We start from the raw sequence: 133,264 nt of genomic DNA on the forward strand, positions 1-133,264 counted from the left end.
GTTTGCTTAGACAAAGCTCGTAAAGGCAGATCACAATAGGATATTCAAACATATTTGGTTTTATTATTTGATGGGTTTTGGTGGGATGGTTGTACAGATCATCATGTAACACCTTTTATAAAAAGCAAATCGCGATCTCTTATAGGACTGGTTGCAAGGCAATCAGAATCAAGCAAATCGCGATAGTATGTAGTCTTTATATGTACAAATCGTTTCAGCCTTTTATCAATGTTTGTGTAAATCATGATATGAAGATTGCTCGTAAAAGTAATTCATAATTTTCGCAGTACACAATGCTAAACGCTTCTTCAATTTTTTTTTTATGAAGGCCGAATATTGCAACAATTTGTTCAGTGGCACTTGTGTGTTACATTTATTAAAAAAAGAATTATACATTTATAGAATGTCATGTTACAAAAAAGAATTATAGAATTACAATAAATAAATATCGAGATAAAAAATGTATATAATGTTTATTCAGTGGCACTTGACGACTTAGATAGACTTTGAGATACAAATCGACTTCTTTTTCTTAGTGGACTCTCTTTCCTCGGTGGCCTCTTGATTCTCTCGATCTTATTATAAACACTGGTCATCATCTCTACCAGTGCATCATATTGTGACCGCATTTGTCTCCTCAAATTCCTCACCTACTTCTATAACTCCTTATTCTTCGTCTCCAACATCTCTAACCTTGTGGCAGAGACTGCCTTCTTTTTTGTGAGTTGTGTTCGCTCCTCATCGTGTACTGCAACTGAGAGAATCGTTGTTGTAGGTGGAGTGACATGATGGGCATGTTTTCTGTGCTGAGAGATGACATGATGGGGGATAGGAGGGACGCATGGCTTCCCAACATTTCCACGTTGCTTATTCTCAATCTTCAAATTTTGACGCATGGGTTCCCAATATTTTTTGAAATAGTTGGCGTCATATTGTCGTTCTTTATAATCATATGCTATGACACGAACACCGCCTTTGTTTCAGCTATCCAATTGTTTCTTGAAGCGTTCGTGTCAATTCACGTTCCTGCCCCACCACTATTAATCTTCCTTCTCGCTTCCACAGGCTGCTTTGGGGTAGACTGTCCCAAGCCAGCTTGTAGGAGAACTCGACTACCATGCTGCAACTCGGCTTCATAATTGCTAAACAGCCAAATATCGCAGCTAGACAGTCTCGCAGCCTGAGCAACAACCTCTTGGTCCTCGTCCTCCCCATCTCTATACAGTCTCCACACAACCTATAGATTGGAGATTATGGTTTAGGTATAAACATAATTATTCATGCTAATGAATGCTAAATATTAAAATGATTTATAATAATGAGTGTTAAATATATTACAACGACTGTTACTAATGAGAACTTTGTATTAAAATGATCTACACTAATGAATGCTACATATTACTATGATTTACAATAACGAATGTTAAATACTAAAACGATAATGCTTTGTACTAACGAATAAAAAATCCTGCAACAATTATTACTTAAGAATGCTAACGATTTACACTAATGAAAGTCAAATGCTCAAGCAATAACGATTTGCACTAAGAAATACAAAATCCTACAATGATCATTACTTAAGAATGCTAACAATTACAATGATTTACACTAATAAAAGTTAAATGCTAAAGCGATAACGATTTGTACTAAGGAATACAAAATCCTACAACGATCATTACTTGAGAATGTTAAACATTAGAACGATTTGTACTAATGAAGACAAAATCCCGCAACGATAATTACTTAAGAATGCTAAACATTTCAACGATTTATACTAATGAATGATAAATGTTGAAACGATTATAAACAATTTTAAACCATTTACCTCATTTAATTGCAGACCATCTAAAATGAACTTAGCATTTTCTTCCTTGAAATTTGTTCTAGCCCACCATTCGATCTTTGGAAAACCACAAATCGTAGTGTCACACTGAGGATGCAAGGCAACAATATGCTCCCACAACTAGGCCTACAAAATCAATATATTAGTAAGACTATAACCTTCAACGATCTTAGCCTACAACTATAAAATATGTAATAAACAATTACCTAGACAAATGCCAAAACCCTGTAATGATTTTTGTACCCTTACTCGTACGGTAAAGTTGACTGTACAAGTGTGCGAGTATAACAGCACCTCATGCATAGTTGTCGACTTTATCTAAGTCTTTTAAGAATTGCAGCCATATGTAACTTATCCTCAAACCAAACAAATCAGAAAATAAAGTAAGTCCAAAAAAATAAAGAAGGAAGTCACACAACTCTTGGTCAGCTCTTTCAGATGCACATGTAGCGGACCAGCCTTCCCATTTATTACGGAAAGAATAAACTTTCATCGATGTAGAATTGCTTCCACCAGAAATACATTGACTCCAGTCCTCTATCGGCATTCCTAGAAGGGCCATGCACTTGTCCCTTGCGTTATAGTTTGAATCTTGTAATAGGACAACACTTCCATGGCATTTAAGGCCCGTAATTTGTGTCACATCTTCTAGGGTCATGGTGATCGTAAAAGAATCAAACTGGAATGTGTTCATCTTATAAATCCACTTATTTACCATGTGGGTCATGGTGTTCCAACACGTTTCAAAATAATGTTGGTCTAGAAGGCCACCGAAGTGCATATTTTGTAATCGACCCTTCTGATATTCACTCAGTTGTACATACCACGACAGAACTATAGGCCACTGACACCACCCTCTAAGCTTTTCACCTGGTGCTCTACTTCTCTTCTGACCTCATTGTAACACAAAATAGCATATTATTCGTATCAAAACAAAATAAGTCTCATATGTACTTCTACACGTCATTGTACACAGTAATCGCTATAAATAACAATCGTTGCACACTCGTTATCACAATAATCACTATCACAGTAATCGCTATACATAATCATACTTATAACAGTAAATTATTCATAGTAGTAGCTATCACAGTAATCGCTATGCATAGTAATCACTATACATAATAATACCTATCACAATAATCACTATCACAGTAATCGTTATACATAATAATCGTTATCACATTAATCGCTATACATAGTAATCGCTATCACAATAATCGCTATACATAATAATATCTATCAGAGTAAATTGTGACATACATGATCAATTTACGTACCTTTGTCATACTTTTCTCATCTTCATCCCCTCCATCTATCCTTTGCCTTTCTTCTTCCTTCATTTGCCTCCCTCCTCTCATTTTCAATTTCTTCCTTTCTTTCCATTTCCTTCTCTTCCTCCTTCTGCTTTTTCCTTTCCATTTCCATCTCTTCCTTGTCCTCCTCCTCCTTCCTTTGCCTTTTCTTCTCATCCTCATCCTCCTTCTCCTTCCTTCGCCTTTCCTTCTCTTCCTCATCCTAATGCTTCTTCCTTTGCCTTTCCTCTTCCATCTTCATCATTTGCCTTTTCTTCGCTTCCTACTCCTCCTCCTTCAATTGCCTTTCCTCCTTCTTCTTCTTCAATTGCCTTTCCTTCTCTTCCTCATTCTTTCTTTGACTTTCCATCTCCTCCTCCTTCTTCTTTATTTGCTTTTCATTCTCCTCCTCTTTCTTCCTTTGCCTTTCCCTCTCCTCCGACTTTTTTCTTTGCCTTTGCCTTTCCCTCTCCTCCTCCTCTTCTTTCTTCATTTGCATTTTTTTCCTTTGCTTTTCATTCTCCTCCTCCTTTTTCATTTGCTTTTCCTTCTCTTCATCCTTCTTCTTCTTCTTCTTCTTCATATTTAGTTTTTTCTCATGCGTCGTTTGCTCTTCAGCCTCAATATCTAATGGATAATGCTATGCATTATACAATTTCAACACTTTGTCCCTGTCTTTATCATTCTCAATCTTTATTATATTTTGGTACATTTCATAACGCTCATATAGATGGGACTGGAGGGTAATTTTTTTTAATAGTCATCCCATCGAGCGACGAAGGATTTCTTATCTGACAAGCTTTAGACATTGCTAACCTACACAACACATAAATTTAACCGCATCATTATATGTTACAACCGCCTCCCCAATTATATAATAATACAATTTATCTCATTCGTTAAACAATCACCAACATTACAAATCATCGCAATATTTGGCTTCATAAGTAAACATCATTGTAAGATTTAGCAAACTTAAGTACAAATCGAGGTAACTTCATAAATACACATCGTTAATGCTTTAAATATATAAATTATTGTTGCTTTAAACTTACAAATCGTTGTAGAAATTGCAACCTTCATAAGTACATATCGTTGTAGCGTTTGGGCTTCATACGTAAACATTATTGTATGATTTATCAAACTTAAGTATAAATTATGGTAATTTCATTAAATTGTTATTACTTCAAACATATAAATCGTTGATGTATCAAACATACAAATCATTATAGAAATTTAGCCTTCATAAGTACATATCGTTGAAATGTTTGGCTTTCATAAGAATAAATCATGTTAACTGTTTTTTGGCGCCCAGAAGGTGGATAGGTACAAATTGATTTATTTCACTACAAAAATAGGTGTTATTTAGCATAAATAGTAAAACCAGTTGTAAGATTTAGCATTTAAATTTACAAATTGATTTGTTTGCATAACAAAACCTTACACGAAACTCACTAGAATGATACGAGTTTTGGTAATTCGATAGTGGAGGAAAACACCTAGAAGGTAGATGCAGCCGATGGTAGAAACGATCCTGTCACTGCGCAGATGACAACAAAGGATGCTCTGACGGTAGCAGACGACAACAAAGGGTGCTTCAGCGGTAGTAGATGACGACAAAGGTTGCTTCGGCGACAACAGACGACAACAAAGGGTGCTTCAGCGGTAGCAGACGATGATAAAGGGTGCTTCAATGGCAGCAAACGATGGCAAAGGGTGCTCCGGTGGCAGCAGACGACGACAAATGGTGCATCGTCAAAGGGAGCTTCTGTTATAGCAGATAGTGCAAAAGTTTACTGCTTAGGGCAAAAACGGAACATTTGGACTTTGAATAGTTAACATCATCCTCGACTTTATGGATAAACATTTTTGTCCTTTTCTCGAACTGTCATTTTCTTTTTTTTATAAAAGACATTTTTGTCCTTTTCTCAAACTATTGTTTCATGGCGAGAATGGCAGGAAAGGGTACTTAAGTCCTTGCAATCACACCAGACTCTGATGCTAAGTGATGCTGACACACACGGGGATACGAGCGCCACATGCTTATATACATGGTGCTCATTCATACCCCCAAACATGCACTGTAGCAAACAATGCATCTTCGGGGGGGGAGGGGGGGAGACATATAACATGCTTCGCCAAAATCATGTATGAAAATTGATAAGGGTGTGGGCCCTTATTGCGTTACTCAATGCAGTTTGGCTAGTCGGCAAAACATATTCAAAGGGGCCTCGAGAGGTAAAAAAAATAGCATGTATCAAACATAAATAGGTAAAGAAAATAGAGAATGGAAAAATAATAATTTACTAATTTTATTCATAATTAATGAATAATAATAACACTTATTTATAGAATTTAGTCATAAAAAAGCAAAATACCACCTAAAAGTCCTAAAAGAAGTAAAAGGTTAAAAATAAGAAACAAAATAGCAAAGGGGGCCCTCTAGTATTAGTCAGACTGATCTCTTGAGTGGATCTAGATCTATAATAGCTTATCATGGTCGGATATAAGATGGTTTGTAACAATATTTGTTCATTCATATGGTCAGGTCCATAAAATCTTGATCTACAACCCTTTTTTTGAAGACCATATGCACTACCTGCGGGTTACCTTGGAGATCCTCGTTGAGCATTGGTTATGTGCGAAGCTAACTAAGTGCAACTTTGGTCAGAGCCATGTCAATTACTTAGAATATGTTGTTTTGGATCAGGGTGTTGAAATGGACTTGAAGAAGGTCAAGGGACTGCAGGGATTTCTCAATCTTACCAAGTACTACATAAAGTTCGTCTAGGGGTATGCTTAGATAACCCACCCTCTGACGACCCTCTTAAAGAAGGGTGTCTTTCATTGGGGCCAGTATGCTACCGCGACCTTCGAATCTCTAAAGGAGACCATGAGTCATGCACCCGTGTTGGCTTTACCGGATTTCATAGAGGCTTTTATGGTTGACACTGATGCATTCAAGCTCGATATAGGGGTTATTCTTATGCAATATGAACACCCCTTCACTTATTTGAGTAAGGTGATCACAACTGGGAAGTGGGGTCTATCCACATACGAGAAAGAGTTAATGACTGTCATCATGGTCGTGGACAAGCTGAGACCATCTTTGATTGGTCAACACTTTATAATTAAGACAGACCATAGGAGTCTCAAGTACACGCTTGAGAAGTGGGTGAGCACTCCTACACAATGGAAGTGGGTCTCAAAGCTTCTGGGGTATGACTTTAAGATCCAACACCGCAAGGGGGTCTCTAATCAGGTAGTCGATGCCCTCTCACGACGGGGACACGAGGTTGAGCTGACGTGTCTTAGCATGACTGTAGTTACATTATTTTTTCAAGTTAACCTTTAGTGGGAGTATACAACGCGTGGTTACCTCTATATTGTACATGCATAGATCCAGAGAGGTGAGGCTCCCATACTTGAGATTCAAGAGAATTTTGTGATGCATCATGGGTGGATAGTAGTCCCTCTAGAGTCAAAATTGACGATTCTTCTTATAGAGCAGTACCACACATACAACGGGCCATGAGGGTGCATAAAAGACCTACTAGAATTTTAGTAGGGAGTTTGGGTGGAGGGGTATGAAGAAACAAGCTTGACTATTCATAGGGTAGCATGACATGTGCGAGAGGGTCAAGTACGAGGCTGCCTCCCCCACCAAATTACTGCAACCTCTTTTGGTGCCAAACTGTGTCTGGGAGGACATATTGATAAATTTCATTAATGGGCTTTCCTCCGTGCAGAGAAAGTCTGCAGTTATGGTTGTGGTGGATTGTCTGTCCAAGTATGAGCACCTCATGATCGTATCACACTTGTACATTGCCATATCCATTACATAGTTGTTTGTATGAGAGGTGTTTTGCCTGCATTGGATGCCCTATACAGTTGTTAGTGACAGAGACCTAGTGTTTATCAATACCTTTTGGTGGAGTTTTTTATGTTATAAGGTACCAAGCTCTCCATGTATACCGCTTATCATTCCCAGATAGATGGACAAACTGAGGTACTGAACTGGTGTTTTTAGGACTACCTCTGTGCCTTCATTGGTGATAGACCCAAGGAGTGGGTAGGACTCCTTCCATGGGAGTGGTCCTATAATATGACTTATCACTCCTCCATTAAGGCAACCCCGTTCGAGGCTGTGTAAGGATGACCCTCGCTGAATATAGCCGACTATGTTGTGGGAGTTGTGCGAGCATACATAGTTGAGTTGACTTTGCTAGAGATACACACTTCTTATATTTAATGTGTAAGCATATGGTTGTTGCACATCTTTTTTTATTTTTTATTTATTTAAAATAATCATAGTAATGAGATTAATTACACTTCTATGCGTGACAAATTTGTCATGTCAATTTAAATATGCAAATAAAATCTTCATGAATAAATCAATGTTATAAATTAAAATATATGATCATAAATAATCAATTAAAATATCCAAGCTTATTTAGATATATCAAATTTTAAATAATAGACATTTGAAATGAAAAATAAACATGTAATCACAGTCAATAATCATAAATATGATTTTAATTAAGATAAAAAATAAGATAAAGCTTATTTCAATAAGCAACTGAATTTGCCAAAACAGAAACCATTTAATTGTTATTCAATTTAGAACATGAATGAATATGATTTTGCATTTAGCTTAAAAAGACAGAACTTATAAAATTAAACAAGCTTTCCAACACATTAAAAATTATTGAATTCTGATATATGGTTGCAAAGTTATGGCTTTCACAAGCTAACTATGTCAAGTATATCCAATTTCGGGTGTGATCTCACCCAAATATATATAGGATCCAAGCACTAATTTGAATAAATAGTATATATAAATTAATAATGACATTAATAAAGAGATAAAAAATATACCTTTCATTGACCAAAGTTCCCAAACCCTTGTTAATTAAAAATAAAAGAAAAAACAAGGCATAAGGCTATATAAACTTACTTTAACTTGAAAAACCATCAAAATACATTTAGGCTCAAGCTTTTGTGCCCACCCTAGGTGGACATTTACTTGCCTCTTGACTACGTGACACAAGGCTACCAAAACTGATAAAACCATGATGAAATCATACTACAACCAAAATCGGTAAAACCATAATAATATCTTGCATAAGTCGAAGATGCATGCAATACTAGAACAATTTAAGAACAAAATCACAACCACATTTGAATATCCATATATTGCATTAAAAGCTATGCAAGGCCATATAAAATATTCACCAAATACTTCATATTTAAAAATGCATGAATTGAAGAAAGCAAATATTTGTAAATGGGTTTTTTAAGTGTAATAACATATTAAAATGTATAATGTGATTGCATACGATCTATCCTTGAAAAATTAGCTCCTACAACATGATCAGACCATCTAAAACATGCTTTTGACTAAACAAAACTATATAAAGAGGTGACATTTGGAAATGGCGACGCGGGGTACAAATGCCTCCTTTTTTTCTTTCTTAGTTTTGGTTGTTTTTTCATGAAACTAACCTTAGAGTTGTGATTTACATGTTACTTAGTGGGAATAAGCTCTTGATTTGTCTGATTAGGAGTCAGGTAGTTTTTTCATAAGGCTTCAAAAATCAGCGGCTACAATGTGTGATACTTTTCTCGGTGTCTTTTTTTTCATCGAAAAAACATAATCCAAAAGTTGGTTTCCACTATTTTCAATACATGAATCTATCCATGAGGTCCGATTAAACTAAGTCGCACAGACTCGGTTATAAGGTCGATGCACACACGTCAACATGCCCTGACACGGGTGCAACTTCAGACACAGTGCGGACACGGTCAACCAAGTGTCAGACTCAATTAACGCAGCAGAGCCTAGTCCGTCCATATTTTAGACTCATTCAACTTTTACCGAGTCTATTTTTGTCTATTTTTTAAGGCAAAAGATATATAAAAACTAAAAAAACAAAATTATATATATATATATATATATATATATAGTCGAGTCTTATTATTGTTATATATATAGCCATGTTCACTAATGGGCACAACTTTGTCCGAGTCTTATTATTGTTATATATATATATATTTTAAAAATATATATACATATATAGCCATGTCTCTATGCTAATTTTTTTTTAAAATTGCTCTGCACCCGTGTCACACCCATGTAACAACGATTAAATCAAAACAACTTGCACATGGAGATCTGAAGTTTGTAGGTAATGGCACCATTACCAAATGTTTTCTCCTGCATAAATCACATTTTCATATGGCTTATTTTTTTATAGGCAAGGTGGGGTTAGGCAGACCCCCACCACTTTCACTACATACCGTTGGGTTTTGATCTTGCAAAGTCTCAACACATTGTAACGTAACAGCTCCTACTAAACAAGCGGCGCCCTTCGTTGGGTTCATATGGTTTGTTTTTATCAAAAAAACAATCATATTGTACGCATGATTTGATCCGATTTCTTAAAAACCTTATAATTTTTTATATTATCCTGATATTTATATTTGTAATTTTAAAGAATATAAAAAATTACAAAGCTTTTAAAGAATCGAGTCAAATTACTCGTAATTATTTTTTGTTGTTTTATCTAAAAAAACTAAAAAAGGAGGTGGGTTTCTACTATAGGGTTACGCCGCACTCGAGGGGTGGCAATATTTTTCTCATGAAAAAACTATTAAAAGCAATAATATTGTCGTCTGCATGTCACGTATCGTGTCTCAGTCCCGTGTCCCTGTGACATTCGATTTAACTGCCAACTAAAACCCTGGTTTGGTTCTGGAACACCTGCCGCTCTCACCTTCCTCCGAAAGATCGAACCAGAGATGGAACCATCGCCAACCTTGCTTGCAAGCCAAGGCGACGACGACGACGAAACCCAACAACCCTCTTGGAAGCGCAACCTGTCTCGACAACTAGCTGAGGTACTAATCAATATTTTTTGGTAATTCAACGATGGGGACAACGTTTTCTTGTTTGGGTGAGAACATGGAAAAAGGAAAAAAGAGGTGGTCTTGTTTGTTGCTGTTGCTTCAGACCTTCCAATTGTTTATCCACACAAAACTGTGAATGAAAGATATAGCTTTGCATTTGTCACACTTCTCAGCAAGATGATGATTACTGAAAAATAGATTCAGATCACATTGAGGTAGTCAATTGAACCTAATATCCGATATGAATTACTGAATGCCTCCTAAAACCCATGTAGGATCAATGGTAGGCATGGGCACTCCAATTGGATCAATTCGTTCATGACTGTGATTCACTTCGGTTCCATTGCGGAACCGCCGCCGATCTCGAGTAGGGGACACATGATCTCTTGGTTGGAGCAGTAGTGAGTTAGTAACAGTTCGACTGATTCATTCAGTTGGAAAGAGGCCGCTCTTTGGTGTAGAAAAATCGAGAAGTTACCTGTCTTGAGGCAACAGTTGAAGCTGTTTACATGACCAAGAAGTGTATTCATCGCGAGGTGGCTGCGTTCGGGGATCGAAACAACTCTCTTGAAATCACATGTCAATGCCTTGTGAATTTTAGAAAGCACTATAATCACATTTTCTTCTGGATGAATTTTTCATCACCATGCACAAGTCTAGTAAATTTCCATCTGTACATTGTGTACCTGAATTTGAGTTTTTGATTTTTGTCGAGGCATGTTAGCATTTAAAATTTGTTGCATAAATTGAAAATTGTCTTTGGCATCGCAGATAAACCAACCAAAGTGGTAGTTATATAGTTGATTGCAGGTATGAATGCAGAGACTGGGCAGCTAAGTAGGTGCATGTTTAGGTTTGGATAACAAACTTTTGTCAAGTGAAAAACTTGGTTAAATTTACGAAGCCCACATCATTCAAATAAGAATTGTGCCTGTAAAAAGCTCAAAGGTAAAGATCACTTCAAAATTATCTCAGCTGTGCATGCTTAGCTTTCAATAATAAACCATCATCAAGTGAACAAATTTGGTGAATATATGAAGCCCCCCGCCGTTCAAATAAGAGTTGTAAAGAACTCAAAACTAAAGACTATTACTTTCTGTTGATCACTTCCAGATTATCTAGAGTTTCAGTTTCTCTTAAAATTCTTTTCTGTAGAGGGTGATGATGAAATTGCTTCACAAATTGTTACTTGATAATGGTACTTTGCATTGGAAAACATTGCCTTAACACTCCTTACCAATATGCAGTTTTAGAATGCACAAATTGGTATATTAGAGGAATGGCTCCAACACAAATTTTCAGACTAAAGAGCAGATTTATGGAGTGAGGTTTTTACTGCCTTCAAAGATTTTAGATGGAGATGTACTTTACTTTGCATTATTTTAAAATTTCTGTAACCATTCTATCTGGAAACATTTGGTTGCAATTTCTTTTCATGTTATTCATGCATAACAGTTTTTTTTTGTGGGGCACAGAAATGCATATCTATAAGATATGCTTTAGGTCATAGGAGGCAATGATGCTTAAATCCTTAAAAGAAGGGTGTTTATATTGTGGCATGTAGTATCTTGTGAAGATCATGTATGTGACATTCTAGTGATGAAGATGGATCTTCCTTCTGCACGAGGAAACTTGTAACTGATGCAGAAGAATTGTTCTTTTGACTTGGGTATAGAATATAGATGATACATTGGAGAACAATGAAATAGAGATGGGGCAGCACAATATGGCATAATGTGTTACATAATGTTGTAAGGAATATTTCTGCTTATGACACCATCAAACCAGCTAAGTGAAATTATATAGTTGTTCTTGGCTATTAAAGGTTAAAGATATCATTGGCTGAACTTGTTAGGCTTCACTAGGTTAGGGAAGATAATTAGGAGGCAATTCAAACTAGGAACAGAGATAAAATAATAAGAGGGATCTAGGGTCGGCTAGGCTAGATGGGCAGTTTAGATGGGTTGGAGAGTGAGATGAGTGGAGTTTATTATCTTAAACTCAAGAAGGATCTAGAATCTAAGAGTCATTTCCTCATATAGAGGTGAAGAATCTACTCAAAGCCATTTCTCCATAGAGAAAGAGTGCTCAATTCATTAGAGATCAAGATTATGATCCATACAAGAGCCATCACCTATTTATAGAGTTATGAGATTGAGTGTAAAGCCCGTTAAAAAAAAAAAATCGGACACGTGTCGCGGTCTGCCCATCGCATCGGATCCGAGCTGGACACGGATCCGAGCCCGGACCCTGACCCAGCTTCTCGAACGATCGAGAAGCCTGTGACTTTAAAAAGTCACAGGCGTCTCGGGCGAGGGGCAGAAACCCTCGCCCCTTCTCTCTCCTTTGCTCAGTCTCTCTCACGCTGCCGCCGGCGATTGGAGACGCCGGTGACCCACTTCGTCCGACCGCCTCCTCTCTCAGTCCGGCAGACCCCCCGACGACGCGAGCACCCCCCCTCTTTGTCCTCTGTGTCGCAGGACGTCGACGATCAAAGTCGGCATCGACCTCTTAGCACCGACGACCTTCGACTGCCGACGACCATCGCCACCACCTTCTCCCCCTTCTCTTGCCGTCGTTGACGACCTCAGAGTTTCGGCAACTTCGGCAACCCCCTCTGCTTCCTCCCCTTCCTCTGCAACCACCGATGATTCTTGTCTTTTGCACCCCTGCTAGTCTGTTATGAGACTGACCCATCTCATGGGCAGGTGGTGAGCAGGCTATACAGCTTGCGATGGCACAATGACGTGATGCGTTCAAGGCAATGCCCCTTTCCTGACGTTGCGTTCCTGGAGACACTTTTGATAGATGTGGTATAAAGTTTCTGTGAAAGTATTTATTCTGATTAGAGCTCTGGATTTCTAAAACTGTATTACCAAAACATGGTTCTTCTTTTCATTTCAATAAAATGTATATTCGAATTGCAAATCGGTTTATAAGGGGAAGATTTCATTTGTGTTGTAATGCGCCCAAAGTCTAGGGATTTGCTATTTTAAACCTGATCTTCCGCTGAACTTCTGTTTCAAACTCTGATAAATGATTGATTTCAAAGCTTTCAACCTTTCTCATAAAATGTTTCAAGTCCACGATTTTGGGGCGTTACAGCTTTTGGTATCAGAGCAACAGGGAAAGCGGTAACCCTTGATCATCCGACATCTACATCACATTGTGAGTATTATTTCTCTTAGATTATTCTGCATTTATTTTAATTAAAGAATGTGTTTTTGCTTAGATGTCGTTCAATGAACTGATCAAATCTATAGATGCATTAACTAGAGTAGTTGAGCGGCTACAAGCGATGGTCCAGAACTTGGATCATAAGTGTAACGCCCCAAAATCATGGACTTGAAACCTTTTATGAAAAATGTTGAAAGCTTTGAAATCAATCATTTATCAGAGTTTAAAACAGAAGTTCAGCGGAAGATCAGGTTCAAAACAACAAGTCCCTAGACCTTGAGCACATTACAAAAAAAAACAGATTCCCCCTTACAAACCGATTTGCAGTTCAAATATATATTTTATTGAAATGAAAAAAAGAATCACATTTTGGTAATACAGTTTTAGAAATCCAGAGTTATAATCAAAAGAGATGCTTTCAAAGAAACCTTATACCGCATCTATCAAAAGTATCCCCAGGAGCGCAACGTCCGGAAAGGGCATTGCCTTGAATGCATCTCGTCATCATGCCATCGCAAGCTGTCTCACCTGTTCACCACCTGCCCATGAAAATGGGTCAGTCACACAACAGACTAGTAGGGGTGCAAAGGACAAGAAAGATCAGAAGCTGCAATAAGTAAGATAAACGCTAGCTCAAGCAGAAACAAGCAAGACTAGGAGATCTAACCAAAAGTATTGTGGAGTAAGCAAAGCTCTAGTAAGGCAAACAGCTACGTACAAGAGCATGAAGGATCAACGTGCTAAACAAAACAACTATAGCAATCCCACATATATAATAGGTGAAGAATAACTAACTCTTATTCACCAGCCAAGCAAAACAATTGCATAATACAAGTATTCATAACAATACTCGTAATACATACAAGTACCATAGGATGGCTCAATCCATCAACGAGTGATTACATTCATCGTGAGGCACAAGCTATTGTATCACAAACAATTCATAAGCTACACAGGACAAACAATCAACTAGTATGAGAAGCTAGTTATTTCCAAGCAAGGAACTGCGTAAGCAGTTTAACCAACAAGGGTAATGCCTCGGCAGGCGTACCTAGCTCAACGAGTAGCATACCTAACAATCGAGCTAACAAGCAAGCAACGCACGTCACAACATGCATATCTCATGATCATGTGCATAAGTTATATCTTGTCTCATTACTGAGCAGGCCGTTGTGGGTACGCACAAGGCAAAACGTAGAAACAACCGAGATTGATTCGGGGGCCCATTATGCTATGTATTTTATTATATCCCGAATGACTGACTGAGTCCGCTTCCTAAGGGGACGGTCTGTGACCAAGAGAGTAAATCCCCAAAGGCAAACAAAGGCCAAATGAATGCGCATCCGTACTTCTGCAGAAGTGGCCAAAAGGATTTCCCCTAACCTCCGATGACTGGGGAAGGTCGGATCTTTGCCCGAGATTGCCATATATGACTGTCCATCGGAGTTTTGTACCATCCATCCTCTCTCTTGATGAACCGTTCCGAATGAGCACGACGGAGGGTTTCTTAACCGCCGTCCCATTCTCATGCTCTGGTCTTTCAGCCCATTCGAGCATCTTGCCTGTAAAGGCGCATGATTATTATTTAGGTGAGTTATACGCGCCATTGCGCGTTCGAGGCAAGCACACAATTCACATCTTACTCACAGCAGTACGTATCGTAACTATTCACATATACAATCACGATGAAAAGGGGGGTCAATCCTCAGTGAGGGTAGAAACATCACTCTTGTGATCTTAAACACATGCCATTGCATGTTCGAGGCAGACATAGGCCTCTCATCCTACTCATCGTAGTACGCAACGTACCTGTTCAAAAGTACAACCACGATAAGAGGGGTATGGATCTCTCGTAGGAAATCCCAATGCTTCTACTTTATAGAAGCCTGCAGTGAACTCATTCAGTTTCAACTGATCGTGCTCGGATCCTATAGACAATCGCGAGCAATCTGCCTATTAGGCGAAAATCAATATAATAGGATTAGCTTAATGTGTCGATACACGCTTAGAGGTTACTATAGACCTCTCGATCTGCTCTCGTAGTCCAAACATATCGTACGTGACTAAGGGTAGAACTACAAGAGGAGGAACATGAGTCCCTTATAGGAGATCCAACAATACCTTCACGAAGGAAGGCGCTACAAACATGGTTGAGCCAGAAAGCCTAGAAACTAGGTCTCGCATCAAAGGTGAGGTAACATCGATCTAGTGATGGTGCAGGTACCTCGCTAGGATCCCCGCCCTACTCGTGCATAGGATCCTAAACAGGGTTATCTAAGTCGTATCGGATAGGCGAACTGAGGTTGTAACACATCTATCCCAAATGCATCGATTTGGGAGATCTGACCGCTATCACTTTAAAAGCTATACATCCTAAAAAGTAGGTTTGCACCTAAGAAAATGTCTTAGGAGAACTGAAGTGCATAAGTGTGTGTCGTGGCTTGTAAGCCAAGTGAGACGATATATTATACACTCTAAGCTGCACTCAAGGAGTGCAAGCTGACAAGAGGCAAACTCATGCACATACTAAGGCAAAACGAGGGACAAGACTCGGTGGGCGAAGCCGCACCGCGAGGGGGGGAACGCTAAAGCTCCACGCGAGGTATGAGATCATACCTCGATCATCGTAACGCACAAGCAGGCAACTACGCAAGCAACTCGTGAGGTAAGAGATCCTATACTGACTACGCAAGTGTAAAGGACGACTCACGAGGCATGGGGTTGCACCTCGATAGATCAATAAGCGCAAGCAGGAAAAGGAGCATGCGACAGAGATAGGATACATGCATGAACAAGGCATATGCACGGGGCGCAGCAACAAGGTAAAGACGAATACATACAAAAGGTAAGTGCAAGAGCAAGCACGTCAGCACAGGAAAGTAAAATACGAAGAATAAAGCAGCAGCAAAGCCATGGCGCATAAAGCGCGGGGCAACAAGTAAATATAGGAAGTAAAGTGCAAGAACGTAAAGGAGGACCAAGACTTGCATCATGGAGAACAGCGCAGACATAAGCAAGTAAATGCCAAGGCGCTAAGCGCGGGGCAGCAAGAAAGTAGAGTACGAGAAAGTAAAGAGGACAAGGATCGCGAAACCGCGTCCTTGAGTTAAAAGACAGGAAATGTAAAGACAGGAATGAAAAGCCTAGGCACATATAGCACGGCGGCGACAGAAAGGAAAGTGCAGGAAAGTAAAGAGGACAAGGATCGCGAAACCGCGTCCTTGAAGGTAAAGACATACGTATATACATTATACGTATACATATATCATCCTCTTTTAGTTAGCTTTCTTATTTTAGCATTTATCAGTTCATTGTCCTTTCGCGCAAAAATCCCCTACCTTAAGGGGTTGCGGGTCCTCGTACGCATGCAGCGTAGGCAAAGAAGAGCTCGAGCCACAGAGGGCGAGCTGGATCCATCGTTCAACCTGGAGATCTCAGAACATTAGCATATGCCGAAGGTAAACAAGAAGCAACAAGGCAACCAGGCCTCTTGCCTGCAGGAGGCAGAGGCAGGAGCTCTGCATCCTGCTGCAGACAAGGGTGCCAGAGGCAGGGGCCTCAGCCTTGCTTGGCAACAACAACAGAGGCAGGAGTAGGAGCTCCCTGTCTGCTAGCACAAGGAAAGGCAGGGGAGGGAGCAGGGGCTCCCTGCCACACCTGCTACAACAAGGCAGGGGGGAAACACCCCCTGTCAGAGCATGAGACAGGGGCGCAGCCCCCTGTCGGCAGCAAGAACAAGGCAAGGGGGCAAGGCCCCTTGCCGGAGAACAAACACAGAGATGCAGGGGGCAAGCCCTTGCTCGAAAACAGAAAAGCAGGGGGGCCTCGCCCCCTGCCGGCACAATGCAAGAGGCAGGGGGACAGAGCCCCCAGCCGAGGAGCAACAGAGTGGTGCAGGGGGGCTCTGTTAAAATATGTTGTACATATATATTTATATATATAGATCACGACACATACACATATATATATATATTAATTATATATATGTCTATGTGTCTATCTACATATATAAATAAATATATATATATATATATATTTATATCTTTTGTAAATAGACCCATATAGGGGTAAAACAGTCTTTTTACTTCTTATCGCATATTGTAACTTTTCTTCTTTTCTTTTATTTCCTTTTTTCTTTCTTTTTTTATTTTCTTTATTCTTTTTCTTTTCCACCTTGGAATGGGCCCCACCTAGGAGGACGTTGGAGCATCCAACGGTCATATTTATGACCGTTGGAAGGGCTCCAACGTCCCTCTAGGAGCCCTTCCAAGGCCTCCTCTTTTGTCTATAAACAAAGGGGTTTCTCCCCATTGTAATGTATGCTTCTTTGAAGCCTTTTGAGTGGAATATATATTTTTCCTCTTCTTTTGGGTGCCTTACCACTTTAAGTGGTTGTGTTGTTCTTTTGCCATTAGTGGCTATTTGTGTATGTGCGTGCTCTCTTGTTTTGCTCTTGGAGACTTCATCAGGCACTTCATTACATGGTATCAGAGCCAGGTTGATAAAGCTTCATCGGATCTTCTTTTGACAAGTAATATCCTTCTCTTTCGTGCATTTATATTCCTCTTCTACAAATGGCCAACAAGGATGCAAAAATCGACCTCTCATTCAAATTGGATGGGACCAATTATCGCATGTGGGCGGCCGCTATGGAAAACAATCTCAAAGGTAAAAAACTTTGGGGTTATGTATGTGGAACCATTCTGGAACCACAATTGAAGTTGACTAAGTTTGAAGGCAATGAGGAAGAAGCTTTGAACGAAGAGGAAAAAGAGAAGGCTATTCTTGATTACTCTTCTAAATTAGAAGATTGGGAAAGTGAGCATGCTAAAATTTTAGCATGGTTCATGAACAATGTTGAATTAAAGATTTGTGCAAATCTCGCCAAATTCAAGAAGGCTAATGAAGCTTGGTTCTTTATGAAAGGCATGTACACTCAAAGAGACCTTGCTAGGCATTTCTTTCTACAAGAAAAGGTAAGAGCTACCAAACAAGGTGATACGAGTATTAGGGACTACTATAGTGTCCTATCTTCTTTATGGGATGAACTTGTCCTTCTCGAACCCCAATGGGAAGGTAGTGCTATTGCTATGAGGCAAGAGCAAATGGAAAAAGAAAGATTTTTCCAATTTATTCATGGGCTTCGCCCCGAATTTGAGCAACTTAGAGGATCCCTTCTCCATAGGGCCTCTACTCCTCTAAGTGATATTTTGGCCGACTTATGTCAAGAAGAGACTTGTTTGACATTAAAACGAGATGTTTATGAAGTTCATGCCGTATCTAGACCCGGCAACAATGTAAGGCCATACAAACCACCTCATTTTTTCAAAAATAATGGTGGTGGAGGAAGGAAAATCATTTGCCATAATTGTAATGAACCGGGCCATATTCGTCCGGATTGCCCAAGATTTAAAAAGAAGGTGGCCTCCGTTGGTGAAGCTCCTCCAAATGAAGACTCAAAGAAAGATGGTGACATAAAAGAGTCTCTTGCTCATCTTACCGAAACTCTTCAACAATTCATGAAGATGAGCTCCTCTCAGTTTTCCTCTACACCATCCACTTCCTGCGCCGCTATCTCCTCCTTCCCAGGTATGACCTCTTGGATTCTTGATTCGGGTGCCTCCTTTCATATGACTCCGAATGCATCACTCTTATCAAAAACAAGTCTCAACAAATTTAAATCTTTTGTCTCCACTGCCGATGGAACATCCTTGGATGTTGAAGGCATTGGGAATCTTGAGAAAACTTATAATGAAAACAAAGAATTTTTTGTTCCCAAAATTCGAATTATTCCAAAACTTAATTTAAATCTATTTTCCGTTTCCCAAATTACCGATTTTGAATGTAATGTCACTTTTTCACCTACCCATTGCTATGTGCAGGATCTCCGGTCCGGGAAGCGGATTGGGCAAGGCCATAGAAGAGGGGATCTTTATTATATGGATTTTTTGTGATTGCCAACCAAATCATTTTGTAATCATGTTCAATCCAAAGATATTGAGACTCGGCATAAAAGACTTGGACACCCTAGTGTTTCTAAATTGTATCTCTTTCCTTTTTTAGAAAAATTTTGTAATACAAATACATTCACATGCAATGATTGTATCCTTGGAAAAATTCATTCGCTTCCTTATTCTTATAGTAATTTTGTGTCAAAAAGACCTTTTGAACTTGTGCATTCCGATGTATGGGGACCGGCACCCGTTCTGTCCAAGGGAGGCTACTCCTACTATGTTAGTTTTGTTGATGACTTTACTAGATATACATGGGTATACATTATTAAAAACAAATCCGATGTCTTTAATAATTTTAAAGAATTTCATATTCTTATTCAAAACCAATTTCAAAACAATATAGCTATATTTAGATCCGACTCTGGAGGAGAATACATGTCTAAAGATTTTCAAAATTATTTCAAAACAAATGGAATTTTACATCAACGATCTTGTCCTAAAACCCCGCAACAAAATGGTCTTGCGGAAAGAAAACATAGACATTTAATTGAAACTACAAGAACACTTCTTGTTTCTAAAAATGTTCCTAAAAACTTTTGGGCCGAAGCTCTTCTTACCGCAACATATTTAATCAATCGTATGCCTTCTGCTTCTTTAAAAAATGTATCACCTTTTGAAAAATTATTCAAAATTACTCCAGATTTTAATAGATTAAGGATATTCGGATGTAAATGTTTTGTGCTTGTTCAAGGACAAGATAAACTATCACCTAAAGCTATTGAATGTGCATTCATTGGATATGGTGAAAATAAAAAAGGTTATAGATGCTATGATACTCGAAATAATAAACTCTATATATCAAGAAATGTAAACTTTCTTGAAGAACAAAATGGATTTGATGTTCACACATCTAGAGAAAACTTTGACTATTCCTTCCTATTTGATCTTGCTCCTAGAATTGAAACACCAGATGCAAGTACTTGCGATAATACTTGTGATGGCATCTCCCATCATAATGATATACTCCAACATGGTAATGATTCTCAAGTTGAGAATCTTAATGAAATAAATGTATATACCCGGCGGTCAGGAATTGAACATCAACCTGCTTTTGAAAGATATTCTCAAGATCTCTCATTAGAAGAACCTATTAATGCACCTAGGAGATCTTCTCGTAATAGTAGACCTCCACAAAAATTTGTATCTTATGAATCTTTCTCACCTAATTATAGGGCTTGTCTCATGTTAATTCATTCATATCATGAGCCTACTTCCTTTAAAGAAGCTAAAGATCATCCACATTGGATTGAAGCAATGAAAGTTGAATTAGAGGCTCTTAACAAAGCTCAAACTTGGAGTATTATTCCCCAACCATTAGGAAAAAAGGCAATTGGGTGTAGATGGGTATATAAAGTTAAAACCAAGTGTGATGGATCTCTTGAGAGATACAAAGCTCGTTTGGTTGCAAAAGGCTATGCCCAAGAATATGAAATTGATTATGAGGAAACCTTTGCTCCCGTAGCTAGGATGACTAGTGTGCGAACTTTAATTGCCTTAGCCTCCATTAAACAATGGACCATATATCAACTTGACGTTAAAAACGCTTTTTTAAATGGAAATTTATATGAAGAAGTGCTTATGGATCCTCCGCCAGGTCTTGAAATTGGTAAAGGAAATATTCTAAAGTTAAATAAAGCTCTCTATGGTCTTAAACAAACACCTAAAGCTTGGTATGATCTTTTTAGCAAAGTAGTTCTTGATAATGGTTTCTCCTCATGTTATACTGATACTGCTTTGTTTGTTAAAAATTCTAATGATCACATTACAATTCTGTTATTATATGTTGATGACATGATTATCACAGGTAATGATAAGAGAGGTATTAACCTTATTAAGAATATTCTCAAAGAAAATTTTGATATGTCTGATCTTGGTTATCTAAGATATTTTTTAGGTATTGAAGTTGCATACTCTCCCAAAGGGTATGTCCTCTCTCAGATGAAGCTTGCCTCCGACATTATTGACAGGTCTGGACTGACTGATGACAAGAAGGTGGAGACGCCAGAAATAATCAATGCCAAGATGAGAGCCAGTGATGGCACTCCTTTAGCTGATCCCACACCTTATCGTCAATTGATTGGGTCGCTCACATACTTATCCATCACTAGGCCCGATATTTCTCATGCAGTTCATAGTGCAAGTCAATTTCAGACTGCTCCCTCCACCATTCACATGGCTGTTGTCATGAGAATTATCAGATATTTGAAAGGCACCATAACAAAAGGATTATTCTTACCCTCTTCTTCACCTCTTACTTTACTTGCTTATATTGACTCTGATTGGGGTGGTAACCCCGATGATCGTATTTCTACCACAGGGTATTGTGTGTTTCTTGGAGAGTCACTTATCTCTTGGAGGTGTAAGAAGCAACAGAAAGTTTCACTCTCTTCTACTGAAGCAGAGTATCGTGCGATGGCCACTACCACCACGGAGATCGTATGGTTAAGAAGTTTGCGTAAAGATATGGGAGTCTCATTCTCAACTCCTTCAAAGCTGTGCTGCGACAACAAGTGCTCTATCTACATTGCCAGCAATCACACCTTTCATGAAAGAACAAAGCACATTGAGATGGATTGCCATTATGTTCGTGATGAGTTCCTACGAGGCACCATTCAATTGCCTTATGTTCCAACCGAGTACCAGTTGGCGGACTTCTTCACCAAAGCTTTGCCATCGCCTCGTTTCTTCTTTCTCCTTAGCAAACTCTCGGTGATCTCACCGTGTCTTTGAGGGGGGGGTGTTAAAATATGTTGTACATATATATATTTATATATATATAGATCACGACACATACGCATATATATATATATATTAATTATATATATGTCTATGTGTCTATCTACATATATAAATATATATATATATATATATTTATATCTTTTGTAAATAGACCCATATAGGGGTAAAACAGTCTTTTTACTTCTTATCGCATATTGTAACTTTTCTCCTTTTCTTTTATTTCCTTTTTTCTTTCTTTTTTTATTTTCTTTATTCTTTTTCTTTTCCACCTTGGAATGGGCCCCACCTAGGAGGACGTTGGAGCATCCAACGGTCATATTTATGACCGTTGGAAGGGCTCCAACGTCCCTCTAGGAGCCCTTCTAAGGCCTCCTCTTTTGTCTATAAATAAAGGGGTTTCTCCCCATTGTAATGTATGCTTCTTTGAAGCCTTTTGAGTGGAATATATATTTTTCCTCTTCTTTTGGGTGCCTTACCACTTTAAGTGGTTGTGTTGTTCTTTTGCCATTAGTGGCTATTTGTGTATGTGCGTGCTCTCTTGTTTTGCTCTTGGAGACTTCATCCGGCACTTCATTACAGGCTCCGCCCCCTGCAGGGGAAACAACAGAAGGCACGAGGGCCTAGCCCCCTGCCAGCAAACAAAAGAAGGCAGGGGGCTTCGCCCCCTGCCGAGAAGCAACAGGCAAGCAGGGGGGCGAAGCCCCCTGCCAAAAACAAAAGCAAAGACAGGGGGGCCTCGCCCCCTGCCGAACAAGCACAAGGACAGGGGGACAGAGCCCCCCTGTCGACAGATCCACAAAAAGGAAGGCAGGGGAGGCTCAGTCCCCCCCTACCGACCCACAGCAAAAAGGCAGGGGGGTAACCCCTTGCCAAGCAAGAGGCGACAGGGGGCTCAGCCCCCCTGTCGACCAACAACAAAAAGGCAGGGGGGTACCCCCCTGCCAAAACAAGAGGCGACAGGGGGCTCAGCCCCCCTGTCGTCCAACAGCAAGAAGAGTGACAGGGGGCGGGACCCCCATGCCAAGAAGTGCCAACGACAAGGGGCCCAGCCCCCTGTCGACCAATAACAAAGGGAGGCAGGGGGTTTAGCCCCCTGCCAACCGACGGTGATGACAGGGGGCTCAGCCCCCCCCTGTCGATCCATCCTGCACACAGAAGAGAGAGAGAGGAGGGTTATACCTCCGAAAGACCGCAGCAACGCGGGAGGAAGGTGGTGGTGACAGACGCCGGAAGTCGAAGGCTACCGGACGGAGGGAGGTGGCTCTGCCGAGGCTCACGGGCTGTCGGAGCGTTTGCCAGACGTAGGGAGGAGCAGAAAGGGTGGCCGAGGCAGCCGGCTGCCGAAGACCACCAAGAGGGGAGATCGGGGGAGTGTCGGTTGGCGAACGTCGATCGTTGTCAGGGGGCAGGTCGTCGGAGCTCAAAGGTGAGAGGTGGAGAGTGGCGACGATCGCCGGCGGTTGCAGCAGGGGAGACAGTGGTGGTCGACGACGGAGGGGCCTGCGATACTGTGTTGGCGGCTGAGTCGCCGGTGTCACGTGACACAGGAGACAACAAGGGTTTTTTTTGCAAGGAGGTGGCCGACCACGAGTGGCCGACGTCGGAGGCCGCAGGGAGGATCGCCGGAACGCTGGTGGCTGGCGGTGGGTCGTCGGCGTCGGTGGCCCAAGGAGGAACGAGAAGAGAAGGGTCGATCGAGGGGCTCACCGAAGCTCGAAGGGGGAGAATCGCCGGTCGTCAGGGAGGCCGGCCGGACGGAATCGCTTGCCGGCGTCTCCGATCGCCGGCGGCATCGGCGTGAGGAGGGGCGGAGCCGATGAGAGAGAAGGGGCGAGGGTTTTGCCCCTCGCCCGAGACACTGTGTCCTTTTAAGGACACCGGCTTCTCGAGAAATCGAGAACCCGGGGCGCGGGTCGGCTCGAGCTCGGATCCAGCCCGGATCCGGGTCCGATAAAGGGGGCATACCCTGACTCGTGTCCGACACGTGCCGAGCACGTGTCTGACACGAGTCGGACGCGATTTTTTTTTCAGGGGCTTTACAATAAGGTTAATGGGTTGGTTTGCACGAGCACCAATCTAGAGCGAGGTGATAACTCTCATGTTTTGTTCGATCCAATGTGTCTTCGGAACCACGATGATTGTAATTTATGCGGAAAGGTGGGTCATTCTGCTGTAGAATGCCACTTTAATCAACGTTGCGACAAAAAGTCTGTTGAAGATAGTGCTGATAATAAGCGTTGACCTGCTAAGAGTGTAATAACCGCAATATTTACATTTAAAATTTTTAGCATTTTAGGAGTAAAATAGGCGGATCTGGGCACGGATCCAAGTTTCGGATCCAGAACCCATATTATAAGATAAACCTATTTAAATATTAAAATACGTAATAAGAAAAGAAATAAATTAAATATATAAATGGGGTTTTTGGATCCAATTAAGAATCCATAATTTTTATAAGACCCGGATCCAACATGTGGTTGGATCCCGTGTGCGGGTCGCGGGTCGGGCTCGGACCTGGCCCACACCTTGTAAAAAAGATACAAGGGTTGCCCGATAAAAATAAAGGGGGAAACCCCCCCCCCGATAAGTCGTTGGTTAGGGTTCTTTTGAACCCTAACATTTGGAAATAGGAGAGGGGGGGGGGGGAAGCCGAAGCCGCCGGGCTTCCTTCCTTTTTGGAAGGTCACCCACCTCCAAAGGGGGACCCCGAACCCTTTCGTCTCCCTCTCTCGCTGTCCCATTCTCTCTCACTCTCTTCTACCTTTCTAAACCTCGAAGCTCCCTCCGATCCCAGGCCGCAGCTCGAGACCTGGCAGTGAAGAGCCGACCTCGCCGGTGGTGGTGCTGTCCGGGCCGACCGACTCATCTCGTGGATGCCGCAACACCCTCGCTAGATAATGGTAGGGTTTCTGTGATTTTTTTTCCAGGTTAATCATGGGTTAGTGGGGTGTGGGTTGTCTAAAACCCAAATCAACTGATTTAAAATAAAGGGGTTTTTGTTGCCAGACAGTTAATAAGATCGGAGATTGGGGGAGCCTGTTTTGTTTTTAACCAATTGGGTGTGCTGCTTGAAGATTTACCCTTCATTCTCGGATTAGCTACTTTGACCGAAATTAGATGGAAAAATTTATCTTCTTTTTAATCGAAAACCCTAGTTTGAATCAGGTTTTCTTGACCGTGGTATTGAAAACTCTAACTAAGAGTCTGTGGGTCTTTTGCAATCCTTTCAAGTCTGAAATGTGTATGACTGTTTCAATTTAGGGCTGATATTGCATTGAATCATAGCTGAAATCATTTTGGATACTTGAATAATGAATACCGCATGCCTTCCATTAATATTTTTCTTTACGGGTAGCATTAATATCTTACTACTGTGTGTACAGATATGTGTAGGAGTTATTGATTTTTACTAATTTAAATTGTGGAAGAACCTAACAGATAGTTGCTTTTGTTGTTGGGTGAATGTTTAGCTGTTGGTTGTTATTTTTTTTGTTTTTGTTCAGCATAATACAACATACTGTATTTAATGAGCGGAAATGTTAAATGATACTTAAATGAATATGGCTGAACTGTGTCTAGTTGGATCTAGTGGTTTCTTGCGTAACTTCACATGCTGTGCTATACTTAGTACAGTAATTTGCCAAACCAATAGTTATTGTACATGTTATATTTTAATGAACTGTAATGTTAAATGATACTTAAATTAATATGGCTGAACAGTATCTAGTTGGAGTTATTGGTCTATTGCGTAACCCAACATGCTATGCTATACTTAATTATTCAAAAAAAAAAATACATTGTAATGATTGGGTGATCTAGTACATTGAAGTTCCTGGGATGTGTAACTGAGATAGGTAGAATGGGCTTACAGTTTTATTTTTTTTCTTTTGGCCTGTATTGTGATACACATAAAAAGGTTATGTTTTGGTATGTTGGATTTTAGAATTTCAGTATGCTAGCTGAATGATATCTAGTTGTCACTTCTTTTGTGCACGAACTTTCTTGTGTTTGTATTACTGAAATAAGCTGAATGGGTTTTACAGTCTTTGTTATTAGATTCCACATAAAACTGCAAGTTCTCTTACATTCCAACTTCTACCTTAGAGTAGCAGCAGTACACCAATGATAGTGTGAATTCTTAAGATAATTCCTTGATCTCTTCATGTAGAAAATGAGTAAGACATACCAAAGAAATGTTAGGTATTGATATTATATATTGCCCGTACTCCGAGTATGTGAATTTCTTTCCTTGGAGCATTGTGAAAAGAAAGGAAATAATCTAGTGGTAACCTAAATAGGTAAATGATTAAGTCATGGTTATCCCTTTCTAGTAGGAGGGGGGTTGTTTGGGAAACCTTGCTCAATGGGCGATCCGGGTTAGGTACCTAATGTAGGTACGTGATTTGATTTAATTATATTGGTAAGAAAAAATAAATATTAATTTCTATGCTTAAACGGTTTAAAGGCACCGGAGCACTCTGAGTGAGTTTATGAAAACAATATGGAAAATGATGGGGTTAATTCATACACTTGGGTAAAATGACTAAGGTTGGGAATCTACTACAGTGATAGTATCGGGGTTGGGGAAAAATGCCCCTACACCCTGAAAGGTTAATTAAATGAAAAGTTTTACTCACTCAGATTCAGGTTTACCTTAGAGAGGGTAAGTGGTACAAAACTCCGGGGACATAATTTTTGGTTTCGAGCTAAAGTGACTCGTTGGTCCCCAGTCCTCGGAGTTGGGGGACCCAGACTACCAATTTGTCCTAGGTGGTAGTTCTTTGTTCTTCTGCAGAAGTTAGGGATGCATCCTGTTTTGGTTTTGGCCTTTGGGAGTTTCTCTCGGTCACTGGCCGCTCCCTTAGGATTTCAGTCACTGTTAGAATGTTCGGATTAATAAAACAACTTTGAATAATATACCCCCGAACGTTCTCTTCGGTGATGGTTGCCTTGGCCTGTGTGTACTCGCGGGATAAGAAAAAATAAACATCAACTAGAACAGTTATGTATCACTGTGTTGGAGTCATTAAAGAGACATTTGCATATTCGTTCAGTGTGTTCGGTGCTTATGATGAAACGACTTCTTAAACTGTGCAGATATTAGTTAATTGAATTCATATTGTGAATGTTATATAGATGTTATTCATGTTAGTGTAATAACTGTTACAAAATATGCTTTAATTGCTTAATACTTGCTTAATTGTTGTAGTTGCATAAAATGCTTTTCGTGCTTAAGTATAACTGTTACGTAATCTACCTGTCTAATTAGATGTATGTCTGTTATTGCTGTTGCATCAAATTCTTTATGTGTTTATATTTAGACTGAAATTCAACCACGACACCCACATCACACGCCTGACACATGATCTACTTGTAAGAATAATTACAGTTTTCCTACTTAGACGTGGTAGTCTAATTCCTATAATTTTTATCATTTTCAGGCACAGAATAGTTCCACGAGCGAAGCAGGATGAGGCGCTGACCAAGACTGATTGATCTGTTCTCTGGCGATCCTACTTTCTTTCTAATTGGAAATTTTAGTTTGAAACTTTGATGTTGGATTCTATTATTATTGAAATAAAAATAAATGGTGTGGTTTGCTTTTACCTTCCTGTATCGTTCTGAAATACCTAACCCTGGAATCATTTGTTGTTTCCGCTTCAAAAAAAAAAATCCCTCAAATTTAGGGTTAAAATTTTGGGGCGTTACAAAGAGATAGAAACAAGGTGGAGGAAATGAGCCTCAATGATCGTTAAACCCAAAATGTTTGAGATGCGATCGTGTTCACCATGGACAACCATGTCCCCGAGACTCTGGTGGCTGTTTTCATTGTGGCAAAATGGGCCACTTTATCCGTGATTGCCGCCAGAAGAAGGTTAATGACCTCCAGCGAGTGGGCAGTACACCACAACCTTCTCAGCAACAGCAACAAAAACAATTCAAGTAGTAACACATGTCTACTCTTTTATGACAGAACACATAGAAAATGTTGAATAAATACTTTGATAGTCTTAGTTTAAGACTTTTTGTGTGTTTTGTTACGTATTTTTTGTTAAGTAAAAGCCTATCGATGGAATTACGTATGACTTTGGTGTCTCTGTAATCTTAATGATTATGATGCTTATTATGTGAATGACATGTCACACCTACAACTGATTAGTTTTTGGGTAGTTGACTTGTTACGCCTACAGATGATTAACTTTTAGGTGGTTGACTTATATGCCTACAAAATTTTTAGTTTAGATCACTTAGATGAATGACACGTCACGACTACAAAGAATTAGTTTTTGATGATACATCATGCCTACATAACTGTGTTGCAGAGGGTTTCACATTATGATTGGTTGTGTGATTATATCATCCTTGTATAGCATGATTGATGAGTATCATGATATTAGACTAAAATGTCTTGTAGATATGTGCTTGTGTTTCACGCTGAAGTGGTCGAATCTGATGTGCTTTGAGGTAAGAATTGTGAATGCATATGATGGTGCAATGAATTGAATTGTCTTATTTGCACATATAACTTGAATTCTGTGAATTTATTGAATTACGTATGAGTTACGTAAGTTGAAGTTAAGTTGATTCATAATATGTTATCTGCGTGTTTCTGTGCATAGAATTCATGTTTTGATTACGCATACTTTGAGGTCTTATTTGAGGATGCAGTGTTTCTTGTGGCAATGATGAGTTGCGTAGTGTAAACCTTCAGTATGATGTGATTGTCATGCCACCTGAATAAAATTGTTGAGAGCATGCGATGAATGTTTAAATTTGATATATGATTATGGTTCGTGGAACCTTGTTGGAAGAACATGTGATTTTGTGTTTTGTTTTGTCATATGAAGTGATACGATGCATATTGTTGACATTTATGCTTATGCCCATATAGGTGGCTTCTGACCCCAAGTGCGGTCAATTGTTTTGAGCAGTCGATTGTATTGATGCATGTATCACTGTGTATGATGTCTGTTGAGAATCTGATCTCCAATGGATTATTTGTGAGGGGGGTGTATGACCAAGATCAGGTGACCCGACTAGAGTGGTAAATCTCTGTGAGGATGTACACTATCCAAGAGTGGGTAGCCGCAAAGACGGTGAACTCCTGTGAGAAAGTGTATGGTCCAAGATCAGGTATACCATCTAGGGCGGTAATTCCTCGTGAGGTCGTATATTTTCCAGACCAGGTGATCCAGCGTGGATCTTGTTAATCATATTAGTGGCTATCGACCCGACGAGCGGTCATTTGTGTCGATGCGTGTATCGCAATGATTTTCATTGATTATGACATTTGTTGAAGATTGGTTTCCCAAAGGATTCTATGTGAAGGTATGTATGACCAAGATCTGGTAATCCGGCTAGAGCGGTAGAATCTTTGTGAGGATATACATTGTCCAAGAGCGGGTAGCCGCGAAGACGGTGAACTGTTAAGAAGTGTACTATCCAAGACCAGGTATACCATCTAGGGCGGTGATTCTTTGTGAGGTCGTACGTTTCCCAGATCAGGAGGTCCGGCGGGGAACTTCTGGATTTTTGATTTCCATGAAAAGTTATCATGAGCCATGATGATCTTCTGAAATTGATTGTTATAGCCAGTTATGAATCTATAGATTTGACTTTCTGTTTTAGCATGATTATATGCCTAACTCAGATGTGTGAATCAGATCTTTACTGATTTTAGATCGTGATTATATTTTGGACCTTCTATGGAAGGGTGGGCTTATATGAGAAAGTATGACGCCTTAAGTGAGTCATGATAGGTGGCAGTTGGCCGTGTAAGGCCTTGAGAGATGAGAATAGATTAAGGTTATTCATGACACAGAGTTTTGTTAGAAATTGCGAGTGTGACACACGACGTCTTGATGATGATTTAGAGACCCCGTTCAAGGAACGTAAACTAGCAATGTCTCGTTTTATCTCTTCATCCCTATCAAATCAAGTAGAAGAAGATGAATAAATCTTTCCTATGGTCTTCTACTAGACTCTTTTCTTTGATGACTCGTTGTGTCTTTTCATCCTTGAAGATAACGAAATCACACAAATATTTTGTTCCACCAAGTTGTTGGTTTCGAGCCTTTCTCAAGGACTCATTATGTGTTGTCCTGATCGCTTCAGAAACTTATGTGCCTGGGGGCTCGTGTACGCACGTGCATCCTGATCTATACCTAGTTCCCTTAGGCTGCGGTCTAGGCAGATCACCTCCTATGAAATTTCGCAGACAAAATTCTTTTAAGGGGGGGTAGGATATAAAGCCCGTTAAAAAAAAAATCGGACACGTGCTAGGCACGTGTCACGGTCTTCCCATCGCATCGGATCTGAGCCCGGACCCGGCTTCTCGAACGATCGAGAAGCCTGTGACTTTAAAAAGTCACAGGCGTCTCGGGCGAGGGGCAGAAACCCTCGCCCCTTCTCTCTCTTTTGCTCCATCTCTCTTATGCTGCCGCTGACGATTGGAGGCGCCGGTGACCCACTTCGTTCGACCGCCTCCTCTCTCCGTCCGACAGACCCCCTGATGATGCGAGCACCCCCCTCTTTGTCCTCTGTGTCGCAGGACGCCGACGATCAAAACCGGCATCGACCTCTGAGCACCGACGACCTTCGACTGCCGGCGACCGTCGCCACCACCTTCTCCCCCTTCTCTTGTCGTCGTCGACGGCCTCAGAGTTTCAGCAACCTCGACAATCCCCTCTGCTTCCTCCCCTTCCTCTGCAACCACCAACGATTGCCTGACACCAACGACCATCAATCGCCTGTGACCTCCTGCCAACGACCTCTGCTCGACCTCCCGTTTCCCTTGGTCGACCACCTACTGCTGCTGCCTCTGGCCACCTGACGTCTGCAGTTGCCGGCGGCCGGCAACAGCATTGTCGTTGCTCCATCTGAATCTTTTCGGCAACCTCAGCCGCCAACGACCCCTCTGTTTTCGTCGCCTTCGTCCCCGGTGCTGCAGACGTCGGCGATCAGAGTCGCCGACGACCTTCGATTTGCCGACCACCGTCGCTGGCCATCTCGCCCTCCGAGCTGGCGTCAGCGACTCGCTTTCGACCACCTTCTTCTCCCTCTTTTTGTTGTGAGCGGTGACCTCTGGCGACCGCCTGACGACAGCAGCCGCCGACGATAGCATCACTTTTGTTCTCCTCCCTGCCTCGGCACCCTCTGGCGGTGTGCGACCCCGTCACCCTCTCGCTTTGCTGCCGTCTTCTGAGGTAAACCCTCCCCTTTTCTTTGCTTCTTTTCTTCTCTATGAGGGGTCGATCGACAGGGGGGCTGAGCCCCCTGTCATCGCCTCTCGTCGGAAGGGGGTTAACCCCCTGCCTTCCTCTTCGGAGTCGATCGACAGGGGGGTTGAACCCCTGTCGTCGCCTCTCATCGGCAGGGGGTTCCACCCCTTGTCGCTCTTTGTTGTTTTTCGGTGGGGGGTTCTGCCCCCTGCCTCCTGTGGTCCTTGAGCAGGGGGTTCACTTCCCCCTGTCCTTGCTAGGTCGGCAGGGGGGCTCCGCTTTCCCCCCGCCCTCCTTGTCGTGCCGGCAGGGGGCTTCGTCCCCCTGCCATTTGTCTTGTCGACAAGGGGGTTCCTCTTCCCCTGTCCCTTTTGTGTTTTTTGGCAGGGGGCGAGGCTCCCCCTGCTCTCTTGCACTTTGTCGGCAGGGGGCAAGGCCCCTATGCCTAATTTGGTTTCCCAGCGGAAGGGGGGTGAAGCCCCCCTGTCCTCTTCGTGTTTTCGAGCAGGGGCTTGCCCCCTGCAACTCGGTTGTTCTTCGGCAAGGGGCTTTGCCCCTTGCCTTGTTCTTGCTACTTATCTCGTGTTTCGACAGGGGTTACGCCCCCTGCCTTGTTGTGGCAGGTGTGGCAGGGAGCCTCTGCTCCCTCCCCTGCCTTTCTCTGTTTTGGCAGACAGGGAGCTCCTGCTCCCTGCCTCTGTTGCCAAGCAGGGCTGAGGCCCCTGCCTGTGGCACCCTTGTCGGCAGGATGCATAGTTCCTGCCTCTGCCTCCTGCAGGCAGGAGGCCTTGCTACCTCTGTCCTTCTACAGGGAGCTGAGCTCCCTTTCTGCTCTCGTGTTTGGGGTTCGGTACCACTGCAGGTCTTACTAGACCCGCTTCTCGTTTATATTACAACATATACTAACGTTCCACGCTTTCCAGGTTGAACGGTGGATCTAGATCGCCCTCTGTGGCTCGAGCTCTTGTTTGCTTACGCTGCAGGCGTACGATGACCCGCAACCCCTCAAGGTAGGGGATTCTTGCGTGAAAGGACAATGAACGGATAAATGCTAAAATAAGAAAAGATAATTAAAAGAGGATATATGTATACGTATAATATATATACGTGTGTCTTTACCTTCAAGGACGCGGTTTCACGATCCTTATCCTCTTTACTTTTTCGCATTTTCCTTTCTGTTGCCGCCGCGCTATATATGCACAGGCTTTTCATTCTTGTCTTTACATTTCATGTCTTTTAACTCAAGGATGCGGTTTCACGATCCTTGTCCTCTCTACTTTTTCGTACTTTACTTTTCTGCTGCCCCGCGCTTTGCGCCATGACATTTACTTATATATGTCTGCTTTACTCCAGGACATCCTGGTCCTCTTTTACGTTCTCGCACTTTACTTCCTGCGTTTACCTTTGTTGCCCCGCGCTTTATGTGCCATGACCTTACTACTTGCTTTTGCTCTTTGTACTTTACTTTTCTATTGCTATGATGTTGGCTATTGCACGTACTTTCGTATGTGTTTGTCTTTACCTTGCTGCCGCACTTCGTGCATATGCTTTGTTCATGCATGTATTCTTATCTCTGTCGTATGCTCCTTTACTTGCTTACGCTTATCGTTTAATCGAGGTGCAACCCCCATGCCTCGTGAGTCGTCCTTTACACTTGCTTAGTCAGTATAGGATCTCATACCTTGTGAGTTGCTTACGTAGTTGTCTGCTTATGTGTTTCGATGGTCGATGTACGATTTCATACCTCGTGTGTGTGGCTTGTGTGTTTTGCGCTCGAGATGCAGTTTCGCACATCGAGACTTTCCCCTTGATTTGTCTTTGTATTAGTATGTGCACAGATTTGCCCTTTGTCAGCTTGCACTCCCTGAGTACAACTTCGAGTGTAGTGTATATCGTTTTACTTGTCTTTAGAGTCACAACACACTTATGCACTTCGGTTCTCCAAAGATGATGGTCTTAGGTGCAAACCTATTTTCAAAGATGTATAGTTTTGTAAAGCAGAGATAGTGGATGGATCTCCCAAGTCGATGTATTTGGAAGAAGTGTGTTGCAACCTAAGTTCGCCTATCCGATACGACTCTGATAACCTTGTTTAGTGGCCTGTGTACGAGTAGGGTGGGAACCCTATTGAGGTACTTGCGCCATCGCTAGATCGGCGATACATCACTTCTGATGCCAGACCTAGTTCTAGGTTTTCTGGTCCAACCAAGATAGTAGCGCCTTTCTTCATTAGTGAATGTATTATTGTTGGATTTCTTACGAGAAATCCATGTACCTCCTCTTGTAGTTGTACTCTTAGTCACGTACGATATGTTTGGACTACGAAGAGCAGGACGAGAGGTCTGTAGTAACCTCTGAAACGTGTATTGACACATTAAGCTAAATCCTGTTATGTTTATTTTCGCCTAATAGGCAGAATGCTTGCGATTGTCTAAAGGACCCGAGCACGATAAGTTGGAACTTGAATGAGTTCACTGTGGACTTCTGTAAAGCAGATATGTTGGGGGATTTCCTACGAGAGATCCTTTTCCTCTCATCGTGGTTGTACTTTTGAACAGATACGTTGCGTACTACGATGAGTAGGATGAGAGGTCTACGTCTACCTCGAACGTGCAATGGCACATGTTTAAGATTACAAGAGATGTTTCTACCCTCGCTATGAGTTGACCCCTCTCATCGTGGTTGTACTTTTGAACAGGTACGTTGCGTACTGCGGTGAGTAGGATGAGAGGTGTGTGGTTGCCTCGAACGTGCAATGGCGCGTGTAATTCACATAAATGATAATTATGCGTCTTCATATGCAAGATGCTCGAGTGGGTCGAAAGACCAAAGCATTTAGAATGGGACGACGGTTAAGAAACCCCCCGTCGTGCTCATTCGGGACGGTTCATCAAGAGAGAGGATGGATGATACAAAACTCCGATGGATAGTCATTAATGGCAATCTCGGGCAAAGATTCGGCTTCCCCAATCATCGGAGGTTAGGGGAAATCCTTCAGGCCACTTCTGCAGAAGTTCGGATGCGCATCCATTGGGCCTTTGTTTGCCTTTGGGGATTTACTCTCTTGGTCACTAGCCATCCCTTTAGGAGCGGACTCAGTCAATCATTCGGGGTATAATAAAATACATAGCATAATGAACCCCCGAATCGATTCCGACTGTTTCTACGTTTTGCCTTATGCATACCCACAATGGCGGGCTCATAATGAAACAAGATATAACTTATACATATGATCATGAGATATGCGTGTTGTGACGTGAATTGATTGCTTGCTTGTTAGCTCGGTAGTTCGGTACGCTACTCGTTGAGATATGTACGTCTGTCGAGGCGTTACTCTAGTTGGTTAAACTGCTTACGCAGTTCCTTGCTTAGTAATAACTAGCTTCTCATACTAGTTAAATGCTTATCCTGTGTAGCTTATGATTTGCTTGTGATGCAGTGGCTTATACTTTACGATTAGTATAATCACTTGCCGATGTAGTGTACTCATTGCTATGAAGGCTTGTCTTATGCAATTGCTTTGCTTGACTGTTGGATAGAGTTAGTTACTCTTCACCTTTAGAATCTATGGGATCACTATAGTTGCTTGTTTAGCACTATGGTCCTCACTGCTCTTTTATGTAGTTGTTTGCTTTACTAGAGTTTTGCTTACTCCACAACACATTTGGTTAGATCTGTTAGTCTTGCTTTTTCCTGCTTGAGCTAGCGATTTTCTTGCTTATTGCAGCATTTATACTTGTCTTTTGCACCTCTGCTAGTCTGTTATGAGACTGACCCATCTCATGGGCAGGTGGTGAACAGGCTATACATTTTGCGATGGCACGATGACGTGATGCGTTCAAGGCAAGGCCCCTTTCCTGACGTTGCGTTCCTGGGGATACTTTTGATAGATGTAGTATAAAGTTTCTGTGAAAGTATTTATTCTGATTAGAACTGTGGATTTCTAAAACTATATTACCAAAACGTGGTTCTCTTTTCATTTCAATAAAATGTGTATTCGAATTGCAAATCGGTTTATAAGGGAAAGATTTCATTTGTGTTGTAATGCGCCCAAAGTCTATGAATTTGCTATTTTAAACCTGATCTTCCGCTGAACTTCTGTTTCAAACTCTGATAAATGATTGATTTCAAAGCTTTCAACCTTTCTCATAAAAGGTTTCAAGTCCACGATTTTGGGGTGTTACACTGAGTACATGGGATTTGGATCTCAAGACTCCTAATGGATCCAATCCACAAGTATCAAACCCAAAGCAACCCAATACAAGTAAGTATGACCCAACCCCGTTACAACTTACAAGCAAGGCCCAAACTCAAGTACACGATAGACCCCATGCAAGTATGCCTCCAAACTACAAAAGATCCTAACTAATACAAGCCGGATCACAAGACAAAGACCCAAAATACATTAGATGCCTGAACCCAATTTATGAACCAATCCATAGACTCGGGGTAGGATGGTTATGGTCAGAATAGAACTAAATAACTTTGAGGCCTGCTGCAAAAGACTCACAATATGTGGTTGAAGGACGTTCTAGAAGAATTCAGAAACGATGGAACAAAATGTAGAGGGCAGCTGGATCCAAAGAGTGTCCCTTGGAACAGCTAGCAATCAGTCTGAAGTTGTATGACAGACCTCTAAGAGTTTGACATCCACTTGATCATTGGTAAAAAAATACTATATCGCTTTTGTGAGGCTTCTAAGCATCGTTGTTGGATAGAACCTATGAATGATGAGATGAAAGCTTTACATGCAGGTTGAACATGAGATATAGTTGATGGACCTAAGGAGATGTTCTGTTAGATATGGATGGATATAGAGGATAAAGGACAACTGGACAAGGCTAAAGATAGTGTTAAACATTTTAAGCTTAGGTTTCTAAGAGGATGTGTGCACGTGTGCATGCACATACTTTGTCTGAGTGTTACAAGGTAAATTTGGAAAAAGGCTCATTGTATTCATGTATATTTTGGAGGTAGAATTTTTGTCTTCTTTTATTTTGTTTAGGAGGTAACTGAATTCCTTCATGAAGCTTGCTTCACCTCCCCACCTCTTAGTCTTAGTAAATATTTTGGATACATTGTCAGTATGTTTTGGTAAGCTTTACCTTTTGTTAAAGCAGTGTGAAAATACAATTATCCTGAATTACTGGTATTATCTCTATGAAACCTAAAGTGAATACACATTTAGTTTTCTTCTTGGAGCGTATTGAGTATTATTACTTTCTTCTCTCTGTCTTTGTGCAGCTGCTATTGTGCAACACTTCCATATCTATGTTCGTCTTATACGTTGAAACAAGTGGCAGCATACATCTTATGGGACAACTACTTGTAGCAAATCATGGGTGGGACAGATTAAATGTCATAAAAATATCTTGATATGGTTGGGAAATCTTCAAACTTGCCTGTATAAAATTGAATTCTTATGGTACTAATATCCTTACAGTTTAGCAGTTACATCTGTATTCCTTTTCATTTTCATCATGAATTCTCACCAATATTTTCAGCTTCCAACACTTCTTGATGCTGTTGTGTTAATATTTTATTGGTCCACCTAATGAAAGTGATATTTCCTTCGTTAGGTGGAAGCTTTGAAGTCGATATATGGAGCAGATGGAGAGTTTGAATTTGATGAAGGGGTTGATGAAATTCTTAAGAACCACACGGAATTGGTATTCATGACTGTTTTCATTTTGATTTTTTTGTTATGTATGTTTGTTTCTCTGTTGCTGTGATAATGAAAAGGAGGAAATCTCAAAGAATGGTGATGTTTACATTAACTTAATGATATGTAACAACAAGATTCATATATAAGAAAAAAATGAGTGCACTTGAACCTTTGACCCAAGGTTGTAAGTATCGTATCGTAAGTTCGTAACCCATATTGGTCGGACCCAAAATAAGATATGTATCGTATCGTATTGTGAAAAGTAATAAATTTTGAAAAAAAATTAAAAAATCAGAAAAATAAAAAAGCAAAAATTCTAAAAAAGCATAACACACAAAATAATGATGAAATAAACAAAATGCAACCATAAAATTACATATGAAGCATTTATGTCTCTATGAGCTACATACATCAACAATCATCAATAAGAAGCAAAGAATAAGTTTTTTTACTTTAACCCACTTCCTTGAGTAGAAAAATGGTGGAAATGCACTCTTAATAAAATCGCAAAAGCCCTCTTTCTTGCTCATAGATCGGCCCCAAATCGCTCTCACGGCCTACCACCCGTGGCAACAATAGAATAGCACAATTAAAACCATCATGTAAATATGATTATTGTGATGCATTTAAACAATTAAAGAAAGAGCAAACCAAATCTCAAGGCTCTTCAGGTCTGTGATGATTCATTTAGACCATCGATGCATCATATGCAAAAATCATAACTTGCAATTTATGCAATGAGGTCAGCATGCCTCCAAATACACATCCATCCAAACAATTTTAACAATGTGTTCATATGCATGTGTTCACCATCCATGTGCAAGTGCTTTCATGTAATCACTTACCACACATGCATTCATCCATAATTCTTAAGTACATGAGAACATTTATACCTGATTTTACATGCTAAACACACGTCGATTTCATGTATGCACATGTACTTGAAACCAATCCATAAATGCACGATAGATAATCATGTCCCATCAATGTAGGCTCATGAAACTTTTTCATTCATATGTTAACATCCGCACACATGAACATAACCCAAATCTAAAAATTGAAATTTCAGGGCTGCACACATTCATATAATGTATGCACTTGTACCAAAACAAACTTTGCAATAACCTGTTAAGAGACATCAAATATCTCACATGTTACAAACTATAAAACCTGTTAACATGTGCCATTAAATATTCAAAACTCAACTTTATGTATATAATAACAGATAGAGTTATCAACATAAATTTGTTAACATTGAATTAACTTATGTATGTCCCGTACATGCTTAGACATTGACATGTGCCAGAACCCATGGTTTCTCAACATATACTGGGATCTGAGTATTAACCTGGTTGAACCCGTGGTAGTGTGACCATTGAACCATACTCCAATCATGGCATAGCTTGAGCATTCATATATCAAGACTCATGATATTTTAACAGAATGTACTTAAGCTGCGAGGAAAATAATAATACTCATCTCTATGCATAATACACTCATATTGTTGGCATTCACATGCAGACGGATCACATACCTATCAAAATTCTACCCACCAATTCCCATCATACTTCTTAAATGACTTTCAAGGACAAACAAAGGCCTAAAATATACTCTCATTACACTAAGATGCCCACGGGAAATCGTATGAATGAATAAAACTACAAGTCAACATTAACCCAACAACAAATGCCACCAGATTATATGTAGATCAATAGAAACCGACACACATTTACAACAAAACTGCTTTCCCCATTCAACAAATATCTCAATTGAAGGCTTCAATGTACAAGTCATAGGATCATGCAAGATATTCTTTTCTCACGAGAAGTTGGAGCCTTTTAACCTGGTGGATGTAGTGTTCAATGATACCAGAGCATAATAACATTTTCATATTTGCTTATATTTTACCATTCACTACAGAGTTCAAAGATTGCTAGATAGATTGACAAGGCTCCCCCCCTATCTTTTGTTTCCTATTTGAAGGGAATAGAAGGGAAGTCTTAAACAGAATCAGTGATGGTGAATCATCTTGGCATGGAAACATAACTGCCGTTTCATTATGATATTTTTCAATCACCATCTTTTAAAATACGCAGACAATTACTCTTTCTAGCAAGTAAAGTTGTTCATAAGAGTATGGTGGCAAGCAGCTGACTGCTTATCTTCGTGCTCAGTCTTTCATAGATGTGCAGGGGCAAAATGTGCAAAATGATGTGTAACTAAAGGCAAGTTCAAAATCTTTAAGGAAGAAAGCGCTTGAAACTGCAAGAATCGATTGCCTTAAATGTCCAAAACAAGAGCAAGCTATTCTAATCTTAGACGTCTCATTTTCTATTATCAAAGACATAAATCCTTGGTATTTTTATAAAAGGAAGACATGATCACTTCATACAACAAAAGGAAGAGGACACCTAATCAAACATGTATTGTACTTTCTGAAGATGATGTCAGATGACAAATTATCTCATGATTTTCAAAATAAAGGAAATACATAAAACATACATATACGATTAAGAGTGAAATCACTCAGTCTGTGGTCCAGTTCTTGTATATATATCGTAATCAACATTAAACTATGCAAAATCATGAGAACGAAATATCGTGTGGATTCTCACTTTTTTTGAGTGCTTCGAAAAGCGTGCCTTCATTTTTTTGGTGATTGAAGTGGATCCTCTTGTTCATCCAATATTTTAGAAGACTCTTCTATCAAGAAAGGTCTAAAAATCCTTTGTGGCACGTATTCTTTTTTATCATCTCTCCTCTCTAATGGGTGAAAAAGACTCATTTTTCTCTCGGCTTCAAACTCAATGGGTCCAACTATCACATTTGGGCCGGAAACATGGAGGCTCATATTAAAGGGAAGGGGCTTTGGGGCTATGTCTAAGGCTCAATTCCCGAACCGGAGCCAAAGATAACTTTGATGGAGAAAGGAGAAATAAAAATCCTTGAAGGCGAAGAAAGAGCCAAGGCTCTTGAAGACCACCAAAAAGCATGAAGAATGGGAGATGAGGAATTTTAAAATCCTCTCATGGATTTTTTCATCCGTAGAAACAAGAATTAACCCCAATATTATCAAGTTTAAGAAGGCTTCTCAAGCGTGGGAGGACCTTGAGAAGATGTACACCTCTATGGACTTGTTCCATAAATATTACCTCCAAAAAAGAGCGCTAACTCTTCATCAAGAAGAGATGACTATAAGAGAGTATTTTGCCGAACTCTCTTCTATTTGGAATGAGCTTGCTATGCTCGAACCCAAGTGGAGTGGAGAAGCCATAGAGCTTCGTCATAAACAATTGGAAGAAGATAGATTTTTTAATTTTTTGAATGAGCTTAGGCCTGAATTCGAACAAATCCGGTTTTCTCTTTTATTCACCTTCACTTCCCCCTCTCTTGAAGATGTAATTACTAAACTAAGTGGGGAAGAGACTCGTATGGGTATAAGAAAGAACAACCCAAGTCTTCTAGTTACACCTTCTAATAATGAAGAAAATTGAGTTAATGTCGTCTCAAGACCGGGGAGCAACTTAAGGACCTACAAGCCTCCTCACTTCAAGAATCAAAACTCAAGTGGTCAAGGAGGGAAGAAGGATTATAGCAAGCTTTTGTGTCATTTTTGTAAGGAACCGGGGCATATCAAGCCTATTTGCCCACAGTGAAAAAAGTTACTTGCCATAGCTACTACATCTCAACCTCAAATGAAAGAGTGCTCGTCATCTTCAAATGGAGCTCTCTTATTGCAACAAATCGTGAATGCACTTCAACCTCTTCTAAAATGGGTTATTTTCGGAGCCGCCATGTCAACATCTTCTCCTCTCGGTAAGACCTCTTGGCTTTTAGATTCGGGTGCTTCTTTTCACATGTCCCCAAGTTTTAGTTCTTTTTCCGAATAATCAAAAAATCCCTCTCCATCTTTTGTTTCAACCGCGGATGGAACATATCTTGAAGTAAAAGGAATAAGAAATTTTGAAAAACAAGGGTTCTTTATTCCAAAAATTAGATTTATACCCAAATTAAACTTAAATTTGCTTTTCATTTCTCAATTCTCGAATCATGGGTGTGATATAAAGTTTTCATCTAACAAATGTTGAATACAGGATCGCCGGTCCGGGAGATTGATTGGAGAAGGCTCTAGGAAGGGCGATCTATACTATGTCGATTCCCTTCAAATTCCAAAGAACCTGTTTTGTAATGTTGTCCAACAAAAGGATATTAATGTGTGACACAAGAGACTTGGACATCTAAATATTGTAAAAAATTCTCATTTACCTTTTGTTAAAAGTCTATGTAAAAGTGATTTCACTTGTAACGACTGTATTCTTGGGAAAATGAAAAAATTGCCTTTTTGTCAAAGATCTATGTTTACAACAAGACCTTTTGAAATTATCCATTCGGATGTATGGGGATCAACACCCATCCTATCAAAAGGAGGCTTTGCATATTATGTCATTTTTGTTGACGACTACACGAGATATTGTTGGATTTATTTTCTTAAATACAAATATGAAGTTTTCTCGATTTTTAAAACCTATCATATGATGATTAAAAATCAATTTAATGGGAATTTAAAATTTTTTAGAACTGTCTCTGGTGGAGAATATCTTTCAAGTGAATTCAAAAATTATCTTGAAAGTAAAATGGATTAGTCGAAAGAAAACATAAACATATAATAGAGACAACTCGAACATTACTTGTTTTTCAAAACATCCTCAAAGGTTTTTGGGTTGAAGCGGCTTTAGCATCTGTCTATCTGATAAATCGGCTACCTTCTAAAAACTTGAACAATATCTCGCCTTTTGAAAAATTGTATACCAAAGAACCCGACTATAGTCGGTTGAGAATTTTCTGTTGTATATGCTTTGTTCTTACTGACAAGAATGACAAGCTTTCACCAAAAGCCATTGCCTGCGCTTTTCTTGGATACTTCGAAACCCAAAAAGGGTTTTGTTGTTATGATATTAAGAATGACAAGCTATATGTTTCCAGAAATGTGAGTTTTCTGAAAAATGTTAATGGTTTTGAAAGGAGTGAACCCTTTGAAGAAAACATGGATTACTCTTTTTTATTTGAAATGTTAGCACATGATGATGATAGTGATGACGATTTCATTCATAATGACATCAATGATAAAGAAGATGACTCTTCCTATCCACCTATCTCTCAACATAGAAATGAAAGAGCATTGAGAGATCCTATAACATATACCTATAGAGATAAAAACAATTTTAGGAGTGCAATTGAAAAATTCAGTGAACCTAGTGGGCCCAATTCAACAAATGATGAAAACCTACGAAGAACTGAAAGAAGTAGAAAGATACTGTAACGCCCCAAATTTCAAACTTGCGAACCTTTTCATAAAAACAGGCAAGAGACTAGAAATATCTCTTTCCTTCGGAGTTTGTTTATGAAATCAGCGAAAGACTATTCTTTCGTTAAATTCAAAAAGGCAAGCTGACAACTTTGGGCATGTTAGCTAAAAGAACCGAAACTCACAAAATTCGAATATCCCAAGGAAAATCCGTTACAAACCTAAAACGTCCAAGACACGAGCTAAGAGCAGGAAGAAGAAGTCTTGAAACCATCTTGCCATCGCGCCATCGCCCGTAGTGTACCTAGTCATCACCTGTACCCATAGAATGGGTTAGTTTCGCGAAAAACTAGTAGGTGCACAAGAGAGACTACAAAAAACTGAATTAAGTACATTTAATTCAGTATGTTGAGCAGTTTAAAGCAGATATGCAGTTAAACAGGTAAACAGTACAATAAGATAACCAGTGCAAACGAGTAAGTAGTGCAAGCGAGTAAGCAGTGCAAACGCGTAAGTAGTGCAAGCAAGTAAGTAGTGCAAGCAGGTAAGCAGTGCAACTGACAAACGCAGCATACGATTCAATTGATCGTAGGCTGTGAACCACCACGCAACTAGCTTGTTCTCGTTTCTAGAACGGGGTCTGTGCATTGAATCATTATCAGGACATCGTTTGCCGCCCTCACTACTTCTAACAAACGCTTGTCCTGAACCACCTTAATCTATTCTCATCTCTCAAAGCCTTACGCGACCAACTGTCACCTGATATGACTCACTAAGGCGTCATACTTTCTCAGAAAAAGCCCACCCTTCTATAGAAGTTCCAAAACATGATCTAAAATCAAATAAAGATCTGATTCTCACATCTAAGTCTTGTATGTAATCATGCTAAAATAGAAAGCCAAAACCATAAATTTATAACGGGCCATCTCAAACAATCTTACAAGATCATCACAGCTCACCATAACTTTTTATGGTAAGCGAAAACACAAGATCCACGTCGGATCGCTCGATCCGATAGATATACGACCTGACAAGGAATTACCGCCCTAGAGGGTATACCTAGTCTTGGACCATACACTTCCTCACAGGAGTTCACCGACTTTGCGGCTATCCGTTCGTGGACAGTGTACAACCTCACAGCGAAACATTTGGGAAGCCGGTCCCCAACAAATGCATATCCAATGAAAATCATTGCGATACATGCATCAACACAAATGACCGCTCTCAGGGTCGATAGCCACTATTACAATCAACAAGATCAACGCCGGATCATCTGGTCTGAGAAATGTATAACCTCACAAGGAATTCCACCCTATACAGTATACCTGGTCTTGGACCATACACTTCCTCACAAGAGTTCACCGTCTTTGCGGCTACTCGTTTGTGGACAATGTACATCCTCACAGAGAATTTACCACTCTAGCCGGTTACCTGATCTTGATCATACACGCCCTCGCAGATAATCCTTTGGAGATCCGGTCCTCAACAGACACCCTACTCAGTGATACATGCATCTATACAATCGACTGCTCCGAACAATTGATCGCTCTTGGGGTCAGTAGCCACAATCTGGGCACAAGCATGTATATCAGCAATATGCATCGTATCACTTCACGTAGTAAAATAAAACACACGAGAACAGACAAATATGGCAATCCAACTGATTTTATAGGCGAAGAGTAACTAACTCTATCCGACAGCCAAACAAAACAACTAAATAAGACAAGCACTCATAACAATGCTCGTAATACATACAATTACCATCAAATGGCTCAATCCATCAATAAGTAATTAAATTAATCGTAAGGCATAAACCATTGTATCACAAGCCATTCATAAGCAATCATACGACAACAATTATATCATAATATGTAAGCAGCTTATAAGACAAGCGACCACATCAATCGTAGTTGCCACCAGTTCGTAGATTACGAGTTGTATGCAATCACATCAATCATAAGAGATGCAAGACAACAAGTGCTACGCTACAATAAGCACCAAACAGTTCGACCAAGGGATAAAGCAAGTCACATGCTAATACATAACAACTGGCATAACACTATTATTATAAGCATTTAACTAATATGAGAAGCTAGATGTTACTTAGCAAAGAACTGCGTAAGCAGTTTAACAGACTAGAGTAACGCCTCGACAGGCGGGTACAACTCAACGAGTAGCATACTGAACTACCGAGTAAGCAAACAATCGACCAGTGTAAACATACTTTATGTTTTGATATTACTGGCCTGCGGGTATGCGCAGGCAAAACGTAGAAACAACTGAGACTAGTTCGGGCGTCTGTTATTCTATGTATTTTCAATAACCCGAATAGCTAGTTGAGTCCGCTTCTAAATGACCGGATTTAGCTGAGAGAGGATTCCCCAAAGGAAGCAGTGTCACAGATGCATCCAACTTCTGCAGAAGTGTTGAGCTAACTATTGTAGCCGCTTTCCCCTTAACTCCAATGACTGTGGAGGCCGGATCATTGCCCGTGCGGTGGTTGTTAACAACCTGTCTATTGGAGTTTTGTACCGCTTTGTCCTCTCCCTTGACAGAACAACCAGAAGCGAAAATGTGCGTTAGGGGTTGCTTAACTAACGACCCATCCTATGCTATGGTCTTTAAACCACTCGAGCATCTTGCCTGTGAAGGCGAATGTGAGGCCATTTATGTGATTACAGCATTGTGCATTTAGCACTGTTCGAGGTCGCACGACCGTCTCATCCGATCATCACGGTACTAGACGTGTCGTGCACGACTACAAGTACTCTAGGATGAAGGGGGTATAGCTCCTCAATAGAAGCCTCAACAGGAGTGTTTCACAAAGATATAATGTTTATTTTTGTGAAACAGCAGTACCTTGTGCCAACATTATGCATGCGACTTTCTAGAATCTCATCCGCTATCGGGGTATCTACATACCTCACATGACTCGATACCAGTCTTGATAGACGGGATGTGGGTTTCTCAACAGAACACCCGCTAAGAAGTTCGCTTGAACCCTCAATTCGGGATCACCCGAGATATGCCGAAAAGGCGAACAGAACCAGCCAATCACATCCTTCCAAATGCTTCGATTTGGGGCAGTCTTTGATGCTTTTGCGCAACTCCCTAAATCTCAAGTCTACTATGCAGGAACTGCGTACTCGAAGAGCCAGGATCCTTGCGAGGTATCCCTCTCCTTAGACAAGGATGTATCGCTCGCTCCCGACTGAACTCTTGTCGCAAGAAGGAGAGCGGTAGATGTCTCTTGTATCCTCTACGAGGATGCCTCAAACGTATATGCAAAGAGCAAGAACCTACACTTTATCTGCAATAGCAAGGCAATACCAACACATGCAAAAGCAAGAGCCTAGGCGCAAAGCGCGACGACAAAGTAAAGGCTGTAAGCAGGAGTGCAACGCGAAACCTCGACGCGATGCGCGACGGCAAGTAAAGACTGACAGGAGGTAAAGGGCAAGGATCGCGAAACCGCATCCTTGAGTTAAATGCGTACTAGTATAAATATATATATTTCTCTATATACATTTATTTAATGGTCCATTTTTAGTTAATTAAACTTAATTCAATTGTCCAAGTCTTCTGTGCAATCTTCCCCTACCTTGAGGGGTGACAGTCCTTGTATGCCAGCGGTATAGGTAAGCACAAGCTCAAGCCATGAAAGGCGAGCAGGATCCATCGTTCAACCTGCGATGCTTAGAACGTTAGTATATGTTGTAATATAAACGAGAAGCGGGTCCGGTATGACCTGCACTGGTACCGGACCCCAAACACGAGTAGGCAGGAATCTCAGCTCCCTGCAGAGAAGCAACAAAGGCAGCAAGGCCTCTCGCAGGCTGCAGTGCCAGAGGCAGGGGCCTCACCCCTGCCTGACAACAGTAGCAGAGGTAGGGAGCAAGAGCTCCCTGTCTGCCAGCATAAAGAAAGGCAGGGGAGGGAGCAGAGGCTCCCCGCCACACTTGCCGCAACAAGGCATCAAATCATGAGTCAAGACAGGGGACGCAGCTCCCTGCTGGGAACTAAACAGGCAGGGGCTCTGCCCCTGCCGGCAGCAAGAACAAGGCAAAGGGGGCAAAGCTCCTTGTCAAAGATCAAACACAGTGTAGGGGGAAAGCCCCCTGCTCGAAAACATAAAGAGGACAGGGGGGCTTCACCCCCCCCCCCCCCCCCCCGGCTGGGAAACCAAAGGAGGCAGGGGAGCCTCGCCCCTTGCCGCAAAACGCAGGAGGCAGGGGGACAGAACCCCCTGCCGAGGAGCAATAGGAGAGCAGGGGGCTTCAGCCCCTGCTGAGGAAAAATAGAAGGCAGGGGGAGCTTCGCCCCCTGCAGGAAAACATAAGAAGACAGGATGGGGACAGGGGGTAGCGCCCCCATAACAGAGGACCATAGGAGGCACGGGGGCAAGATCCCCTGCCGAAAAACCACAAAGCGACAGGGGGTAGAGCCCTCTGTCAACGAGAGGCGACGACAGGGGGCTCAACCCCCCTGTCGATCGACTGCAAAAAGGCAAGGGGGGAGGGGGTAACCCCCTGCCGACAAGAGGCGGTGACAGGGGCTCAGCCCCCCTGTCGACCGACTAGAAAAAGGCATGGGGAGTAACCCCCTGCCGACAAGAGGCAGTGACAGGGGCTCAGCCCCCCTATCGACCGACTACAAAAAGGTAGGGGGGTAACCCCCTGCTGACAAGAGGTGACGACAGGGGGCTCAGCCCCCCTGTCGACCAACCCCTCACAAAGGAGAAAGGAAAGGGTTTATACCTCAGAAGACCGCAACAACGAGGGAGTCGTCGGCGGCTGGAAGGAACGGGAGACCGCCGATCGAAAGGTCGGGGTAACAGGGGTCGTTGGGGAACGAGGTCGTCGACAACTCCGATTGTCGACGACAACACGAGAGAGACGAGAGGGGGAAAACCAACGCGAAGGAGACTGACGTCGAGGGCTCTGGTGCAACCGACAGTCGGATAGGAGGTCGGCAACACAATCGTCGACTGCTTTGGTCGCTGGTGGCCACAAAAGGGGAAGAAGCGATGCGTTGCCAGAGCTCAGAGGGTCGACGACGATCATCGGCGTCCCGCGCCACAGGGAACAAAAGGGGTCGACACAGGTGGGGGGGGGGGGGTCACCGGAGCTTGGAGGCTACCGTCAGCGTCGAAAGTTGCTTGAGCTCGAAGGTCGGTTTCGGCTTCGATCGCCGATGACCGCAGGGAAGGGCCAGAGACAGGAGAGTTGTCGGCGCTCAGAGGTTGGCGATGCTCGAAGGTCGGCGGCGAGGTCATCGACGACGACGGTCGCCGATCATCAAAGATGCAAGGTCGCCGAACTCGAAGGTTGTCGTCGATGTCTACAGCAGACGGGACAAGGGCGGTGGCCGGCGGCGAGTCGCCGACGTTGGTGGTCACAAGGAGGGACGGAGACGGGAGAGGAGAGAGAAGGGGCGTACCTGGGGAGGCTGCCGGAAGGTGCTCGTCGGAAGGAGGGGGGGCGTCGGTGGCAACGCTCAGCAGCGCAGAGAGAGGGAGTCGGTCGGGGGAGAGAGACCAAGAGAGGAAGAAGGGGGGGCAGGGGTTCTCTTTGAAACCCCTGCCTCGCTGTCTTAAAAAACACGAGAGGCAGTGCCTCCATTTGGGTCCGGATCCGACCCGAATCTAAACTTAAATTTTTTTCTAGGTTATTACAGATGCCTTCTAGGTTTATTTCATATGATTCGTTTACTCCTAAACATAAAGCCTGCCTTAGCGTCATTCATTCCTATATAAAACTAGAAACTTTGAAGAAGCAAAAAAGAATGATGAATGGCTGAAAGTAATGGAATGTGAGCTTTCAGCTCTCAACAGGGCAAAGACTTGGGAGTTCCAAGATCTTCCTAAGGGTAAGAAAGCAATAGGGTGTAGATGGGTATTTAAGGTAAAAACTAAGAGCGATGGCTCTCTTGAGAGATATAAGGCTCGATTAGTTGTAAAGAGATAGTCAAGAATACAGAATTGACTATGAAGAAACTTTTGCCCCTGTGGCCTGAATGATCACTGTCCGATGTCTGATTATCATTGCCTCAATCAATAAATGAAACATCTATCAAATGGATGTTAAAAACACATTCCTTAATAGTGATATGAATGAAGAGGTATATATAGATGCTCCACTAGGAATGAAGACTACCAAAGGGAAAGTGTTTTGCCTTCGAAAAGCACTTTATTGTTTAAAACAAGCCCCCAAAGCTTGGTATGATAGATTTAACTCCGTAATGTTAGAAAATGGTTTTTCTTCCTGTTTCACTGACGCTGCCTTATTTGTTAGAAAAACCAATGCATGGATTGTCATTCTGCTCTTATATGTGGATGATATGCTTATAATCAGAAGTGATTCTAAAGGGGTTAAAAGCATAAAATCAATTTTGAAGGATAGGTTTGAAATGTCTGATTTGAGATTTCTAACTTATTTTTTGGGTATTAAAGTTGCATACTCTCTCTCATAGAGGGTATTTTTTATCTCAAACTAAGTTTGCCTCTAAGATTATTGACAAGTCAGGTATTACGGATGATGAGGTTTGTGAAACTTCTGCTATAGTAGGAGCCAAAATGAAGATTGATGATGATATTCCTCTCTCCGATCACACCCCCTACAAACAACTTGTGGGATCTTTGATGTATCTGAGTATTACTAGACCAGATATCTCTCATGCAGTTCATACTACAAGTCAGTTTCAACATGCACCAACATTAGTTCACATCAGTGCCATCTTGCTGATTGTGAGATACATAAAGGGCACACTAAACAAGGGAGTATTCTTATCCTTTTCTTCTGAATTAAAATTAATTGCTTATACTGACTCTGACTAGGGAGGTGACCCAAATAACCGTCACTCCACCACTGGTTTTTATGTGTTTTTAGGAGACTCGTTGATTTCATGGAGATGTAAGAAGCAACAAAAAGTGTCTCTATTCTCAACAGAAGCTGAATATTGTGCCATGACGACTACTACCATGAAAATTGTATGGATTCATCAACTATTAGAAGACATGAGGATCTCAATAGAAAGGCCCACCAAGCTATGCTGTGATAACAAGAGTGTAATATATATTGCCAAAAATCATACTTTTCATGAGCGGACTAAACACATTAAGATGGACTGTCACTATATTCGGGAAGCGTATCTGAAAGGAGTTATAGATCTTCCATATGTAACTTCAAAATATCAATTGGCAGATTTCTTCACCAAAGCCTTGTGTGCTCCGTGGTTCAATTTCCTCCTTGGCAAACTTTCGGTCATCTTGCCCTAAGTTTGAGGGGGGGTGTTAAATTGTAATTCATAAGACAATGTATTAGTTGTAAGGGTATTTTAGTTATTTCTACATTTTACACATATTCATGTTTTTTAATATGATGGTAATTCCTCTTTATTTTTTCTTATTTTTGTAATTTTTTCATTTTTTATTTTTGTTTTTTATGTAATATTTCTGTACACAGTCAGTGGCTGACTGTGTAGAGTGTACAACCGTACACAACGTCTCTAATAAGAGCTGTTGTGAATAGCCCAACGACTCTTTAAGTATGCTTATAAATAAGGGCTATATGAGCCCATTGGATGAATGTATTACTAAGGAGTTGTCTCCTTAAGCTTATAAACACTATGCATTTATTGCACTTCTTTTGTAGTGTAAATCTTATAAACACTCTGCATTTATTTTGTGTCTTTATCAAGTCATTTGAAAACTTGATATATATATATATATATATATAGTCTTTGGTGCTAATGTGCTTACGGTATCAATGAGTTGAAACTCATAGATGTAAGTTGTATTAACTCAATCTGACCTTGCAGATGTATTCAACATGGTCAATTTGTTAGAGATCGCCCCTTGGGTCATATTTTTTAAGTTTTGGAAATTTGACATATTTATGGCCATTGATTTTTGAATCACCAAAAAAACCTGTACAAACACCAGATTTTGGTGATTTAAATGTTGATCCCCACCAATCAGATCATGTAGATCATATCTATAAGGTTAGATTCACTTAAAAGAACATGAGAAATGAGATATTACTCATTTGAAATCACTGATACTATGTATATATATACATATAAACTGATGTGTGGTCCCCTGCTGTAAGTCCATTTTTGGACCCTTTAGTGGCGGGGTGCAAAAGAGACAACCTGAGTGTTTGCTGGAGAGGGATATATATATATATATATATATATAGAGAGAGAGAGAGAGAGAGAGAGAGAGGTAGCTGCTAACCACTTTTCTAGCTAACCACCAGCTATCTGGGTTTTTGAAAGGATTTTTCATGTTTTCCTTAAAACTGACCATACAGATGTGTTTCTGACATGACCTATTTACTAGGGAACGAAACTTGGATCATGTTTTTTTGATAAAAAACATGATTTTTTAAGCCATGAATATTTATGAAAATATTGGACCATCAATTTTTATATCTTATAATAACCTACCTGTGTATCAGAATCGGATGATCCAAGACTCAATTCCTATAAAATCAACCATGTAGAACATATCTGTACGGTCAGATTTAAGAAAAACATGAAAAAACCCCTTCAAAAGCCCAGTTAACTGGCAGTTAGCTAGAAAAGTGGTAGCAGTGACCACCTCTCTCTCTTGATGTATATATATATATATATATATATATATATATTATGTGTGTGTGTGTCTGCCTATAAATTTAAACAGAGCTTGTACACTGCCAGTTTTCGACAATGGTGATGCTGGAAACTAGTGATGTTGGCACCATCTCAAAGGGCATGATCTCTATCACTATCTGGCGTTGCTGTGGCTTGAAACTGGCAATAGCATGCCAATTCGTGCTAATATCCTTGGCACCAATAACTGGGTTAATTTGATCAAGTTTAACAAAAAAAGACCTATTCTTTTGACTGGCACCACTCCAGCATCATATTGGCCTAAGGAACAGGCAAATACTGGTTTACCTGTACAGAAACATTTTCCATATGCTTTTCCACTCTAAATACCATGCTTTTTTTCATTTTCTTTTGATACTTTTCTGTATTATATTTTCTATAGGGTTCTGATTCAATTCTTGGTGGGCTTCACTTATCGTTCACAGTCCACTTGCTAGCAATCAAGATTGGTGGAAGTCATGTTAATGTAAGATTTTACATGCCTCATGGGTATCCCAAAGATGAACCTTTAAGGGCCACCATCCACTGTGGAGGGATTTCAAGATACTACTATGAAATGTTAGAGAATGGTGTTAGAGAGGAAGCCCTTAAGTTGATTGGCGAAGAAGCTGGCTTTCAAATTCTTCAACTCATTCAGGTGGTCTGCTTATTTCATTTTCTATATTCTATGCTAATGATGCCATGACTTGCATTTCAGATAAAAATGACCTTCAAGGGAAGGTAGAAGGTAGTCAACCTTATTCCCACCTTCAGAATTTTATTAAAATAAATCTGGTTTAATAAATTTCCTTTATTATAGTGATTTGGTAGCTTTTCATATGAACTTTGTATTTGTGGTGATGTCTCCAAAAGTGGGATTTTGTTTCTAGTGGCAAATTTTTCTCAATATGGTTGCAAATAAAATTGCAGTGCTGATGCTTCTCTTTTTGTGTTCTTTTGTTTTCCCTCTCTACTTCTATTATCTGCTACAGTGTCATACTTTGGTTTGGTCACAATTCCAGCAAGATACTCTAGGGGGGCATTAGTTTCATGGGAATGGTAGCCTTTTTCCTGAAAGAGACAGCTGCAGGAAAATGTGGGGCCCATGCAGTGCACTGCCCATATGGCAGTGCAGTGGGCACCACATTTTCCAAATGGGGCTCAGTCATTTCATGTGAAAGGAGCAGGCAGTAGTTTGTCAAATCGCGTGCCCCCTTTCATGTGAAAGGGGGTTTCCTCCCTTCTCATGAAACAAACAAGCCCTAAGAGCCCCGACCTCATATATCTCTCTTCATAAAAGAAGCCTAGCATGAGTAGCACCATTTAGCTGTACTGGAATGATTTAACTGTAGTGAAATATGACAAATACAAACAAATGCCTTTTATGGGCAAGTACAACATACACAAATGGAGGCCACTTATGGGTCAAGACACAATCACATGCACACTATCACTTATGGGTCAAAAAGACAACATAAAAAATATAAAGAATCTATTGAGAGAGTGCTTGAGAACAAGCATAAAAGAATAAGAGGGGGTTCACCCCTATTTATACACAAGAGGTAGTCTCAATAGAGCTGCTAAACTGTTCCAACAACTATAAATATAGTTGTTGGAATATTCCAACAATTCTATTGACTAGTCAACTCTATGTTGACTAGTCAAAAAAGAACCCAACAACTCTATTTGGTATTTGGTTGTACTTTTTGCAATGGTATTTTTAAAACATATTTTTCAATATGCATCTGTCCTTCGGATCCTTAGTGCAACAAGCATACATTGGTGAGTGGTAACCTAAACACTTAAATCACCCTCTGGCAACTGTTTTTTGTTGTGCCATCCCTCTTACACCCTTGTACAGTATCATAGTTGACCTATAGGAACAGCGGAAAGATCCCATCTGGTGAGGTATCGGCTCTGATACCATGTCACAAATGCAAGAGTGAGAAAACTATTGTAGGTTTCTTTATTAGAATAGTGAATGGCTACATACAATATAAAGGGTGTGTATCTCAGATACAATAAATGACCAAAGCAATATCAAATAATGTTACAAAATACAACTGTGGATGGTATTAAGAAAATTACTAAATTGCCCCTATATGAAGACTAAATTAAATTATACCCTGTGACTGCTACTCACATCTCTCTCTCTCATAAAATTTCATCATGATTTGTCATATTTAATGTGAGATAGGAAAATGCTGAAGTTGTTGCTGATCGAATGGCTCGAGATATCCTTAAGGAGGAGGTCATGCCAGGGGAAGCTTTGATTAAGCCCTTCTTTATCAAACGGATTTTGATCTGGTACCCACCTAAGGTTCATTTACTCTTCTTTAAATTCCTTTTTATTTACTATTTATTATTAATGCAGGTTTCATCATATAAAGTCTGTGCAGAAACGGAAGTCAGTAATAGGATGGAGCAAAGAGATGAACATCGGAGGTTTCTTAAAATCTGGATTTCCAGGGATTCTCTTGGTTGAGGTCTCAATTAAATTCTTACTCTTCTTTCATTAGTGTTTGTTATAAGAAATTTATGACCGCGACTTCAGTTTTAATTATGACATTGAAGCTCACTATTTACAAGTTTCTGCACTGAAGCTTTCCTCAAATTTGCTACATAAAACGGTAACATGATGTTTTTTGGATTCAGTCGTTCATATTTTCTTTTATCACTTCCAGAAAATGTCACTATGTTTACTGTATGCTAGCTTTATCAGTTTTTGGTCTCTTAATACTTTTATTTATTTTAGATCGTATCTTGGTCATCTCACTAATGTTTCTTGTGGATTTGTTATATACTGTTGATGAATGGAATACAGGGTGATCTTAGTCTTTTTCATAATATGACCTGTGTGTGTGTGTGTGTGTCATAGAGTTACCTGCACTATGTGGAGTCATAATGTATAGGACTGGGGACTCTCCACCAAAAATTTTAGTAGACTTGTTGCATTCACTGTATTGATAACCTAAAAGGATGTTGATCCTATGTTTCCTATCCTAGAAAAATTTGGACATAATTCATGCATGGTAGAGTTACATGCACCATGTAAAGTTATAATGAATGGGACCGTGGACTATCTCCACCAAGAATCATGTAGACTTGGTCCTGTATTGATAAACTGAAAGAATGTTGGTCCTAATTGCTAGAAAAACTTGCTCATAATTCTCACATGCTTCTTTGTTTCTTTCATTATTTAAAAAAAAATCCCTCCGTTTGACCCCAAAAGAAAGAAAACTTGGTCATAATTCTCCACAAGCAGTCATACAGTGCAATGCAGCTTACCGGCCCAAGTGGCTGCTTTTATATTTCTTTTCTGGTGTCTTATATGATCGGATAAGGCTTATGCTTGGTGTATTTTCATGAAACTTTTTATTTGGGGTATGTTCAAGGGAGAGAAATTCGCTGTCGATGCATATGTTAAACAAGTACAAAGCTTGCACTGGCAAGCAATGTGTGTCAGGGCAGAAGAAGAGGAAGAAGTTCAGAACTCATCAGATATTGAAAATTTTAGGCGCCTCCCACCTGGTAATCTTTTCCCTTTCTATTCCTTGTTATGTTCATATCTTAGTTCCAAATGTTTAACATATAAATGCAGAGGTGAAAGAGCTGGAAGAACTTGGTGGAATGTCAGAGCTTGGTCGCCGGAGCAAGGAAGCAAAGTTGGAACATCTGTTTCTTAGTGCTCTTAAGATAAGCAGGTGACCTTATCAGGATTTGTTAAAAATGTATACACGTTTGGAATAGATGCTAATAATTTGATTTGATTCAAGATATCGATTGTTGCTATGTCAGTATTGGGTGTACTACTATTGTAGAAAAACTCGGTATAACCGGTCGCCAGGAACCTGCTTCTAGATTTAGGGTATGTTTGGTTGTGTTTTACAAAAATGAAAAACAATCACAAGATTCAAAAACATGTGATTTGGAATCCTATGTGATTATAATGCTCATGTTTGTTTAGTGTGCAGAAAGGAAATTATTTGCATGAGATTTAGCTCTCAAAAAATACACATAAAATAAAATAGGGGGTCATTGGAGGAGCCCCTCCGGCGAGCTCCACCTCGGTTCAACCCTAAGAAGGTGATTGCAGAGACCTCCTCCCAAAAAAAGAGTCTGAGACAGGGGCTTGCTCCTGTCTAGGTCAAATGGAGGGCATGAAGCTCACCGAAGAGCACCTTGGGCAGGTGGAAGCAAGCTCCACCTGCCTCAATTCCTTCCCAGTGGCTGCAGCAACCCCAACCAAAAAAAAGGGACAGGTTGAAACAGAGACTCATGCCTCCAGCGTGCTCCTCCTGTCTGGATTGAATGAATAGTAGTGGAGCTCGCTTCCAGCATACCCTCCACCTGCTTCAGCGCTTCCTGGCGATTGCAGCAACCCCAACCCTCACAAAATAAAATAATACCTGAACTCCGGCAACCAACTTTGTTCTTTTATGGTATTTCTCCGGTTTGCTTGATGCAGGTGGAGTGGTGGGCTGATGCTTTGCCCCCAACCCACAGTTTGTACAAGGCAAAGAAGAAGATTGGGGTTTTACCCCAACGTTCACCTTTTTGCAGAGTAGGTGCCTGTGAGATGTAAATCACATACCCAGGTCCATGAGATTCGAAATCTCATGGGCTGGAGTGATTTCAAATCACATGCCCCATGTTCTCATGTTTGGTTGGCCAAGAAAAAATGAGGCAATCTCATTTGGCTGAACCAAACATGCCCTTATTGTTGTCAAGGCCTATTCTTAATAGCAACCTCACTATTCTTGCAGTGACTGTTTAATTTACCATTAGAAGCCTTATGTCACGTTTGGCATCCCGTCCTAGACTCAGAAAGGTCTTCCAAGACGTGAGCCCCACGTTTTCTAGATGGGAAGGTGTTTGGAAGCCTTAAATAAAACTCCTTCCCATCTATAAAAGTGATTCAGGAATGAGATTTGAGGAAGGATATAAAAGCTCCTTCCCGTAGGAAGGAGCAGGATGGCAGTTTTTTCATCGTTGGGATGGAGCGGTAATGACGACCTTGGACATTGCTGTCCAAGCTCATTCCTGTTAATTACCCATATGCCACATATAAAAATGTAGCATTAGGGTTACTTTCATGGATGCTTCTCGTGTCTTGCTTGTGTGAACACCATCGACTGCATCCCCACCATCGTTTTTCCTGTGTGAACACCATCGTCGCCTTCTCGACACTTACCATCGACGGCAGGGTGAATTTCATATTCTCTCTCTCTCTCTATCTTGATGGTTAGGGGTTTTTCTTGATTTTGTTTTGGGTTTTTTTTAGGTGAAGATGTTTCGTTTTGATCTAGGTTTTTATTTGTTTGGGAGTTTTTCTTTGTTTGGGGTTTTTATTTTGTTAGGGGGTTTTGATCTATGTCCATGTTTTTCTTTTTAGATCTCATTTTTGTGTTGTAGAATATGTATGGATTCTATGGAATGGTCTATATACTATCTGCCACTTCTGTTGCTGAACCATCGTTCTGTTTCAGAGATTTTACAGTCTGGTCACCATGCTCATTTTTTATTTTTGTTTTTATTGAATATTGTGTGCTCTTTTGGTAGCTTTGTTTTTGAATTCCTTGGTACCCGGTAATTTTCTTGGTTTTGTTTTTGTCCTTGTTGATCTGTTCATAATCGGTTTTTTAATACAATCGATTTTTCAAAAAAAGCATGAATCTGTCTGTGTGGAATTGAAGCTAATTGTTTTGAATATATCTAAATATATTTTTTAAATTAAAAAAAGTAGAAAGAAAAAATTTATCTAAGTTGATTCAATGTGAATCAGGCCTAATCGGCCTGATACAGTTACACTAGGTATGAGTTTGTGAAACCAAAAGTGGCCGATTCTGTTTGATTTAACATTGGTTAGTACTGTTCTGTGAAACCAAAACTTCTTTTTTACCCTTTTAAAGCATAAATTGGTCAATTGTAATCAAGTTTGGCTCAATATTTAGAGAAAAAAAGCCACATATTTAGCCATTAGGTCAATGGGTAACATCACTAACATTTAATTTTTGAACTTAGCATGGTCAACCCTAAGCGTTGGTATTTGTAGACACGAATTTTCAACTAGTCTGGCAATATCTTGAATATGATTTTAATTTAAATTTAGTTTCTCTTTTCATTGTTCTGATCATGAAACTAAGTATCATTTGTGTTTTTCTTTCGCTACAGCTATTAGTTTTTCCATTAAAGTGTAATGAGCAAGGAAAAGGTTCACTTGCTATAATGAGAATTTAAATTCAGCCTTGTTTGGTCTAGGAGATGTCAAGTTTATTATTGTTAGTTAGTTGCATTTTGATACAGAGATTCTTAGTCTATTTTTTTATACTAATTATGTGGCACTTGAATTCTTGAAACTTGTTGCTACCTTATTGTCAATATTTAATCGGTGTATTAGGCTATGGACAACGAGAATAATCAAGAACCACTGCCTATGAAAAAGGCATATTGGGATGACCGCACACGCAGAGTTTTCGTTGAAATCTGTCTAGAAGAGGTTCATAAGGGCAATAGACCAGGAACACACTTGACTAAGGCGGCTTGGGTGACCATGAAAAAAAATTGCTTAATCAACTCGTCTTACTTACATGTCAAAGAACCACTGGGATAATGTGAAAAATGATTGGAAAGAGTGGACGTACCTTTCTAAATAAATTGGGTTGGGACCACATCCGACATACATATATTGCATTGGCTGAATTTTGGGTTGAGTTTGCAAAGATTAACTTGAAACATATTTTTTTTGTATAGAAAAGTCTTGAATTTTGGGCTGATTTGTTGTATATACATGTTTTATGTTTTGTAGAAGTTTAAAGATGATAAATTTAGGTTGAGAGGACTTAAGTTTCCTAATGAATGTGATGTTCTCTTTGGGGGACCAGTGCTATGGGTGAAGATATCTTGACCCCATCCGAAGTTCTTTTTCTAAGAATGAAGGTTCCTACTAGTGAAAGCAACTGTAACGACCCCAACTCATACCCATGAAAAAGTGACAACTTTTTTTTTTAAACAAGTGCGAAAACAATCTCAGAGACTTCGGGGCCTTTACAGTTAAACACAACCACCACCACAAGGGATCTTATACTCATCTTTCATATCAAACCAATCCAAACTTTATTTATTAAGCGTGAGAGAACAATTTAATAATCAACATGGATCACAATTTAAGCATTAAAGGCATTCAACATGCATTAAGGAATAACATTATGCATTCACCAATATATCATCATTCAGGGAACAAGTAAATATTCATGATCTAATGCATAACAGGAATATGCATGGTTTTCATGCAATGCATGAATAAATTATTATCTTTCATTAAAACTTTCTTTTCATATGCATGCCCCTATTAAATGCACACAATTTAAGTTCTTTTTAATTACCGCTGCCCGCGGATACTCCAAACGGGTAAAAGTTTCCGAAGTCAAGTAGGGTTCACAGGGTAACTTAGCATACAAGTTTTATTTTATTACTAGGTTTCAAACTTAGCCCTCGACCGATATCAAGAATCAACACCATCTATCGAAACATTAAAAATCAACAACCAATGTCGAGAAACTATGAAAATCAACAACCATAATATCACTTTTCTTGGTATACCAAAACAACATTTGTGTCTACACACATCCCTAGGCAAAGTGACAGACTCTCCCTAAAACGGTGACCAGGATTAGAACCTTAATATCGGGTTCAGGGGCAACAACAACGCACACAAAGTTTTAGTATCCTCACGGTTCTCTAAAACCGCAATATCTAGCTCCCTGCAGAAAACATCAACAGAGGCAACAAGGCAGGGAGCCTGGTGTTCCTTGCCTGCTGGAACAACAAAGGCTCCCCCTGTCAGAGCCTTGCTGGTAGGAGGTTGCGAAATAGAAATGGAGGCTGCACTCTGCCTGCCCAAATGACAGAAAAGGGCTAAGGCCCAGCCGCTCGCCCGCCCAATCCCAGCAGAAGGGTACTGAGTCGGGGGCTCTGCCTCGATCCTCAAGGAAAGCAGAGACAGGGGTTGACCCCTGCCTGCCCAGCAAAACCAAACACAGTAAAGAAAGAAGGGGAAGGGGGGCTCTATCCCCCTTCCACCTTGGGCAGAAAATAGGGAGGGGATCGACCCTCCCTTCCCTGTAACAAGGGAAAACAGGGAAGGCTTTGCCCTTCCCTTGCAAGGATAGGGCGACCGGGAGGGTCCCAGCCCTTCCCACAGTGCCCACCCAAGAAAGAGATAGGCAGGGGGGTGAGTGGAACTCACCCCCGTCGGTCAAGCGAAACCAACGACAGGGGAGAAGCCCCCTGTCGGCCAAGGAAAAAGAAGACAGGTAGGGGGCTCTGCCCCGCCTTGCCTGACGAAGGAAACCATGACAGGGGGCGGAGCTCCCTGCTGGCTGGAGAAGAACACAGGCAGGGGCTTCACCCCATGCCGACAAAAACGAGAAGAGAGAGGGGGGGGGGGGGGTTACCTTAGGAGGAGGACAACAGTGATGGCTCCGGTTTCACCGGAAAATGCAGAGGAAAAAGGGTGGCGATCAGAGGGGGCGACAACAGCACAGAAGGAGACGGGAGGCCGTCAGCGCGATCGCCGGAGGTCGTCGGTCGCATCAGAGAAGAGGGAGGTCATGGTGCTCGAAGGGAGGTGGTCAGCGGCTTCGGTCGCCGGCGTTTACTTGAAGGGCGAGAGGCGCTGGGAGGCGGTGAGGAGAGAGAAAGGGGTGAGGGATTTTTCCCTTCGCCAAAAGGCCTACGTCTTTTAAAGATGCAGGCTTCTTGATCTTTCGAGAAGCCGGGTCCGAATCGGGCTTGGATCCGGGTTTGGCTCAAGCTCGGATCCGGGTCCAACTTAATCAGACCGACAATGACATGTGACCGACGCGTTTTTTTTTTAAGTGGACTTACATCCTTCCCTCAAAGAAACTTCATCCGCAAAATTTTCATTGCAATCGAAGTTCAGAATACAAGTGAGGGTATTTCTTTCTAACAACATCCTCAGGCTCCCAAGTACATTCGTTGATGCCATGATGCTTCCATTGAACCTTTACAAAAGGTATTGTCCTCGATCTCGTGACTCGATCGTGACAATCAACAATCTCTATTGGTTGCTCCTCGACTGTCAGGTCATTACGGATATCCACGTCGTCGAAACAAATGATGTGGGATGGGTCGGGAGCGTATTTTTTCAACATGGATACATGAAAAATGTTGTGAATCTGGGCGTACTGAGGGGGTAACGCCACACGATAAGCTGCCTCGTCAATCCGATCTAAGATTTAAAATGACCCAATGTATCTGAGACTCAACTTTCCCTTTTTCTCGAATCGAAACATGCTCTTCATCGGTGAAACCTTAATAAACACCATATCTCCGACTGCGAAAGGAAGCTCGCGGCGGCGACGATCTGCGTAACTCTTCTGCCGATTCTGTGCCATACGCAGTCGTTCTTGAATCATTTGCACCTGCTGTGTATAATGCTGAAGCACGATTGGTGACTCAAGCTTTCTCTCGCCTACCTTATCCCAATATATCGGTAATCGACACAACCTCCCATACAAGGCTTCGTAAGTGGCCATGCCGATACTAGCATAATAGTTATTGTTTTACGCGAAATCTGCTAAACTGATATGGGAATCCCATTCCCCTTTTCAGTCTATCATGCAGGCTTGCAACATGTCTTCTAGAGTCTGGATAGTGCGCTCAGACTGTCCATCAGTCTGAGGATGGAAGGCAGTGCTAAAATTTAGCTTGGTGCCCAATGCTTGCTGAAGTTATCCCCAAAACCTCGAGGTGAACCTTGAATCACGATCAGATACAATAGAGGTTGGCACACCGTGCAATCTCACGATCTCTCGGATATATAAATCTGCCAGGCTGTCCAGCGACTGACCGAGACGAAAAGGCAAAAAATGCACCGATTTGGTGAGTCGATCGACGATCACCCAAATCACGTCGTGCTTTCTCCTTGTCTTAGGCAAACCAACAATGAAATCCATAGTAATATCCTCTCATTTCCATAGCGGAATCTCTATCTGCTGCATGACTTCACTTGGTCGTTGGTGCTCAATCTTGACCTTCTGGCAAGTCAAACATCTCGAAATATACTCAGCCACATCACGCTTCATGCCGCTCCACCAGTAAATTGTTAAAATGTAAACTGTAATATATATATTATTTAATATTATTATATTTTCTTTTATTATTTTTTTTTCTATTTTTCTTTATTTTCTTTTTTAGCATCTAGTTCAATAAAAACTAGATATTTGATCCAGTCAAGTTCCTGTTGGCTCTCTCTTATGTATATATATATATATATATATATATATATATATATATATATATATATATATATATATATATATAGTTGCTCACATGTTAGGTGCTAAATGATATGTGCTATATGGGTTTTTCTGCCCTTTCAACGTTTTTTTCGCAATTTTGACCCCTTAAATGTGTTGGACATGGTCGATTTACGAGGAATCCACACCTGAATCATGTGTTTTTTTATGAAGAAAGATATTTTGAGCTTCAAAAGTTTATAAAAATTTTGGACAGTTGATCTTTCAAACCTTATAAAAACTCACCCATGTGTCCAATGCTTCAAGAACTGATCTCATAAAATCAAGTACATAAATCACATTTGTATGGTCAGAATTTATAAATAAAATGAAAAAAAAATGTTGTTGGACTGTAGTCCAACAACTATATTAAGAGACGTTGGAATCCAACGTCTCTTTTGGAGAGCTCAAAATGAGCTCTCCTCTCTCCCACTTTTTTGTATATATAGGGGTGAACCCCTTCAATGTAAATTACCATGCTTCTTAAGCATTTTGTTCATGAATAAAGTATTATTTATTTTTCAAGTGTTCTTCCTTTTATACCCTTTCAAGGGTCATGCTTGTAGTGTCTCCAATAGACACTTGTTTGTGAGTTATTTGTGCATTTGTTGAAGACCACCATTTCATTACATGGTATCAAAGCTACGAAATCCTTAGATCTTGAAGTGCTTCCGCCTCGATTTCCGTGCCACATTTACAAAAGGTGTTTCATCACCTTGTTCTTGGCTCAAAAAGATTTGTTTGAAGAAAGGCGAACTTGTGCTACAAAAAATTTTGGTTTTGTATCCTCTCTTATTCTTTTGTCTACTCTTTTTCTTTTCTTTTTATTTTTCTCTCTCTCTCCTCCTATTTATTCCTCTCTTACCCTTGTAAAAGATGGATGACAATAATAAGATCACCATCATTCCTATGAAGCTAAATGATACTAACTATGTAATGTGGGCTTCGATTATGAAGCACCACATTTGGGGAAAAGGTTTATGGGGTATAGTGGATGATTCCGATTTGGAACCTAAACTATCTCTTACCAAGAAAGAGGGTGATAAAAAGGTTCCTCTAACGGAAGAAGAGAAGAGTAAGGCGTTAGCCACTTATGAAAAGAAATGGAAAGAATAGAGGATAGGGCATGCAAAAAATATGTCATGGCTCATCAATAGCATAGACATTAAAAAATGCTCTAGTCTAGCTAAGTTTGAGCATGCCGATAAGGCTTGGGAATACCTCAAAGACATGTATTCCCTTAAAGATATTGCACATGTATGCAATTTACAAGATAAAGTTCGGACAATGACTCAAAAAGATAAAACTATTCGAGAATATTATAATGAGTTGTCCGAACTTTGGTAAGAGTTGGCTCTTCTTGAGCCCAAATGGCATTGTGCCGAAGACATCGAGCTTCGCCAAAAGCAACTCGATATGGAACATTTCTATCAATTTGTGAATGGTCTAAGGCCGGAGTTTGAATCCACCAAATCGGCCCTTTTACATCGTGGAAAAATTCCTTCTATTGTTGATACTATAGAAGAGCTCACTATGGAGGAAAATAGACTTAGAAAAAGTACTCCAAAAGTTGATGATGACTCCGTTTTAGCTGTATCTAGACCGGGGAATCATACTCGTACTTACAAGCCGCCTCATTTTGGAAGGCAAAACAGCGACTTTGATAAAAGAAAAGTTATTTGTCATCATTGTCATGAACCGGGGCACTATAGGCCTCAATGTCCAAAGTTAAAAAGAAGAGAAGAAAAAAGAGTTGCATTTGTTGAATCTGAGTCAAAAGACCAAGATGCACCTGTGTCTATGGCTCAACTGATGGAAATCCTTCAACCTCTTCTTAAAGGGGTATCCTCCTCAACCGAAGCCTCAACTGGAGCGGCAGTTGCATCTTTCTCCGGTCCAGGTAACTTTCCTTGGCTTTTAGATTCTGGTGCTTCTTTTCATATGACCCCAAATGTTAATAGTCTATTCGAATGTCTTAAAAATAACTCAAGTGTGTCAAAGGTTTTTACAGCCGATGGCACATCTCTCGAAGTAAAAGGAATAGGATGTTTTGAAAATTTTCAAAAATCCAAAAGATTTTTTATCTCAGAAGTTAGATATATCCCTAAACTTAATTTGAATCTCTTATCTGTCTTGCAAATATCTGATTATGGATGTAATATCTCCTTTTCTTCTCATGGTTGTTGGGTACAGGATCGTCAGTCAGGGAAGCTGATTGGGGAAGGCCATAGAGAAGGACTTTATTACATGGACTTTTTGGAATTACCCAAGAATGCATTTTGTTATAATATTCAGAAATTAGAATTGGATTTATGGCACAAAAGGCTTGGCCATCCTCATATGTCTAAAATTCAATATTTTCCAAGTTTGGAAAAATTTTGTAATTCTGAAAATTTTTCTTGTAAAGACTGCATTCTTGGCAAAATGAAAAGGTTACCATTTCTTAGTAGAACTTTTGTTTCCTCACGACCACTTGAGTTAATACATTCGGATGTTTGGGCCCCGCACCAGTTATTTCCAAAGATGGTTATACATATTATGTCATTTTTGTTGATGACTTTTCTAGACATACTTGGATTTATTTTCTTAAACATAAATCTGATGTCTTTGCTAACTTCCAAATATTTCATAAAATGGTTAAAAATAAGTTTCAAAATGATATTTCTATTTTTCGCACTGATTCAGGGGGAGAATTTATGTCCAACGAATTCAAAGACTATCTCAATTTACATGGTATTACACATCAAAGATCATGTCCACACACTCCACAACAGAATGGCCTAGCCAAACGCAAACATCGGCACATTATGGAAACTACTAGGACATTGCTAATTGCAAATCAAGTTTCAAAAAGTTTTTGGGCTGAAGCGGTCCTAACTGCCACCTACCTCATTAATAGGATGCCATCTTCCTCATTAAAGAATACAACTCCAATAAAAAAGCTTGTTAACTTAACTCCAGATTATTCTAGATTAAGAGTCTTTGGATGTAAATGTTTTGTTTTCACTAACAGAAATGACAAACTCTCTCCTCGTGCAATCCCATGTGCCTTTTTAGGATATGCTGATAATAAAAAAGGCTACAGGTGTTTCGATTTTCAAAATGACAAATTATATGTGTCAAGAAATGTATCTTTTTTGGAAAAAGAAAGCTTCTTTGAATTTGAAAAATCCAAGGATGTCACTGAATACTCGTTTTTAATTTATCCAACTTCAAAATCCAATGAATGTGATGTTAGATGTGACCTTGACAATGATCAAAGTCCTATTGTTGTTGAAAATGATGATAATGAAGAGCAAATCCATAGGGATGTTAGTCTACAATATTCAAGACGTAGAGAGCAAAATCTTCCATGTGCATTACAAAAATACTCTGAAGTCTCACCTAGAAGAACGTCTAGAATCTCTTAACCTCCAGAAAAAATTGTGTCTTATGAATCTTTTTCACCCACGTATAGGGCCGCCATTACATTAATACAATCATATGTTGAACCATCATCCTATTCTCAAGCAAAAAATCATATAGAATGGATAGAAGCCATGAAAATAGAATTGGATGCACTAGAAAAGGCCAATACTTGGACGATACAAGATATTCCTCCGGGTAAGAAACCTATAGGTTGTAGGTTTGTATATAAAGTCAAAACCAAAAGTGATGAGACCCTGGAAAGATATAAGGCCCGTTTAGTAGCAAAAGGATATGCCCAAGAGTATGAAAAAGTCTCGTGGAATACACTACTAAGTTCCGGAGTCTTGAGAAGTATAGCCCAAACCTCTTCAAGAATGAGAAGGCAAGGGCGGCTAGATTCGTGCGTGGACTGAAAGACGGGTTACGGACTCGTGTGCTCGGGGGTCGTCCTTCTACCCTGGCCGAGGCGATCGAGTCGGCCACCGTACTGACCGAGGACTGGGAACGATCCAAGGGTGGTTTTCAGAAGAAGAGTGGCAGCGGAGGAGGTTCTTCAGGCGGGACTAGGAAGAATCCTCCAACAGGAGGGGGAGTGCAGAACGGGAAAAAGCAGCGGACCTGGGACGGGCGACAGCAGGGCGCGCAACAGGGCCAACCTCAGCCGCGGAGACAACAGGGAAAGGCCCAACCGGCATGTCGCAGATGCAGCAAGAATCATCCATTAGGTTTTTGCCCATCGTTTAAGGGGGTATGCTACCAGTGCCAGCAGCCAGGGCACATTGCCCCCTTCTGTCCGAACAAGTCTGCGGTTCCGGGTGGACAGCCGCAACAACCACAGCAGCAGAGGCCTCAACAGCAGCAGGGTCAGCGCAAGACCAATGGACGGGTCTACGCAGCGACAGCAACCTCCCAGGATGATCAGGCTGATCTGATCGAAGGTATATTCTTAGTCGCCGAACACTTTGCACGTGTTATGTTTGATTCGGGTGCTACACACAGTTTTATTTCCTCTTCGTTTGCAAAGTTGCTTGATGTGGTTCCATCTAGCCTCGAAAGGGCTCTGGATGTGATGTCACCTATGGGTGCATCCTCTTCCTGCGGGAAGTATTTTCCGTCTGTATGCGTGGTGATAGAAGGCCATGAGTTGTCGGCCGATTTGGTCATTTTGGATATGACATTCTATGATGTCATCTTGGGCATGGACTGGTTGTCCAAGCATAATGCGACCCTCCAGTGTAGGGGCAAGAAGATAATCTTGGAGCACCCCAGATTGTCTACATTGTTGTGCCATTCAACGAGACCGACCGATGGGGTGAAGATCATGTCAGCTTTGAAGGTCTCCAAGTACCATAAGAAGGGTTGCATGGTATTCTTGGCCAATGTTTCTGCTCAAGACAGTCAGGCGCCGTCCTTGGAGCAGTTAGACGTTGTCCGCGAATTCCCGGATGTTTTTCCCGAAGATTTGCCGGGATTGCCTCCGCATCGAGAAATTGAGTTCTCGATCGAGCTAGTGCCTGGTACAACACAAGTTTCTCGCGCTCCGTATCGCATGGCACCTGCTGAGTTAGGGGAACTGAAAAAGCAGTTGCAGGAGCTTCTTGACAAAGGATTTATTAGACCGAGTGTATCCCCTTGGGGTGCCCCAGTCCTCTTTGTTAAGAAGAAGGATGGTTCAATGCGACTTTGTATTGACTACCGCATGTTGAATCAAGTAACGGTGAAGAACAAATACCCTTTGCCTAGGATCGATGATTTGTTTGATCAGTTGAGAAGGGCCAAGGTGTTCTCGAAAATCGATCTTCGTTCAGGATATCATCAGCTGAGGATTAAAACCGAAGATATTCCTAAGACAGCGTTCAGGTCCAGATATGGGCATTATGAATTTCTAGTGATGTCATTTGGACTTACAAATGCCCCTGCGGCATTTATGGATCTGATGAACCGGGTTTTCAAGTTGTGGCTGGATTCTTTTGTCATCGTGTTCATAGATGACATCTTGATATATTCGGAGAGTGTGGAAGATCACCGAGAGCATTTGCGACTCGTGCTGCAGACACTGAGAGAACATCAGCTTTATGCTAAATTCTCAAAGTGTGAGTTTTGGATCGATAGGGTGATGTTTCTTGGTCACGTGATATCCGAGAGAGGGGTAGAGGTTGATCCAGCCAAGGTGGAAGCCGTTTTGTCATGGGAACAACCGAAGACGGTGACAGACATTAGGAGTTTCTTGGGATTGGCAGGTTATTATCGTCGATTCATTCAAGATTTCTCGCGTATAGCTGCTCCGATGACTCGGTTGTTGCAGAAAGGAGTGAAGTTCGAGTGGTCCTCTCGCTGCGAAGACAGTTTTCAAGAGTTAAAGAAGAGGTTGACCACAGCGCCGGTTTTGACATTGCCTTCCGGGACAGGTGGTTTTGTGGTATACAGTGATGCGTCGGGGACGGGACTGGGTTGCGTTCTTATGCAGCATGGGAAGGTCATAGCATACGCTTCCCGACAGCTAAAGGTGCATGAGAAGAATTATCCCACGCATGACTTGGAGTTAGCGGCAGTAGTTTACGCGCTGAAGATTTGGCGCCACTACCTTTATGGGGAAACGTTTGAGGTCATGTCCGACCACAAGAGCCTCAAATATATCTTCACCCAGAGGGACTTGAATTTGAGGCAACGTAGGTGGTTGGAATTCCTAAAGGATTATGACTTCTCCATCGCTTACCATCCGGGTAAGGCGAATGTGGTGGCTGATGCACTTAGTAGAAAGGCGTCAGTCACAGCAGCTAGCTTGATTGGACACGGTTGGAATCTGGTCGAGGAGTTCGTACGATGGCAACCTTTTTCTGATGACTCTGAACGCATCCTTTGTGCCGGGATGCAGGCACGACCAGAGATCATAGATCGAATCGAGGAACTCCAATCAGAAGATCCGGACTTTGAAAAGTTGTGCGAAAGTGCTCAGAAGCCAGAAGCGCAGTTTCGCCGGGAGGAGAGCTGGACCATTATGTTCGGGGACCGATGGTGGGTTCCAAAGGCGTTACGGGAAGAGTTGATGAGTGAAGCTCACAGGTCGAAGTATTCCGTTCACCCTGGTTCCACCAAGATGTTCAAAGATCTTCAGAGGACTTATTGGTGGAATGGGATGAAACGGGACATCGCGGAGTTCGTATCTCGGTGTCTTACTTGCCAACAAGTGAAGATTGAACACCAGAGACCAGGTGGACTTTTGCATCCTCTTGAGATTCCAGAGTGGAAGTGGGATGATATCTCGATGGACTTCATCGTAGGGCTGCCTAAGACCCGACGACAACGAGATGCCATATGGGTGATTGTGGATCGTTTGACGAAGAGTGCTCATTTTCTTCCGATTAGGATTAGTCAAAGCTTGTAAAGCTTGGCCGATCTCTACGTAGAAGAGATTGTTAGGCTTCACGGAGTGCCTCGTTCGATAGTGTCAGATCGGGATCCGAGGTTCACATCTCGATTTTGGCGACAGCTTCAGAAAGCCCTTGGCACTACCTTGAAGTTTAGTACTGCTTTCCATCCGCAGACAGACGGGCAGTCAGAACGCACGATTCAAACGCTCGAGGACATGTTGAGAGCGTGCGCTTTGGATTGGGCCGGTGATTGGGACAAACATGTGAAGCTTGCAGAGTTTTCTTATAACAATAGCTTTCATGCTAGTATTGGTATGGCCCCGTATGAAGCACTGTATGGCCGACCGTGTAGATCTCCGGTTTGTTGGGATGAGGTTGGAGTAAGAGCAGTAGAGTCTCCAGAAATCGTCCAACACTATGCGGATCAGGTGCGTTTAATTCGACAAAGGTTGATTACAGCTCAAAGTAGGCAAAAGAGTTATGCCGATCAGCGGCGTAGAGAGCTCCGTTTTGAGATAGGCGATCACGTGTTTGTTCGAATCTCGCCTACGAAAAGTGTCTTCCGGTTTGAAAAGAAAGGAAAGTTGAGTCCTAGGTATGTGGGACCCTTCGAAGTCCTTGGACGTGTCGGAGAGACTGCGTATCGAGTAGCCCTTCCTCCTCAGTTTTCGCAGATTCACGATGTTTTTCATGTCTCGATGTTGAGAAAGTACGTGCCTGACCCCTCACACGTAATTCACTATGAGGCGATCGAGGTACAACCTGACTTAACAACGGACGAGAAGCCGATAGAGATTGTGGAACGCCAGGAAAGGGTACTGCGTAGTAGGACGATTCCGTTCGTAAAGGTGCGATGGCAACATCATGGGCTAGATGAATGCACGTGGGAGCCTGAGGCGGATATGCGTCAACACTATCCTCTTTTATTTGGTACGTTCTAATTTCGAGGACGAAATTCTTTTAAGGGGGTAGGGATGTAAGATCTCCTGTTTTCAGACCTTAGTCACTTCATGAAAACTTTGAAATTTGGCTAAGTCTGGTAAGAAAATCGTTTGAGGCTCGAGTTTAGATCAAGGTCTTAGAGTTTGGGTTTGACCCAAGCCTCATCATCAGGGTCTAGACAAGCCAATCGATGTGTGGCATAGAGTTTTAAATTCAACCTTTAAATTCAAGCGAAATTCAAGCGAAGTTCGGGTTATTTTCGGGCGAAATTCGGAATTTGATATTCATGTAATATATCATTGGATGCGTCTCGAAATTCTGAGTGCAATGGTATTTTACTTTTTCAAATCCGAGTTCCGGTTGGCCCAGAATTCACGTTTTTCTAAAATTTTAGCAGTTTGTTGGATCGGATCCGAAATTGGATCGGATTGAATCCAAGGTATAGGATCCAAATTTTTATGGATTTGGGCCCTAGTTAGGTCCTACAAAAATCTGGAATAGATATAAGTCTTAATCCAAATCTTGTATGAGTATGGGTTTGGATCTTGGATCTTGGATCCGGATCTGATCCAAAATCTAAGCTTAACATTTTTTTGACTTTATATTCAGCTGGGAGCTTTAAATTGGGGTTGTTATTATATAAAAAGTCTCTAGGGTCAACATGACCAATTTGGGGAACTTTTGAATACCTATTAATAATTAAATTCAAAAAAATGTATTTATTAAATTAATGATTTTTATTAATTTCGGGAATGGAGTTAAGAGGGTTTAGGGTTAGCCCTCTTCCCTAATTAAAAAAGGGGTTTAGAGATTTCCATACCTTTTAAGTAAGGTAGGTCAATAAGTCAACAATAAATTTTTGTTAGAGAGGAGTCCAAGAAATTTTGGTAACTCCCTAATGTGGGAGAACCAAATCTGGAAACTCTCTAAAGAGTTTCCAGCTACAAATAGGAGAAGGAAGGGGGGGGGGGCAGCAGCCCTTTCTTTTTCTTTTGGCTGGAGAGAAAAAAAACAGGAGAGAGAGAGAAAGAGGAGAAAGCAAAGAGGAGTGAAGGAGGTAGAAGAGGAGGCTGTAAGCATTGGAGCTCAGCCACACGCCCCATAGCCTCTATTCTTTTCTTTTTCCAAAAAGGTACGGGTACTCCTTCTTGAAACGATTGAGAAATAGGGTAAAGATTAGATTTTTCATGTATCTTTTGATGGAAGTCCATAGAGGAACAGTGGACCCTCGATTTCCACCGTTATTCTGTTTCGCATATGCTGTATTTTTGTTGTTTCAGAAATATATATATATATATATATATATGATATGCTAGTGGGTAGTTTCGCAAAATCGGTGTTTTTGACAGCATACACAGGTCCAAACTGGACCTGTGTACCCGCTGTTGGACCCAGCCGACAGGGTCGGCTGGGCTGGGTATTCATTCTTCCTTTCAAAGAAAAAAAAATATGTTTCTGTGTGCTCTGTTTTGCTGTCGTTTGTGACAGCCTACATAGGTCCAAACTGGACCTGTGTGCGTGCTTTTGGACCCAGCCGACAGGGTCGGCTGGGCTGGGCTGAGTATCTTCTTTAAAAACAGAAAAAATTCAGTTTTTGCCGTGATCAGTTGTGCTATTGCTTGTGACAGCATACAAAGGTCCAAACTGGACCTGTGTACATGCTATTGGACCCAGCCGACAGGGTCGACTGGGGCTGGGTGTGTCTTTTAAAAAAAAAATTATATATATGAAGTAATTAAATAGCGGTTTTCAAAATCTGTTTTGTTGTCGTTTTTGACAGCATACACAGGTCCAAGCTGGACCTGTGTATACGCTGTTGAGCCCAGCCAGCAAGATCGGCTGGACTGGGCATGGCTGAAAAATAATAAATTTTGGAAACTTGTTTTGTTTTGGGTTCGGCTGATAGGTTGGCTGGCTGGCAGCCAGCCGAGTGGCACTCGGCTGACTGCCAGCTGCTGGCCCAGCCAAGTGCTTGGCTGGGTGAGTGAGTGGTTTTGGCAGTGCTGGGGCAGGTCCAGTTGACCCAGTCAGTGGGTACTGGCCTGGGTCTTAGCTTTGAGAGAAACTTTGTATATTTTTTATGCAGAAATTTTTTCTGCATAGGTGGGCTTCCTGACAGCATACACAGGCCCAAATGGGGCCTGTGAATATTCTGTCAGACCCAGCCGACAGGGTCGGCTGGGCTGGGTTTAGTCTTTTCACAAACAGATATATATAGGTCTGTATATATATATATATACATATATATATATACATATATATATATGTATATGTATGTATATACATATATATGTAAACAGGGATGTTAGCATATGGCTTTCTTTTTTTTGATACGTTTCCGGACAGCATACACAGCCCCTGTTTTGGGCCTGTGTATATGCTGTCACACCCAGCCGATAGGGTCGGCTGGGCTGTGCTGTTATTTACAAAACCGCTCTTATGCTGGGAATCATGCCATGTTAGTAACATAGGTGGTTAGCATCGGAAAACATGCCCTGGTTATGTGCTTGGTAAGGTTAATATTCTAATCTTTTGATGCATGATAAATCTTGAGCATGAATTATGTACCTACAGTTTTATTTCTCTTTATGTTAGAAGTTGAGGTGATTTACCTGACCGTTGAAGCATGCTTACACATTGATTAACATGACGTGTGTTGTTACATATACATAAATACTTAAATGCTTCTTTGCCCATCTCAATACAAATCCTGGTTAAAGGCATATGTAGTAATGATTACACAAAGATGCTTGCATACCATGCATATGCACGGGGAAAAAGGGGTATAACATGGGCAGTTTAATTTGCATATGGGAATGTCATATTTCATGTTCATTATCAATGGATTAATTTGGTACATATATGACTATACCTTGCAAGCATGTTGATACCACTGCACACATTTCATATGATTGTGATTCTTGCATTAGTGCTCCGGTGATCAAAATGAATCATCGAGGGCTTGGTAAACCCGAGCTGTGGAAATGTTTTCCCTGACTCATTTCAATGCATTGCAAAGATCATGCTTTATTAATATTTCAGCTTTATTGCACTGTTCTATATGTTTCCACAGGCCGGAGTCCTGTGATGGCTCTCGCGAGGTAGATGCGAGCTTTTATCTTTCTTTTTGCATATGATGTTGCAAAACTTAAGAAATTAAATTTTAAATAAAAGAAATAATAAAGCACAGTGTAATATACCTTCTGGGATCACCCATCTGGAGAATGGGGGTCTTAGAAATCCGGTCTTGGAGAGACTGTGAGGATACAAAACTCCGTGTGCGTAATTTTGGTCCTCTGAACCCGATATTGAGGTTCCTTCTCCTGGCCACGGTTTTAGGGAGAGTCCGCCACTTTACCCGGGAGTGGTGTGTTTGACACAGCTGTTGTTTTTGGTACCAAGGAAGTGACACTTGTGGGCGTGGGGTGTCCCTTGTGTCCCCGACATTAGATGTGGAGGTCTAATGTTCCGAAGGTGATTCGGTCGAGGGCTAAGTTAGAACCCAGTAATAAAATATAAATTGTGTGCTAAGCTACCCTGGGAACCTAACTTAACCTCGGGGTTTGTACCCGTTTGGTGTATTCGCGGGCAACGGTAATTAAAAAGAGAAACTTAAGGTTGTATGCATTTAATAGGGCATGCATAGGGAAACAAAAGACTTAATGGAAGATAATAAAATGATTCATGCATTGCACAAAAGACATGCATTTTCCTGTTATGCATTAGATCATGCATACTTTAATGATTCCCTTAATCAATACATGATGGTAGGTGTTGAATGTTTAATTCTTGTTGCATGCTGAAATTTTAGTAGATGCTACTGCTTTACTGTCTGTGGATGCTTAGCAATTATGATTGTTGCACGAATAAATTCTCAATTGCTATAAACTGTCTTTTATGTATTTCCATTAATTGTTGCATGATATCTCATCTTGACTCTTTATCTCACTTGTTTCATTAAGAAGTAGCTGTGCTCAGGATTTCGATTCTGACACCCTACTTCATTGGTTTTTCGCAGGAACATGTGATCAGTGAAGTCGACAGCTACTGTGAGGGCGCAGGAGTCACAACGAGTTTTGACAGTCTTCTTTGTGGACAGAGTGACTCTTTATTTTGGTTTTTCAGTCTAGTGTTCTGTTATTTGCTTATTGTCATCAGTGGTTACTTGAGACATACACTTTATTTTTGAGATTTGTTTTTAATTCATGAATAAAGGTAATGGTTAGTTATGGATGTTAATTGCAAGTTGATTTGTGGTTTGTGGCTATCCGGGTCTCTGAGAAGTTTTCCGCACTGTCTTAGAAAAAAAAAAATTTCCGCATTTTCAAAGGGGATGAGTTGGGGTCGTTACATCGATTATGAAGAAACATTTGCTCGTCTGGCCCGTATGACCACTGTTAGAACTTTAATAGCCTTGGCCTCCATTAGAACATGGCCTATCTTTCAATTAGATGTCAAAAATGCTTTCCTGAATGAGAATCTCGTTGAAGAAGTATACATGGAAGCCCCACCTGGTATTAGTATCCCTAAGGATAAAGCTCTTCGTCTAGAAAAAACTCTTTATGGTCTTGAACAGGCTCCAAAAGTCTGGTATGACCGATTTAGTCATGTTATGCTTGATATTGGTTTTCAACCTTGTTTAACTGACACTGCTTTGTTTGTTAAGAAATCTGATGCAGGCATCATTATTCTTCTTCTCTATGTGGACAATATGATCATCACCGGAGGCGACAAACAGGGAGTTGCAAATATCAAATCTCTTCTTAAAACTCACTTTGAAATGACTGACTTAGGTTTATTAAGATATTTTTTAGGCATTGAAGTTGCTTATTCCCCTCGGGGGTATTTGATATCTCAATTTAAATTTGCTCTTGATATCGTTTCCAGGTCTGGAATTACAGATGATAAGAAAGTAGACACTCCAGAAGTTGTCAATGTTAAAATGAAAATTGATGATGAAGAACTTCTTGATGATCCTACTCCTTATAGACAGCTTGTTGGAGCTCTTTCTTATCTTTTCATTACTAGGTCAGATATAACTCATGCGGTTCATACAGTCAGTCAGTTTCAGCATGCTCCCACCTCCGTGCACATGGGAGCGATTTTGTGTATTATTAGATACTTAAAATCCTCTCTTTCACGAGGACTCTTCTTGTCTGCTTCATCTTCATTAAATTTAATTGCATATACTGATGCTGACTGGGGAGGTGATTCCAATAATAGACACTCAACTACTGGTCTTTGTGTGTTTCTAGGTGAAACCTTAATTTCGTGGAGGTGCAAGAAGCAGCAGAAAGTCTCTCTTTCCTCCACCGAAGCTGAATACAGAGCCATGGCAACCACCACTATGGAGGTTGTTTGGCTCAGACGATTGCTAGCGGATATGGGAGCTAAAGCAACGCAAGTTTCAAAGATGAGCTGTGACAACAAAAGTGTGATCTACATTGCAAGCAACCGGACATTCCATGAGCGCACTAAACACATTGAGATGGACTGTCACTATGTCAGAGATGAATACTTACATGGAACCATTGATCTGCCATATGTTACATCAGAATATCACTTAGCAGACTTCTTCACCAAGCCTCTCGCTGCTCCCAGATTTCACTTCCTCTTAGACAAACTTTCGCTCATTGTACCGTAAGTTTGAGGGGGAGTGTTAAAATGTAAACTGTAATATATATATATATATATATTATTTAATATTATTATATTTTCTTTTATTATTTTCTTTTATTATTTTCTTTTTCTATTTTTCTTTATTTTCTTTTTTAGCATCTAGTTCAATAAAAACTAGATATTTGATGGAACTTGATTGTGCAAATAGGTGTTGGACTGTAGTCCAACAGCTATAATAATTGTTGTTGGACTATAGTCCAACAACTATAATAATAAATGTTGTTGGACTGTAGTCCAACAGCTATATTAAGAGACGTTGGAATCCAACGTCTCTTTTGGAGAGCTCAAAATGAGCTCTCCTCTCTCCCACTTTTTTGTATATATAGGGGTGAACCCCTTCAATGTAAATTACCACGCTTCTTAAGCATTTTGTTCATGAATAAAGTATTATTTATTTTTCAAGTGTTCTTCCTTTTATACCCTTTCAAGGGTCATGCTTGTAGTGTCTCCAATAGACACTTGTTTGTGAGTTATTTGTGCATTTGTTGAAGACCACCATTTCATTACATAAATCCGTTGCAGATCCTTGAATATCTTGGTACCCCCAGGATGAATGGTGTACTTGGACCTATGCGCTTCGGTCAAGATTTCATTCTTCAAAACAGGGTCATTAGGGACCCAAAGGCGATTCCTAAACCAAATACTACCATCTTCCCTCAAACAGAAGGGAGTATCATCACGTATCGCTCTTGTCTTCAACCCTTTGTAGAGTTGATCATTCTTCTATTCGGCAATAATCCTTACGGACATATCCGGTCGAACCACAAGATTTAACAAACATATGGAGCCTGCTGAGGAAACAGAAGGTTTCCATAAGACAAAATCCTCGATCAACTTTCATTCGACAACTAACACGCTGACCAAGGCCCCGGACGATTTGCGATTGAGGGCATCGACCACAACGTTCGCCTTCCCTGGGTGGTAGGAGAGGGTGAAATCGTATTCTTTAAGGAACTCGAGCCATCGTCGTTGACGCATATTCAATTCCTTCTGGGAGAAAAGGTATTTGAAACTCTGGTGGTCGGTGAAGGCCTCAAACTGAACTCCGTACAAATAGTGTCGCCACATCTTTAATGCGAAAACTATAACGGCCAACTCTAAATCGTGCGTTGGATAATTCCTCTCGTGCGGCTTGAGCTGACGAGAGGCATAAGCTATCACCCTACTATTTTGCATAATGACACCACCAAGCCCCGATCCCGAGGCATCAGTGTAAGTCACGAACCCGTCTTGGCCAGAAGGCAAGGCTAGAGTAGGAGCAGTGGTAAGACGTTCTTTTAATAACTGAAAACTGGCCTCGCAACTATCATCCCAAACAAACTTGGTCTCCTTTTTCAACAACTTCGTCATAGGAAGCGCAATCTTGGAAAAGTCCTGAATAAATCTTCGGTAATATCCAGCTAATTCAAGAAAACTACGAATATCGCGCACGTTCCTTGGTTGTTGTCAGTTCAGCACAGCCTCAACCTTCGCAGGGTCCACAAACACTTCTTTTTTCGAAATGATGTGGCCCAGAAACATTATCTCTTTAAGCCAGAACTCGCATTTAGAAAACTTGGCGAACAAGTGTTCTCTTCGGAGTTCTCTAAGACAATGCTCAAATGATCTTGATGATGCTCCCGACTTTCTAAGTATACTAGGATGTCGTCAATAAAGACGATCACAAAAGCGTCCAAGAAGGCCCTGAACACCCTATTCATAAGATCCATAAAAGTTGCAGGGGCGTTTGTGAGTCCAAACGGCGTAACAGTGAACTCATAATGCTCGTATCGGGTTCGAAAAGCCGTCTTAGAAATATCGCTCTCCTTGATCCAAAGCTGATGGTATCTGGATCTAAGGTCGATCTTAAAGAAGATCATGGCTTTCTGCAATTGATCAAAAAGATCCTCGATACACTGTAGCGGGTATTTATTCTTAATCGTGGCTTGGTTGAGCATCCGGTAATTGATGCACAATCTCAAAGATCCATCCTTCTTTTTAACAAATAAGATAGGGGCTCCCCAAGGTGACACACTGGGGCGAATGAACCCCTGATCCAAATGCTCTTGTAGTTGTTTCTTGAGCTCTCTGAGTTCTGCGGTTGCCATACAATATGGGGCTTTAGAGATGGGCGCGGTATTGGATAATAATTCAATTCAAAACTCCACCTCTTTAGGCTGAGGGAGACCTAACAATTCCCGAGGAAAGACATCCGGGTAATCACGTACCACGTCCAGCTCGCAAATGAGAGTCGATGCCGATTTAACTGGATAACGCTGACTAGGAAAGCGGCACATCCCTTACGCAAGAAATTTTGCGCCTTTCGTGCTGAAATCATCTTGGTCTCACGCACTAGTCTGGGAATCCGAAATTCTACCTTTGGAAAACTTGGAGGGGACAACACAATCTTGCCTTCGCGATAAAAGACCTTAGCATGATATTTGTGCAACCAATCCATGCCTAGGATAACGTCAAATTCCGTCATTTCAAGTAAGATGGCACAAGCAGGTAAGTGCCGATCCGCCACGACTACATCTACTTTTGGCAAGTAGGTGGCGCACAACGTGTTCTTCTCAATCGGGTTGTACACGTCTAAGGCAGAGTTCAACCGCGACACATGTAATTGCAATTATGCAGCAAAACTTGCGAAAATAGACGTATGGGTGGCACCACAATAAAAAAGAACAAAAGTTGCTTAGTCCGCGATTAGAAAAGTACCTTGCACGAGATCTTCTTTTGTCAATTGTTTGATCGTAGCTGCATACACCTGTCTTGGTGCTTTCTTCACACTGTTGGTCTGTTGTTGCTGCGGTTGTTGTGTCAGCTGTAGCGTATGCTGGCGGGGATGCTGGGGTGCACCGCCAGCTCGCTTGAGGTCGTTCGCTGCTTTCTTGTGGCAGTCTCGAATAAAGTGGCTTATCTTGCCACAATATAAGCAGCCACCTGTGTCACGAGGACAGGGCTGACTGCCATGCAACCCCCTACACGGTAGGTATCTCCGGAGGGTTGCCGGGGTGGAGGACGACTCCGGTACCACGGTCTCTTTGCTGGATGGCCTTGCTGCTTCCCTCCCTCGATCTTGACGGGTAAAAGCAATCGTCGATCCTGGCCGCGAGGCGGGGCCTTCTTCTGCTCGCCATCTGTCGTGGGTGGCTTTCTGGTCGAAGCGCTCCTGGAACACTCCCAGTCGTCCCTGAGAAGAGTGGTTGTTGCAACAGTCGCAGAGAGGGTAGTAGGCATACTTGTAAGGACCCGTGCCTGAGCCCTTCCTTCAAATCTCGGCTGAACTTTTATGCCCGCTCACGTTCGTCCCCAAAAAGGTTGGGACAATGACACTCTAATCGCTAAAAGCGATATACTCACCCAAAGGTAGGTTGCCCTGACACAGCTCTAAAAACTCATCTTCTTTCTTTCTCTTGCATGAGGGGGAAAATAGTTCTCGAAGAACGTGCTATTGAAGGCATTCCAAGGAACCACATCGGTACTTGAAAACTGTACTTACCGAGTGGTATCCCACCATTCTCGCACCTCATCCTTAAGCCTAAAGGACCCAAACAAGGTCTTCCTCTCATCGGGGACCGAGAGGACCAGAAAAACTCGTTCAATCTCCTTAACCCAATGCTTAGCCGCATCTGGGTCAACCTTGCCAGAGAAAACTGGAGCGTCCATCTTCAAAAATTTCTCGAAAGTGGCCTTCTGCTCTGTGGAAGGAACCACACTCTCTTGGGCAGCGACCTGACTCCTAATCGCTGCGACCAACGTGTTAAGAGAATCCATTATGAATCCCCTTTGCTCTAGCCAGTCGTTGGTCGAATCCTCACTCGAACTTCGCACCATCCTTGAAAATAACCTTAAGGTATAAATCAGAATACACCAACCTGATAGAAAAAACAGAATACTTTATAATTCTTAAGTCATTACAGGGGTATCTAATACAAAATTCCAATGATGCTGGTGCATAAGCCAAAAAGAAAGGACTTATCCGTGCTAGAGTTCACAGACTTTCTTACAAAAACTGGACAAAACTAGGCAAGCACTAACTCCCTCTATGGGCAGTCAGTGAATTGCCGAAGGTACTCCCTCTTATCACCCGTGCGCCTAAACCTGCGCTGAGGGGTGAAAGGGAGTGGCTCATCGTAGGGAGTCTCTTCTCTATAAAGCGGCATCGAAGACGTGTATTTTGGCGAGCCCGAGCCGCTCATAGTCGAATCTGAAATGTTTATCGGGGAATCAACATGTATTGGGGATACGGGGACCACTGAGGGCAGTGGCTGCTCTAGGACCGCTAGAGGTAAATCCAGCATATTCAGGTATGGGATAGCAGTCTCCGCAGAATCCTGAGCCGCAAAAGCCTTATCGTGCTCCGCCTTGAGGAGACAAGAATCTAGGGTGTGCCCCAAATCACCACAGAAAACACACTCAACCTGGAACTCTAGAGGATCATCGCTTTCCGACGCTTCTGGCGTAGCCTGACGATTCATTCGAATATGTGAAGGAGTACGCCCACCCATCCGAGCATATACCGAAAACCAAGTTGCTACCAAAGGTATCTGAAAGTCCAACGGCAGTCGAATGCCCATCTCGTCCGTAAATGTAAAACCCAAAAAAAAAACTTGGATTCGGGTCGGATCCGAACCCGGACCCAACGGAGGCACTGCCTCCCTCGCGCCTTCTAAAGACAGCGAGGCAGGGGAGGGGTTTCAAAGAGAAACCCCCATTTCCCCTCTCGCTCTCTCGTCTCTCTCTCTCGTCGGAGACTCCCCGACAACCCACCGCCTCTCCCACTCTCCTTGCTTTTGCCGAGCAGCAGCCTCCGACGACACACGCACGCCGGCGACCCTCCTTCCGGCGACCTCCAAGTACGCGCCCTTTTCCTCTTTCTTCTTCTATTTTTCTTCTCTCTCCCTCTTTCTCTGCGTTCGCCGGAAGGCTGGTAGGAGGCCAGTGGCCCTACCGTGCCTTCCCCTACCTCGCTCTCGATCTGCTACTCCTTTGACAGGCAGGGGGCTACGCTCCTTGCCTTTGTTTCCATTTTCCACAGGGAGGGTCGAGCCTCCTCCCTGTTCCTAGGTACCTCGAACAGCAGGGGAGGGGTCGAGCCCCTCCTTGCTCCCTGTTACGGTAGGGGAGGGGGTCAAGCCCCTCCCTGCTCCCCTTTTTTCGGCAGGGGAGGGGTCGAGCCCCTCCCTGCACCCCCGTTGTTCAGGGGAGGGGTTGAGCCCCCTCTCTGCTCCCTCTTCTCTGGCGTCAGGCAGGGGCGAAGCCTCTTGCCTCCTTCTTTGTGCTAACGGGTAGGGGCTTGGCCTCTGCTTCTTTGCTCTTCCGACAGGCAGGGCGAAGCCCCTGCCTCCCTCGTTGCCTTCATTAGGCAGGGGTGCAGCCCCTTGCCTCCCCGTTGTTTGCTGATAGCAGGTCAGCAGGGGCTCGCGGCCCATAACCTTGCTTCTTTCGCGTTCAGCAGGTTCGCAGGGGCACGATGCCCCTGTCTCTACTTCTTTCACGTCAGGACAACGACAACGCCTCTGTCGTCTCTACCTTTCTGATTGAGATTGCAAGTTGACGTCTTGCTTTTGCAGCTCATACGATGGATCCCGCTCGCGTCCCGCGACCCGACCTGTTAATCGCTTATACCTGCAGATGCCAACAAGCTCGCAACTCTCCAAGGTAGGGAAAGATTGCACAGAGGACTTGGACAATTGAATTGAGTTCAATTAACTAAAAAGGACAAATAAATAAATATATATGCATATATATTTATACGAGTACACATTTAACTCAAAGACGCGTTTTTGCGATCCTTGTCCTTTACTTTCTGTCATGTCTTTACTTTGTCGTCGTGCTTTGCGCCTAGGCTCTTGCTTTTGCAAATGTTTCGTTATTGGCTTGCCATTACAGAGGACGCTCAGGTTTTCGCTCATTGCATGTGCTATAAGGGCATCCTCGTAGAGGATGCAAGGGGCATTTACCGCTCTCCCTCTTGTGACAAGAGTTGAGTCGGGTGCTTAACGATACATCCTCGTCTAAGGAGAGAGATACCTCGCAAGGATCCTAACTCTTCGAGTAAGCAGTCTTGCAAAGTAGACTTGAGAATTTAGGGAGCTGCACAAAAACATCAAAGACTATCCAAATCGAAGTATTTTGAAGGATGTGATTGGCTGGCTCTGCTCGTCTATTCGATATATCTCGGGTAACCCCGAATTGGGGCTTGAATAAACTTCTTAGCGGGGGTTCTGTTGAGAAACCTGTATCCCGTCTATCGAGACCGGTATCGAGCCATGCGAGGCATGTAGATACCACGATAGCAGATGAGATTCTAGAAAATCTCATGCCAAATGTTGACACAAGTTGTTGGTTGTTTTGAAAGATAAAGAATGTCAAAAGTAAAGTTTGAGAAACATTACATCTTTGTGAAACACTTTTGTTGAGGCTCCTATTGAGGAACTATACCCCTTTCATCCTAGAGTACTTGTAGTCATGCACTACATGCTAGTACTGCGATGATCGGATGAGACGGTCGTGCGACCTCAAACAGTGCTAAATGCACAATGTTATAAACACATAAAAATGGGATCGCCTTCACAGGTAAGATGCTCATTTGGTCAAAAGACCATAGCATATAGAATGAGTCGTCAGTTAATTTACCCTTAACGCACTCATTCACCCTTGTGTTTTTGTTAAGGGAGATGATGGATCAATACAAAACTCTAATGGACAGGTTGTTAACAACCACCCCACGGGCAAAAGATTCGGCGTCCCCAGTCATTGGAGTTAGGGAAAGGGACTACCAGACATCATGTAAAACCCATAATTTTTAAGGATTATTAATAAATAAAGAACTCATTTTTTTATCTTCAAATTAGAAATGTGTTTCTAGCTTTGAATTTTATTTATTTATTTATTACATATTCATTTGTTCATTCAAGCCAATCAGGGTATCATTTTCATTTACAAAACTATTTTGGGCTATAAATCACTATATATGTATTATATTTATATATAATTTTTATGGAATTTGTAAATTATTGGAGTGTATTTGTGTGTTATTTGGCTCTTGTTAATGATTTATAAGGTAATTTATTATTTTTGGCTAATCTTGTTATAATTGACATTTTTTGAGTTTTTGGCATTTGCGATTGCACATGAAGGGTTCGTTGTATTGTTTGGGTAGCGGTCTTTGTGAACTTCAAAACTCCTCGGTCTTTTGAGTTTCGATGCATTGTTCTTCACATTATTAAGGTAAGATACCTTAACTGAACTTATAAAGAGCATGTTTAGGCACTAATTGTGTAAGCATGATGTTGCACTGAATATCTAAATGAATTGCAAATACAAGTTATGCTCACACACTTCACTTAGTTGTAGATATCTAGGACTCTTGTGATTGTAGTTCGGGGATCATGCTTGTCATGATTGTAGTTAGCGGAATATGGAGTGTGTTTGTTGCAGGTACACCATTGTGTGGGTTTGAATGTCTGTGCACTTATGAATGTATAATATGTATGCAATGTGTGTCATCATTACTTTGGTTTGTGCATGCTATGTTGCTTTGTGTGTTTGTATGAATTTGATACATGGTGCACATATAACTAATATGAATATGTATAAGTCGTGTTCGATGCATACTGTGAATGTTATATATATTGTCTTGTTATATGACTCATTTGTTCTTGTATAGAAGAAAGCATGTGAATGGAATAAATTGTTTTGAACTTGTATATCTTTTTTGCTTGAAAAATATATGCGTATGATGTACGGTAGGATGGTTAATGAGATTTTGACCAACCCTTACACAATTATATCTAAGGTGATATATCGATTCATGTGCTGAAAAATGCATATGACCTTTAGTGTGTGTGCAAATCTCGAACTACGTAGGAGTTATCTATGTTGAGGTTTAGTTGCTTCGTATTATGGAATGTGCATCTTCATGTATGCATGCATAAAACTCATGTTTTGTTTACGCATCCTTCGATGTTCAATTTACGAAGTGCAATGTTCTTTGTGGCGATATGATGTGTAGGATAATATGCTTATATATGATATGATTTAAATGCCACGTTAAATGAAATTATGAATGCATGCGATAAATGTTTAAGTTCAATAATGAACTTTGGTTTATGAAGCCTTATTGGTTAAATGTGTGATTTTATAATTTTAATGCCATATGAAGTGATGTATGATGTGATGCTTTGATTGTATACATGCTTATGCCCGTGTTGATAGCTATCGACTCTAAGAGTGGTTAATTGTATTGATGCATGTATCATAATAGTTTTCACTGGATATGGTACCCATTGAGAAATTGTTCTCAAAGGATTATCGCTGAGGGTGTGCATGACCAGATCAGGTAATCTGGTTAGAGCGGTAAGTCTCTGTGAGAAAGTGCATTGTTCAAGAGCGGGTAGCCCGTGAAGACGGTATATTCCTGTGAGGAAGTGCATTGTCCAAGACCAGGCAGACCATCCGTCTAGGGCGATAACTCCTTGTGAGGTTGTACATTTCCCAGACTAAGTGATCCGACGTGTATTTTGTAAATCTTTATTATAAATAAATGAAATGTTATGATGAATTGTGATAATCTTTTGAGTTGATTGAGATAGTCAATTATGAATCTATAGATTTGGCTTTTCTATTATAGCATGATTATATATTGAACTCAGATATGATAATCAGATCCTTGTTGATTTTAGATCTTGATATGAGGTTATGATTGTGACGCTTATGTAAGCGTATAGGTGAATGACACATCATGCCTACAAATGACTAGTTTTGACTTATTAGGTGAATGATACATCATGTCTACATAGTTTCATTGCAAATGATTGCATTATGATTGTCTTAGTAAATATATCACACATATGTATCATGATTGATGTGTATCATGAATATCTAACTAAATTACTTATAAGGTATGTGCTCGTGTTTCACGTTGGAATGGTCAAATGCGATTTGACTTATTGTTTATAAGAATTATGAATGCATATGAAAATGATGCAATGATCTGAATGTCTTTTATATATATATATGCGATGACTTGTATGACTTGAATGCATATAGATTATGCTTTATTACGTGAGTTAAGGTGTTGAATAGAATATTAAGTGATGAAATGCTTTTAAATGTTTTATGTTCGAATGCTTGAAATGAATTACTCATAGGACGTTGTTCCTTTGTCTATCACTTGACGATAGATGAATAATATATCTTTACCTTTAAATGCTTGATATGTTTTCTTTAAGTTTGAGTTTTGGGTTGATTTACCAGACTTTAGCGAGTCTGACCCCGTTTTATGGGAGACAGGTAATGTAAGTAAGGTATGATGAGTAGTTGGAGCGAAGGGCTAGTCAAGACACATCCTCGAGGGTCCACTCTTACCTTGCGATCTTGGTATTCATGATCTTTTCATTTTAAGTACTTGATCATGTAGACACTGAAGTATTGTTTTCATACTCTAATTTGAAATTAAATTAAAACTCTTCATATTTCAGTCTTATATTGTACGTGGTTTGAAATGTGTATATTCCGTACATTTTGATTTGATTGTTATCTTTAGTGTAATCTCGTCCAAAGTCTTAACCGTTTTTAAAAATCGTTTCCGCATTATAAGATCTGATTTACTTAAAAATTGGTCTCAAAATTTCAATATTTGAACTATAATTAAGGTTAAAAATTTTGGGGCGTTACACTTCACTTTCTCATAACAACTGGATTCTTGGGAAGGCAAGATGGCTCCTAGACTTGGTCAAATGAGTCCGCAACAGAAACTGACACTGATTCAGTCGTAGATGCAGCAACACAGCCACTTGCATGTGCATATGGTTTCAGTTCAGTAGACAAAAACCTCAGATGGTTGAAGAGAGAGGGACTTGATCTTTTCACTCATGCGGTAAGGTTGGCTGATGGTATGACTGGGAAGACCTTTATTTATGCTTCACATTTCTTGTTAGGTATGGTTTTTGTCCCACATTCGTGGGGTCGTTTTTCTAAATAAAGGTCGGTTACAATCATTTGTCTGTGTTTGTGTCAGCCAGTTATACGATTGGGATGAACTGTAAAATCCAAACATAGGACACTTCACATGCAGGACACTACCCCATGTGCACCTCTAAACTAACACAGATTGTCATTTCAATACAAACCTGGATGTAGGTTCATGTGCTATAAGTGATTTTCCTTACCCATGTGAGCAACAGTATACACTAGAATTACCTTCATTACGTGGAAAATCCTCACCAATCCAGGGTAAGTCACTAAATTTTCTTTAAGGAGTCTAAACATGGTGGGTTGTCCAAGGAGTAATAAACATGAGATTAATAAAAGTGTATAACTCTTTAGGTTTCTACTTTTCACACACATTGACCATGCTATCAAGGATCTCCATCCTGCTACTGGACCACATAAGCGTATGAAGGTTATTTGGGTAATCAAGCTTTTTTTCTTTTTTCTTTTTTTCTTTCGTTGTGACAGTGTGCCACCCCAGCCGACTACTGGCACACTGTCACAACGAAAGAAAAAAAGCTTGATTACCCAAATAATCTTCATACGCTTATGTGGTCCAGTAGCAGGATGGAGATCCTTGATAGCATGGTCAATGTGTGTGAAAAGTAGAAACCTAAAGAGTTATACACTTTTATTAATCTCATGTTTATTACTCCTTGGACAACCCACCATGTTTAGACTCCTTAAAGAAAATTTAGTGACTTACCCTGGATTGGTGAGGATTTTCCACGTAATGAAGGTAATTCTAGTGTATTATATATATATATATATATATATATATTGTGTGTGTGTGTGTGTGAGCGTATGTGTGTATTTTAATTTTTTCCACTTCAACAGATGTCCAGCCCAAATCTGGACAGTGGTCTGGGACTGGACAACACTGTCCCAACCGACTGTTCAGGCTGAGATTGGACAGTTGTCCGTCCTGTCCTAGACCAAAAATCACCCAAAAATCCAATTTTCTTATTTTTACTGAATATGCACAATTTTATTTCCATAGATCTGGTTCAATTTTAAGAATCACAGCCATGTGTCCACTTGTCTATATATATACACTTGTTCAGGGGACAGATTTATCAAGAATGGACAGAATGGACAGCATGGACAACATGGACAGGGGCTCAAATCTTGCCAGATCTGCCCATCATCATGGTGGCCAGATATGTCCAGATATGCCCGCTAAAAGCATGGTACAAAACTGTTCAGACCTGTCCAAAGTGTCCATACAAAGCAAAAACATATATATGCATATGTATATATGCTTCTCCATATATATTTCTCTCTCTCTCTCTCTCTCTCTCTCTATATATATATATATATATATATATATATATATATATATATATTTGGAAAAACATAAAAACATGCAAAAAATCATAGAAAAATAAATACCACATGATCTAAGCCTTCCTACATCGATTCTCATGGATTAAACTATGAAAATCAAAATAGAATCCATGGTTTTCTATAAAAACATTGCCTAAAGCTTATTTAGGCTCTTTTTCTCATCCGAGACAAAAGAAAGACCCGTACCATAACCGTAGATCGAAAAAGAAATATGAATCGATGGTAGAAACGTCAGGTGATTGGAGAAGAAACCCTCTTCTTCTTCCTCTTCTTTTCCCTCTTTCTCTTTTTCTCTCTCTTCCTCTCTTTCCCCTTTTTCTTTTCTTCTCTCTCTCTTCTTTTTTTTTGATCTATTTATAGAGCTCTAGATGGGCTGGAGAAGAGAGTGCAGCCCCAGCTGAAACTCTCTTCTCTCTTAGAGTTTTCCGAAAATTTCGAAACTTTTAAGTTTGACTTTTTTAAAGTTTTATTTTATTTGAAACTCCATGCTTCTCAAACCTTCTTACATGTTTTTAGGCGTGTTTAAGGGCTCTAATAAGAGTCCCAAACAAACCTCAAAATAAATTTTCGGAATTACATCAAGTTAATTATTTATTTATTTATTTAATATTAAATATTAAATAAATTTTCAGAAGCTTCCAAAAATTATCAAATTTACTTAGGAGGCTTCTTAACATTAATAAACCCCAATTTAAAGGTTTTTGATGAATTTAAAGTTGAAAAAAATCGTTGGGCATGGATTTGGATTTGGATCTGGATCCAATATCCAAATTCATCTCAAAAATCCAAATGGGTCTTGGGCTGGATCAAATCCAGATTAATATGGGTCTTAGATAGAGTCCAAATTCATATTAATTTGGATCAAATCCATCAGATCTAGTCCAATCCAATCCAATCCAAATCCGGATCCGACCCAATAAACTGCTCAATTTTTAGAAAAATGTGATTTTTGGCTCAATCGTAGCCCGAATCAAGGAAAATAAAATATCATTGAGATCAGAATTTTGAGACGCATCCAACGACATATTATACAAATATCAAATTCTGAATTTCACCTAAAAATAACTTGAATTTCTCTTGAATTTAAAAGTAAAAAATTAAACTCTTTTTCACATTTTAAGTGGCTCGTTTAGACCTAGTTGATGATACCTAGGTCAAGCCCAGACTCAGAAGCATCTGTCTAATATCGAGGTTCAAACGATTTTTCTCCCATACTTAGCCAAATTTTCGAAAATCTCAAATTTAACTGTGAAAATACGCGATATTACAACAACACTCGTGCAAGCATAAGATTAGATGAGCTCAAAGAGGAGGACGTTGTCGACGCTACTACTCCTACCAATAGTGTGCTACCTACACAACGTCGTAGGAAATCCATAGATGTATCAAATTTAGATGATGTTGAGAACTGCACACGTCGTAGGAGAAAGTCTAGTGCAAATCAGCTGATTGAGAGGTTTGACAAAATGTATAAGGCGATCAATAATAGATGAAGTAATACAAAGTTCAACTTTATAGGTCAAGCAATCAAGCTTCTAGAGAGGATGAAGGGTTTGGAGAGACACAATGCTCTTAACGTATTTGGCTATAGACTTCTTAGTAACAAAGAAAAAGTTGATGTATTCCTGGCACTTCAGAGTGATGAAAGTAGGCTTGTATGGTTGAAAGATGCATATGACAATTGTTGACACATTGATTCATGGGCTTGTAATAACTTTGATACTTTTATAGTTTGTTTTTATTATAACTTTGACATTTTTATACTTTGATACTTTGATTTGTGACTCTTCACGATCATTGATCTATGGGCGTGTAATCGCTTTGATACCTTTATGGTCTCTTCTATCATATTATATTATGGTTTGTGTATGTTTATTATGGAGTGGTTTGTGTATGTTTAGCTCTGTGGTTGCAAGAACATTGATATATGACTTCTATATGCTTTGTGGATGTGTAATAATCTTATTATATGAGTATGCATTTTTCTCTCATGTGAATGGACTTATGGTATTAATTGTAGTAGGTGATTATGGATTCATATGAGGAAACATCAGATGATGAAAAGTTTGAAGATTTATTAGTACTTTCATCAATGAGATGTATCATATCATATTTTTTGAATTATATGATAAAAGATCATGTACACATCTCGTTTGTTTGTAGTATCCATCACATGCATCATATACTCGGGGGCCACTGGAGACTTGCTTATGATACCATTCGCATGAGAAAGCATGTCTTCAAGAGACTATGCAGTTATTTTAGAGACAATGACTTGTATGATAGCAAAGAAGTGGGGGTGGAGGAATAAGTGTTTATATTCCTCGTTACTATAGCTCACAATGAGATTAACAAAATGGTGCAGTACATATTGAGTCATTCAGGGAAAATCATTAGTAATCACTTTACTAATGTGTTGAATGCAATGATGACTTTGGCTAGGAATATGATCATCCCAACAACATTCGAGGAGACACCTAGTTATATTTCTAGGTCAATGAAATATATGTTGTATTTTTAGGTAATTTCTCATTCTGATTTTATAGTTTATATGTGATTGTCTCACCATGATTTGATTTAACACGTGTGGTTTATTTGTGTATATTTTGCATATTTTAGAATTGTGTTGGAGCATTGAACGATATACACGTGCATGTCATTATACTAGTGTATAAGTAGGTTCCATATATAGGACGAAAAGAGATATGCACCCAAAATGTTCTTGCAACATGTGATTTTAACATGAATTTTACATTTGCATAAGCTGGGTGGGAAGGGATGGTGAATGATTCTCGGGTTCTGCATAATGCAGACAATACTCAAAAATATAGATTTTCTAAGCCCTATCCTAGTAAGAAGTTTTGTCTTATAAGTATATAAATATACCTGATTTGTCATATATTATGCATGCAATTATAATATATAACTAGTATTTTGTAGGAAAATATTATGTTGTTGACTTTGGGTATGCCAACAAGCTCAAATTTTTAGCACCATAAAAAGGGGTTATATATCATCTCCAGGATTATTGGAGACAGACCCCAAGCACAAAAAAAGAGGTTTAGAATCACCTTCATTCATCCTTGCAGAATATCATAGAACACACATTTGGGGTGTGGAAGAACTGTTTTCCAATTCTACAACAAATGGCTTCTTTCCCATATCGCAAGCATGTGCAAATTGTCATTGCAACTATGACAATCCATAATTTCATTAGACAGACTGACTCAGGAGTCTTGTGGTTCAACCAGTATGAGAACGATAAGGTTGTACCTGACATTGATGAGGATCTAGACCAGGGTACAGGGGAGGTCCAAGTGGATGTGTCCCCAATGGAGGAATTAGAGATGCATAATATTCGAGAAGCAATTGCACATGAGATTGCTCGTGACAAGGGAATTGCTTGAGGTGTCTTTCCTATTTTGTCTGTTTTTTAATTTGTTTATCTTATGGTTTGTTTTTTTATGAACATGTAATAACTTTTATGGATCTATCTTCCTTGGCTTATTGATGAACTGACTATGGAGCTATCTTGTTAATTTTGTTGTATCTTGTTAAGCTCCTTTTTATAAAGATTGCAGATACTATATAGTATTTGAAGCAAAATAGAACAAAAAAGAGTAGTTTTTTGCTACTGTGGTGCATGATCACGTTTGAATACGACAAAAAAGGACCACACCAGGATGTACAGTTTTATGGGTGTGGACTATGGTGCAAAAATGGGTGCTGCCCAAAATGCAAATTTATTAAGTCAGTGGATGGTACTGGAGAAAGTAGTAGTTACATTTCATCCACTACTTCTGACACGGGGAACCAACATGCACATATGTTGGAATCCCTTAAGTCAAGAGTGGAGTTGTTGGAAGGAAAGTAGATAGTCTATATGTGAGAGGGCGGAGATGACGAGTAAAAAAATACCAAAGTCAAAGAAATGTTGTAAGATCTCTATTTGTCTTGCACTTATCATCGTATTTTTTATCTTGTTATATTAGATATATGTATTTATAGAAACTCTATTTGATATGGATCAATGTCAAATCATTATGTCTATGACAACATTAGAACACATATAAGCATGATTGTGATATAGAAGACATTTATTTGACAACGATATACATACTTGAATCACTATGATATTTTTTTCACAACCTTAGAACACATATCTGCATGATTGAGTCAATATAGGAGACAATTTGTATTTGCTTCTTGTACAATGCTTCTCATTAGTGAATTTACTCCATACACATCTTGCAACATTGAAGCATTTGTATTTGTAGGATTGCATTTGTATTAGTTGATCACTTCTCATAGCATATCTTATTATGAACGGCTATAAAATTAAAAAAGAAAAAGTTTTTAACTCCGCCATTGGCATGTCGACCAATGCCAGTCCCCAGCCTGAAAAAAGGAGGGAAAACTATTTGTTGGATTGCAATTGTATTGAAGAATTTATATTTGTAGGATTGCATTTGTATTGAAACATTTGCTTTCTGCTTTTTCAGTTTTCATCTTGCATAATTATGTGTGCCTTATCATTTTTTCCCTTTGATGGTTTTTAAGTGTTCTTTTAATTTTATTACTCATTGAATTTGTTACCCATTCATGTATTCATAAACCAACATATTCCTAAGTGCTGATTGACTTATCTTTGGTCTACAAGATATTTTGTTGTTGAATTCCTAAAGGTTGCCTTTATGTCCATTCCCTATAGGCAAGTTTTGATCCTGGTCAAGATACATCTACTAACATATATTTCAATTTAATAGTTATTTCTGTATCTGGACTGAACTGATCACAAATTGAAGTTTACATAAGTCTGCTGAGAAGAGGAAAATTCCTATAAACATTACTATAATAGTGGATTTGCATTACTATGTATGACTGCAAGCTACATGTAGATAACCTCTATATATATGCTCTTGTTTCACTGCCAAATAGAATTTTGATAGATAGCAAAATTTTAATATGGTCTTTAAGTTTTTTCATGTGTTTGCAGCAAAGCTAAGGACATTGATCAATGCAGTCTTCATGCAAATGCTTTAAGGTCACTTGTCAAGCTCATTTTATCATTAATTTCTGTTTCCATTACATACCCCCAATATAGCATGCTATCAGAAATTGGAAAGGTGGCAGATATCCTACTCACTTGGACATATTCCTGCTGTATGTTTTCAGAGGATGAACGGGCATTTGATTTGCTTTACTGCATTGCTTTTGTGGTTATGGATGCACAATGGCTGACAAAGAATGTATCATACATGGATTTCAATGTAATATGTGTTTGTGTGTGTGTGTGAAAGAGAGAGAGAGAGAGAGGTTGGCTTGATGCTGAGAACTAATTATGATTTGAACACAAATGTTTTGAAGTCCACTCTTGCTGAGCTGGAGAGGGAGTTTTTGTTGGAGGATGTATATCGGATTGAGGATATGCCATCATTTAGCTATCTTGATTATAATGGTTTATTTGGATAGAGTGCTGCAACTCACGAGTTGCATTTCAAGATCAGTAACAGGGTTTCCCTGTTTCATTGCAGCTGTAGCAGAATTTAGTTATAGTTATACTCTTCCTGTGATGACCAGAGAAGAATGACAATGTACAAATGTACCGAGGTGTTGCCACTGCCCAAATTAGAGTTGAAATGTTCCAAAGGTGGCCAAAAATTGATGTTTATAGGAACATTCACGTGGTTGGAAAGTACTGCCAAGGGTGGCCAAAATAGAGTTCAATTGTTTTTTTTTGTTGGTTTTTGTATATCAGTGAAAGATCGATGTCTTGATCCTTCCATATGCATATGTTTACTGTGGCACATGGACCATGTCTATAATTGAAGGGGAGAAGGCTAATATCTAATTATTAATTGGTTAGGGCGGGATGCTACAATTTTGATATTTGATGTACTGTTTTTTGAACTAGCCAACTCAGGCTTCAACAGAATTGATGGTTCAGCAATACTATCAGAACTGACTATCAGGTTTGGGGTAGGATCCTGTTGGCCCGACCCATGACAATACTATCAGCTGATCTCTCTCATATAAGAGCCAGTTGTCTCTCGTATATGTGAATCTGTGATGGAAACATCACACAAAAAATCTGAGTGATTTGAATTAATATGAACATTTGAAATAAAAAAATTCGAGTGAGTTAATGTAGTTTGGAAGATAAAAGACCACACACACATAGAGGGAAGGGTAGGATGTGCATACAAACATCATGCAGCCCAACCAGAAGAGTCCATTAAAAAAAAAACTTTTTGCGGTGGTTGCAAAGTGACTGCACTAAATGGTTCCTAGAGGCCTATTTTGTTCTTTTTCTTCTTTTTGCTGGTTGTTTGTCAGTTCACATGAAAGAAAGTTGCTCCTCTCTCTCTCTCTCTCTCTCTCTCTCTCTCTATATATATATATATATATATATATATATATATATATGTATATATATATATATGAAACATTATATCTTCAGACGCTAGAGGCATCGAACATGTGGCTTTGTGCCGCATGTAAAATAAAAAAAAGGCACTTTAGCAGTGGTTCTGAACGCCGCTAAAACTCAAAAAAATGCAAAAAAAAGTGTGGTGGTGCACAAAGTGTCCAATTTTGTTGAATTGTAAAAATACCATTACTTATATGGGTATTTTGGTTATTTTAAAAAGTTCAATGCATCTTATGTTAAATACAATTAGTTTAATGTGAAATAAACTCATATATATATGTAAGATTTTGAAAACCTCTCCAATGGAAAACCCTCTCAAACCTAGCAAATAAATGTTTTATTTGATTTTTTTGTATTTTTTTTCAAAACTTGTTTTTATAAGTATCAATTCTTGCAGCATTTGATTTTGATGCATGGATAGGTTTTTATAAGTTTCAAAAATCTATGGCATAATTTTTGAGGCTTGAAATACCATTTTTACTATCCAAAATTGATTTTCTCCTAAATATATGTGATTTTTCTTCTTTATATGCGATTTTTCTCCTAAATATATATAATTTTCATGAACAAAAAATCAAATATATAGGATAAACTTTGTATATGTTTAGGAGAAAATCACATATATAGGAGGAACTTCATATATATGTAAGAGAAAATCACATAAAATATATGTGAAAATCACATGTTTAGGAGGAAAATCATATATATAGGAGGTACTCTATATATATTTAATAGAAAATCACATATGTAGGAGGAAATATATGTGAATCACATAGTTGGGAGAAAATCACATATAAAGGAGAAAAATCATATATTTATGACAAAATCAGATGTTTATGAGAAAAAACACATATATAAGAGGAAGTCGCATATATTTAGGAAAAAATCGCATATATAAGAGGAACTTCACAAATATTTAAGAGAAAATCACATAAAATATATGTGAAAATTATACATATATATATATATATATATATATATATATATATATTTACAGAACAATCTCTATTCTCAGGTCCCTAACTCTTCACCCTAACATCAAAAATCTGCATTTTTATAGTTGTCAAAAAGTTGAGACATAGGCCTATAACTTTTTCTGCTTTGAGTCTGAGATGGAAACCCCTCTAGGGTTTCCATTTTTTAGCTTCAAAAATGGAATAGAAGCATGCTTGCAAATTGAAACAACTGAACAGTCCCTCTTTCAAAGGACATTTCTCCTCAATTGCTTATCAGATCAAAGTGATCTCGGTGGCATTAGAAAGCTAACATCTTGATCAATCTATAATTTTTTCTATTTTTCTCAATTTTTAGGCATGTGTCTAGAAAATAACATAGAAGCGATATAAAAGGTACAATCACACTTGTTCTAGTCTGCTGAGCATGCTTGTATTCCAATCTTAGAACTCAAAATGAAAATCATAGAGGGTTTTTAGTTCTAACTCAAATCAGAAAAGTTACAAGCCTATGTCCCAGCTTTCTAATGACTATAAAAATGCATGGTTTTGACCTCAAATCAGAGAGATACAGTTCTGAGAACAAAGACTATTCTATAAAAAATAGTCACATATGTGAGAAAATTCACATATATTTAGGAAATTGCATATGCGATTTTGGACATAGGAAGAATAGCAAAAAGTATTGGGCATTTCGTTAAATTTTTCATATTTGTTGTATAGTACAGTCATTTTTGTTTTTCTATGCCCTTTTATTTTATTGATTTTGTATATTTCCTTTATTCACATTATGCTCAATGCTTGTGTTCATTACATTAATCATATTTCTTCTACTTGACTCTACAAAATCCAATATGGCGTATAAACAAAACTTTTTTTTATTTTTCTAGATTATAATATATCAATTAGTACAAAATAGCATTGATAGCTTCTACTTGTTTCCTATCTCTTTGAAAGCTAAGTTCACCTCAATTACTTGTCTCTTGCCTTCCACTTTCCTCACGTTACCTTCATTTATTTCAAGGGTTCATGGAGCTTCTTGTGGATCAATGTCACTGTCCTTCTCCACATCATTTACTAATATGGTGATTTCATTATTGCTTATTCTAGCAAACCACCCCCTCCCTTCCTTCGTTAGAAAAACATTATTAACCATCGTCATAAAGAGTTACCATATGAAAATCAACTCATCAAGAATTGTTTTTCTCTGCCACATTGGAAAGAGAGAGAACAAAGATTTGTTTTTGTTTTGTTTTTTTTATTGTTTTTAATTTTATATCTTCTTTCATAACTTTTGATGAAATCCATGGATATTCAAATATGGTCATAATTATGTTCATGAATTGTTGTTTTAATATTGCATGCAATTATGACTTATGCAAAATCTTATCATGGTTTTATCAGTTTTGGTTGCATGATGAGCTCATCTGAACACTTATATAAATAGTGTCAATTTGGACATGAGAAAAAAACCCAGGCTCCAAATTTTGGATACATTGTCTTTGATGTCTTACAAATCAGGTTAGGGGTATAAGCTTGAGTGAGTTGAGGTGATGCAACGTATATTATTCTTTTTTCTGTTGTAAGGTCTCTTGAAGATGATACCTCCAAGAGATAAACCTGATCACAACTCCAACATGGAGAAATCACTCGAGGACCCAACATAGACCATGGATCATGCAATATACACGCTTGCAGTAGATTTGATATTGTCTCTATGCCAGTTAAGCAATTTGATATGCGCGAGGGCAAGTAGCTCTATTGAGAGACAATGATTAATAACCGCACTAGTTAGTAGTCTTTGAGATAGAATTGACTACACGAACTTTGGTCTTAGACAATTAATATGTCCTATATTGGTATTTTATGTCTATGTACTAGGTGTGTAAAGTTTTTCTGATGCTCATAACAGTAACTAGCGTGTGCACATTATATTAAGGTCAAACTTCTAATACGTCTTACGATATGGTCTTAGATAGTATACTAGTAAATATGAATATATTACATAAAAGTTGGGACTTGCCAAACAAGTTTTTGTAAATCTTGTTTTTCAGACATGTTTATAATTATTGTATTTGATAAATTTATTTTTGGTACCCCTAAAAGCTCTACAACTTTTAGAGTCCTATTTTAATTAAAAATATTACCTAATGAGGGATGATTTTGTCAATTAGAAAAATGTGGTTGGAGGTTTGCATCGATTTAGACTCATTTTCTTAATGAAAAACTGGAGTCCTCATACTATATAAATAAAGTGTCTCACCTTAGAGAAGAGCAATGGAGAAATCTTTCTTGGTAGCCTTGTTCCATATAACCAAGATGCAAACCCAAGTTTGTTGCATTTGGTGTGATCCTAAACCTAGGGTGGATACAAAAGCTTGAGCCCAATTCAATTTTGATAGTGGTTCAAGTTAAAGTATGTTGATCTAGCCTTGTGTGTTATTTTTTTTCAATCAACATAGATTTGGAACCTTTGGTTGGTGAAATGTATGTTTTTTCTTTCTATCTTTATTAATGTCATTATTGATCTATGTAAATTATTTATTCAAATTCATGTTTGGATCTTACACATATATTTGGGTCGAATCATAACCCGAAATCAGATAGCCCTTAACATAGTCAGCTTGTAGAAGTCATAACTTTGCAACCATATATTAGAATTCAGTAATTTTTTATGCGTTGAAAAGCTTATTCAATTATATAAATTTTGTATTTTTAAGTCAAAAGAAAATTACTATTATTTTATATCCTAAATTGCATGAAAATCAAACATTTTATGTTTTGGTAGATTCAGTTCCTTAACCCAGTTCATAGAAATTAAGATATGCTACATTAATCGAGTTAAAGATATAAAGCACATTAAATTTTTGATGTGTTATAAACGTAAATTTAAGTACGCAAAGTTATCCAACGGATACATTGCCACATTCCTCAAAAGAATATGACAATTTGTGGCTCTTAAAGAAGGAACAAGCCCATCTTGCATGATTTTGCTTCAACTATTTACTAAAAATAGTTAATAATAAGCAGTTAGTTTCTATTAGTCGATAACAAAACAAGAGGACTATCACTTTGTGTATTCACCAAGAAATAATGGGTAAGGTAAATGATCTTTGAGAGTTTTGTTCCATCTGCTATGTCCTATTTATGGTATTGTTGGGGTCTTTGTATGAATCTACGTAGATGCTACATAATCAAAGTATATGATACATTCATGTTAGATTCATGAATCTTCATATAAACGTAATAAACAAACAAACAAATGTGCAAAACTAACACTTACGCTCAATATAGTTTTCATGTAAAAATCATGTTCGTTTCGCTCTTCGTTTTGTTGCCCATCTTAGTTTTCATCAACCTATGGAGCAAATCGTTAAAAAACTCTAAATAAATACATAAAAGTAATTCATTCAACAATTTGTAACAAACACATACTTTGCAACAAGAAGTACTTAAACATATTGTTATGCTTCTGCTTATTGTGGTCGACTTCTCCACATATATTGCATGTGTATGGTAGAATATCTTTGTATTATGCTCTCCTTCTCTTCGCCTTAGGTCGTCATTGTTTATGATCCACTTTTGGTGGGTAGACAAGAATAAGAGTCAATTGAGCATTGTGTGGGATATTATTTGCCATCGTAAGAAATTGATATATATAATATGCATCTCAATACAATTAAGTTGTAAAAAATTTATCGCAGAAATCCTTTGATAGCTTGCCCTCATACAAAATGCATGCAATCACATGTTCACATGAGAATTGACACTTTTCATAAAAGCATTTCATCCCCTTAAGATCAACATTGTAACTGTGAGATCGATCATGAGCTCGTATTTACGTCGGTGGAAATTCACTACTTGAACACATAGTTGTTGTGGCTTTTTCTTCAGTTTCTCTAGATTTTCTTTTACCTCATACACCATAATGTCTAACATTTGTTGCCCAATATTTTTTCTTTCTCAAAAGGTTTTATCAGCATGAGATGAAGTTCTTCAATATGGGGCACTAGAGGCTTGTCACGTATGAAGAGAATCTACACATTGTATTAGATGTTAAGCACCCATGTTTTTTTTTGCTAGAAAGTGATTGTTAGCCTAATGTTTCATTTTCATGTTAGTGACAATATAATTTTATGCAGCTAAGTCTTGCTCCCATATTTTTTGAAAAAAAAAACAATTGCATTGTCGTCTCGTGGATGCTCGAGTTGCGCCATGTGTGGGGGTCACCATACTTTAGCCTTAGGTGCCTATATGAGATAACTGTCAACTCTCATCTCCCTTTATAGACATTGAAGTGTGTGAATTCTTTCTTCACATACTTAAAAAATCATTCCCATGAATAATTTGACTTATCTATAATTGCAAATGCTATTAGAAACATCTCGCCAGAAGGATTAATACTATGGGCGGACAATAATATAATGTGTTTTTTTATGAATGTTTCATCTACCATAATAATTGGAAGATATCATTTTAAAAACTCATCGATGCATTGAAGAAAGGATGAGAATAAGTACTTAAATCAATATCTCTTATCAGTTTGAATATACCATAGCGTTCATCAAATGATCCAAATACGCAAAAAGTATGATGGAAGACGGTTTGAATGAACCGTAGATCTTTTTTTGTGCATTCTCGTTCATAACATGCTTGTTTATAACTAATCTCTACACCTTCCTCGTGACTGATGTCATTTATAATTTCTCTATAAGTCATCTTCGGGTTATTATGCAGGTGTTTGTAATTAACACATGAAATCCACTTGAAAAGCACTTTTTTCACTTGAAGGTTGCCTAATGATCCACCATATTTATGTTTTGTTTCATGCTCCTTCATTTGAAAGAAAGTTATTTTGTGCACCTTTGTGCAATGGATCTTCTAGGAGAAATCACCCATAGTCTGCGGGTTCTTTCTTGTGTATGCGACAATGACTGTGTTACTACAACTCTTCATAAATTTTGCTTTATAATTATTCATGATCACATGATCTTTTAAAAACTCACGACAGTAATGAAGATCATTAAACCTTTGGCCGATAACCATGTCTCAATTGTTTGAGCTTGTTGTTAACCACTAGAAAGCTTTTAAATTATTAAGTTTTTTGTTACGCAACTCGTCATACAACTGAGATTCCTCCATTTCAATCATTTTCAATTGTTCTTCATTACATGAAAATCCATTGAATAATAACCTATTCCACTATGTCTCATTAGTATAAAAACATAAAACAATTCTAATGCTCAATAAATGCTTATATAACTTATACAACATACCAAAGGTTCGACTTCCCAATTGCCATTTATGTATCATTTTCATTCATCGTTATTTGACCTATGTTATTAGTGTCTTATTCTTCTCCTCTCGTTTCTGAGTCATCCACAACTGACATGCTATAGTCATCATCATCACCATCTGATGCTCCACTGTTAACATGGTCAAGACTACCACTAATTGACTATTATGGTGCATAGATTAAATAAAAATTCATTGTATCTATTATTTCATTTGCTTTTATGTATGCATCATTCATGTATTTTCATTTTTCAATATTAACCATAAAAATAACACCTTCATTATCACACCTCCATCTCAAGAATAAATTACAAAGTCTAACAAATTGTACCTAGTTATGCTATTTTTTATATAAGGTTGAATTATTATGGTGAAGATCACTAGTATTGGTTTGCTGACATAGTTCCATATCCTTTATAGTGATATTCTGATCATATACAGCATCAATTGTTCATGAAAATTCTTCATTGCATGTACGCCCAATATCTATATTCCCAATTAGTTTGAGTAAATGCATATCCTTCGAGTGTATATTAAGAACATCAATATCTTTCACTATTTGGGACAATTGGATGTTCGACAAATAACATAACTTAATAGATGGTGCTTGAGATAGATGCCATCAAAGGATTCTCATCATTCTCATCATCAACTACTTTATGATGTGTACCTGCTTTTTGTTTAACTTTGCAAGCAACTAAGTAAACATCATCACTAAATAACATTAATTTTACATAATCATCATCCAAAACATCTATCTATATTTACTGGTTATCAATGTTTGGAGAATAACTATACTAGAGGCTCAATAACTCTTTCGCATATTCGGTTTTATGAAATATCAAAACATTAAATTTCTTAAAGTTATTATTTTTACACCACTATAGATTTTCAGGTAAGGTGATCAATGTTATAGTAGTGTACTTTAACCCTTTGAGAGGCTATCATTAATTGCCTACACCAACTACAAAACATATCATTTATCTAATAAAAATAACATTTTACAAAAATGAGCATATATCCTTAATTCATTCAATTAATTAAAGATGTAAGAACAACCACTCTGAAAATCAACTACCTACAATAGCCCTAACCCCTATTCAATGCATGTGCAAATTTAACCCCAACCCCATCACACTAATTGAATGTTTGTACAAAGTTAACCCTAGCCTCATTACCTCAATATAAAGCCACTGAATATTACATAAGGATAGACAAACAAACCTAAATCATCTGCAATACTAATATATATATATATATATATATATATATATATATATATATATATATATATATATATATATATATACAATGTGTGTGTGTGGAAAATCCTTAATATAGTAAACCTTAAACAGTAAATTTAATGCAAAATTTTAAATAAAACATAGGAACACATACATAAAACATCCACAATAACCAAATATAAATAATACAAGGCCATTAAATGCTCATATCTGAAAAAAAAAGAAGATAAAGGTTCAAAACAAAATAAAAAATATACAAATATCGTTTTGTATATTGGTTGTATGGAACTCACCTTTTGACCTAATCAGGAAAGTCGATGAAAATGATATCACAACCTCATTGGATTGCTGCAAAAAGATTTCACAGGAATCGCCACAAGGTGAGAGAAAAAGGAGTTAGGGTTTTAAAGAAAAAATGGTTAAGAATCTAACAAGAAACAAACAAAAACACCAAAAAATAAAACCACAAGACTTTATATATAAATCAACACGCTTGCAAATGTATGAACATCTAAAAAGAAACATTTAGTAAGTCGACAAACATTTACGAAACTCTTTTCATTAAAGAGAATTTCATCCAAAGAGATTCACAAGAATTATACACAAACGTCGTACATAATTTGTAAAGGTAGTGTCGTATTTACAACAATTGTATCATAGTGCAAACATTACTAACGTCAGTGACATTCACATCACGTATATGCGAATGTCACCACACATTTGCGGACCTTCATGATGATCATTTACTTTAAGAAAATTCACATGCTATCTCGTGAATGTCCTGCCATATATGCGGATATTATATGATATTTGTGATGGTCCCCAGGTTTTCACTAACAAGAGGTTTGCATGGGGGTTGCAAAAAAAACTAGATGCACGTGTTTAATGTGAGAATCTTCTTTGTTGGAATGAAAACAACTATGTTTGTAAATTTGGTTATGTGAAATTGGTGAGCTCTGTGACATCATCATGCAAATCTACTTTTTATTGAGCGGTTATAAGATCCGAACAGTGTACTGATATATCGTGCAAACCTCAGGAGGTTCGCTCATGCAAAGGCTAAAGGGTCCCGAAATGTCAAGCATTTGTGATTATGAACACAGGGTGGATTTCATAAATTTTGGGGGATTTTTGGAAGATGTGTCACTTTTTTATAACAATACCATCATTTTTCATTTTCTAAATCCAACACAATTCAAACCTAACTACTATTTGTTTGGTGGGGTTTAGGAAACACAAAGGTTTTGATGGAGATGCCAATGGGTTGGGTTTGAATATGTTACAAGAAGAATCTAGACACGATTAGTTTGATTCGACAAAGCAAGACAAATCCAATTAATAATCAATTTCAGTTTTTTTCTTGAAAAGCAAGCTTAGGTAGACCCCACCAGTTATTATTCAATCATACGACTGGGATTCTGAAATTGTGGTTTTACATACAACCCCATTGATAACTAATTCTTAATATACCTCGGATCAGTACTACTCATTTTCATCTGAATCTGAACCTTAAATGAGATTCACTCATTTGTATGAGAATTTGAATCTCATGAGACGTTACCAAACCACCCTAGGTTATATTCAGTAAAGGCTCTCTACGTGGATACATTGACATAGGTTGCATGTTGGACTCACAAGTTTGAATTATTTTCATAAAATAGGAAACAAAGGCATACCCCACCAGGTTTTGAACTTGCAATGTCTCCCACACAAGGTGACATGCACTAACTGCTCCTACCAAATAAGCGGAGCCCCTGTTGGTACAAAAATTTTAATTTATTAATCAATAAGAAACTATTTTGATATATCAATACCAAAAAAGCGCTTTTCTTGAAATATTACTAAAAAAGTATTAAAATTTTCATTAAATACACTAAGATGACGTCCGCACTTATCGTGTCCGATCCGATTTGCACAAGGACACGCAACAGAGGGACACGGCAAATGGGTCGTCATATATAAGAACAAGAGGTTATGGTGAAGATCGCTCTAATGGTCGGTTCCATCGAAGCCTGAAGGGCAGAAACAGGAGCCTTCCCTCATTACAGAGAAGAAGAAGAAGAAGAAGAAGAAGAAGAAGAAGGGGGAGAGGTCGCCCATCGTCGTTAATCATGAAGACGACAAAGGGAGGGAAGGTCATGAATCCTACCGATGCGTATCGGAAGGAGCTCAGGAGAAAGGAATTGAAAAGGGTACGCATTCGCATTGCCAATCTCAAACCCTATTTTTTCCTCCGTTTGTCTACGTGTGCTTGATTGTTTCTTTCACTTGGGAGATGGGGATTTCACGTCATCGTTTGTTCCCGTCGTTTCTCGATGATTCCAGGGTTTTATTCCCTATGTGATTTTTTTTCATCGGTACGGGAAAAAGAGGTTTTTATTTGTCGCCCGCATCTGGTTTCTTCACGAGTTTGAGCGATTTCTGCTGTTTGTCGAACCCTAGGTTTGGTCTAGATTCGATCGTGCTGTGTGAGAAGCTGTGGTATTTGGTAGGTTACATGCTTGAATTGATCTGATGTAGTCTTTTGTTTCCCCAAATAGCGTGTTTCTGAATCGGAAAGATTGAAGTTTGGATAGGATTATAAGGTTAAATGCTGTTCTTTTCACAAATCGATGAAGCAAAATTTCTCAGGGAGAGGGGAAAACACGAGAAGATAATTATCGAGAAACTACTGTGACTAATTTTATCGCTTCAAAATTCGGACTTGTAAAAATTATGCACAATTGTCAGTGTTTCTGGTGCGACTTTTACGTCAATGGGAACTCAATGCACAGTTTTCATTTAAGATCAATGACGTCTGGAAAATAGTGTCTGAAAGTAGAAAAGTATACAATTAAAGCACAGAATTAGTGAGAAACATGAATACAAATACTGAGTTTGCAGCCCATCCGATGCGTCCTTGGTAGTGCTGTAGGAAAAACCTCCAACGTTTGGTTCTTTTTATCACTCCATCTCTCCCATTCCTTTTGTAAAACACACATCATCTTGCAAAGTCATGCTTGGTGCCAAGCATTATTCCTCCTTTTATTATTTTTTCTCACTCTATATCTCACATTCTCCATGTACCGTAGACATTTTCCAGCAGATTCTAGTTTCTGTCCCGTTACTTGTGGGTTTCTATTGGGAAGAGAATATACGTAGGTTACTGAATACTAACCGCATGAAAATCGTAAACTTTCCTGATGGTTGATCTCATTGTCTCACTTCAGCTCTCTCATTCTCTTGCACAATGCACAATTTCAATAACTATTTTGTCAAGATCATGTCTAGATGCTCCCATCCTAAATGCTAGCGTTGTTGGAGTGCCTAGGTGTGGTAGTCGACCTAGGAAATGTCTTCACTACCACTTGCCTATGCATCACCTTATTTTAAGATGTACCTTTTATTTAGAGGAATTGATTGATCACCTTTGGCCTAGTCATCGCCTAATTCTTGCCTAGGCATTTAATGACCTCTCAGATAGGCAGCACCTAGCTCTTTTGACTGGTAGCGTTATCTTGCAGCTGCAGCTGCTCAGCCTTCAAGCTATATTTTTGTACCTTATTAGCCATGTGATGATCATAAACCTTCCTCCTCATGTGATTCTTTCATTTTGAAGCAAATGAGAACTTAATAACCCTCTTGCCTCTACTTATTATTTTTTTTATCCCTAATTTCCACCAGTGGAGAAACTCCACAAATGCTCATGATTCTCTCTTATGCTGGCTATAAATAAGTGTCGGCTTCTGCCATATGTAAACATAGGCCCCTGGTTTTAAAAACATAACTATCATCACAGGAAAATCAAGATATCAAGCATCCGATATTGTAACAATAACAACACAAACAAATGAGTGGTAAAACACACTCATAGAAACCAAGGTCAATCACCTGCAAGTTAGATAAATACCTATACTGACAAGATGACGTGAGGTACACACAACTCACCCCAATGAGTAACTCAGATTTCCAACAACAATGAGTTCAGAGGCTAATCAACCATCAATCAGACCCAAGGAAAATGACAACACATCACTCGTAAACTCTGAGAAACTAGACTGATAGGATGACGTGAGGTGCACACCTCAACGGCTAACCCTGACTCCACAACATTGAGATGCACAAGAAACAAATAAGTGATACAATACATTCATAAAACTAGAGGTCAATCAACCGTTGTTTGGCAATCTATACTGACAAGAAGACATAGGTTCTCACATAACTCATCTCAACAACTAACTTTGGTCCCACAACATAGAAGTGCATACAACTCACCTCGATAAGGCCAAACAAATAATAATGGATGTATCGAACGAAGAGTGATGGACTTACAAAGCCAAATAATAAAAACCTTGAAAGACACATTCCAAGGAACATGAACTAATAAGACAAAAAAATTCAAGTCAAGGAGATCCTCAAGTAATGCAATTATAGAGCCTTCAATCATGAGCTGAAATGTCCACCAATATTAAGTGGATAAAAAAAATGTTGTCTAAGGAAATTCTCACAAAACCCACAAAGCGCCACACAAGAAACCTCACAATATAAAAAATATTATTCTGTTGAATATTATAAGTATGCAATAGAAACATAACACTTAAAACACGTGTGGTATCATGATGCAAATAAGTTTTAGTAAAAACATGCAATCATACGACAAGATAAAATGTCCATCATTGAGAGTCTTCAATTACAAACAAGCATGTCAATCAATAATGGATAATTACTAAAGTGAACCACGAGGGCAACACTTATAACACTCAACAAAGGGCAAATACAAAGAAGGTTCTCATAATTCTCAAATTAATATTTTATTAAAACTAAGTATACAAAAAATCATAATATCTAAATCTCAAGCAAAACATGTAAGATAATGTTCATTAAAGAGCCATGAGACTAAGAAAATAACACAATCACAAGGATCACAAAAGGGCCAACAAGAGAAACACCCAATAACATAATTATTTTTAATAATTTTTAAAAAGGAACATATTTAAAAGGCATTAATAAAAGTGAATGGTTCCCATAAGAATTCATGCTCAATACCTTATGCACGAATAGATAATCTCTTTCATCATGTAAGACGATCACAAGTGCACAAGAATCATATATCAATATAAAAATTATTTATTCAAAATTCAAAAATAGCAAGGTATCCATGATCACTAAGATCCTAACCACATATAATTTTTAATACTTCATAAAATATTTTATGTTTCGCATAAAAATATATCAAAGAGAAAAGAAAAAAGAAAATATCAAACACAAGTTAAGCAAAATCTCATAAAATCATACTTGTGAATGACATACAAAACTATTTTAAAATAAATATTTCAAATTATTTTAAAAATATTTGATATTTTTTCAAAACAAAGTTCAATACATCAATCATGATTTGACGTTTGTCTCCATGAAATGCTATAATAAAACATCTAAATGCCAACAACATATTCTAAAAAATTACTAGATCATATACATACATTTTATAAAAAGCGAGTTTAAAAAAACCTAAGATTCAAACTAGATATCATTGAAGCATACACATATATCATTTCACAAGATCAAGCAAATATTATAAACCTTATAAAACATTTAATAAAAATAAAACCAACAATAATTTGAAAAGCATTTAGTGATTTTAGTTTCTAACAAAAAATAACAAATAACTTTTCAAAGAGAAGAAAAAATGAGTGTTGTCTCATGCATAATGCATGAGATAGATAACTCAAATAACACTAAAGGTTTAACATACATATTGGGTCAAGATTTTCCTTGAATCTAAGCCACACAACGATCACAAATCCTTCACGAAGCACGAACTTTAACCAAAGAATCCCGAGAACCAAAAAAAGCAAAATACCAAAAAATATTTCTTGGCTCTAATACCGTGTAATGAAATATCTGAAAATAAAAACATAGGCCTCTAAGGGCTTATATGATCATAAACACAAAGTGCACATGCACATGCACAAGTCCAACTAAGGGACAATCCAAGAGCACTAAGGCACTACACAAGCACTAAGTGCATACAAGACATACAACAACAACAACAACTACGCTTTCATCCCAAAACAATTGGGGTCGGCGATATGAACCAACAAAGAAAATCATTATGGATCTTCCACATGAATCCTTCTCCTCCAATCATTTCTATCCAATGCCATGTCCTCGGTGAGGTTCAAAGCATTCATATCCTTTCCTATCATCTCTATCCAAGTCTTCCTAGGCCTACCCCGACCTCTTTTAACTAATATATTTTCCCATTTCTCTTGAGCATGAATGCTTAAGTGAAGCATTAGAGAATGAAGGGGACAAAGCCCCTATTTTTGATTAGTCAAAAAAGAACCCCACAACTCTATTTGGTATTTGACCAAATAGTCCCTATAAACACATAAAAAGACAAAAAGAAAAGAATAAAATAAAAGTACTAATGTGCCCCTAATGGTCACTTCATATTACAATACTTGTTAAATGATGAAAATACTCGTAGAGGGTATTACCTATTACATCATTATAAATAGAATGTATATATATATATACAACTTAACAATGAGCACTATTCTCGAGCCTCAACTCAAGCTCACCAAACTAGAAGGAGGTCAAAAAAGGCTCTAGAAGGAGACGCTCTTGCAAGAAAAAATTTAAACAACCAAACAAGGGGACATGAATGTCCGTGATTATTTTAGTTCCTTATCCCCTCTATGAGATGAATTGACACTTTTGGAGCTTAAGTGGGTGGCTACCGAAGATGTGAAACTTAAGCGGGAATAAATGGAAAGAGCAATTTTTCCAATTTTTGTATGAATTATGTTTGGAGTTTGAACAAGTAAGATCTTTTCTCCTTCATAGAACATCTTCACTTTTTTTAGAAGATGCAGTTGCCGAAGTATGCCAAGAAGAAACTCGTTTTGGCATGGCTAAAAAAGGAGATGAAATGTTGGATGTATTAACAACAATGTAAGAGCATATAAACCTCCACAATTTGGGAGGCAAAATGGCTCATGGAACAACAACTAAGAAAAAAATTGAACCAAGCAAGGGGACATGAATGTCCGTGATTATTTTAGTTCTTTATCCCTTGTATGGGATGGATTGACACTTTTGGAGCCTAAGTGGGTGGCTACCGAAGATGTGGAACTTAGGCAGGAACAATTGGAAAGAGCGTCATTTTTCTATTTTTTGTTTGAATTATGTCCAGACTTTGAACAAGATCTTCTCTCCTTCATAGAACATCTTCACTTTAGAAGGTGCAATTGCCGAAGTATGCCAAGAAGAAACTCATCTTGGCATGGCTAAAAAAGGAGATGAAGTGTTGGTTGTGTCCTATGTCACATGGGTGCGGGTGCGGGGGTGCGGCAGGGGCAAAAATGTAAAAAAAATTATATATGTATATATATATATATATATCATGTATAGTGTATATGTATGAATGTATGGTAGCTGTTAAGGTCCATGACATTTATGCCCAACTTACTTTTTACCATTTTTTTATCTTATATGGTTGTCCCCAAAGATGAAAGTGATGAGTTGTGGAGCCTGATTAATTTTTTTTGCCCTTGCAGGAAGGGGGGTCCGGGGGCTCCCCCCGGCGCGAGTCCCAATAATGACAACACTGCCTTACACTGATCCACACTATTTTTATGATATTAAAATATATTCTTTTACATAAAAATATACGAGAAAAGTGCTCGGGTCAGCTGCATCAGTTAGAATATCCGGTAAAAATCATAGCCCAAACCCGACTTGCGTGTTATGTGGGTTGACCGATATCCAGGTCAGCATTTGCATGAGCACACCCAATAGAATGCCCTAATTTAGCACATGAAGAAAGAAATATCAAAAGAAAACCACCTAGGGATGTCGACTGGTCAGTTTAGGGTTGGAGTCAGACAGAAACTGAATTCAACATAATCGGATTCTGAGTCAGATAAAATAAGATAAAACTGAATCTGAATCCGACTAGTCTAAAACCCAATATACACACTTGATCGGATTCTGATCTTAGTCGGTCGGGTTTTAATTAATGGATTCAGATTCAGAATTCAATGCAAGACTAATACCAAATCCAAATCCCATTTTTACGAAGTCTCACTAGTTGGATTCAGATTCGGGTCAGATATCAGGTTACATCCGACCTGTTGACATCTCTAAAACCACCAATAACTTGGATGCACAGGTTTTTTTTCCAACCAGAGGCCTGCCAATGTGTGGACAGTGATAGAGGGGTTTTCTATTGGCCTAGAAAAATAAAATAATAGCAATCTGGACCTCGATGGAGGTATCTTAAAAAAATTATGGTGATTTTATAATTTCATTTTGATCCGGTCAAGTATTTAGTTGATCTGCTTGTGGATCCAGTCCTTTTGAGCCTTATCTGGTTCAGAGCATTTATGGCATAGAGCAAATATCGCAATCAAATTTTGAAAATGCCATGATTTTAATGTGATATAGGCCATTATTTCGCCACTAATAATGTGATATTAAAAAAAATACCCACTTTGGAAATATATATCCGGATTTTTTTTACGTGATTCTAATGTGTTAACAACATTCTTTTTATATAATTTAGAATAGTTTTATATTGCTTATATATTTTCTACAAGTTTATATAGTTTTGTAAAGTGCTAATAGATTTTCTCGAGGAAAAGGAGAGCTTGGTTTATGGTAGTCAGATCAGGCCCCGTTAATTTAGTTTTGTTTGCATCGATACAGACTCTTAACAACTTGTCGACACCAATGCCATTATTTCAGCATATTGTACACGCTGACTCAAGCCCAACGTACAAGCGTAAAAGATTGACATATAATAAATGATCATCTTTTTTAGCTTTTAGTATCTATCCCGTTTGACTAAGCCCAACTTGATGGACATGGATTGTGGGTATCGAGAGAACGTCCGATGGTGCGCCCTGGCGTGCGAAAATCGCAAGAACTTCATTTTTAACAAGCCTTGGAAGCGAGAAACCGTCATTCACCACATTCACAGAAGCCTGTTGTTTTTGTTTCACACCTCATTACTAATAAGAGAACAGGGATGAAAAACAAATTTTGGACAAAAAAAAATTGTTTCATAGGGCAAAAAAATTTTAAAAAAAAAATCCAAAAAAATTGGACAAAAATGACCCTGGGTGCGGTCAACGCACCCAGGGTCGGGTTGACCGCACCCGCGTTGAGTCGCGTCGATGCGGGTGCGGCACCCTGCTAGCCGAATCCCTGTGACATAGGTTGTGTCTAGGCCCGACAACAATGTAAGAGTATATAAACCTCCACAATTTGTGAGGCAACATGGCTCATGGAACGACTATGTAGGATTAAAAATGGTTGTCTATCATTTTTGTAATGAGCCAAGTCATATTAGACTGGTTTGTCCAAAGTTTAGAAATAAGGTGGCTTTCGTAGAAGAATCTACACCAAAGGAGGAAGTTTTAAGTGGAGGTGAATTAAAAGACACTCTTTGTCAACTAACCGTGACACTGCAACAAATACTCGAATCTTCATCTTTTACATCGGGTGTCGCCATTCTTTCTTCTTCTAATCTCGTTAAGTGCTCATGGATTCTTGATTCGGAAGCTTCCTTTCATATGACCCCACATGAGAATGCCTTATTCGATATATGCACTAACCCAAATTTATCTTGTGCTTCTACCGCTAATGGAACATCTTTAAAAATTAGAAGTACTGAAAATTTAGATTCTAAAAACTCTCAAAACTTTTTTGTTCAAAAAATTAAAGTTGTTCCTACGTTAAATTTAAATATTTTCTCCATCTCTCAAATTTTCGACCATGGATGAGAAATCTCTTTTTCATCTCAAGGTTGCTTTGTGCAGGATCTCTGGTCCGGAAAATGGATTGGGCAAGATCATAGGAGGGGAAATTTCTATTTCATGGATTCTTTTTCTCTTCTTTCAAAATCTTTTTATAATTATGTCGAAGATAATGATATTGAAACTTGGCATAAAAGACTTGGACATCCTAGTTATTCTAAGATGTATCTTTTTCCCTTTAAGGAAAAAAATTTGTAATGAAAAAAATGTCTGCAAAGATTGTATACTTGGCAAAATTAAATATATTTCATTTTCAAATAAAACTTTCATTTCTAAAAGACCCTTTGAGTTAGTGCATTCAGATGTTTGGAGTCCTTCTCCGGTCATATCGAAATGAGGTTATTCATATTATGTTACATTTATTGATGATTTTACTAGATAATGTATGGGTCTACTTTCTCAATTTAAAATCAAATGTATTTTCTTTCTTTAAAGAATTTTACATGATAGTAAAAAATTAATTTCAAAGCAACATTTCTATACTTATATCCGATTTGGGTGAAGAATATTTATCCAATGAATTTCAAAATTATTTAAAACAAAATGAAATTTGCCATAAAAAATCTTGTCCTAGAACTCCTAAACAAAATGGGCTAGCAGAAAGAAAACATAGACATATTGTGGAATCCACTAGGACCCTTCTTATTTATAAAGATATTCCAAAATCATTTTGGACCGAAGCCGTTCTAACTTCAACTTATTTACTGAATCATATGCCATCACCATCTTTACAAAATATTTCTCCTTGTGAAAATTTGTTTAAGATGACACCCAACTTTAAAAAATTATTGTAAATGTTTTGTACTCCTACATAAAAGAGATAAATTATCTCCAAAAGCCATTGAGCATGTTTTCATTGGATATGGAGAAAGTTGGGATATAGATGTTATGATTTAAAAAATAGGAAACTTTATGTCTTTAAAGATGTGACTTTCTTAGAAAATGAAAATGGTTTTTATAAAGGTAATAAAAAAGAGGCAGTAGACTATACATTTTTATTTGATCTCTCTCCAAGAAATGATGATTCTAATTGTGATGAATCTTTGAATAATGAGGTTGTTAATGATAATCATTCTAATGATAAAAGTGTAGAACCTTGTGATAGTTCTACAGTTCTACAGTTCTACTAAAGATATTGATATATAAGATATAAGACCTACTAAAGATATAAGTGTTTTAGGCGTGAGCAAAGAAATCCTCAAAATGCATTAGAAAAATACTCTTCTCCCGAAGAAGAAACCTTAGATAGCAACTTAGAAATTGATCATGATTCCCCTATAAAAGAATCTTGTCTTAAAAGATCTAATTGTGCTTTCATTCCACCAAATAGGTTTGTGTCTTATAACTCCTTATCCCTTACTATAGAGCTTGCTTAATAGCACTATATTCTTATCATGAACCATCTCATTACAATGAAACTAATTTTTTTTCATTGGATTGAGGCTAAAAAGTAGAATTAGATGCCCTTAAGAAAGCCAAGACATAAAAAATAATTACTTTTCCTTTAGAAAAGAAAACCATAGGTTGTAGATGAGTATTAAAAGTTAAAACCAAGAGTGATGGAACTCTGGAGAAATATAAGGCGATGTTAGTATCCAAAGGTTATTCCCAAGAATATTGAGTTGACTACGAAGAAACTTTTGCACCTGTAGCTAGGATAACTAGTGTTAGGACCCTCATAGTTGTTGCCTCTACTAAAAAATGACCTTTATATCAATTAGATGTAAAAAATGCATTTTTCAATGAAGAATTAAATGAAGTTTATATGGATCTTCCGTCGGGATTTAATATTGAAAAGGGAAAAACTCCTTAACTTAGAAAGACCCTGTATGGTCTTAAACAGGCTCTCAAGGCTTGGTATGATAAATTAAGTGATGTTATGACTCATTTGGGTTTTCGTTTTTATTATATTGATTGTCAAAATTATAGGTACTAATATTGTTATTCTTCTACTATATATATTTGTCAAAATTATAGATACTAATATTGTTATTCTTCTACTATATATAGATGATATGATTATAACTAGGAGTGACAAACAAGGAGCTAGTGATGTTAAAAATATTTTAAAAGAAAATTTTGATATGTCTGATTTGGAATTCTTAAGATATTTTTTAGGTACAAGATTTGGTGGACAAATAAGATGCCTAATGAGGGGAAGGAGAGCACTTTGGTGCCTCTGTATAAGAATAAGGGTGATATACAAGATTGCACAAACTATCGTGGTATCAAACTCATGAGTCATACTATGAAACTTTGGGAGAGGGTGATTGAGTATAGGTTGAGGAAGGTTGTCATGATATCGGAGAATTAATTTGGTTTTATGCCTGGAAGATCAACTATGAAAGCTATACATCTTCTTAGACAACTTATTGAGAGATATAGAGAGAGGAACAAAGATTTGCATATGGTTTTTATTGATTTGGGGAAGGCATAAGATAAAGTACCTGGTGAGCAAGAAGTACCGGTGGATGATTGTTTCAAATATTTGGGATCTATCATTCAGTATGGAGAAATTGATGGAGATGTAAATCATAGGATAAAGGTTGGGTGGATGAAATGGAAAAGTGCAACTGGAGTATTGTGCGATCGTAGAATGCCATTGCGGTTGAAGGGAAAGTTTTATAGGACGACTATTAGGCCCGCTTTACTATATGGTACGGAATGTTGAGCTGCCAAGAGACATCATATTCAAAAAATGAGTGTAGCTGAGATGCGTATGCTGAGATGGATGTGTGGAAATACAATAAAAGATAAGATTCAGAACGAGGAGATACGTAAGAAGGTAGGCGTTGCACCCATTGAAAATAAGATGAGAGAGAATAGTTTACGGTGGTTTGGACATATTCGGCGAAGGCCTAATGATGCTCAAGTTAGAAGGATGGAGAAATGGGAAAATATATTAGTTAAAAGAGGTCGGGGTAGGCCTAGGAAGACATGGATGGAGGTGATAGGAAAGGATATGAATGCTTTGAACCTCACCGAGGACATGGCATTGGATAGAAATGATTGGAGGAGAAGGATTCATGTGGAAGACCCAAAATGATTTTTTTTTTGGTTCATATCGCCGACCCCAATTGTTTTGGGATGAAGGCGTAGTTGTTGTTGTTGTTTGTTGTATAAGATAGAATACCTAGGGATGTTTTTTGGTGGACAATGATGAAGAAAGGTGTTTCTCTCAAGTACATTAGTATAATTAAAGATATGTACGAAGGAGTAGTAACCAATGTCCGCACTTGTGGAGGGGTGACAACCAATTTTCCTATAACGGTTGAGTTACATCAAGGATCTGCATTAAGCCCTTTCCTATTTGCTATAGTGATGGATGAACTTACAAGATCAATTCAAGAAAATGTGTCGTGGTGTATGTTGTTTGCTGATGATATTGTTTTGATTGATGAGTCTAGAGCTGGGGTTAATGCTAAATTAGAATTATGGAGACAGACATTGGAAGCAAGAAGTTTTAAGTTGAGTAAGAGTAAGACAGAATATATGGAATGTCACAACAAAGTAGTGATGAGAGTGTAGTGAAGTTTGGTGAGCAAGAAATACCGGTGGATGACTGTTTCAAATATTTGTGATCTATCATTCAAAAGTGTGGAGAAATTAATGGAGATGTAAATCATAGGATAAAGGTTGGGTGGATGAAATGGAAAAGTGCAACTGGAGTGTTATACGATCGTAGAATGCCATTGCGGTTGAAGGGAAAGTTTTATAGGATGACAATTAGGCCCGCTTTACTATATGGTACAGAATGTTGAGCTGCCAAGAGACATCATATTCAAAAAATGAGTGTAGCTGAGATGCGTATGCTTAGATGGATGTGTGGAAATACAATAAAAGATAAGATTCGAAACGAGGAGATACGTAAGAAGGTAGGTGTTGCATCCATTGAAAATAAGATGAGAGAGAATCGTTTATGGTGGTTTGGACATATTCAGCGAAGGCCTAATGATGCTTCAGTTAGAAGGATGGAGAAATCAGAAAATATATTAGTTAAAAGAGGTTGGGGTAGGCCTAAGAAGACTTGGATGGAGATGATAGGAAAGGATATGAATGCTTTGAACCTCACCGAGGACATGGCATTGGATAGAAATGATTGGAGGAGAAGGATTCATGTGGAAGACCCAGAATGATTTTCTTTTTTGGTTCATATCACCGACCCCAATTGTCTTGGGATGAAGGCGTAGTTGTCGTTGTATTGAGGTTGCTTACTCTCCCAAAGGGTATATTTTTTTTCAAATGAAGCTTGTTTCAGATATTTGTGTTAAATCTGTTCTTTTAAATGATAAAAAGTGAAGAATCCTGAAGTGATGAATGTTAAATTAAGACTTGAAGATGAAACACTTCTTAAAGATCCTACACCTTATAGACAGTTGATTGAGTCACGCACTTACTTGTCTATCACATATAGCTCATGTAGTTCATTCTGTTAGTTAATTTGTTGTATTAAGGATTGTCAGATATCTTAAAAATACCATAACTAAAGGACTTTTTTTATTCTAATGATCATCTTTAGATTTACTTGCTTATACTAATGCAAATTGGGAAGAAAATCCCAATGATAAAAACTCAACTTGATTATTTCTAGGCGATTTGTTGATTACATGGAGATGCAAGAAGCAACAAAATGTCTCGCTGTCATCTACTGAAGTTGAGTATAGAGTTATGACCACAACAACTATGGAGCTTGTATGGTTAAGAAATCTTCTCAGATATACGAGGGTTGTCATCTCCAAACTTTCGAAGATGTGTTACAATAATAAAAGTACAATTTACATTGCCAGTAACCATACCTTTCATGAGTGCACCAAACCCATTGAGATTTACTGTCATTATATCTACGATGAATTCTTGAGAGAAACTATTGAGTTGTCATGTCACATCAGAATTTCAGCGTGTAGATTTCTTTACCAAGACTCTTGTTTCTCACCGTTTTTTGTTTTTTCTCAACAAACCTTCGGTGTTTACACCTTAAGTTTGAGGGGGGTGTTAAAATAGCATATATATATATATATATATATATATATATATATATATATATATATATATATATATATAGTATTTGTTTTGATAGTCAGGGGCAGTTTGGTCTTTTTTCACTTGTAATAGGCACTGTTCATTAAGAACAAATTTTTTATTTTTTATTTTTTTATCTTTTTTTATTTTATTAAATAGAGCATGGGCTTTATGGTCATTTGACCATAGAGTCGTTGGGGGCTCCCCAACAGTCATAAATATGACTGTTGGGAGCTCCCAATGACTCTATTGGGAGCTCATCAATGGCCTCTCTCTTGTATGTGTGTATATATAGGGGTGTTTGTCCCACTTCATTCTTCAATACTTTTGCTAAGCATATTATGAATAAAATCCCATATTTTTTATGTTTGTTGTAAAGCCCTTGTAGGCTCTTTGTATTGTCCCTAGTGGACTTGTGATTGTGCACATTAAATTGTGCTTTTTGTTTGCCATTAGTAGGCTTGTATTTATCTTCCGCTCATTTTATTACACATATATACATACTTAGGGTAATACATCCCCACTAAATGGGCACTGTGCTAAATGAAGCATGCTATTGGATTTTTGGGCTTTTTTCAAAATTCTGACCGTACAGATGTGATCTATATGCATGTTTTTGTAGGAATCAGTTCTTGGAGCATTTAATTCCAATGCATGGATAAGTTTTTATAAGGTTTCAAAAATCAACTACCTACAATTTTCATAAATTTTCAAGGCTCCAAATACCATTTTTTCCATCCAAAATGCATGATCCAAGTGTCTATTTCTATTAAATCAATTATGCTGTACACATCTGTACCATCAGTATTCTGAAAGAACACCGGAAATCCAATAAAATGATTCATTTTGCACCATGTCATATTTAGCACGGATGTATTACCCTGTACACACACACACACACACATATATATATATATATAAAGTGAGCTAAGCCAGTTTAAATTGAGATTGTCATATGGTTGCACTTGGCTTCTACTTGTGACAAGCACAAGCCAAGATTGAACATCCAGCTTGGTTTATTCGGCTCATTTACCAGCCCTACTGATTGTTCCATTATGCATATTTATTGTGTTAATATGGTTGCATAGCATGTTCTTGTTACCAAGTTCTTATCACATTGTGTCAATCTGGTAAGCATTTTATCTCGTAAGTCTGAAAAGAGTAAGTAACTTGTTGCAAATCCTAAAGCACGTTCTTGTTACAAAGTTCTTATCGTATTTGATCAATACGGTGAGAATTTTAAGTCTTAGTTATATCAACAACAACAACAACAACGCCTTCATCCCAAATTAAGTCTTAGTTATATGACGGAAAATAAACTAAATAAACTGTCACATAAATCCTTATGTGATTCCTATTAAGCATCATGTTTAGTGCTCAAAATATGGCGGTGCCCTATGTTCTTTTGTTTGACATGCCATTTTTTGAAGATGATAAATGATTTATGCTGATCTAGTCAGTATCTAGAGAATTTGAACAACACTAATTCTTTTGGACTATATACTTATTCTGGTGCATGGATCTGTTTCTAAGCTACCCAACAGTGCAAAACTTAGTAAAGGTAATGGTGTCACTATTGATTTTAGTAAGCATGAATCCGGTTTGCTAGACATTAATGAGTTTTGTATGTTTCAATTTTCTGTATTTAATTGTTTTTCTAGCCACAGTGTCGATGAATCTTTGTGTGTGATATGCCCAAATATTTTTTTATGCATTTCTATATTACAGTGTTCCATGTTGTTTTGTTTATAAAGTGATTTTTGTCCTTTCATGATTTATAATTGTTTTTGTTCTTGTTGGCTGCTTACTACAGAATAAGAAGGAAAGGAAAAAAGTGCGAGAAGTGGGAATTCTTAAGAAGGATCCTGAGACCATAAGGGATCAAATTGAGAAGCTAGAGATGATGAGTGCGTGTTTCTGCCTTTCTACATTCTTTTATATAATTTGAGTCTCCTCCATCCTAAAATTTGCTGTGCTGGTATTTATGCAACATGCTGTCTGTAAGCATGCTTATTATTTAAAAACTTTCTTGTCTCTAATTGATTTTGATGACCTGCTACTGATGTAGTGTTTGATATATTTTCTAGGAGCATAATCTTTTGCCTTTTATCTTTTTACAGTTGCAACCTTCTGGTAATTTTATGATTTTTCCAGTAATTGATGCATCACCATTTAATCAGCTAACATTATGTCTTAATAATTGCATTATTATCTATTATTTGGATACTGTTAAGAGCATCGGTGTTGGACATGAATACAAAGTGTTGCAGACATGTGGGATATATAAAAGAAAATGGAGAGAATAGATGAGCAACGAGAGGAGGAGAGGAAGCCATTCTGAGAAGCAAGAGAAGGGAAGAATAAGAAAATGTGATTGCATGACTAGGAAAATTAGAAAATTAAACTCGAGTATTTTTTGGTCTAGAGATCAACACTGTTCATGATATAACAGATGCTTGGAAAAGGAAAAGGAAAAAGTCATTTATAATGTAACATTCTTGGGTTGTTTGTTTCCCTAGACTACACGTGGAGTGTGTAACACTTGGCCAACAGTGTTCAGCATGTCCAACAGTGTCAGACACCTTGAAATTTGAAATAGCCATGTCAGAACCATGTCAAGGGGTGTGTTTTGGTGTCAGTATCGGACATGATTAAATACTAGTACTCTGGACCCATAGGAGTGTTTAGATAACATGGATGGGTTATGTCAACATTGGATGGAGATGATATTGATTGAATTTACCCTTTAGATGATGCAAAACGACAAAAGAAGAGGAAAGAAAAGGGTAGGGATTATGTTCTACACTAGGGCATGATACCCTACTTCTACTTGAATCATATGATTGATTGAAATACCCTTTAGATGTTACAGAAAGACAACAGTTCCTAAACCCCTTTGTCAAACCTCCATAGAGAGGTCAACCATGGACTGGACAAAAAATAGACCCAACTCTCTTAACTCTCCCTTTTCAAATTGGGGCAAGTGCATCTAGCATCCCCAACTTGTTGAAAATCTCAAGTGTTAATCTCCAACTGCCTTGGTTGTGTCATCTAAATAATTTCTGGACTTAGGGAGTTGTGATTTTTTTTTTGAAATCTTATGTACAAGTGACAATCTATGTCAATCTATTTAGATCTTTCATGAAATGCCATATTTTTGTGAAATTTATTATTTATTGTTTAATGACTGACTGTTACTGTATATACAGTTCTAGTAAAAATAATAATCTTTACTTACACAATGCAGGAGATATCAGATCTAGTAATGATTTAATAAAATTTTCAACTCATTATCAATATCTACCAAAATCTTCAACTAGCTCTCCTTTGCTCTGCTTAGTAGGTGTATCCACTGCTTTACACCCTAAAATTCCAGTTTTCTCCAACAGAGATTAGAAACATATAGTGTTGAACTTTTTGAACCATGCTCTAGGAAATTGCTTCAACAATATATAACTTTCTCTATTTTACACACCTTGTTTGTTTGACTGTTTGGGTAGTGCCATGTAAACATCTTTAGCATCCATGGAGAAAGACAAATATTATGTCCAGCTGATGTAAAGTCCAACAGTTGTCCACTGCTAGGGATTGCATCACTGTAATCTGGTTGAGTTTAGGTGTAGGAACAAAGGTATCTTGAGTTGACAATCAATCATAAGTCTGAGTCTAGCCAGCCTTATTGCTAGCTTTGCTTTGTATTTTTCAAATAGATCCATTTGGCTGTATTTCTTGCAGCCAATCACTTTCCTATTAGGAAACAGAGTTGCAACTTGCCACATCTCATTTTTCTTCAGGGTTGCTACCTCATTTTCCATTGCTTCTCTCTGCTTGGATTATTTAGTGCCTCTTCTATACACTTATAAATTGGAATTGGGTCACAGTTAGCAAGGAACGGCTTGTAAGACTTTTGACATAGATTGATATAAAATAAAATGACATAATGTATGTGGTACAAATACTTTTTCCCTCATGGCAATCAATATGGAACTATCATTATCTTGTTTTGGTTGTTTATTTCACTTGAGCTTCAGGATTGTCTGACTTTGATAAGCCGTCATTTGTGTACATAGAATTGTGAGACATGACAGCATTCCTCTTTCCATGTGTTTGCATCTTTAGCTCCTTGTGTTCCTCATTAATGGACGGAGGGTGAGGATCATCAAGGGCGACTAGATGGTATGGTAAATCTAAAAATATTTCATTCTCCATTTCTCACTCCCTTTTATTCTTGGGATTTAGAGATGTTTTCAAATTCTCTTTATGTACCATCTTTCTCGTGGCTATGTAATCATGCCAACATAAACCTTTGAGTTGTAGGATATCCAACATAGATGCACTTAGTAGTTTTAAGGTCCAACTTGTCCCTAGTTACTCTATGAATGTTGGAAAAGGATACACACTAACGTGGAACATAGTTGAGTTAGGACCTAAAAATTTAAAAGGAGATTTCCCTTCCAGAATACTTGAAGTCATTCTATTAGCATGGTAGGTAGCAATCAACATTGCGTCCCCCAAAATTGAGCTATCATGCCCTCATTCATTAAACTTAAGTCTTCAGTGCGCATAGGCCCCATACTGCCAGCATCAAGTGACTCCGAGACCACCATAGAGTTGGAGTATTGGGAGTAGTTATATCTTATCCATGAAATTTTCATCTCTTTTCTATTCTGGGCAATCTTAGAGGCCATGACATACTTTAAATGAAACACCCCATGTAAGCATATGTTTTCGAGCATCGCTGCATCAGATACACATTTAGGTGGAGAAGCATCATACTTTTTTTATATTCCACTCCAATTTTGAGTCATTTCAAGGCTAATCCTTGAAATGAATGTATCTGAAATAGCTCTAAGGTAAGATGCTGGAGTCATAAACAAATACATTTTCAGAAAAGGTCGCCTATTTTGTCGAGTATTTTAACTTTTAACTAACCTTTTCTCCTTGCATCCCATGCACTAAGAATGGGGGAACTGCAACCACTGTTCTTTCTATCTCTTTATGCAATATTTGTATCAAGTTTTATTTTAAACATGCTATGTTCCAATCCCTTTTTCAATTTGGTGTTTCTAAGAAACATGTTCACTTATCAATCTCCCACTTCAGCTGCCCTTAAATCCAGTCATTGTTGTTCTCTTCGTATGAGAAGCTTTTATCAATTTTTGCTGTCACTTGCTACTGAAGTTCTGTGCAGACTTTCATTTTCTCTTCAGAAATTTTAACATGCATAAGCTGTTGGTGCAGAGGCTGATGGTGCTCTTGACAAGGCAAGAAAGCACAAAAAGAGACAACTTGAAGATACACTTAAGCTTGTACTGAAAAAAAGAAAGGTTGGTCTGGTCATTTTAATTTCATTCATCACAGTTATTGTTTGCCTATTTCTTGTATTTGTTTCTTTTCTTTCTTAATTTGGATTATAGACCTTTCTTGGATTGTGAGCTTATTAAATAGGCCATGCTATTTTTTGGAGGAGGGGGGGGGGCATGTGTAATTTCTATATGACATTCTTTAGCTTTGTTGACGCTTACCACTTCTGGTGATTCTTATATGTTCACGTAAAACTTTACCCTAACAAATCTTTAGTTGCCACCACTATAATAATTAGGCAAATTTTCAAAAAGTGCATGATATACTATGTCAAATGGGTACGGATATGGGGACACAACTATATATATATATATATATATATATATATATATATATATATATATATATATATATATATATATATATATATATACAGAAAAAAGGTTTAGACTTCAGATATGGATCTATATTAAGATCCATATCGAAACCTACCTTATAAAAGGGGAAGGGTGTAATCCTTCACCATTCTCTCTCTCTCTCTCTCTCTCTCTCTCTCTCTCTTCTGATGCAGCAAGAAGAAAAAGAGGAGCGAAGGTAGGTTATCTCTCTCGTTTTTGCTTTCTCTCAAGGTTGTTTGTATCATATGATATTGTATGATATGTATCATTACTTTTGGGGTTTACGATATGATACACCCGTGTATTGACCCGTATCGTACGATACAAGTCTGACGCACTTAAAAAGACTCGAAAGTCGATTTTTTTCATTTTGGGTTTAAAAGGCCTCTTGAGGGCCGAGTTCTCCATACATCTAGAGGTTGTTAGAAGGGAACCCACACACCTTAGGTTCTGTGAGATTGATTTGGGGGTCGATTCGTGTGCAAGGGAGAGGGATTTTGCTATTTTATCAAGTGAGAGTGCATTTTCACTCATTTTTCCACTCAAGGAAGTAGGTTAAGGTAAAAAATCTCTATTCTTTACTTCTTATTGAATGTTTTTTGGGGTGACATTACAAGATCCGGCATGACAATGGTGCACTCAAGTAATGAGTGAAAACCGATTAAAAATCAAATGCAACTATTGGCAAAATGGTTTTTCGGGTGGTATCTCTCGGTTGAAGCATCATTTAGTCGGGACACAACATAATGTGTATGCATGCATGTCAAGGAAATTGCCGGATGCCGAAAAATGACAATGCCAACAATTATTTGATGATCTGAGAGGAAAAAGATAAGAAAGAAGGATGAATGAGGCAAAAATGGGGTATGTGGAGCCCTGAGAGGATATGTATTATGAAGATGAGCTCCCTACTAATCCATTAAGTGCTTGTTGCACTTTATCCTTTTCTGGAACTTCATAACCAACCATAGCGAGTTGGTCAGTGATTTGCTTCATCTTATTTAGGTATTCCATTATGGACATGGAACCCTTCTTAAGATTTTGAAATTCTTTGTTTAAAAATATGACTTTTGCTTCTGAAACTTGTGAAAATGTTTGAACCAACTTACTCCAAAGTTCTATAGTCGTGCAGTCATCAGGGATACTAATTAAAACTTCCTGGGACAGTGTAGATGTAATATATGCCACAAGTACCTGGTCTCACTTCATCCAAGAGATAAAATCTGGATTCTGCACATGGGTAATCTCAACAGCCTCTTTTCCAACATTCTTTTCATGCACAATAAATTCTGGTGGAACCTAGATTGATCCATCTAAATGACCCGAAAGACCTTGGCTGCGAATGAAAAGAATAATCTGTCTCTTCCAGGCGAGGAAATTGGAATGATTAAGTTTTTCGGATACGAGTTGATTCAAGAAATTAACAGAAATAGAAGTAGAGGTGTCCATATCAAGATAAAGACAACGATCCAAGAAACAGTGATAAGATCGACTATTAACAACAATCTGGTCTGTTTTTTTTGCAGAAAACAGATAACCAGAAATTAAATCTCAAAAAGGGTCAATCTTCATAACCATATCAGATAACTTATCAGATCTGAAATAAAAGAATTTCTTGAAAAAGAAAATCACTTGAAATATGCTGTAGAAAGATATGGATTCTGAGATTCACGTGAAAACAGGTCTCAAGTGAGAAACCTGGAAGAGATGAAGGGAGAAGGATTTTGCAATTCACGTGAGTCTGGGTTTGCAATTCACATGAAAACAAAAAGAGATAAAACAAAGAGGAATCGAATGGATAAAGATTTCAGGATTCAGGAAAATATTTTCTGGATTTCTGAATATTTAGAAATCAGATGAAAGATATTGAATAAAATAGTGAATCTGAGTTTCTGAATGGATAGAAGTCTGGGTTTCTAAACAAAGAGAAATCAGATGAAGGATATTGATTTGAGATAGAAAAGTGATCAAGAATAGAAGATCGAAAGACAAGATCTTGGACTCACCTTGATAGTCAACCAATACCATGTTAGAACGAGATCATCCACCAGAATCGTGGGTAGGAGAGAAAGCCAGAGAGAAAGAGAGGAGAGGACTGCAGCAGAATACCCAGAATCGTCAATACCTCAGACATGTGTGGGTTTCCTCATTATATTGATATGCTTTCTGTTACATCAGAAAATACAATATTACCCCCAAACCATAAAATACAACTATTGAATGATAAGGGGTAAACTGGACAGATAAAATAATACAAAGGAAACATATTTCACAGCAAACCTTAATGTGGATCCAGATCTGGATCCACATTATATCACCTTCCAACAGATCTGGGTCCAAAACATAAACATATCACGTTCCAACACTTACAAGCTGGAGGATTGAAAAGGGAGGGAAATAATGTGGGGTGAAATTAATATTCATTTCTGTAGTGTCCAGTATACATAGGTAAACCCATGCCCCCCCTGAGAACAAAACAAGGAACTAAAGATAATCAAAATGCCCTCTTAAATAGTTACATATTACTGAGGAAGGAAAGAAATAAAAAGATAAAAAAAGCCTATAAATAAACAAAATGACAAGCATGTCCCTGGACACATATTGCACATGCATATATACATATAGAGGCACTTTTGCAGCAGGAAACTAGGCCTTTCTTCATCAGATGACTTTATTAATAGTTTAATTCTGCTTCCGGGCATTGTATGTTAGAATTTGTCAAGTTTCCTGTGACCTGTTGCTTCTTATTCCTAAATCTTTAGCCTCAAATTCTGTAACATCATCCATTGGTTTCACCTATCTCTGGGGATTTGTCTATTCATATTGGAAGTTAACTTGTATGTCAACTTGTCTATTATGTTGATACCAAGTCTTGTTGTGGTTTCAAGATTTAAGTATCTGTGTCATTTTCTTGGTTGAAAATAACTTTTGGACCTTCTTCCCAAGCTTGATTAAGTTGCTTACTAGTTAACTGTTTAGTATGTAGTGCTACCTTGCAACTTTGTGACTTTTATGTACATATTCTTTTGATTTTGCTTGTCTCTTATGAATTTCTTGTGCATTTATATCTTGCCCTTTGGATCAATTCAACAGGAGTATGAAGAAAAAATGCATGACAAAGGGGAGGCACCAGTTATGTTTAGGTAAATTACTATTGATTTTGGTTTCGATCTTTGGCTTTATCCTTTTCCTCTCTTCGTTTCATCGTTTGATGTTAGTGTTTTGGTTGCTGTCCCAGTCACTTGGGTCTTCCTCGGAGACGAACTGCTGATGAGGAACGAGCGAACCATCCAAAGCCGGAGGTATAACTCCTTTTTCTTTTACTCAGTCTTTTTCTTGTCAATGCCTTGTCTGATTATGTCTGGTCATATTTATGATTTTCATGTGCAGGACTCTGTTTATTACCATCCAACTCTGAATCCTACTGGTGCACCACCACCTGGAAAACCTCCAATGTACAAATCATCAATCGGTATGCTTTGGTGTTTTTGCCATTCATAATCTCTCTCTCAAAAATGCTGAGTTTGTCGTCATGCTTCTTGTCAATTGCAGGTCCCAGGATTCCCTTGTCAGGTTCATCAAGTGGAGAAGCATCAACATCAAAATCCGAGTTGGAAGATCCTGTTTTGGATGTTCCTCCCATTCCACCTCCACCACCACCTCCATTGCCAAATGTTGGTGAAGCAGCTCCCACTGAAGATGCTTCTCTTCCAGACTCACTACCTTTACCCCCAGCTCCACCAAAGCCAGTTGGTGATTCAGGTCCAGTATTGCCTCCACCACCACCTCCACCGGGCCCCCCACCCAAAGATCCGCTTCCTGTCCGCACTATGCTACCGCCACCGCCACCACCTAGGCCTACACAACCACCTCCACCAGGAACTGTAGAAAATGTCAAGGGGAAAGATCAAAATGCCCTATCAGATAGCCGAAATGCCAAAGAGTCTGATCGGGTCAGTCTGTGTTTCATATAAGACCATGTTTTGTTATTTTTGTGCAGTTATAAGAAATTCTATGTGGCACTTTTTCATATGTACAATGTTCACATGATTGTCATTTTTGTGACATCACACTTTGTGATTTCATTTTTATGTGATATCATTTTTTTTCCTTTTACCATGTCAACCTGGTATTTTTCATGTAATCCCTCTCATTTTCTTCAACTTGTTTTTATATTAACTTCTGATATTTTAGTATAGTTCTTTTCAGGAATCCTTTGGGGATTTGTTGTACTTTGTCCTGCTAAACATACAGGCTTCTCTTGTTATACCTGTGCTACTCAAAGCTGCTATCCTTGCCTTTAGTTTTATTTTATGCATTTTTTAAGTTTTTGATATCCATGTTGCAGTCTTTGTTAACTGGCGTTTACAGCAAGTCTTCTGTTGTCACTAGGTTGGTTGTGGATTTCCTCCAAATAGGAAAAGAATTTTAGTTGTGTTGGAAGATCTACTTGTTTGGGATTTCTGTCTTGTATTAATAGCTTTTTGGTCTTATATTTTTGCTGCTATGTCTCACTACTTGAATTTCACCCAATTGTGTGAAAGGTAGAGATGAATTCAAATAAATCAATTCACTGGAGTCATACTGGGTAATCTTGTAGCAGCGTTCATGGTTCTGTTCATCTTTCATAAAGTATGTTTTTTAGAAATTTTCGTAAATTTCTCTTTAGAGCATTTCAATATGAAGTGCTCATTGTTTTTGGAACATGTTGTTGTATGGTCATCTCATAGTGGCTTTCACTATTGCAGGCTGCAGCTGTACTTCCTCCACCTCCACCCCCACCTCCACCGCCTGGATTGCCACCAACAGTCGCAAAACCTCAAACATTAGGGGCAACCCCTGGTTCTGAAGCCAATGTTGCTGGAGTAAAAGATGTTTCTAGGAAGCTTCCACCACCTCCACCACGCCCGCCTCTACTCCATCCCATGCAAACTGATGTTTTGCCACCTGGTGTGTCGCGCTTCCCACCACCACCACCACCAGATTTGAGGCCAACCTTGCCTTCTCCTCCACTACCTATTCGAGCTGCTGTTCCTGGAATGATGCCACCGGGACCACCTCTGTTTCCTCAGATGCCTTTTGCCCCACCTACTATGTTGAGACCACCACTCATGGTTGCAGGACCTCCTCCTTTTCAAGAAGATGATCATTCTTCTGCCAGGCCTCCTGTTCCTCCAAAACCTTCCTATGTTAAATCAGCAGTGTCTACTGTTGTGAAAAGGCCTCTTGCACAACATACACCGGAACTTACAGCTATGGTAAGGTTGCACAATCTGTATTTGCTGATTAGGCTCCATTTCATGCTACCCTACGATAATCTGGTTACAGCATGTTACACATAAGTGGGATTGCTATGGTATTCTGGAATGTGGTTTGGGCCTCTGTTTTTCCTTCCATCCTTCTCTCCTTTCTTGAGTGTATATACATTGTCTTCATGCATGCATGTGTGTGCGTGTTTTTCAGAATAATTAAAAGACAAACTCCACCTTTCTACCTAAGATCCACAAGTCCCTCTAAGTAATGTTTTAAATTCTAAACATTTACTTGTGAATTGTTTTGCAAATTTTATTTCTTAAGACTCCCAGCATGATCTGACAAAAGCTATTTAGTGCCGTTGTGTGAAAAATGAATATGTTTTCAATATCCATATACTGCTAATTAAGATGTTAGCATCCTTAGGGCACGTTAGTAAAAAAAGAATTAATTTTCACATATGAACGTAAATCACATGAAAATGAATCATTTTATTTTGTGAAGCTATGTATCAGCTTCTTATGTTTGTTCTGACCTATATGAATCGAGTTGTTTTCAGTTTGTCATGTTTGTTTTATGCTATAATCAGATGGAGGTTCAACTAATCTTTTGAATCGGATTTGATTCATATCCAAATGGGTTGGATCTAATATTATTCATTTAGGTATGGTTCATGGTAAAATCTAAATTTAAATGTATTAGGTGCAAAATTAATTGTATTTCAATGAATAAGTATCTGACCCAATATCAAATCCGAGTCAAGGTTTTATTCTGTATAGATCCGTTTAGGTTGATTTTGGTAATTTTCATGACCCACCTTGCTTTTGTGGTAATTGAAGCCATATGGGGAAGGTGTCCTGTGAAAGTGATTCATTGGGAACTTGACTTGGGATGATAGCTCCCATGTTTGATGTAAACTTGTTACATGGGGAAGTGATTCATTGTGATATGAAAAATCATTTTCCAAGTTTCCAATAGTCTCTATCAGATTTGACCTGGTACACAGATCAATAAGTCTGCATGAACACGTTAATCAAGCATTAGTTTTTCTCTTCACTCTTCAGAAACATTAAAAACCTGTAAGATCAAAGTGTTTATACTGTACTTATATATGTTTATAACTTTATTGCAAACTATGTAGGTTCCAGCTTCGGTTCGAGTGAGGAGGGAGAGCATCCAGAAACCAAAACCAAAAGCAGTTGGCCTTTCAGCGACCCCAAGCCCATTGTTAGCACCTGCAAAGACTGAGTCATCAGTCCAAGTTCAGTCTGGCAAGGCTGGGCCTAAAGTGCAGAGCATTGATGACTCCTACATGGCATTCTTAGAAGACATGAAGGCACTGGGTGCCCTTGACAGTTAGGTATTTAGGCTGTGTCATGTATATGGTATAATCATCTCATGTTTGATTCTGCGCTAATTGAAACTCAGTTTGTAGGGCCAGCCCTTTGTAAAAGGTTGTTCACCCTGCCCCAGGCATTTTGTAGCCTGGGGTAAAGGATGATGTTAGCTGGTACTTCATTCGGCAATCTGGCTTTACTGCTTGATTCCAACACAAGGATTTCTTGATACAATCTTAATGTCAACAACTGGCAAATAATTCAAGAACAAAATGACTATATTTACTAATGGAGTTTTAGACCTCATTCATTCTTTATCTGAGATTTTGCCCGCACGATGAATATTTTCATGAACTATGAGTTTTCTGTTGACATTTCATTAGTTTGTGCTGCGGTTTAATCCTTGACTTGGATCAGTTATTTTTCAAGCGGAAAGCGGTTTGGATCTCTATGGGATACGAAGTCCAAGTATAGTTGAGAATATGAGCTCTACTAAGTTTTTTCTTTATAGGAAGAAATCTCTCATAATAGGCTGAAGGCAACACACAATCTGCCTTTGTTTGGGCTGGCTAATGTGTTCTTGCATTGCAGGCACCTTGGAGGCTTACATGTTCAATAATCTGTCAAGAAAGTTTTCCATGAGCACGGAAGATTTTGTCATACCACTTTGCAGTAATTTTTAAATGACTGCCATTGTTCACAACCATGTTCCATGCAATCTTATTGTGATAGTTTCTTATGGTGGAAAAATTGATATTTCAAAATAGTATCAATTTTAAAAGATCAGTTTAAGCATTTCTAATAATTTTATGTGTCATTACTTCCCCAAGATTTCCTCGAAAAAAGGTCTTCAATTTATTGGAAATTTCTTTGCTGAGATTTTCATGAATGGGATTCGTGTTGGTGGTTCACAAAACCTCGAGAGGGGGTGAGGGTGTGCTTTTGTCAGTTGTTTATCAGAAAAACATTCTCCAAATAGTTGGCTGAATTGTCATTTATTTACTGTCGGATAGCTCAATTGGATTTCCTCATCCACTTGAGGTTGCAAGGAAATCATTCTCCTGTTCACTGGCTCTATGTGCAGCCACGCCAACGACGTTAGCTACCCATGAGGGCTCTGCTCATATGGTTGGAGGGGATTGTGAAAATTCCATGTGCTAAGACGTCGTCATCATGACTTCGATACCCATGAGTGCAGTTGTGTAACTATTAAGCGAGGTGTGGTTAGGTCATTGGCCCGACTACTTTACAAAGTATTAGGAATACACAACACAGAAAGTTGGTTGCCCATGTAGCAACTTTGTGCAAAACACAAACATAGAAAATCGCTGTGCATGCAGAGAATTTATGTATAAAACACAAAACACAGAAAAATCGCTGCACGTGCAGCGATTTTTTTTGTGTTGTGTACTTTGTAAAGTACTCGGGCCGATCAATGGATCTGCTTAGCTAGCAAAGTCATCCATGTGGTTATGAGACATCTCCACCTTTTAATGGCAGCTATTATATACTTGTAAAATGGGCATTTTACCTTTCATTAAAGGGGGCTCTTTTGCAAAACATCAAATTACATTCATTTTAATTGACAAGGTAGCTAACCATAACTAACTCGACACGCGCCTAACACAAAGGACCTCTTTGCACTAACGTTGAACAAGGTAGGTTGTTGCAAAATGAATGTCACGGGCTAAATTTTTTGTGAGCCAGTGCTGCACCAGACAACCCAATCTGGCCAACTTAATGACCCTATGTCTTGCACACAATGGCGTAGCTACGATTCATGAGAGCGGTGTAGCAAAAAAAAATAATGGTGCGATAGTCTGGGGTTTGGGGGCAGCGCCCCCGAAAAAAAAAATTGAGATAAAATAAAAAATGGCTACAATTATTAATAAAAATCTATTTCATATGGACAAATCAAACTATTTGCTGCAGTCAGGGCTGGGCTAGGACTGGGCTTTTAAATTTTTTTTTTAACTGGTTCGGGAGGCAGGACTGGGCTACAACGTTGAGCTTTCTTTTGTTCACCCTTATTGTGATTGCTTCTTGTGAATGCAATTTCTCTCCCTCAATTCTCTCTTGCTCTCTTGCACTCTAATTATAAGCTTCTGCGACCGGCAAGCGAGCTGACAAGTAGGCTTGCGGCGGTGATGAGGGACCATCGCGCCGCACTGGCCCATTGAAAGAAATAGGCCCGTGACAACTCGCTTGTCAGTCACTTGACTGGTGAGGTCATAACAACAAAACTTTGGATACCTACAATGAGTTTATTTTGAATTGTCAATATAAAACTGTAATTTGTATGAATTCAATGTTCGAACACATTCTATAAATTATGAGTTTTTGTATGAGATTCTTTAAAAGTTTGATATGATTTGTAAATTCACCATTGATTTTGTATGAATTTGAATTGTAAATGTAAATTCGCAGTTGCACCGCAAATTTGAATTTATGTATATTCACAATTCGATATGATCTGTAAATTCAGAGTTGATTTTGCATGAATTTGAATAATAAATATAAATTCATAATTGATTTTGTCTGGATTCTGTATGAATTTCATAAATTCACAGTTTGATATGATTTCATCAATTCTATAATTCATAGTCCACAACAATAAATATATGCAAAAAACATAGAAAAAATCAGCATTCTCCTCATCTGCAACTATGTCTTCAGAGAGGCACCACTTTACCTCCAAAAGTTTAAATAATTCATGGTTAGTTATATATTACATTCTGTTTCAGAACATAGAAAAAAATATCAATAAAACTTATATCTATCTTGCTTGGCTTGCAAAACAATTTTGTAAATTGGGCACATCTCATGTGACAATCCATCAATCTTATGTTGGTCATCTCTTCGCTACGTGATTAACAAAATATTGTAACACGTAAAAATCTACGTAGACAGTCACAAACTTGAGACCTTATAGTGGATATTGCTCTCATATCCAAACCTACAAGGATTAACAAGAATTAATACACAATATAATAGATCAACATTATTAAATATTGTTTGATTATAAATCATAAGTCCTGTTATATAATGAAAAAACAAATACCTCAAACAACACCACCATCCCGACCATATTTTCTTTTACCCCTCGTGCTACTCAAATTTGCTTCACACACATTATATCATTTTATATATTTTATATACACATATATATAGTATTTTTTAACTATTAATGATTTTTTAGAAGATGAATATATGTTTGATACCTATCCACGAGTAATAATTTCTTTTTACAAGAATCATCACAATTTCATGAAAATCGCCACAAGGGGATAAAAAATTTATTGAGGGCTTTAGAGGAAAAGGGGTTAGGGTTCTTACAGAAATAAACAAGGAAAAAACAAAACAAAATGAACACAAACACCTTTATATATGATTCAACAAATATGTGAGTGTAAGAAAAATCACATGCCAAAAGTTTACGCAGATCGCCCCTTATTTGCAGATCTACTTGAGTTGCTTAATTGAAATCAACGTGTTTCTATGCGAACTTTATATTATATATGTGAAGTTAGTTTGCGATGTTTTGACAAAAAAGTTCACAGATATGGGTATGAGAACTTCATATTATGTATGCAAAATTAGTGAAATATTTGCAAAGTTACAATATATTAACATGATGTTCACATTATATTTCACAAATTTCATCATATATATGCGAATTTAGTACGATATTTGTGATGTTTTGAGGTTTCAGTTTAACAAGAGGTTCACAAATTTGGTTATACGAAATTCATGAGGTTCATAAGAAAAAAACACGTGAATCTACATTTAAGCGAGTATTTGTGATAGCTGATGAGTGGACTGATATATCGCGTGAACCTCAGGCAGTCCGCTATGTGAAGCTTAAAATGGTCATTTTAAAGCTGGACATTTGCAATTTTGGACATAGGGCAGATTTTAAAAAATTGTAGGGTTTTTTCGATAAAATGCATCATTTTGCCATACAATAGAGTCATTCTTCATTTTTTTTCTTTTATAGTATAAGACAACCTCTCTATATATGTTTAAAACTGCAAGTATTTAAAAATAGAAATGTTAATCTTGTTGGAACTCTTCAAAAACTCAAAACAATAGTTTGAACCTAAGATCCAAAAGACTTAAATTTTAGATCCAACGTCTTTTGGATCTCACTGAACATGAATTATCACAATTAGGTTAGCACGTTGTTCCTAATTGCATCAATTTCCTTTCACTGATATTTAATATCAATCACTGCACATAAATTCTCTCAATAACTTTTTAGTATTTTAGTCTAATTCAACATGTATTTATGAAGATGGTTCTTGTGAATTACTTGTAGGCTTGTAGCTCAAATTCATTTGTCATCTAACTATGTGAGTCATATTGCTGCTATTAACTTTTCTGTTCACATGAAAAGCTGATATCGTTATTATTTAAAAATATAGTGATGCTACATAATATCCAAAAGGGTGGATTTTTACCAATCTTGAAATTGCAGTATTTTATCCTGATAAAAACTATTAAAAGTATTTCTTATGTTTTATAATTTTGTATATGATACACATTTATATGTGTCGATATTTTCTTAGGAAAAAACTAAAATTTTCAAAAATATCCAAGTTTTTTACTATATGTGAGATTTTTCAAATAATGAGATGAAAGATCCCTTGGTTATAATTAGGGCTGGGAAATGAACCGATCAGCTCGTGGCTCGACTTGGTTCAACTAGTCCCAAGCTTGTTCATGCTCAGTTCATTTTGATGGCAAGCTGAGCATGAGCTCACTCATTATCAGTAACCGAGGAGAGTGCCAACAAGGGGTGTTCGTCTCAGCTTGGCTAGTTTAAATAGCTCATATAACATTTATGTCACAAATAGCTCAAGAGTTCCATTCTCACTATGGACCTCGATAAAAAAAAAATTCAAACAAGCCAACTCAGACTCGGCTCATTTGGCTCCACTGATTAACCGTGAAGCCCGTGCTCGTTAGCTCTGTAAACAGCTCACAAGCTGGCTAGCCTTAAAAAAAAAGTTCGTTCTGAAGTACTTACGTGTATTTGAAGGGAAGGACAGGTGGGTTGACGATTCTCTCTCTCTATATATATATATCTCTCTCTCTCTCTCTCTCTCTCTATATATATATATATATGGAACGAAGAAAAATAGGGTCCACCCTCACCGTGTTTGAATCGGAGATGGGACATAAAACGAGTAATGTACGGAGGATGAAGGTTAAAATCAAAACTTGGTTGGGGATAGAGGCAAGGATGAACCATTGCCCTGCCCTGCCCTGCCCCATTAAGAAAATTACTATTATACCTTTATATGTATTGTAAAATCTTATATATATATATATATATATATTTCAAAATCTAATATAAAACTCTTTCTCGAATCTTTCTCTCCTTTTTCTCACTTTAACAAGTTGTGAGAACTCACATTTCTCTCTTCTCCTTCCTCTAACAGCCAAAAGTGACGGCGGCAGAAGGACCCCGGAACCGTCTCTCCTTGATTGAGAGGGAGATGAAGGTTAAAATCAAAACCCATGTGGAGATGAAGGGCAAAATTTTGAGATGGTGCAGGCCTTCCCCAGCCCGATTGACTGCCAGCCCTATGTGTGTGTGTGAAGGCGATAGTTGTTAACCACTTTTCTAATTAACTGGGATTTCAAAGAGTTTTTCCCATGTATTACATGCATCTTAGTATACATATGAGTTCTACATGCTTGATTTTATAGGAATTAACTCTTGGAAAAATCATGTTTCATTTGTCGAAAAAAAAAAACATGATCCAAAGGTTGTCTTTCACTAAATTGAGCAAGAGTCAAAACAACTTATATAGTGAGATTCCAACTAACTTGTGTCTACGATTGATTGTAATAAATAAATATAAATATACGGTGCTTCTAGAATACCTAATCCCTTGCAATAGTTGTTGGATCTCAAAAGATCCAACAGCTATGATGAAACTATGTATGCACTTAAATGGGGGCATACATGCTTTACAAATTCCCATTAAAAGATACATGAATGGTGCTTATTTTATTTTTATTGCTACAAGTACAACACTTGTTCGGACCCTTCACCTAGGGCTGCGAATGTATTAGATACAATTGGATACATGATCTGAATTTGGCACATTATTATCAAAGTGGGATTGTTATAGTATCATCTGATCATATTCAGATTTGCTCAACCGAAATTCTTTGGTACTCATATTAGTATTTTAGGCTGGATCTAATTCAAATCTGGATCAAAATGTAACCTAATTTAATGTTTTTTGTTTTAGTTTTTGTTTTACATGTAAAGAATTTAATTTTTATATTTATACCAGACCCAGTATTACCACATCTGTTTTGGATTTGTTTTCAACACTACCATATCAGATCCGATTCAGATACAAAT

The 133,264-nt window shown here is 38.8% G+C and overlaps 2 protein-coding genes across 3 annotated transcripts; both read left to right on the forward strand.

Annotated features, from left to right (window-relative positions):
* The first annotated feature begins 9,917 nt into the window (after positions 1-9,917).
* LOC149815833 (uncharacterized) lies at positions 9,918-91,815 on the forward strand. Of its 2 annotated transcripts, XM_089990107.1 has the most exons (9): positions 9,918-10,038; positions 36,778-36,867; positions 51,203-51,457; positions 52,997-53,106; positions 53,174-53,285; positions 54,195-54,330; positions 54,401-54,503; positions 90,843-90,890; positions 91,022-91,815. In XM_089990107.1, exons 1-9 carry the CDS (start codon positions 9,940-9,942, stop codon positions 91,026-91,028), a joined length of 960 nt encoding a protein of 319 aa, XP_089846233.1. In that variant the 5' UTR covers positions 9,918-9,939; the 3' UTR covers positions 91,029-91,815. The 2 variants fall into 2 exon arrangements, with proteins under 2 accessions (XP_089846233.1, XP_089846232.1); XM_089990106.1 differs by having other exon boundaries at positions 90,843-91,284.
* A 9,941-nt stretch (positions 91,816-101,756) lies between these two features.
* LOC149815834 (protein EARLY FLOWERING 5-like) lies at positions 101,757-127,186 on the forward strand. The gene is made up of 9 exons (XM_089989787.1): positions 101,757-101,960; positions 116,404-116,497; positions 119,832-119,917; positions 123,386-123,435; positions 123,531-123,594; positions 123,683-123,764; positions 123,845-124,245; positions 125,041-125,550; positions 126,687-127,186. Exons 1-9 carry the CDS (start codon positions 101,880-101,882, stop codon positions 126,903-126,905), a joined length of 1,587 nt encoding a protein of 528 aa, XP_089845913.1. The 5' UTR covers positions 101,757-101,879; the 3' UTR covers positions 126,906-127,186.
* The last annotated feature ends 6,078 nt before the right edge of the window (positions 127,187-133,264 follow it).

Source organism: Nuphar pumila, chromosome 15, assembly GCF_984573655.1.
Source record: "Nuphar pumila chromosome 15, dmNupPumi1.hap1.1, whole genome shotgun sequence".
NCBI classification, from domain to species: Eukaryota; Viridiplantae; Streptophyta; class Magnoliopsida; order Nymphaeales; family Nymphaeaceae; genus Nuphar; species Nuphar pumila.

What these genes read in the sequence shown, in the direction of transcription:
- LOC149815834 (XM_089989787.1), top strand. Translation starts at nt 101,880, where the DNA reads ATGAAGACGACAAAGGGAGGGAAGGTCATGAATCCTACCGATGCGTAT. An exon ending in TGAGAAGCTAGAGATGATGA is followed by an intron (nt 116,498 to 119,831) that starts GTGCGTGTTTCT and finishes CTGTTGGTGCAG; the next exon opens with AGGCTGATGGTGCTCTTGAC. An exon ending in GAGGCACCAGTTATGTTTAG is followed by an intron (nt 123,436 to 123,530) that starts GTAAATTACTAT and finishes TTGCTGTCCCAG; the next exon opens with TCACTTGGGTCTTCCTCGGA.
- LOC149815833 (XM_089990106.1), top strand. Translation starts at nt 9,940, where the DNA reads ATGGAACCATCGCCAACCTTGCTTGCAAGCCAAGGCGACGACGACGAC. An exon ending in TTAAGAACCACACGGAATTG is followed by an intron (nt 36,868 to 51,202) that starts GTATTCATGACT and finishes TATTTTCTATAG; the next exon opens with GGTTCTGATTCAATTCTTGG. An exon ending in AAATTCTTCAACTCATTCAG is followed by an intron (nt 51,458 to 52,996) that starts GTGGTCTGCTTA and finishes AATGTGAGATAG; the next exon opens with GAAAATGCTGAAGTTGTTGC.